The sequence below is a fragment of the Hemiscyllium ocellatum genome, chromosome 29 (genome assembly GCF_020745735.1).
Source record: "Hemiscyllium ocellatum isolate sHemOce1 chromosome 29, sHemOce1.pat.X.cur, whole genome shotgun sequence".
NCBI lineage: Eukaryota > Metazoa > Chordata > Chondrichthyes > Orectolobiformes > Hemiscylliidae > Hemiscyllium > Hemiscyllium ocellatum.
Genome location: NC_083429.1, coordinates 46,085,180 through 46,229,358, shown reverse-complemented (window position 1 = coordinate 46,229,358; position 144,179 = coordinate 46,085,180). Strand labels below are relative to the sequence as shown.

Sequence of the window (144,179 nt, the reverse complement as noted above, 5' to 3'; positions counted from 1 at the left end):
CATTGCTATTCTTATGAATTGTTCAGACGAGTGCAAGACAAAAGCTTTGACAAAATGTGTCTTTATTTAGTGCTGCTAAAACTCTATACTAGCAGACAACCATATCATCAGGTGATTGAAACTTCCTAAATGTTCAATTATGTGGTTCTACTTGTTGTGTCATGGACCAAGCCAGACTCCCTCAAAACATTTCATCAAAGTAGTCCGGATCCGAACTTTTCTAGTTGTGTAAAGCAGGTGTAATGCGGATATTCCAGAAGTGGGCCCAACCGCTTAGTTTTAAACAAAACAATTTATTCACAAGATTACTGAATGAAACACAAAAAAAAACAGAATATAGAAAAACTTAACCAATCTGAAAACCCAACAGATTTTCCCAACTTAATAATGCTGTTCCAAATACCTGGAACAATCCTCACAAACCTCCTTTGGCATAAAAGATAAATCAAAGACAGGGTCTTACAGGAGAGATGTCAGAGAGAGGGAGGATCAGCCGGGACATGCTTCATTGGGTCCAGCATCAACACAACGACTGACTGACTGCTCTCAGTGAACAGCCAAACTAAAACTCCCCTTTCATTGTACAAGTGTTTTTTTTTCACTTGAAACCCTTTTTCCTGAGACATTATCTGTTAGCTATAATCAAATTGGCCCTAAAATCTTTCAAACCGAGACCTCCCGGAGTCTCTGGATTTGTGAACTCTCTTGGAAAAAAAGCCAAGGACAACATAACTTTGTTAAAGGAGCAGAATTGTTACAATTGATTAATTTTACTTTTGATGACGAATGCCATAGTGCCTGGAATGATGTCCAATAATTACAAGATCCCTTTAAATCCTTACTTTTTTAATTGATGAGTGTGGCCTAAAAGATAGTTCCCTGAGGCCCTATTGCTGCAATACAAAAGCTTGTTCAAAGATTCTTGTTTTTATTTAGAGAAACCCTGCCTTTTTCATCAATCACACCCACGCCCAAACTTTCAATGCTGTTCCCATGCTCACTCTTTACAATACATGAAGCTGCCCCCTCCACCCTGTTCAATAACTGGAGTTTCCTACCCTCACTTGAACATAAATGCACCACAGCTCACCAACCCTCCAAATCTTTACCCTGTGGCTGTACCAGTTCGGATGTTTTGATATGGGATCACATCAGCAATGCTTTTGGGTAGCACTGCCTTAGTGACCACAAACAGTCTGCACATACCTCAAAGAAAAGCAAGTAAACCTCCTCAATACATCTTCTACATTCCGCAATTAAAAATGATGATAACAGTCATCATGTGGTCGATGGTTACAGTCTTTACAAGATGCTGCAAGCCAGTTTGTGTAATATTTCAGGCTGAGTAGGTTGAATGGGTGCATCGATGTTTAATTGTTTCCAATATCTTGTCAATTTCAAGGAACTTAATTTAAATCAGCAATACTGCAGAACAGCTTGTTTATCACTGTCTGTGTGTCATTTCAATATCATTTTTCATCTTCTCAATCTGAAGCTTAATCTTTGTAACATTCATCCCATTCCTAACTCACCATCTATTGTTGCCTTACTTTCCTTTTGTTAAAGTATTTCACCTGCACAATATGAATTCCTTTTTCCTAATTAGGTTTTGTATATCTGCTGCCCTGTGGGAGAAGCTGTGATTGAACAGCAGAGCAAACTCTGTGAGCTAAATGGCCCATTGCTCTGAAAGCTTGTGACTTTAAATAAACCTGCTGGACTATAACCTGGTGTTGTGTGACTTCTGACTTTGTCCGCCCCAGTCCAACACCGGCTTCTCCACATAATGTTAGGTGTTAAGGGCAGGAGAGATTCCTGGAAAAAAACACTCCAGCCTCTACTATCACTATCTATAACTCCAGCCTCCAAGAAATATATTGCTGCAGCAATGTGGGCTCACTGAGTGATCAGTGACACATTGCTGTGTAGGGTCAGTTTCAAGTATATTCACAAAAGCAAGCAGATTCAAAGTAAGATTCCCAACCAAGGATAAGAGTGATGCAAAGGTGCAAAGGATTATTTAGCAAAATGACAAACAGATATTAGAACCTCAATTTCCTCTTTGCCAATGCTAACTATTCACTCTGTGTTAATTTATTGCTTGTATTAATTATTTTCAGATTTTATAATTCTTCTCATTCAACACTTGCCGAATGGCACATGCCCTTCATCAGACGGCAAGTCATCATTAGTTTGGCTGGAACCTTGCAGACACTGATGGTCTGCTGAGGTTCTATTTTTAATCCTAGAAATCAGGCAATTGTTACTTCTCTTAACCATCGATTGGGAATACTTCACATTTGAAACCAACATGCCCCTTTTTGAATCGAGCACAAATACCGAGTTCTAAAGTATGACAAAGCCAACACACAATTTTTTTTTATCACACGAGGATTTTGCTCCGTGTATCCACATTTATGTACCTCTGGACCCTTCAGTGCCCACTAGGTAAGGAAAAGCTAATGCTTGTCAGTGGACAATGCGTAGCCTCTTTCCAGGGGAACTTAGGCATGGACAGAGCCATGGAAGGCAAGTAACCCGGCCAAAATCCCCCAACGACTGCCCGCTTCATGGAACAGTAGCTGACCAACTTGACCTTGGACCCTACAAAGATGTCCCTCCAACCTTGAGGTTTATGGGAGATTCAGGTGGAAGCTGTTTTCAGCTCGAGAGTCACATGGATTTGGAACTTGATGCTGAGAGGACAGAAACCTTCCTAGCATTTAGGTGCATTTGTATACACACTTGAAGTTTCGTAACCTACAAAGGCCCTCATCCTGTGAATGAACAAAAACAAAAATCAAGATTCAAGTTTAACCAACTGAATATAGAAGCTTAGCTGATGTGGTGGGATTTGAACTTCCATCTCCAGCCCAGACCTCTGGATTACTGTTCCAGTAATGTAACTGTTTTGATATGATACTTCTAGTGAAATGACACAGTGGGGACTTCCAAAGTAGGACTCATATACTTGTTTCTCACTGGTTTTGCCAGTAAAAAATGACAGGGGCATTAGGGACTTCTCTGGGCAAGTGAACATCTGAACAAGGCACATTGATAGCTCCTGGATCTTCTGCATGTCTGGTAGTGTTATATTTCAGGTTTGAGTAGATTGGATGCATCATTGTTTGGAATATTTCTTTCGATTGCATGGCAATTGATTTAAATCAATTGCGTTTATCAGAAATAATAATTGCTTCCAGACAGCCTTGACTGAATTTCATGAAATCAGGCAAATGAGGGAATTTTAGTTGAAGACAGGAAACAGTCAGAATATATTTTTTGTTTACACACTTGCTTTGTGTCATGAATTATAAGTGCTTTAATACCGGTTGCAATTTCTCAGTGATCAGAATGGACGCTTGCTGCAGGGCAAGTCAGTCTGTGTGTGTCAGCAGCTCCTTTATGATACTGCAGTCTTATTGGGGAATACACACTTGGCTCATCAATGAACAAGTGATCTTTCAATCTGTACAAAAATAAAATCATTCATAACATCTCAAAACTACATCATGATTTGTAATGTAAATGGGTTAAATGAATTATTTTCCAAGGGCAAAAAAAAACTTTTGCAAAGTAGCTAGCCTTGGCTGTGAATTCAGCAATGTGCAACAATATCATCCTATGTTTTGGCTTGTTGTGTTGGGTTAAATTTGCATATTATGTGATTGGGCACTGCAATCAGCTGTAGATTAATTCTCGATAAGGGTTGTTCCTTTACTGTGAATGTCTTTAACAGCAACAGGTGGCACTGACAGCTATGACCCGGCCTCAAACTTGAACATAAACCCAAATACGTGAAATGAAAGCAGTCTCAATATAAGTAGTTACATGCTAGGAACCAATGTTAAGGATGTAATTGTTTCGTGGTTTAGGTGACAGACAGAAGTATTCATTTATTTGAATGGTGGCTTCATCAAAATGCTTTTCTTCTTAGTTTACAAAACAAGAGATGCTTTCAGCAATTCAGAGGAGGTTCACTAGATTGATGCCTGGAATGAGTGGGTTGCCTTACGAGAGAAGATTGGGCAAACTGGACTTGTTTCCTTTGGAGTTTCCAACAGCGATGGGTGACTTGAGTGAAGTGTTTAAGACCCTTAATGGCCTTGAATAGGTGAACTTTGAAAAAACGTGGATCAGTCTTAAAACTAGGCACATAGTTTTAAAGTTATGGGTCACAAGTTTAGGACAGAGAGGAAGAGAATTTTTTTTCACAAAGTTTTGCCATTTTAGAACACTCTGCATGAGAAGGTTGCAGATGCAAATTCATAGATTTTGTTTTCAAGGCAGTGGTAGATAGATTTGTGTCAGGCAAGGGAGTCAAACACTATAGAGGTAGATAAGAATGCAGAATCCAAAATACAAATCAGCCATGATCTTACTGAATGGTAGAATAAACTTGAGGAGCCAAATGGTCTGTTTCTAATAAGTAATTGTTATCGCTTTGCACAAAGTTTCAGCCTCAAATACACCCAAACACTTCTTGTCTTCCTGAGTCTTTCTGCACTCCTCTATTAAATTATTCTTGTATTCATTTCTCGGTGTTTTTCTCTCTATATAGAATTGAATGTCTGTGTGATAGTTCATACATATTGCCAAGAAACAGCACTAACCCGTTCTAAGATCAAAAACCATAAGACCGTAAGACATAGGAGCAGAAATTAGGCCATTCAGCCCATCAGATCTGATCACATTCAATTATGGCTGATAAGTTTCTCAACTCCATTCTCCCGCTTTCTCCCCATAACCTTTGATCCATTTGATACTCAAGAGAAACCTAAAAGTACAACATGTCCCTAACAAGGGGCAGTATCTTACTAACTGCTGATGAGTGAATAGGCATAATTTTCCAGTTTTTAGGTGTTGGGACAAGCGTGTTTGGTAGTGACCAAGACGCCACTCCCACCATCGAGAAAAGGGTGGCAAGGTAGCTCAGTGTTTTGCACTGCTGACTCACTGCGCCAGGGACCTGGGTTCAATTCCTGCTTCAGACAACTGTCTTTGTGGAGTTTGCACATTCTCCCCGTGTGTGCGTGGGTTTCCTCCAAAGATGTGCAGGTCAGGTGAATTGGCCTTGCTAAATTGCCCATGGTATTAGGTGCATTAGTCAGGGGTATATATAGGGCGGTGGAATGGGTCTGTGTGGGTTACTCTTCGGAGGGTTGGTGTAGACTTGTTGGGCCATTCTAATCAAAAAATCATCACTTGCCAGTCACTAAATAAGAGGCATTGACAAAATCACAGAGTATCTGAAAAAATTAATTTAAAATAAATGGCATAAGAGATTAAATTTGGAGTACTGCATACAATTCTGGTTACCCTGCTGTAAGAAGGATGTTATTAAACTAGAAAAGGTGCAAAAAAAAAGATTTACAAGATTGTTACTGAGACTGGAAGATTTGAGTTATAAGGAGAGGATGCATAGGCTGGGACTTTATTCCCTTGAGCACAGGATGTTGATAGTGACCTTTCAGAGATTTATAAAATTATGATGAACATGGATAGGGTGAATAGCCCAGGGTAAGACAGTCCAAAACTAGAGGGCGTAGGTTTAAGGTGTGGGAGGAAAAATCTAAAAGGGACTTGAGGTGTAACATTTTCACACACAGGGTGGTGCGTGTGTGAAATAAGCTACCGGGAAGTGGTAGAAGGGGTTACAATGACACACTTAAAAGACATTTGAACAGGTATATGGATAGGATATTTATAGAGGGCTATGGCCACACACAGACAAATGAAACTAGTTCAGATTAGGAAACCTGGTTGGCATGGACAAGTTGGGCTGAAGGGCTTGTTTTCCATGCTATATGACTCTTTAAAACAAAGTAAAACATCTTTACAACAATTATGGTTAGGATAAAGAATAGAGTACCTGAGAATATGGTGAAGAATATCCGAAGAGAATGATATTTACACTAACTTGCTTTCAATGTTATGATGAAGAGGTAGGGTTGTAGAAATAAAATGGATATGATAGACTGAATGGCTTCCCTCTGTGCTGCAACCAGTCCAGAATTCTATGAAACAGTGAGTAATCAGGGTTTGGAATGTACTGCATGATATGGTGGCTAAAATAAGTTCAATCCTTAGAAAGGAAATTGGGAAAAAATATTGAAGGAATATGGGGAAAGAGAAAGGAAATGGGACGTTTTCTTAATTGATTCACAGATTGTGGACATTGCTGATTAGGCCAGCATTAAATGCCATCTCTAACTGCCTAGCAAAGATGGTGAGTTGTTCTCTTGAACCACTGCAGTCTGTATGATGTAGAGACGTTGTTAGGGAGGGGGTTCCAGGATTTTCACATCCCACCCCCGAGACATTGAAAGAACAGTGGTATATTTCTAAATCAGGATAATGTGAACTTGGAAGGGGAACTTGCAGCTGCTCGTGCTCCCATTCATGTGCTGCACTTGTTTTTCTGGGTGTAGAAATTGTGGGTGTCGAAGGTGCTGACAATGAAGGCTAATTCAATTGGTCCTCAAAAGTACTGGCACAGACTTGTTGGGTGGAAATTCCTGCTTCAGTGTTGTACTTTTTTGAATTTCTATGAAAAAGAATTGAGAGATCATTTTGATGTGAAATATTTTTGGAAAATCATTGATAAATAAGTAGCCAGCTGTACAAAACTTAAACATTGCTGAAAGAAAGCAAGAAATCAAAGATGTTTTGGCTTGCATTCATCAGACACAAGAAACAGGCTACAGATATGGAAATGGGTGCCCTTTTTTAAAAAAAAACCTTTCTCATGTCTTAGTCCTGGTGAGTACAAGATTCACACCTCTGATTTTTGTATTTTTTAACAATGTTTAAAATATTTAGTGCAACAAAATATTGGACATTTACAGAGGGAGTCTGCAGGTTTACATTCTACACATACTTGTGAGGATTCTCTCTGAAAGTACTGAAATGGATACAGAAATGGATAGGTATAAAAGAAATTCTAGTCAATTTGAGACTGAACATCCACCAACGTCATCAGAGCTGAAATAGTGATGCACTGGGATTATTTTGGTAAGAAAGAGGATGTCTGGGGTCGACTGAAGGGAACTGAGATATTGATGGTTAGTATTTTTAATATTTTTCAGGTTTTGGTTGCTATTTAGTCTAAAATAAGAAATTGGTTGTAGTCATAGGTAGGGGCCAGATTTACGGGAAGGAGTGTACTTATCTTTCTTAGAACTTGTTTCTGGTTTTGATATGAACAATGGTTAAAATTGGAAACATGAACATCACAAAAAATGCATTTAGATTATTGCGTGGTGGTGGGAGTTTTCAAAAGAAACTACTGATAAGATTCATATAATATGATAACTGGTTATATGATATTTGATTTACCACATAATTCTGTTAGCAATTATAAAGGATTGTGCAAGAGCAAGTGTCAATCCAGTATAAAGAAGGAACATTGTACTTATGCTCTGTCCTTAGTCAACTTGCACTTTCTGAGATGGAGGGGAACATTACTGTATCTCTCTCTGACCATCTATGTTATAATATTATATCTCTACTCCAAAACTTAAAAAGGGATTCACTTCTGATTGTAAGTAATCTTCATAGTGACTTCTTCTTATTGGACACAGTTCAAAAATGGTCTCACGATTAAAGCTTCTTGTGCCAAAGTATAAATTGTCATTATTCTTTGTGAAGTACACCTATTCGACTATGATACGATGATGAAGTAATGATAAGATAACAAAATAATAAGATAATAATGCCAAACAAAATCCAAAGTTGGGGAAATATGTCGATAGAGTTTCCATTCTTGTTCACTATTCAGTAATGTCCCGACCTGTCAAAATTCTGGAATATTCAAGGACCCAAACCTCATTCCAATCCAAGAGAGTGAGGGATGAAATGTCCAGACAAGTACGCCAAGTTGTGTTTTTTTTTCAAAGTGAGACAGGTGACAATCTGAATTGAGTGATTTCATGCCTGGTGGCTGTGAGCTGTGTGTGAGGAAATCGTTGAATATGACTGGGAAGGCTGTGAAAGTGTTTATTAAATCAATCAGCTTCCTATATTTTAGTAATCAGGATTTAGAGTACAGAAGCACTGAAGTTTTGTTAAACCTGTATAAAACACCAGTTGGACATCAACTGGAGTATTGTTCTGGGTTTAGGAAATGTGAACACTTTAGGGAGGGTGCAGAACAGATTTATGAGAATGGTTCTGGGGTGATGAATTTCAGTTACAGAGAAGGGTTGGAGAAGTTGGGATTGCTTTCCTTGAAGAGAAGAGAGGAGGAAAGAGGTATTCAAAACCTTGGGGGGTCTGGGCAGAGATAGTGAATTCTCTTCCAATTGGTGGAACAATAGGACACAGATTTAAATGAATTGACAAGAGAACCAATGATGACATGAGGAAAAAATGTTTTCACAGTGAGTGGTTCGTGCCTGGCATGTGCTATCTGAGAGTGTTGCAAGGCAGGTGCAATAGAGTCATTCAAGAATGAATTGGATCATTATTTAAAAAGGATGAATGTGCAGGATTGTGGCTAATTGTGGTGGTGGTGTGGGGGGGGGTTATCGCTGAAGAATTGCTCATTCAGTGAGGTAGCACAGATGGAATGGGCCAAACAGCCTCCTTCTGAGCTTAATCATGTTGTGATTCCACATTCAGGCCCACCTTGATTGAGATCCTTCTGTAATATCAAGTACCTACACCAGGGCTTTCCAAAATATGCTATAGTATGTCAGGACTAGTCACCTGGCAGTTTAATTATTAAGAGTAGCAGGTTCACAAATTCTATTGAACCAACATTACTACCATCTTTCCTTCTTGAAATTTGTCCTGAGGATAGAGTGCATCAGGTTTTGCCATGAGCAGAGACACCAGAATAGGTTCAGGTTGTAGGGTTTTTTAGCTTCAGTGTTTTAAGAACTCAGACCGTTAATTGCAACATTTTTACACAGGAACTAATCATCTGGTTTATAAACCACAATTATTCCGATGTTTCTGACTTCTGACAGGTCATTAAACTGTACCAAACCTAAAAGGATATGCATTCCCATCTGTTTGATTAATATTAAACAATGCTTTGGTATTTCTTTTCATGTTTATAAAGGAGAGAGTTGTTATGTTACTTTATAACTAAAGTCCAACTGGGAGAGCAGTATTAAAAATAACTACTTATTCAAAAATAGCAGTAGCTGGTATATCATACTGGACGAGTTAAATATACGATGGTGAAGATGGTCATATAGAAGATAGTGAAGGCTTTTAAAAACAAGATAGGTGAATTGATGTGCTGGTGGATGTAAAAGGGTTTGTTTTAATTGCCGTTATAGAAATGTGGCCACAGGGAATCCACAACTGGGAACTGAATATTAAAGAATATTCAACAATTGAGAGGGTTTGGTAAAAAGGAAAAGCAAGCAGATAGTGCTGGTAGTAAGAATTGGCATCAATATATTGGTGAGAGAGGTCTTCCATCAGAAGAACAGGACACAGAATCCATTTGAGTGGAGCTAAGAAACAACAAGGAATAGATAACATTATTAGGAGTGGTTTATAGGCCATAAACAGTACTAGGAGAAAGTGAGGGCTGCAGATGCTAGATATCAGAGTCAAGAGTGTGGTGCTGGAAAAGCACAGCATCCAAAGAAGGAGGGTATGGTATAAATCAAGGAGCAGGAGAATCGATGTTTCGGACATAAACCCTTCAACATGAATTCCTAATGAAGGGCTCCGGCCCAAAACATCGACTCTCCTGCTTCATGGACGCTGCCTGACCTGCTGTGCTTTTCCAGCACCACACTCTCGACTCTGATACCCAGCATCTGCAGTCCTCACTTTCTTCGATGGTAATAATCAGTACATTAGAGGTGTATGCAACAAAGGAAATCAAGAATCATGGGTGACTTCAAACTACATAGAGACTGGATAAATCTAATGAACACTAATACTATGGAGGAAGTATTCCTGGAATGTGGATTAGATTGTTTCTGGAGCAATATTGTTGAAGAACCAATACAGGCACTGGCTATGTTGTATCCAGCATGATGCAAAGGGATAGGGCTAATTAATAATCTTGTTATAAAATGACCTTTAGGGAATAGTGACCATGGTATGACGGAATTTTCCACATAGTTAAAAAACAAATCTGAAACGAGGATCTTAAATCTAAACAAGGGCAATTATAGAGGTATCAGGTAGAATTTGGCAGAAATTGATTTAAAAAAAGCATGATGGTAGACAGGCAATGGCTAGTATTTCAGGAAGTAATGCCTGATTTTCAAAAATTAACATTCCTTATGATAATACTGCCAACAGAAAAAACAGAGCAGCCATGCCTCACAATATTATTACCGTACCTGCCTCCACCTATGCCAGCAGAGGTGGTAGAGGCAGGCACAGTAGATTCATTTAAGATGCGTCTGGACAGATGCATGAGTAGGTGGGGAGCAGAGGCATACAAATGCTTAGGAATTGACCGACAGGTTTAGACAGTACATTTGGATCGGCTCAGGCTTGAAGGGCCGAAGGGCCTGTTCCTGGGCTGTCAATTTTCTTTGTTCTTTGTTCTTTGAAAGTTATTGATATCAATCAATCAAATCTGGAGGCTTATAACATTTCCAAGGATGTGGACTGGAAACAGTTTGGAATTCAGCATAGGCAATCTAAGAAGTTGATAAAAGAAGAGAGATTAGAGTATGAAATAAATTACAAAGAAGCATAAAAATGGAAAAGATTAGCAAAAGCAAATCCATTACAAGCAGAGACAAGAGAATTTATATCAGGAAACAATGAAATGGTGGAGAAGCTAAATACCTAATTTATGTCTGTTTCACGGAGGCAGACACAAGAAGTCTGTTTAAGGGTCTAGTGAGGGAGGAGAACGGGAGCAAATTAGTATCGGCAAACAATTGGAGTATTGGAGAAAATGAAGCACCAACAATTGACAAATCCCAGGGATCGGATGACCTTCACTTTAGAACGTTGAAAGGGATGAGTACACAGATAGCAGATGCATTGATGATGATCTCTCAAGCTCCTAATAATTCTGCAGTAATGCCTGAAAATTGCAAGATGACAAATAAAACCCATGGTTTAAGAAACAAAGCACGGATAAAACAGGGAATGACAAATTGATTACCTGACGTCAATGGAAGGCTAAAATACTAGAATCAGCCATAAAGGTTGTGATTACTGGATATTAAGAAAATAATTATCTAAACGGCTGGTGTCAGCATGCATTTTTGAAGGACAAATAATGTTTGATAAAACTTGATAAAAGATTTTGAGGGTTTTACTAGCTATGTTAATAAGGGAGAATCAGTGGATGTTGTGGTTTTGGATTTTCAGAAGACTTTTGATAAAGTCCCACACAGGGAGTTTGTAAACAAGATCAAATCACATGAGATTGGGAAAATAGACTATCATGGATTTAAAAGTGGTTAATAGGTAGAAAGCAGAGGGTGGAAATAAATGAGTCACTGTCCAGTTTGCGGGCTGTGATCAACAGGATACCACAACGATCAGTGCTTTGGCCTGAGCTATTCACAAAAATATATCAATGATATGCATGTGGAGACCAGTTGTAACATTTCCAAGTTTGCAAATGAACAAAGGTTTGTGAGTTGTGAGGAAGATTCTAAGGGGCTTCAAGGAGATTTAGACAAGTTGAGTGAGTGAGAAAGAGCTTGACAAATACATATAATATGGATAACAATGGAATTATTGACTTTGATAGAATGAAGATGCAGCTTATCTCTTAAATGGTTAGGGATTGGAAACTGTTGTTGTCCAAAAGGACCTAGGTGTCCTTGTGCATAGGTCACTGAAAACCAATGTGCAGGTTACTGGTATGTAACGTTTTATTGCAAGATGTTTTGATTACAGAAGCAAAGACGTTTTGCTTCAATTGTATCGAAAACTAGTGAGACCCACCTGGAATATTGTGTACAATTCTAGGCCTTTGCCCAAGCAAGGACATACTTGCACCATAGACAAAGTACAACAAAGGTTCCAGACTGGTTCCTGGAAACAGTGGGACTGTTCTGTGAGGGGAGATCGAGGAGCCTGAGAATTTGGAAAAATTAGAAAAAATGTCATAGAAACTTACAAAGTTATTAAAGGAATAAACAGAATGTGTGCAGAAAGAATGTTGCCTTTGATTATGGAAGCTAGAACCAGGAGCCACAGTCTCAGAATAAAGGCTAACCACTTAGGATTGAGATGTGAAGGAACTTCTCCATTTAGAGGATCATGAATGTTGCAAATTCTTTACCCGAGAGGGCTGCGGTTGTGTCACTGAGTATGTTCAAGATAGAGATTGATAGATTTCCAGTTTCTAATGATGTGAGGGATGTGAGGATAGTGTAGGAATGTGGCATTTAAACAGAAGGTCAGACATGATCTCAAATTGTGAAGCAGATTCAAGGGGCTGAAAGGCCTACTTCTGTCCCTCTTTGTACTTTCGTACTGAAGTGCTTTTCTCTTCAAACTTTCTTATAACCATATTTGTACTTATTGATACATAGTGCTGGATTAAATGCAACTGATATTTAAATTTGGTTAATGAGTTTCAGCCAAAATGCAGACCACAAAATGGACAAGTTCTCAATTAAAGATGGTTATCTTCAATCTGAGCTATCCACTTAATTTTCTGTTTAAAGTCTTTAACTTGTCGAAAGGATTTTACTTTAGAGAAGCTGTTTAAATCTAGATTGTTCAATTGCAGATTGATAGTGATCTTGAAGTTTTCACCGAGTTACTGCATAATTGATTGAGAAAACCAGGTTGGTGCTGCCAGCAAAGCTGGGACTGTTATGGTGACCTTTGTAGATCTATATTTGGTCTTCTTTTCAATGTAGGTCATGAATCATGGCCACCACTTTTTTAAAAGTTTTGGTTTTCAGACACAAATGTTTCTCTGTATCTAGACTGGCAACTATATATTGGGGAACTAAAACTAATATTGCTAATATTAAAAGCTGAGACTTTTATTTCACAATCTTCTTTTATGCAGAGGACTGTATAGGGACACTGGGGGGGAAATTAACAGAAAATTGTCTTCTACATGGATCAGATTTGGATATCAGTGAAGAAGGGAAGTGATGACAAACTGATAACTCACCATCGTGGGTTTGAGTATGTTCCCACTCATCGTTAATTTTTATATCCTCTTTCCACATTTTTATTATTCCTTCCTTCCTTTTTTACATTCTTCACCTGGAGAGAGTGGGCAGGCAAACGTTGTTTGCACACGTTGTTGCCAAGGTTCCCCATGTGCTTCAGACCTTGTAGGGAGACACTGGTGGCATACATCTCCCTAAAGTGAAAGCCCAGTTAAGCTGGATAGAATTGCCAGCACAATCTTGTATCCCATTGCACAAAACACTAGGGCTTAAACCCCGGTCTACACTTGCATTGGTTTCCAAATTGCCCTTTTCAAAATCTAACTTTGGAGCCATTTAAGAGCAATCTGGTTTATTCAATGGGTCTGATTTTAACCCAGTCAACATCCATCTACAAATGCAGAGTTAAAATCAGGCTCCTTAACTTCATCAGCTTCATCACTGTGGTAGCTTTAATGGATGGAAGTAATGTTTGAATGCCAAGTTAATGTATAAGGAAATTTCTAAATGTGAGAAAAGTTTTGTGCACATTTAAGGAAAACAGGATACTGCTTCTATAAAGAAATACGCAAAAACTAATTATTTGTCCATTAATTCCTGCAAAAGATTAACCCACTAATTGGCATATACAGCTCATTTGTAATGCTCGTACTGTGAGCTAAACTCCGCAGGCTTGAGGAGAAAATCTAGCTGATCCTCTGGTGCGAGACTAAGGGAGTGCTGCCCTATCAGAGGTGCTGTCCTTTTAACTGAGACATTAAAGCTCCTAAAGTCTCAAGAGGACAAAATCATCCCACAGCACTAGTTTGAAAAATGATAGGAGCAATACTTGTCACTGAAAACTAGACAATCTGGTTACCATTCCATTGCTGTTTTTTGAGATTGATGTGCTCAAAATTGAAGACTATGTTACCTAAATTATCACAATAGCTACACAAATGCAATTCCCTTGGTGTGAAGTGCTTTCGGACATCCTGAGATCTTGAAAGAAGGATATATAAGGACATGAATGTGATATAAGTCAAAATCAGTCAATTTGTTTTGCTGCAAAGCCCTATACTTTTAATTCAGGAACAAATCTTGCTTGATTTGTTTTCCATTTTCCATTGGCCTCACGATTTGGATAGGGTACAAGTGAGAAAAAAAAAATTCATCAACCAAAAGGCCGGCTGTAGTAGAAATGAACTAACAACAAGGACAAGCTAGTTTAAATTGATCCACATCATTCCACATATATGTAGAGAAAAAGAATCTCAAAATTTAAGCCATTCCTCAATTATGCAAAAGATTAAAACCATAAGACATAGGACTGGAAGTAAGGCCATTCGGCCCATCGAGTCCACTCTGCCATTCAATCATGGGCATTTCAACTCCACTTACCCGCATTCTCCCCGTAACCCTTAATTCCTTGTGACATCAAGAATCTATCAATCTCTGCCTTGAAGACATTTAGCGTCCCGGCCTCCACTGCACTCTGCGGCGATGAATTCCACAGGCCCATCACTCTCTGGCTGAAGAAATGTCTCCGCATTTCTGTTCTGAATTGACCCCCTCTAATACTAAGGCTGTGTCCGCGGGTCCGAGTTACCTCGCCTAACGGAAAAGATTTCCTAGCGTCCATCCTTTCCAAGCCATGTATTATCTTGTAAGTTTCTATTAAATCTCCCCTTAATCTTCTAAACTCCAATGAATACAATCTCAGGATCCTCAGCTGTTCCTCGTATGTTAGACCAACCATTCCAGGGATCAGCCGTGTGAATCTCCGCTGGACACATTCCAGTGCCAGTATGTCCTTCCTAAGGTGTGGGGACCAAAACTTAGGGAACTTGACAGGGTAAAAATGAAAAGGTTGTTTTCTCTTGCAGGAGAATCTAGAACCAGAATTTTAGGTTGCCAATTTAAGACAGGAGGAGGACTTTCTTCTCCCCAAGGTAACTGTGAGGTGGAGACTGGGTTAATCAGCATATTCAAGGCTGTGAGGGAATCAAGGGTCATGGGGGGAAAGGCAGGAAAGTGGATTATCAGATCAGCCATGATCGCATTGAACCGTGCAACAGACTCAATGGGCTGAATGGCCAATTTCTGCTTTGATGTCTTATGGTCCGATGTAAACATATTGCTTAAATTTTGTCAAATATAATAACACATTTCAACTCACCTTTTGAATGCAATGTTTCATTACTTTTGAGAATCTTTTATCTTTTTCCTGGTTAGAGGGAAACTCAGTAAACGAGGAGAAAATTATTTTTATAATTTATTACTCCCTCCTCCATCCATGATCTGATAAACTCATCTTTGTTGCACATTTGTATTTTTTAAAATCTGATAACCGTTCTATCTGAAACAGAATTTGTGGCGAAATGGACAGCAAAGAAGATTATTTCAGAGTACAACCAGACCTTAATCAGATGGACCAATGGGCTGAGGAGTGGCAGATAAAGTTTAATTTAGATAAGTGTGAGGTGCTGCATTTTGGAAAGGCAAATCAGAGCAGAGCTTATACACTTAATGGTAAGGTCCTGTGGAGTGTTGCTGAGCAAAGAGACCTTGGAGCGCAGGTTCATAGCTCCTTGAAAGTAGAGTCGCAGGTCCACATGATAATAAAGTAGGCATTTCGTACACTTGCCTTTATTCGTCAGTGCATTGTGTATAGGAGTTGGAAGGTCATGTTGCGGTTATACAGGACATTGGTTAGACCACATTTGGAATACTACATTCAATTCTAGTCTCCTTATTATAGGAAAGATGTTAAACTTGAAGGGGTTCAGGAAAGATTTACAAAGATGGTGGAGAGTTTGAAATTTATATGAAGAGGATGAATAGACTGGAGTTGTTTTCCCTGGAGTGTCAGAGGCTGAGGTGACCTTATAGAGGTTTATCAAATCATGAGGGGCATGGACAGGATAAATAGACAAAGACTTTTCTCCAGGAAAGGGGAGTCAAAAACGAGAGGGCATCAGTTTAAGGTGAGAGGGGAATGACTTAAAAGAGATCCAAGAGGCAATGTTTTCACACAGAGGGTGGTGCATCTATGGAATGACCTGCAAGAGGAAATGGTGGAGGCTGATATAATTAAAGCATTTAAAAGGTATTTGATGTGTACATGAAAAGGAATAGTATAGAGTGAAATGGACCAAAAGAGAAAGTGAGGACTGCAGATGCTGGAGATTAGAGTCGAAAAGAGTGGTGCTGGAAAAGCGCAGCCGGTCAGGCAGCATCTGAGGAGAAGGAGAATCAATGTTTTGGCATGAGTTCTTCATCAGGAATGATCTTTATTCGGAATGAAGAGTTTATATTCGAAACATCGACTCTCCTGCTCCTCGGATGCTGCCTGACCAACTGTGCTTTCCAGCACCACACTTTTCAAAAAATGGGCCAAATACTGGAGAATGGGAGTAGATTAATTGAAGATGTCTTGTTGATATGGAAGAGTTTCTGTTCTGTACATCTCAATGACTCTGCGACTATTTTAATTCCTGTAAGCATGGATTTGAGCATAGGTTTGAGAGGACTTAACTAATTTCATGATTAGAATCCATGAGTTGACTACGGTAGTCACTTTGTGATTCAACACAAAATGTCTTTGTCACATCAATGTGCTGTTCTATGAGATTTCTCTTTAGTGTGGAACCAGATGAGTACTTGAGCAGTTGAATCGCGTAAAAGTAATATTGTTTAAACTTGTTTATGAAGATTTGTAGGAAGCAGGCTGTGAAACATATCAATGTTTCCATCCTATGTTTCACAGGGTGAACATCCTGAATTTGGACAGTACTGGAATAAATAGAATTTACTAAAATGAAAGAATTCATCTTGTTCAAATTTTGTGGTTTTTTTGGTGCCCTGAGAATAGGAAGAAAAAAGTAACTGTGACTTGTCTTTTAATTCATTCATGGGATGTGGGTGTCACTAGCAAGACCAGAATTTATTGCCCAGAGAGCAGTTGAGATTGCTGTTGGCCTAGAATTGTACATCAACCACACAAGGGTGGCAGATCACATTAATGAGTTGTCACGACATTGGGCAGTGGTTGAAGCAATGGCTTTTTATTTCCAGAGTTTAGATTAGAGTGGTGCTGGAAAAGCACGGCAGGTCAGGCAACATCCGAGGAGCTGGAAAATTGACGTTTCGGGAAAAAGCCCTTCATCAAGCGGGCTTTTGCCCCATGAAGGGCTTTTTCCCGAAACGTCGATTTTCCTGCTCCTCGGATGTTGCCTGACCTGCTGTGCTTTTCCAGCACCACTCTAATCTAAACTCTGGTTTCCAGCATCTGCAGTCTGGCTTTTTATTTCCAGTTTACTGGATTCAAATTTCACCATCTGCCTTTGTGTGATTTGAACCTGGGTCATCTGAACACTGAGGTTTTAGATTTATAGGCTAGCGACACTACCGTTACATCAGCACCTCCAAACATCAGCAGTTCTTCAAGTCTGCCTGATCTTTCACTCTGATCACCTTGGAATTGTTAAAGAGAAAACTGCTGAAAATCGAGGGGATTTTTTTTGCCAATGAAAAGTAACCTAGTATGAATAGCATATTCACAAGTGTATATTTTTTAATCTTCTCTACTTTATTCCATTTTTATGAATATCAAGAAGTGAAACATACAGGATACAACCTATTGAAACTAATTAAATGGTGTTTAGAAGAACAGTATTAGGTGAAGAGCAAGTTATATATTTGTCTTCACATGCTCTGAAGGGACAGTGGGACAGCATGGTGGCTCAGTGGTTAGCACCAGTGCCAGGGATCTGGGTTCGATTCCAGCCTCAGGTGACTGTGTGTGTGAAGTTTGCATAATATCCCTGTATCTGTGTGGGCTTCCTCCAGATGCTCCAGTTTCTTCCCACAGCCCTTAGATGTGCAGGCTGTGTGAATTGGCGTTCAGGGATGTGTAGGTTATGTGCGTTAGTCAGGGGTACATGTCGAGTAATAGGGTAGGGGAATGGTTCTGGGTAGGTTACTCTTCAGAGGGTCGGTGTGAACTTGTTGGGTCAAATTGCCTATTTTCTCACAGTAGGGATTTTATGAAAATGCTTGTTGTTTAAAAATCCTCTCACTGGTGATACTTTCCACTATTCAACATCAATGTGGGACAGCCATCATCGAAATTACAAGAGTTAGATATGAATGTCAGAGATATCACCAGCAGGTTCACAGCTGACATGAAAATTGATGGTGGGGTAAATAGGGAAAGGAATGCCTTACACTACAGGATGATATGGACAAGCTGGTCGGATGGACTGAATAGTGACAAACAAAATTTAATCCTGAAAAGCGAGAGATGAAACATTTTGAGAGAAGTAGCGAGGGAAATTGAACAGCAGGATCTCAGGAAGTGCAGAGGATCAGAGAGATATGGGTTTTCATGCTATTAGATCCTTGAAAGTAGCAGGATAAGTAGAGAAGATTGTTAAGAAGTTGCACTTGCCTTTAATCACCAGATCATTAAATATAAGAGTAAGAAAGTTATGATGGACCTGTATAAATAACCTTAGTCAGGTCTGCCTCAGTCAGACCTTGGATGCTGCCTGACCTGCTGTGCTTTTCCAACAACACACTCTCAACTCTGATCTCCAGCATCTGCAGACCTCACTGTCTCCTAGTTAATCTCAACCAGAGTTACTGTGTGCAGTTCTCGTGACCACATTTGCATTATTTTCCTCAGAGCAGAGAAAGACTCAGGGTGGCATCTGATTGGGGTGTCCAAGGTTCTGAAAGACTCAAACAGGGTAGATAGGGAAAGTAATTTCCCCTTAGTAAAGGAATTAACAACCCCCAAGGAAAAATGTTTTAGGATAAAGGGGAAATGAGGTTTAGAGGGGATTTCTGAAAAAAAAATGACTAAAAGGGTTATGTCTAAAAATATAGTGAAGGCAGGAATTCTCAAAACACTTAAGAAGTATTTAGATGAGCACTTGCAACTCCACTGCACTGCAGTCTCTGGGTTATGTGATGGAAAATGCGATTAGAATAGATGGAACTTTCATGAACGTTGGAGACACAATGGGCCAAAGGACGTCTTTCCATGCTGTAAAAACTTTGTGACTCTATAACCCTGATATTACAAGAAGTAGGTGTAGTGACACCTTTTGACTTGAAAGAAATTCGGGGATTTACATATTAGTCAATTGAATCCTTCATCCCCATTCCAAGTGATTAAAGACTTAACAGTCATCTGGCTTTGTTTAATACATCACATCAGTTGTATGACATTTGATCTTTTATTTATAAATTCACAGTGCTATGTATCCTGCCCCACTAGCTACCTGACAAAGGAGCAGCACTGTGAAAGTCTGTACTTTCAAATAAACCTGTTGGGCTATAACCTGGTGTTGTGTGATTTTTAACTTTGTACACCCCAGTCCAACACCGGCTCCTCCACATCATTATTCTGATGGCACCCACCCTCCATTAGGTTGCAACTAATGATTAAAAAGTCTATTAGTTAATGTCCATTACTGATATTTTTTAATCATCCATTAAGATGCAAGTGAGAATAGCTTCAGTTCTCGCTCTTCACATCTCAGATAGTCACATTTCATATCTTCCTGGTGGAATAGTGAAGATTAGGAGCTCATGATTTGTGGATATAAACAGAGCAAGAGTACATCCTTCCATCCTGTAGCACAATACATTTCCAGTTCCTGTGATCAGTCTACCTTAATGTTTAAAGATAAGCATTTGTACACTAGCCACTCAATCTCTGATGTCGTTGTTTCCTGTTTCCTGCAACAGAAGCTATTAAAATGAGCGCAGTAAGATGCTTTTTATCCTGGTAATCTCTAAATCTCTGATCTTTATCTCCCACCCCCCCAATCTGCCCCCTGACTTCCTACTCCCCAATCTAATTTCCAGCTGCCCCCAACTCCTAACTACCCCACAATCTCCTGCCGCTTCAAATTCCACAATTTCCTACTCCTCCACCCTCTGTAACTTTCCACTCCTCCCCCTCCAACACCTTTATGAGCTCAGATTCACCCACTGCCGGAGCCTCTAAATTACCTGACATCACAAATCCTCGCTAGCTGATGTCCCAAGCAACCAGCCTGTCAAAAAGGTTCACAGCCAGCCAACAGAACCTGCTAAAAAACTTTTATACCCATCGGGTTTCCTGTCCTCTGATGTCATCAAGGCCCTGAGTGAATATCAGGGCCATCACTTTGGGTCAGTGACCTTTCATCAGAACTGCATAACTATAGATGGCTTTTCATCGATAACCTTTAAGATTAGGCTGCATGAGGCATTTACTATGTATACACAAATGTCCTTCACTAAAAACTGCAAGGCTTCAGCTGATCAGTGTGGGTGGTAGGTGAAAGCAACCACACATCTCAGAAGAAGGACATAGGTTACCCCAGTGTGTTAATAAAACTGTCATAATCAGAGGTAATAACTTTGATAAAAGAGGCTGCAGGCTCTCTCTAACTAATCTATTAATTCTTAGGAAGTTTGCTCTCTCTCCGTGATATGTAGATTTAGAATATGTAGGTTCAAAAGTTCTGGCTAAGGCAGCCCTCAATGATTTAATCATTTCTGAATTTACTAAATATTGCTGCTTCCCTTTTTTAGTCCATAAGTAATGGTTTATAATATGACTTTAGAAAATAAACTAGCAATTGATTAAAATCAGTGTCTCTAAGGGCTGTTGCTTTAAATGATCAAGCTTTGTGATCTTCTCAAGATAAAGATCATGTAGGGATTGCCTGGGCGATATACCAGTTAACAACAGCAATGAATCATTTGAAGCATGCCTAAGTTTGGTGGTTTCTCACTTAGTCAGATACTTGTGTTGTGGGGTAATTCTACTCATTGCATAGCTAGGGAAGGTTAGAAAGTTGGTTACTGGGAGGTGAAGGTAAATGACTCATACCAACCAGTTAAATGAAATAATATGGTTAGTAGGAATAGATAAAAAAAACAGTAATGGAGTATATTAAATATCATCTTTTAGCCTTTAGCATTCGAATCTGTTTCACACTTTACTCTGAAAGCGCTGGTTCTACTTACATGGAGATTTTGGTCACCAAGCAACACATTGAGTGCAATTTTCCCATTTTCAATGTACTGGGGGCAGGTGTGTTAGCTGGCAAAAAAAAATGCTACCCGTACTGCCAGGATGGCTCACCCAGTAGCGTACTAATTAGCTCATTAAGAGCAGACAGGCAAACATGGGTCATCAGCAACTGCCAGACAGTCATACCCTAGAGCTTTTGGTCTTTGGGGAATCTAACATTGAGAAGGTCAGTGGTTTCTATCTTCTTGTGGCAGGATGGAGATGGACGTTGAAGCCAAGGACAAGTTCCCTTTATCCATGTCTCTAATTGCCCCTATCTTTGAGGCAATTGAAGGTCCTAACCTGGCAGACAGGTTACCCTGATTTCTCAGTCAGGAAACTAGCCACTTTTCTTGCCAACCAGGAAGGTGGGTAACTGGGAACGTAGTGAGTTGAGGCCCTCCAAGTGGCCATTAATTGTCTACTCTTAAAGGTAGGTTAAGCCAGTCCACAATGAACCTTCTCACTCACTACCTTATTGAGTGATGAGAAGGGTGCAAGAACAGAAATTACTGTAGAAGCTCAGCTTGGAACCATTACTAATTGTCAGAAAAGCCCATCTAGTTCACTAGTGTCCTTCAGAGAAGGAAATCTGCCATCCTTATCTGAACTGGCCTACACCTGGCTACAGATCCCCAGCAATTGGATATGTTAGTGCCCTCTGAAATACCCAAACAAGCACTCAGTTGTAACAATCACTTCAAAGTCTCAACAAAGAAATGAAGCTGGATGGTTCACCTGGCATTGACTGGACAGCAGAAACAACATTAGCAAAAAGAGCCCTGGTGATCCTGCAAAGTCCTCTTCACTGATATTGGGGAGGCTAGTGCCAAAATTGGGAAAGCTGTCTCACAGACTAGTCAAGCAACATCCTGACATAGTCGTCTGCATGAAATCATACCTTACAGACAATATCACCATCCCTGGATCTGTCCTGTTCGACTGGCAGGTCTGACCCAGCGGACATGACCCCACAGTGGTATACAGTCAGAAAGAGGTGTCCTGGGAGTCCTCAGCATTTGCTTTGGACCCCGTGACATCCTATGGCTTCAGATTGAACATGAGCAAGGAAACATCCTGCAGGTTGTTATGTACTGACCTCCCTCAGCTGATGAATCGATACTCCTCCACATTGAGCAACACTTGGAGGAAGCACTGAGGATGGCAAGGGCAGAATATTTACTCTGGATGGGAGATCTCAATGTCTGCCACGAAGAATAGGCAGCAGCACTGTAGTTCTAGCTGGTCGGGTATTAAAGGCCTAAACTGGGTCTGCAACAGGTGATGAGGGAACCAGAAAGGTGGAAAAATATATTTGACCTCATCCTTACCACTCTGCCAGTGCAGGTGTGTTTGCCCATAACAGTGAGGGTATGAGTGACCACCACATAGTTCTTGTAGAGATGAAGTCTTGCCTTCACATTTAGAATAACCTCCACCATGTTGGGTGGCACCGTGCTAAAAGGGACAGACTTCAAACAGATCTAGAAACTCAAGACAAGGCTTCCATGAGATGCTGTGGGCCTTCAACAGCAACAAAATTTTATTCCAGCACAATCTATAACCTCATGGCCTGGCACATCCCCCACTCAAGAATCACCATCAAGCCAGGGAATCAACCATAGCTCATATAGAGTTCACAAGGGCATGTCAGGAGCAGCATCAGGTACACCAAAATATGAGCTGTCAATCTGGTGAAGATATAACACGGGATTACTTCCATGTGAAACACTATAAACAGCAAGTGATAGACAAAGCTAAACAACCCCACAACCAAGGGATCAGATCTTAACCTTGCAATCCTGCCATATCCATCATGAAAGATGGTGACAATTAAACCACTCACTGGAGGAGGAAGTTCTGCAAACATCCCCATACTCAGTGATTGAAGACCCCAACATATCAGTACAATGATTAAGGCTAAAGCATTGTAGCAATCTTCAACGGACCGAATGGATGGTCCATCTCAGCCCCTCCAGTGGTCCATGGCATCACAGCAGCCAGTTTTCAATTTGATAATTTGATTCACTTCATGTGATATCAAGAAACAGCTGGAGGCACTGGATACTGCAAAACCTCTGGGCCCTGACAGCATTCCAGCAATAGCACTGGCATCTTGTCCTCCAGAATGTGCCACATCCCTGTTCTAGTATATTTACCCTCCAATGTGGAAAATTGTCCTGTGCACAAAAAGCAGGATAAATCCAATCAGACCAGTTACTGTCCAATCAGTCTCCTCTTGATTATCAGTAAAGTGATGGAAGATTTCCACAATGTTGCTACCAAGTAGCAATAATCTGCTTAGCAATAACCTGTTCAGAAACACTAAGTTTGTGTTCCACTAGGGCCACTCAATCCTGACCTCATTGCAACTTTGGTTCAAACATGGACAAAAGATCTGAATTCCAGAGCTGAGGTAAGAGTGACAGCCCTTTACATCAGGACTGCATTCAATTGAGTGTGGTATCAAGTAGCCCAACAAAAATTGGAATCAGTGGGAATCAGGGGCAAACTCTCCTCTGGTTGGAGTTACAGCAAAGTGATTATGGTTGTTGGAGGTCAGTCATCTCAAGCTCCAGACATCTCTGCAGAATTTCCTCAGGCTAATGTCCTAGGCCTGCCATCTTCAGCTGCTTCATCAAGGATCTTCCCTCCCCATCATAATGTCAGAAGTGGGGATGTTCATCAATAATTGCACAATGCTCAGCACCATTCACAACTCTATAGACACTGAAGTAGTCCATGTTCAAATGCCAAGAGATGTAGACAATATCCAGGTTTGGGCTGACAAGTGATGAGTAGCACTCAAGCCACACAAGTACCAGGCAATAACCATCTCCAATAACAAACAATCTAACCACAACCCCTGAATATTCAATGGCTTTACTATCATTGAATCACCCATTATCAACATCCTGGGAGTTGACCGAAAATTCAACTGCACTCACCATATAAACACAATGGCTACAAGAGCAGGTCAGAGGCAAGGAATACGACAGCAAATACTTCACCTCCTGACTCTCTAAAGCCTGTCCACCATCAACAAGGCACCAGTCAGAATGTGATGGAATATTTCACACTTGCCTGGATGATTGCAGCTCTGACAACTCTCAAGAAGCTCAACACCATCCAGGACAAAGCAACCCACTTTGTGGCACCAGATCCATAAATATCCATTCCTTCCACCACCAACAGTCAGTAGCAGCAGTGTGTACTATGTACAGGATGCACTGCAGAAATTCACCAAAGAACTTTAGACATCATCTTCCAAACTCACGACTACTTCTACCTACTTCTACCTCAAGAACCACAGCAGCGGTTACATGGGGACAGCACCGCCTGCAAGTTCCCCTTCAAGCCGCTCACCATCCTGACTTGGAAATGAATCACCATTCCTTCACTGTTGCTGTGTCAAATTCCTGGAGTTTCCACCCTTTTGGCATTGTGGGTGTACCTGCAGCAAACAGACCCAGCGGTTCAAGAAGGCAGCTCACCATTACCTTTCAAGGGCACATAGGAATGGGCAAGACATGCTGGCTCTGCTAGTGATGTCCAGGTACCATGAGAGAATTAAAGAAAAAGGATTGATAGTATTTGTGGAGAAAAAAAACAGTTAGTTTCAAGTTCAGTGACCTTTCTTCAGAACTAATCGTCATGAGGAAAAGGAGATGTATATGCTGAAGACACAGGGGTCCCCGGGTGTAGGAGAGTTTGGGTGGATTATGGTAATCCAGAGAGAAGGAGAAGTTGTTAATAGGATCATAAGTTGGTGAAAATGGGCTGGCTGCATTGAAAGCAGCCTCTTGTCTAGGACAGAGTAAAGTCCTAAACTGGCGGACAGGTCACCCTGGTTTCTCGGTCAGGAAACTAGCTACTTTTTTTTAGATTAGATTAGATTACTTACAGTGTGGAAACAGGCCCTTCGGCCCAACAAGTCCACAGTTTCTCGTCAGTTAGGAAGGCAGTAATCGGAAAAGTGGTGAGTTGATGTCCCCAACTGGCTATTAAGTGTCAACATAAGGATTATTATTGCCACCTCCAAGGATGGGAAAATTCCATATTTTCATTTCTTCAGTGCCGTTACAATCTGATAGATCAGATACATGGAAAAGTACACTGGGCAGGAAGATGAAGAACAGGTGGAATGGAGTAGCAATGCTAGAAAGGATATTAAGAAGGTTGGTTTTTAAATTGGCATTTCATAGCAGAAGGAACATAGAACATTACAGCGCAGTACAGGCCCTTTGGCCCTTGATGTTGCATCGACCTGTGAAACCAATCTGAAGTCCATCTAACCTACATTATTCCATTCTCGTCCATATGCTTATCCGATGACCATTTAGTGCCCTTAAATTTGTCAAATCTACTGTTGCAGGCAGTGCATTCCATGCCCCTAACACTCTCTGAGTAAAGAAACTACCTCTGACATCTGTCCTATATCTATCACCCCTCAATTTGAAGCTATGCCCCTTTGTGCTAGCCATCATCATCCTAGGAAAAAGGCTCTCACTGTCCACGCTATCAAACCTTCTGATTCTCTTATATGTCAATTAAGTCATCTCTCAACCTTCTTTTCTGTAATGAAAACAACCTCAAGTCCTTCAACCATTCCTTATAACATCTTCCCTCCATACCAAGCAACATCCTACTAAATCTCTTCTGCACCCTTTTCAAAGCTTCCACATCCTTCCTATAATTCCAGAGTTTTGTACAGTTGCAGCAAAGCAGGGAAGGAGGAGTTAAAGTCAAGAGAGCCCCAAGAGCCTGGCAGATTGTTCGGTCAACAGACACCAGTGATGATGCATAAAGGATGGATAGAAGGAACAAATCAGTGGTTCAGGTGCAAAAGAATTACCCTTCGTGGCTTAAAGCCGAACAATACGAATTCCCAATATTGTGTATGATTGGTAAGAATAATGATCTTGATATTGACTTTGAGGGACACAGAGAAGCAGTATAGCTGGTGAGGAATGAGATAGTGAAAGAGTGTGTGTGTGTCTGTGTGTGTATACGTACGCGGAGTTGCTGATTGTTTGTTAAGAGAATGAAATCCCTACAATCTTGTCTGTATGATAACCCCCTGAACTGAACTTTCGCAGTGAGAGAAGTGCAGCCCAAGCATGTCCAATGGAAAAGACAGCCGTAGACTCACAATTACAGCCTCTCTGCCTTCCAGATCTGTGCTATGGCTCTGAAATGTTATCCAACTAATCCCTGCTCTTACTCTATCATTCTGAAAATATTTTCCTTTCACATATTTGTCCAATGTCTTTTAGAAAGTTCATCTTGAGTCTGCTTCCTCTATCCCATCACACTTTCAGCCAATACATTCTAAGGAGTAAAACAATTCTCCCCATCTCGCTTGTAGCTTGTGAGCTAATAAAGTGTACACCTTATTTCTGTACTCTACCAACACTTCTGCTGGTGAAAACCATTTCCCCTCATCTGCTCTACCTCTATCACTATTAAATGTTTAGCTTCTGTATTAAACCTCACCTTAATCTTCTCAATTCTAACTTCTTTCATAGGGTTACCCTCTGCACAGTAATAAATATTCATTCAGCAAATCAGAAAAGAGAGATTATTCACTCCATTCCATCCCATAGTGGCTGCTATGAACGATTATAAATTTGGCAACACCTTGAGATTCCTTTATGTTTCCATCAATGAAGTGCACCACATGAGCTCTGTGGCAGCTTTAATATTATAGTCACTGTAACAGTGTACTTAATTACCCTGAAAACACTGAAGGACATCCTGAGATGACAAAAGGCACCAAAACGGTGTGCATATTTCCTTTTTATACATTTCATGTGCAGGTACAGGCATGTAGGGGTATAATGTATATGCATCTTTATACTAACTTTAAACATGAATACATCCTATTGCCACTTTGTGTTCAATAGAATATTCTGTAAAACTATTTTAGTGAAAGAACATAAGTGACTGGAGTTTATACTCATTCTTCTTCACAAGCATCTGTCATAATCTAGTGCATCCTCAGGGGCATGCTTCAGGATATTTCAGTATGCAAATTTATCCCTGTTTGATCAAGCTTGCTATTGGCATAATACAGCTGTTTAAAGTTAAAGCTGCTTCTCTCATATCAGAAAGATTCACTAGCAAAGGAAATTGTTCAAAGATTAACGGCCAATAGAATAAATCATGGTGACAGTTACAGTTAATATTTATGTGCTCGTAGAATTGAAACTGATAATTGTTTAGTGTCAAGCACGGGAACAGTGCCAAATTCATTCGTTCAATATGAGAAGGTCTACATCATTTGTTTCAGATTGATGGCTTTCTGAATTAATCATATTTGCACCCTTGATGTTTAATCACAACAATGAGAGCTTGATATTTGTGGCAAATAGGATCCTGAGTTCCAAACCTCAAGATAGTAATACTAATTGGATCCTAATTGTAATTGGAATTCAGACCAAAACTACTTCCAGATAACGGCCTAGAATTTCAACGAGTCGATCAGCTCACAGCACACTGTATTAGTCAACAATTTTGCTCAGCATTACAAGTAATTTTATGATGTATATTATTATAAGTATAAGGTAATAGCATGAGGACAATGGACCACTTGGAACTTTAGTGAACAACTGAGTCAATGGCTAATGCGCTTACCATTGAGATTTAAGAATGTAGAAAGGAACAGAAAAACAATGGAGAAAGAAATAGAGCTGTTTAAGAGTGAAATCCAATAAGTAAAGAAATAAAGAGAGAAACGGAAAGTTTGAAATTGAACGGAACAAAATGAGATAGAAAGACAAGTACAAAAGAGTCTTTAAAATTTACATTTTAACTTTAAAGTTTCTTGACAAATTAACTGACTGTGAGAATGAGTGTATACGGTTTCAATGCTCCCTACCTTAGTCAGAAGAATTGTGCGATGTTTCAAGAACAGAAACATTGTCAATAAAAGAGTTCTTTGCACCTTTATGTGACATATCAACACCCAAGCACACAGCTAGAACAAGTGACACTTGATCCTTCTTTTTCAGAGGTAGGGATGCTACCACTGTGTCAATGACTTGCTTTTGAAGTCCATGAGACTTCCTTTCAAGTCAACAAGTCTTAGAGTGGGTTCCTTATTAGCATTGATTAAGTTTAAAATTTTTTAAAAAGACACTATTTTTTGTGAATCAACCATGCTCAGGAGTGAGTGAACACCACACGATATCTACTTCAGCCTTTGAAAAACAATTTGGAATCAGGCCTCTCAATCCCACTGATAAGTTTCATACCTGAGCTGCAGAATTGGAAAATGAGCAAAACCTACCCTTCAACCAGGAGAAAGTGAGGTCTGCAGATGCTGGAGATCAGAGCTGAAAATGTGTTGCTGGAAAAGTGCAGCAGGTCAGGCAGCATCTAAGGAACTGGAAATTCGACCTTTCGGGCATAAGCCCTTCTTCAGGAATTTCCTCATTCCTGAAGAAGGGCTTATGCCCGAAACGTCGAACCTCCTGTTCCTTGGATGCTGCCTGACCTGCTGCACTTATCCAGCAACACATTTTCAGCTACCCTTCAACCAACAAACTTAGGACTTCCTAGGTTAGAAGCAGAGGCACAACTAACTGTGCAGCTCAGTTATAGTATGGACCAGTCTTGACACACTCTGTCAACCTTAATTGTCAGTTAATGTAGCAATTTGCTAAAACTGATGGAGAGGTGGAACGTGAGTACTGTTGGTGAACAGCACAATTTCATCCAGAAGTTCACATCAACTCACAACTCAGAAAATGTCTTATTCCTCATTAAAAATTGCTGGAGTAGAGCCCTTGAATAGCATAACGAGGACTGAGATTGAACTTGCTGATATTTTGCAAATTCTTGCCCATTGATCCTAGCAGTCTCAAGAGATATCTAGTAGAGTGTCCTTGTTACTGAAGTGGGGCACTTGGTGGGCTTAAGTAAGTAACAGCAGCATTAAAGAGGTCAAGACAGTACACAACTTAATGTGCTATTGTGCAAAGGTCTATTAATGCAGAAGATATAACTTCAGTAGCAAACTGTGGTGTGGCTATTTACAAAAAATAAGAAAAGGCATGTTGGTCATATTTACTTTGTGGTTTTTCCCAGAGTCCTAATATAACTCTGGTATGACTCCAGATAAATGACTCAAGTAAAGGCCAGGGGCTTTGAGAAAGATCGAATGGTGTCTGAGTTGGATGAGCCTGTGTAAATCTCTGGGTAACTGTTAACCTCTGGAGTTTCTGCCATTGAGTGGATCCAAACTCGAATTTAACCTTTAGGGCATGGACATCTTTTAGTCCCCAAAATCTCTGCAGTTAGCACCAGAGGACATCAAGAGCAAAATCCTGCCACAGCAGAGATTGCAAATTTTCAATGTCAGAGAGACAGACAAGCATTGATAAAAACAGTCCTGGAATGCACTGCCAGAAGAGGTGGTGGGAACAGGCACGTTGGCAAAGTTTAAGAGGAATCCGGATGATTCCATGAATAGGGAGAGAATAGTGGGATACAGACTGAATCAGGGTAGAAGGTTTGTTTTTAGTTTAATTAGGGCATGATGATCAGCACAGGCTTGGAGGGCTGAAGGGCCTGTTCCTGTGCTGTACTTCTCTTTGTTCTCTTCTTGTCGAAATCAAAGGCAGGACTTTTGAAACAATTTGGATGAGGGGGATGCACAGATTGAAGAATTACCCCCAAGGGATCTTGAAGCCTCTGGAACATGCTCCAATTTTCAAAGTGGGGATGCGGATGTCTGCTGGAAGTTGGGATAACCCTTTTGCCTCCAATGAAACAGCTTTGATTTGCTTTGTTAATTTTCTTGATGAGCTTGTCAACAGGTTAGTCAGGGAGAAAGTGAGGTCTGCAGATGCTGGAGATCAGAGCTGAAAATGTGTTGCTGGAAAAGTGCAGCAGGTCAGGCAGCATCCAAGGAATAGGAAATTCTACGTTTCGGGCATAAGGCCTTCTTCCTGAAGAAAGGCTTATGCCCAAAACGTCGAATTTCCTGTTCCTTGGATGCTGCCTGACCTGCTGCGCTTTTCCAGCAACACATTTTCAACAGGTTAGTCGGAACAAGAATGTAATTTTCAGTCAGTGACTGTGAACATAAATGCACAGCAGCTCAGAACTTCAAGTTTTTATTTGTGAAAGGAAAGATCTAAGGATCTGGGAGATCGTGCACTGGATCATGCACATTACCCACCATTTGTCCATTTGTTCACTGCTGTACACAGTGAAACTGCTGCTCTTCCATCCCAAACAGCACATTAAAATTTAAACATAGTGGTGTCACATGGCTTGGGACCTGGAAATTATCCCAGTGTCAGTTTTCTGATCCTGAATTGATAAGTCAAATCCCAGAAGTCAATAGTGTGTGAGTGTCTTTTTATGTTGGTTTTTGTATACTTGTCTCATTAAAATTGTATTTTCTTCAAGGAGTGAACTATTAAGCTAATAGGTTCAATATTGCATGAAAACGGAGAATGCTGAAGGAACTCAACAGGTCTGGCAGCATTTGTAGACAGAGAAAGAGTTAACATCTCAAGTCTAGAATAACCCTTATTTGGAATTGAAGGGAGCTGGGAAATGATGGTTTTGATCAGAGGAGGAGGAGGAGCGAGTGGAAGAGATTGGGAAGGTGTCCAGAATAAAAGACAATGGCAGTGCTCAGAGTGGTAGAGAAATAGATGAAGATTGGTGTCAAGAGCAGAAAATACATCAGCTCTGCTGACAGCAAACTCACACTGTGAAGTTGTTGAACTCAAAGTTGAGTCATGAAGACTGCAAAATGCTAAGTGGAAATTGAAGAACTGTTCCTCCAACATGTGTTGGGTTTCACTGGAAGTCTGCAGCCAGCCTCAGACTGAAGTTTGATGCAGCACTGAGGTCAAATAATGCTGCACAATAGATCGTATATTAATTACTTCACAGTCATAGAATCACAGAGATGTACAGCACGGAAACAGACCCTTCGGTCCAACCCATCCATGCTGACCAGATATCCCAACCCAATCTAGTCCCACCTGGCCCATATCCCTCCAAACCCTTCCTATTCATGTACCCATCCAAATGCCTCTTAAATGTTGCAATTGTACCAGCCTCCACCGCTTCCTCTGGCAGCTCATTCCATACACGTACCACCCTCTGCGTGAAAAGGTTGCCCCATAGGTATCTTTTATATCTTTCCCCTCTCTCCCTAAACCTATGACCTCTAGTTCTGGATTTCCTGACCCCAGGGAAAAGATGTTGCCTAATTATCCTATCCACGCTCCTTGTGATTTTGTAAACTCTATAAGGTCACCCCTCAGCCTCTGACGCTCCAGGGAAAACAGCCCCAGCCTGTTCAACCTCTCCCTATAGCTCAGATCCTCCAACCCTGGCAACATTCTTGTAAATCTCTTCTGAACCCTTTCAAGTTTCACAACATCTTTCCAATAGGAAGGAGACCAGAATTGCACACAATTCCAACAGTGGCCTAACCAATGTCCTGTACAACCGCAACATGACCTCCCTCCTCTGTACTCAGTACTCTGACCAGTAAAGGAAACCATACCAAACGCCTTCTTCACTATCCTATCTACCTGTGACTCCACTTTCAAGGAACTATGAACCTGCACTCCAAGGTCTATTTGTTCAGCAGCACTCCCTTACACCTTACCATTAAGTGTATAAGTCCTGCTAAGATTTACTTTCCCAAAATGCAGCAAATCACATTTATGTGAATATTGACTGATAGCACAGATGCATTAAGCAGCTGGTTGCGATTTTTTAAATGTTTAACTTATTGCAACTTTCTTAGTTGTTTAAAGTTTTATTCTTTGTTATTTTTCAATCATCCAAAGATGTGTCGCAAATCTTTAGGTATTATATGGGGTTATCAGCATTATATTTGACATCGTTTCACTCCAGGTTTATTTCTCCTGCTTTTCCAGCCTCCTCTGACCAATCACAGCAGCGACCTTATTTAGGTGTTCGTGTGAAAGATCCTGTAAAGGAACTCCTTAAAAGGAAACGCAAAAACATTGAGAACACTAACACAACCACAAATAGCACAGTGAGTATCATTTGTATTTATGAGTTTTGCAAACTGCATTCAAAGTTGATGCTTTAAATACCTATTAATCAACATTGATCAACAGATATTGTTTGCCATCTTTTTCAATGTTGTTCCATTGGCTGCCAAATGACACTCACATAGTGGTTTGCCAATGCAATGAGCAGGATAACTATATATTGTCCTGCAAGTAATTACTTAAAATCCACTCTGTGTTCACCTCAAAGCCATTAATCTGTTTCGGAAATCCACCCAGCTGAATGTTGCAGATGGAGATACAGGGGCACAAATGTTCTCTGCTTTCTCAATACCATGTGGTTTGGAATTGCTGATGAACACAAGGATATGTGTTAATTTCAATTTATTTTAGTCTTACTGAAAAAGGCAGATTTTGTCAAAGCTTTCCACCTTGCATGCATCAGAGTACGAATCCATTGGAGAAACAAATCATGAGGAGAGTGTTGATCAGTTGACATGCGCACCCTGATTAATAGATGTGTTGACATGGAGAATTGACTAATTCATGACTATTAACAGTTAATTGCCAGGTTTTAAACAATTTAAGCCAGGCAGGTTAATCCTGATTGGTCAAACTTGCATGTACTGAAACAATATGCATCAGTACACAGGGCCTTATTCTTTGCAGAGAGAGAGAACATGTACGCACACTACAGCTGTGTCAACTCAGCAGAATACATGATGGTCATTCACTGGTTCATTCTTCAGGGAAATGTCCTAACCAGTCAGAGCCACAGATTAATCTGTTATCCTGAAGGGCTGCAAAACTCACAGAAGGTCATTGGCACAATCACCTCATAAAATAGAAATAAAAAGAGGAACACGGAGACTTTCATAAACCTATTTGCACTTTTCATCCAATTTAAATGTTGCAGTGTTGACATTGTTGTGATGCGCAATACCTTCACAAAATGTATTTATCTTCTGTATGTCATTTTTTAAAACTTGCACAGTTGTCAGATTTGCTGTTGTAAAAACAAAGCTGCTGAAAAATCTCTGAAGGAACTAAAAGTTTAAAAGTTAATTTGACCATTTCAAAATGAGTGTTTTTGTTATTACTGGCAATATCAATTCAGTCAATGACTTGGTTAGGTGCTTTGATGTGTTTTACTCTTTCCTGAAGCATTTTGAAAATTCTGTCATATTTTACCAGTTACATTATTAAGTCATATATAAGCATCTAACAGAAGTACAAAATTTTTACCTTTGGAAGTTTGTTCTGCACATGACCTGTATCTAGAAAAATCACTCAAGGATCCCAACTGGATTGTTGTAATGTACTTGACTTAGGTCTCAAAACATCACTGTGTTGACCCTTGTTGAATCCATCTGTTGGCGAACCATTTCCTTTCAATTTCTCAGATTACAAAAAGGATCACTTCCACTTACAGAGTATCAAAACTGTACAATATCTGGGATGCACAGTTTGGTCACACAAATAGTTAAGGGTTGCAACCTTCCAGAATTACAAATTAATCTCCTAGACATCCCAGGAGGAAACCAAAAGGGCTTTAAGAAAATAGTGTATTTTAATATTTCTTCTTTAGTACAAAAACAATGGAGATGGAGAAAGAGTTTGTTTGACTAACAGTTAAGAATCAGACAATCAGATGAAGTTTGTTCACTTTACAATTACCATGGGAAGGCTGCTGGACACTGTTGGATAGCTTTTGGAGAGACCATGGAAGATGAGGCATTGGAAATCAAGTGATCAAATAAGGACCACCAGGAATATATCTGTCCAGAGGTGACAACCACAAAATTTGTGAAAAATAATAAAGCTCTCCAATGTTCTTAAATATCACAGTCTATATTTTGTACATAGGTTTTGATATGGACATTTCAGTTCCCTTTGAAATGTAACTCTCCTTGCTTGGCACATGGACACGCCTAACAAAACAGAAAAAAAAAGTAATTGGAGCATTTAGTCCATTTGAATTTTTTCCAAGGGCCTAGTTATCCGATGACAGATTGCTATCTGTCTTGCCACAGACAAGGTGCCAAGCTGGTAGCAAGCCAGTGGGTGTGCCAGTTCTCAGGAACTGGAAGAATTATTGATGTTTTTCTTATTAACCTACGCACAAGGACCTGAATTTAGGCCTCCTGGCTCAGAATTAGGAACACTACCACTGTGCTCCAAGGCCCCCACTACTGAGTGAATTGTTTTTCTTTTCTTCTCCTGAGTCATTGATATAGTGAATATAGTCAGACCAACCTTTTTTCCATCCATCTTCCCTGTTCCTGGGGTAAGTACATTCTTGCACATAAACTGAACCAAATGGATATGCAGCTGATGGAGAGTAAATCTCACTCACTGATTGCCCAGATCTGTTTAAAACTTCCACACCCCTGCATGCAAACATAAAAGGAAAGAAAATTGCAATTGTAAAACACTTCTCACAATCTCATAATGCCCCAAAGCACTTTACAGCCAATGAAACACTTTGGAAATGTAAAATCAGCAGAATTCCACACTCTCTTTAGAGAGCAGTGATTCATGATGAGTCTAAACTGACAGTCACCATGCCTCAGGCAAGGGGCAACATGGAGCCTTCCATTGTAATCTCAGCCAGCATGGGAATTGAACATGTGCTATTGGTATCATATGCATTGCAAACCAAATATTCAGCCAACTTAGCTACCAATCCCTTGGAAGTATACTCACTATGAACATTCATGTAGCCAGTCTTTAAGGGATCAAATGCTAGAGCTAAATCCTGATACACTTAACAGGCTTTTACTTCTTGAGGCAGGCATTGCAAACCATGCACCTCCAATGCCTTTTTCAGTTGACTCCTTTACATTTGAGCACAGGAAATCCTCAATTGATGCCCATAACCAGAAATCAATTAGCACCCCTTGATACACAATAATCGCCATTGTTACAATGTCAGAAATAAGAAAAAGGATAAGCACACAGCAATGTCACAGGAACAGAAATATGATAATGGCCAAATCACCTACTTTATTAATAGTGATCAAACAATAAAAATTGACAAGGACACCAAGGAGTCTCCTGCTGTTCTTCCTTGAAATAGTTCTGGTGGACGTTTTGCATCCACCTGAGGAGGTAAATGAGATCTTATTCGAACATCTCAGTTGACAAATGACATCCTTGATAGTGCAGTGCACTCCCAGTACATCAGTGCAGTGTCAGCCTTGATTTTTCTGCTCCAGTCTCCACATTATGATTTGAACTCAAGCCCACAACCTTCAAACTCTGTCTGTGTAAGTTCACAGAACTGGCAGTACTTAGTCTGACCACAATTTTCAGAGGTCACTAATGTCTGGCAAATTGAGTAATCTTGGTACATAATAAAACAAAGAACTGCAGATGCTGAAGATCTGAAAGCATAAAATCGAAAATTGTTGCAGAAACTCAGTGGGTGTGAAGAAAAAATCGAGTTAATGTTTCAAATCCATTGAGCAATCTTCAGTTCTGAAGAAAGGTCACTGGACTCAAAACGTTAACTCGGTAATTTTGGTATTGTTTCAATGCTGTTTCATTTCTCAAGCAGTTTAAGAAAAAATGCTTTATCAGGTATTTTTCAAACACAGCAGTGAATTTTCAGTAAGGCCACTAGATGGAGCATCATGCTCTCCAGAAATATTCCCCACCAAGAAGGAATAAAGGCTTCTCACATTGTGCTCCATTGGTAAATTCCCAATGGGCAAAGAAGAGTGGCCTAGGAAGACTTTTACATACCGGGCTTACTGATTGCAAAGCAGCTTTAGCTAAAGTTTGTGGTCAGCTCCCTTACAATCATAGCTTAATACAGAGCAGGGAGGCCAATCAGCACGATCGTGCAGATGCTAGCTATAAAGTTAACCCACTTTTTTCTAGTTGGAAGAGAGAATGGAAAACACCACTTTCATGCTAGAATTAAAGATTAAATAATAATAAAGATAAAGATCCTTCCTGTTGTTTAAGAATTGATTTCATTTTTGTGGGGCAGTTGAAGGCTGTTGTAATGAAGATTGAATAAGTAAATGATTCTGCTCCAGTGCATTTGCAGTATCTGTAGATAGTGACATTTACTGAACCATCATAACCACATTGGCTGCATGCAGCACCAATTCTAGACTTTCCAGTGTCACTGACGATACGCATAATGTAACCCAAAAAAACAGAAATTAGTTTCAACTTAATTAAGTTACAAAGTGGGTGTTTACAATCACCTTTGATGTCATGTTTAATCTTAATATCTACGCAAATCATCATGTATTTATATTTAATACCGAATCATTAATTTTTCGAACAATACAAACAAATGATCAAGGAAAAATGGAAACAGTTTGAAACAGTAGCACTCAGAAAGGCAGTTTGTAATCAGTAGTTCTTGAGATATAGTCATAGTTGTGGTGTCACATGGCACAAACCAATAGCTTTGCTTATGTGAAAGCAAATAAATTCTGCACCCTAAAATTTTTACAACTGTATAGGAATAAAGCTAGGCCATCTAACCCTTAACACACAGCTTGCCTTTCAGTTAGACCATGACTGATTTGTATTTTGAATCTATCTGTCTCTTTGTCATTATTCCCTAATAATCTTATCTAATGAAAATCTATCAGTCTCACCTTCAAAGTTTCAATTGACCTCTCACCTTAATTGCTACTTTGTAGAAAGGTTTACAGCTTTCCACTGTCCAATGTGGTAAAAAGTGCGTCTCAATATTCCCCTCAAAGTCGGAGCTCCAATTTTAACCTTATGTGTCTTGTTCAGTATTGTACTGAAGAGAATCATTTTCCTACAATCTCTTTTAATTCTCTTAAAGACCACAATCAGTTCACGCCTTAATCTTCTATGCATGAGGGAAGTCAAGCCTAGGCTGTGCAACCTATTACACCATCAGTCTTCATAGATCATTGAATCCCTATAGTGTGGAAGGCTCTATTGGCCATTCAGGCCATCAAGTCCATACTTACCCTCTGAAGAGCATCCTACCTAAAACCATTCCCCTGCCCTATGCCCATAACCCTGCACTTCCCATGCCTAACCCACCTACCTCTGGACACTGTGGGCATATTAGCATGGTCAATCCACCTAACCTGCACAACTTTGGAGGGAAACCAGAGCACCAGAGAAAACCCACTCAGACACAGAGAAAATGTGCAAACTTCACACTGATAGTCACCTGAGGCTAGAATTGAATGCAGGTCCCTGTCACTGAAAGGCAGCAGTGCTAACCACTGAGCGGCCCCAACAGGTCCCTTGGTCCCATTCTGAACCACAAACCTCGGTGCAACAAGTCATATCTGTTTGCAATTGTGTAAGAGCTTCCTTCTGCCTAACTTATGTTATTCTTCAAGGGACCTGTACAAAAAGGACGGATTGCACTTAAATTGGAAGGGGACTAATATACTGGCAGGGAGATTTACTCGAGCTGCTCAGGAGGATTTAAATTAGTAAGGTGGGTGGGTGGGACTCCGGGAAATAGTGAGGAAAGAGATCAATCTGAGACTGGTACAGTTGAGAGCAGAAGCAAGTCAAACAGTCAGGGCAGGCAAGGACAAGTTAGGACTAATTAAACTGCATTTATTTCAATGCAAGGGGCCTAATAGGGAAGGCAGATGAATTCAGGGCATGGTTAGGAACATGGGACTGAGATATCATAGCAATTACAGAAACAGGGATGGACAGGACAGGTAGCTTAATGTTCCAGGATACAAATGCTACAGAAAGGATAGAAAGGGAGGCAAGAGAGGAGGGGGAGTGGCGTTTTTGATAAGGGATAGCATTACAGCTGTGCTGAGGGAGGATATTCCCAGAAATACATCTAAGGAACTTATTTGGGTGGAACTGAGAAATAAGAAAGGGATGATAACCTTAATGGGATTGTATTATAGACCCCCTAATAGTCAGAGGGAAAATGAGAAACAAACTTGTAAGGAGATCTCAGCTATCTGTAAGAATAATAGGGTGGTAATGGTAGGGGATTTTAACTTTCCAAACATAGACTGGGACTGCCATAGTGTTAAGGGTTTAGATGGAGAGGAATTCGTTAAGTGTGTACAAGACAATTTTCTGATTCAGTATGTGGATGTACCTACTAGAGAAGGTGCAAACCTTGACCTAGTCTTGGGAAATAAGGCAGGGCAGGTGACTGAGGTGTCAGTGGGGGAGCACTTTGGGGCTAGCGACCATAATTCTATTTGTTTTAAAATTGTGATGGACAAGGATAGACCAGATCTAAAAGTTGAAATTCTAAATTGGAGAAAGGCCAATTTTGATGGTATTAGGCAAGATCTTTCAAAAGCTGATTGGAGGCAGATGTTCGCAGGTAAAGGGATGGCTGGAAAATGGGAAGCCTTCAGAAATGAGATAACATGAATCCAGAGAAAGTATATTCCTGTTAGGGTGGAAGGAAAGGCTGGTCGGTATCGGGAATGCTGGATGACTAAAGAAATAGAGTGCTTGGTTTAGAAAAAGAAGGAAGCATACTTCAGGTATAGGAGAAAGTGAGGACTGCAGATGCTGGAGATCAGAGCTGAAAATGTGTTGCCAGAAAAGTGCAGCAGGTCAGGCAGCATCCAAGGAGCAGGAGAATCGATGTTTCGAGCATGAGCCCTCATATCCTCCCTCTGCAAAGCTGTAATGCTATCTCTTATCAAAAACACCACTCCCCCTCCTCTCTTGCCTCCCTTTCTATCCTTCCTGTAGAAGGGCTCATACCCGAAACATCGATTCTCCTGCTCCTTGGATGCAGCCTGACCTGCCATACTTCAGGTATAGACAGGATACATTGAGTGAATCCTTAGAAGAGTATAAAGGCAGTAGGAGTATACTTGAAGGAAATCAGGAGGGCAAAAAGGGGGCATGAGATAGCTTTGGCAAATAGAGTTAAGGAGAATCCAAAGGGTTTTTACAAATACATTAAGGGCAAAAGGTTAACTAGGGAGACAATAGGGCCCCTCAAAGATCAGCAAGGCAGCCTTTGTGTGGAGCCGCAGAAAATGGAGGAGATGCTAAACAAGTATTTTGCATCAGTATGTGGAAAAGGACATGGAAGATATAGAATGCAGGGAAGTAGATGGTGACATCTTGAAAAATGTCCAGATTACAGAGGAGGAAGTGCTGGATGTCGTGAAATGGTTAAAGGTAGATAAATCCCCAGGACCTGTTCAGGTGTACCCTCGAACTCTTTGGGAAGCTAAGGGAAGTGATTGCTGGGCCACTTGCTGAGATATTTGTATCATCGATAGTCACAGATGAAGTGCCAAAAGACTGGAGGTTGGCAAACGTGGTGCCACTGTTTAAGAAGGGTGGTAAGGACAAGCCAGGGAACTATAGACCAGTGAGCCTGACCTCGGTGGTGGGCAAGTTGTTGGAGGGAATCCTGAGGGACAGGATGTACATGTATTTGGAAAGGCAAGGACTAAATAGAGATAGTCAACATGGCTTTATGTGCGGGAAATCAAATTTGTCTCACAAATTTGATTGAGTTTTTTGAAGAAGTAACAAAGAGGATTGATGAGGGCAGAGCGGTTGATGTGATCTATATGGACTTCAGTAAGGCGTTCAACAAGGTTCCCCATGGGAGACTGGTTAGCAAGGTTAGGTCTCATGGAACACACTGAGAACTAGCCATTTGGATACAGAACTGATTCAAAGGTAGAAGACAGAGAGTGGTGCTGGAGGGTTGTTTTTCAGACTGGAGGCCTGTGACCAGTGGAGTGCCACAAGGATCGGTGCTGGGTCCTCTACTTTTCGCCGTTTATATAAATGATTTGGATGTGAGCATAAGAAGTCTTAAACACTTTATGGCAAAGTCCTAGGGAGTGTTGCTGAACAAAGAGACCTTGGAGTGTAGGTTCATAGCTCCTTGAAAGTAGAGTCGCAGGTAGATAGGGTAATGAAGAAGGCATTTGGTATGCTTTTCTTTATTGGTCAGAGTACTGAGTATAGAGGTGGGAGGTCATGTTGCAGCTGTACAGGGCATTGGTTAGGCCACTGTTGGAATATTGTATGCAATTCTGGTCTCCTTCTTATTGGAAAGATGTTGTGAAACTTGAAAGGGTTCAGAAAAGATTTACAAGGCTGTTGCCAGGGTTGGAGGGTTTGAGCTACAGGGAGAGGCTGAACATGCAGGGGCTGTTTTCCCTGGAGCATCAGAGGCTGAGAGGGTGACCTTATAGAGGTTTACAAAATGATAAGGGGCATGAATAGGATAAATAGACAAAGTCTTTTCCCTGGGGTGGGGGCGTCCAGAACTAGAGGGCATAGGTTTAGGGTGAGAGGGGAAAGATATAAAAGAGACCTAAGAGGCAACTTTTTCACACAGAGGGTGGTGTGTGTATGGAATGAGCTGCCAGAGGAAGTGGTGGAGGGTGGTACAATTGCAACATTTAAGAGGCATTCGGATGGGTGTCTGAATAGGAAGGGTTTAGAGAGTATGGGCAGGTGCTGGCAGGTAGGACTAGATTGGGTTGGGATATCTGGTCAGCATGGAGGGGTTGGACTGAAGGGTCTGTTTCCATGCTGTACATCTCTCTGACTCTATGACTGTGTGTTGAAAAATACACAGTAAGTGGCAGGACCTTCAGGAGCATTGATATGCTGAGGATTTTTGTAATGCTAGTCCATAGGTCCTTGACAGTGGTAACACAATGGTTAAGATCATACAAATGGCATATGGCATGCTTGTATTCATCAGTCAGGGCATTGAGTATAAAAATTGCCAAGTCAGGTTGGAGCTGTATAAGATTTTAGTCAGTCGACACTATAAGAGTATAGTTTGTCAATGGGTTCCAGCCTGCATACTCAGAATGGTAGATGCTTGAAACATTCTTCCACAAACAGCAGTGGATGCTGGATCAGTTGTTAATTTTAAATCTGAGATGGATAGATTTTTGTTAAGCAAAGATATGAAGAGATATGGACCAAAGAGAGCTATATGGAGTTGAGCCACAGATCATCAGTGGTTAGCACTGTTGCCTCACAGTGCCAGAGACACGGGCTCAGTTCCCGCCTCAGGTGACTGACTGTGTGGAGTTTGCATGTTCTCCCCATGTCTGCGTGGGTTGCCTCCGGGTGCTCCGGTTTCATCCCACAATCCAAAAATGTGCAGGTTAGGTGAATTGGCCATGCTAAATTGCCCGTAGTGTTAATGGTAAATGTAGGGGAATGGGTCTGGGTGGGTTGCGCTTCGGTGGGTCGGTGTGGACTTGTTGGGCAGAAGGGCTTGTTTCCACACTGTAAGTAATCTAATCTAATCTAATCATCCATGATCTCATTCAATGGTCTGGAAGCAGACTATTTAGCCCATCAAGTTCACACTGACCCTCCAAAGAGTACCTAACCCAGACCCACTCTATCCCTGCATTTCCCATGGCTAATCCAGCTAATCTGCACATCTTTGGATTGTGGGAGGAAACCAGAGCACCCGGAGAAAACCCATCCAGACATGAATAGAATGTACAAATTCCATGCAGACAGTCGCCTGAGGTGGAATCGAACCCAGGTCCCTAGTGCTATGAGACAGCAGTACTAACCACTGAGCCATCGTGTTACTCCACTTTAAGCCAACTCATTGCCAATGAGTTTTCTAATGACTGATAAAGTTACAGACCTGAAGCATCAACTCTGTTTTTCTCTCTCCGCAGTCACTGCTGGGATAACTGGAATTATTTGTTTTTATTTCAGGTTTCCAGACGTGCACTATTTTGATTTTATGAAAGAATTGACATTGGAGAGTGTCAATCAGTCATAAGTTTCACTGCCATGAAACTTAATCCCTTGTTTTAATTTATTATTTTTAAAGCTGTTTTAAATTTAAACACTATGCTGAATAGTCTGGAGAGAAGAGAAATTCTCTCCCTAAGGGCATTGTGAGTCTAGCTACAACAACATGGCTTTCACCAGTTCAACAAGGCAGCTCACCATCACCTTCTTATGGGCAACTAGGGATGAGCAATAAATGGCAGTCCGTCAGTGGCACCCATGTCCCAGAAGTGAATAGAAAGGAAGGCTTGAAGGCCATTGATAAGGTGCCGTACAGAAAGATGCTAAATAAGATAAGATTCCATGGTGTTAAGGGCAAGGTACTGATATGGATAGAGGACCGGCTGACTGGAAGAAGACAGACAGTAGGATTATAGTGATCTTTTTCAGTATGACAGCCAGTGGAGTTCCGCAGGGGTCCGTGTTAGGACAACAACTATTCACATTACACATTAACAATCTGCACGAAGGACCTGATGGCATTGTTACGAAGTTTGCAGATGACTCAAAGACAATTGGAGGGGTAGAGAGTGTTGAGGAAACAGGAAGGCTACAGAAGGACTTGGAAAGGCTAGGAGGGTGGGCAAAGAAGTAAAAGATGGAATACAATGTTGCAAAGTGTGAAGTCATAGTAGGAAGAATAGAGGCATAGACTATTTTATAATCAGGAAAAAGCTTTGGAAATCTGAATCACAAAGGGACTCAGGAGTCCAAGTTCAACATTCTCCTAAGGTTAATGTGCAATTAGGAAGGCAAATGTAATGTTAGCATTCATTTCAAGAAGGCTAGATTACAGGAGCAGAGATGTATTGTTGAAGCTGAATAAGGCTCTGGTCAGACTACATTTGGAATATTGTGAGCAGTTATGATCCCCATATCTAAGGAAGGACATGTTGGCCTTGGAGAACTTGGAGAGAGTCCAGGGGAGGTTTACAAGAAAGATCCCAGGGATGAAGGGCTTGTTCTTTTGAGGAGAGCAATTGAGGACTCTGGGTTGGTGGTCAATGGAGTTTTGAAGGATGAGGAGTGACCTCACTGAAATTTACAGAATGCAGAGTGACCTGGGTAGAGTGAACATGGAGATGTTATTTCCACTGGTGGGAGAGACTATATCCAAGGGTACAACCACAGAGTGAAACGATGACCCTTTAGAACTGAAGTGAGAAGGAATTTCTTCTGCCAGAAGACGGTGAATCTGTGGAATTCATTGCCAAAGTGGGCTGTGGGAGCTAGTCATTGAGTGTATTTAAGACAGAGATAGATAGGATCTTAATTAATAAGAGGATCAAAGGTTACAGGAAGAAAGCAGAAGTTTGGGGTTGAGTAATATATTAGCCATGATCAAATGGTGGAATAGACTCGATGGGTTGAACGGCCTAAATCTACTCCCAGATCTTATGGTCTTCAGGTCTATAGCGGAAAGTTAGTGAAGCGGAACAATCACTGTAGTATGAGGAAATCCCACTCTAGATGTGTGATGGTCATGAAGCCTGCAGCTTACTCCATGTATATAGAATTGTGCCCATCACACTGATCTGCCATATGTCCAGATTCAATGTAGAATAGCAAACAAAACTTAACTTTATTTTGCTGTTCTTTTCATTCTTAAGTGTCTCAAAACCTCAAAATTCTTTTGTACTCCTGAAACACAAAAGGAGATGTCCCCAAGTGTAGCCAAATGAGTAAGGAGTGTGCTTGAAACAGACACATAGCAAGTTATATAGCAGCAAGGTGTGGCAGCTTTCATGCAAATCAGAAAACTTCATCTCCATCAGTAGATGGGTACTGAACACCTAAATGCAAATTAATTAGCTCTGCTTGTCTATTTTTCTTTATTATTTTCTATACTAATTGTGAGATGGATAAATAGCCCATGTGTTCATATCTCACTGTGTTTGTATGTGTGCTGTACAGTTGCCCCTGTTTTATCATCACAACAAGCAATTGTGACAAGAAGTGGTTAGCTTAACGTTTTGTGAAGTTGCTTGCCAGAATACACAATAAATTTGACTTCTCTGCAAGCCTTCAAGAGGAAGGTAGATGATTTCTACAACGTGGAAAGCATGTGAAGGCTAGGCAAGAATTTGATGTCATTAGTTATATCAATTACTTCAGGGTCCTAGAGTTAGCTTGATAGCCTTCGGAGGAATTTTTCAGAGTCAATAAGACTTCCAGTGTGAGATGCCCTCCTGTATGATCACTAATAATTTCTTTGGATTGTAAAAGATAATATATGTATAATCTAACTGTTGTTTAATTGGTTTCACTCCTTAATCACACCTCATTCTTTCTGGTATTGGTTTCAAGACATCAAGGAGCTGAGGAGTCAAGAGAAATGCTGGGGAGATGAAGATGGGTGATGAGATGGAAATGGGATGTCACCAGTGTTACCTTTTTCCTAGATCCATTGCATTGTAATACTGGCCCTAACTCTAGATTTACATTTTAAGCTTTTGAAGTGTATAGATTCTTTCAATTTCAGTGTTAATTTAATTTACAGTCAATAAAGAAGGTACCAGTGTAGCTTGAAAGGCTATTCTTTGTTTAAAATTTCCTAGAAATCTATCGACAGGTCGCAACAGTCATTTGTCCTATTAACAGTCCATCTCTCACAAAATTAAAAGAAAAGTATGTAAAAGTTCTGTAGGTTAATTCTTGGGATTTCTGCATTGCTGGCTAGGGCAGCATTTATTAGTCAAACCCAATTGTTCTTGAGAAAATGGCAGTGAGTCACCTTCTAGACCAACTACAGTCTGTGTGGTGTAGGTATACTGAGAGTGATATAAGGGGAGAAAGTTCCAAGATTTTGATGTAGTGACAATGAAGAAATAATCAATGCTTCCAAATCAGGATGATGTGTGAGTTATAGTGCAACTTAATATATGCCCATGATTTCTTCACAGTAATTCTCTGTTGGTGGAGGTTGTGAATTTGAAAAGTACTGTTGAGGGAACCACAGAACATGCTTTTAATGCTGATCATCGTATGTGCTTTATGAAATAGAACTAAACAAACTCTGCTAAATTGAATTATGATATTTCATTTATGGATGCATTAACTTAAATCATTGAGGTGGAAAACATACCAAATTCACCATCTTAAAATATCTTGTATTTACAGCTACAAAGGCAATGCATGTAATTGCTTTTCTAACTTAACACTTCTTTCTTTATCAAGCAGATGGTTTTGCCACACCTTTCGATGACATGCTATTCACAAATAGGTAAGATTCATCATACATAACTATAAAATAAGCAGCATAATCGCGGAAAGGAACTGACACACTTCAGGCTGAACAATGGTGCAAAGAACCTTTTACATATTCAATTACATATAAAGCCATTTATTTGTTAATTGTTACAGAATCCCATTGATTTTCTGTTGATAGTTGACCTTGCTTTTATCAACTAACTATAATCTCTTATGCCAGCTGCCATTCTGTTTATCTTAATACAACTGTGTTTATACATTGAGTGCCAAGTGCTTCCACATAAGCCTATCATTTGTTTTTACAATCAATTGCCTTTCCAAAATGACAGACAAGGGATAGAATATTTATAAGGGTTTATTTTGTTTTGTAAAACATCTAAGTGATGCACGGATCAGATAAAGAGAGACATTCTCAAGAATGTCTCTTTCTGAAAAATGGGCACTTCTGTGCAAAGAACTGGCAACTAACTATCAGTCAAGCCTAGTCATAAAGTCATACAGCACAGAAGCAGACCCTTCAGTCCAACCAGTCCACGAAAACCATGTTCCCAAACTAAACTAGTCCCATCTGTCTCCGCTTAGCCCATATCCCTCCAAACCTTTCTTATTCATGTACTTGTCAAAATATCTTTTAAATGTTGTAGGAGAAAGTGAGGACTGATTAGATTCCCTACAGCCTGGAAACAGGCCATTGGGCCAACCAGTCCACACCAACCCTCCAAAGAGTAAGCCACCCAGACCCATTTCCCTCTGACTTCTGCACCTAACACTATGGCAATTTAGCATGGCCAATTCACCTATCCTGCACATCTTTGGACTGTGGGAAACAGCCAGAGCACCCAGAAGAAACCCATGCAGACACAGGGAGAATGTGCAAACTCCACACAGACGGTTGCCCAAGGCTGGAATTGAACCTGGTCCCTGGTGCTGTGAGGCAATAGTGCTAACCAGCGAGTCACCGTGCTGAAGACTGCAGATGCTGGAGATCAGAGTCAAGAGTGAGGTGCTGGAAAAGCACAGCAGGTCATACAACATCTGAGGAGCAGGACAATCACATTTCAGACAAGAGCCCTTCATCAGGAATGCTTTTCCAGTACCCCACTCTCAACTCTTAAATGTTGTAACTGTACCCATATCCACTACTTCTGATGGAAGTTCATTCCACACACGAAACACTCTGTGTAAAAAGTTGCCCCTTATCTCCATTTTAGATCTTTCTGCTCACACTTTAAAAATATGATCCCTAGTCCCAAAATCCGCCACCACAAGGAAAAAAACACTTGCCATTCACCTTATCTATGCTTCTCCCGATTTTATAAACTTTTAAAAGGTCACCCTTCAACATCCTCACTCCAGTGAAATAGGTCTCAGCCTTTCCAGCCTCTTCCTATAATTCAAACCTTCCATTCCCAGCAACGTACTGGTAAATATTTTCTGAATCCTGTCCAGCTTGTAGTATCCTTCCTGAACAGGGCAACCAGAACTGGACACAGTATTCCAGAAGAAACCTCACCAATGTCCTGTACAACTTCAACATGCCTACCCAACTCCTATACTCAAAGATCTGAGCAATGGAGACAATTGTGCTAAATGTCTTCATAACCACCCTGTCTACATGTGACAGAAACTTCAAAGAATTATGTACTTGAACTCCTACGTCTCTCGGTTCAACAAAAGTACCCGAGGTCTACTTTGAAATGAATAAGTCCTGCTTTTGTTTGTCTTGCCAAAATGCAATTCCTGGCATTTGTCCAAATTAAACTTCATCTGTCACTCCTCAGCCCATTGACCCAATCAATCAAAATCTCTTTGTAAACTGAGGTAACCTTCTTCACTGTCCACGATATTACAAATTTTAGTGTCACCTACTAACCATGTGTTCGACATTTTCATCGAAACCATTTATATAAATGACAAATGAAAGTGTACCCAGCACTGATCCCTGTGAAGCACCACTGGTAACAAACCTCCAATCCAAAAAGCAACCCTCCACCACCACTCTCTGTCTCCTGTCGTTAATCCAATTTTGTGTCCAAGTGGAAAGCTCACCCTGAATTCCATGTGATCTAACTTTACTAATTAGTCTACCATGTGGAACCTTGTCAAAGGCTTTACCAAAGTCCAAGTAAACAGCATCTACCACACTGCCCTCATCGATCTTTTTGGTCACTTCCTCAAGTTGGTGAGACAAGATTTCTCTTGTACAAACCATGCTGACTGTCCTAAATATTCGTTGCCTCTCTGAATACTAAATCCTATCTTGCAAGATCACCTCCAACAATTTACCCATCACTGAAGTCAGACTCTCAAGTCTACTCCTTCCTCCCAGGCTTCTCCTTACATGTCTTTTTAAACAAAGGCACAATATTAGCCATTCTCAATCATCCAGCATCTCACCTTTACTTATAGATAATACAAACATTTCTTCCCTAACTTCCCACAATGTCCTGGGATACACTAGATCAGTCCTGGAGATTTATCCATCTTTAGACTTCCCAACACGTGCAGCACATTGTTTTCTGTAATGTGAGCTGTTATCAAAACATCAATATTTATTTCCCTGAATTCTCTACCCTCCATTTCTTTTCCCACAGTAAAAACTGACAGAAAATATTAAGTTAGTATCTCTCCCCTCTCCTGAGATTCAACACAAAGACAACCTTGTGGAATCCTTGCTGCTGCATTGCAGTATGTCAGTGTAGATCTACGAGATTAGTCCAGACACTTAAATGCCTATGATTGTAATGTGTGCATATGATGGTTAGCTATAATAAATATCTATTGGATTCTTCAATACCATGGTATCCACACTCAATTTCTTAACATATGAGGGATGATGTATGAGATTAGGGGAGAGTGACAGTCCTTGATATCGAGACTGCATTTAACTGAGTGTAGAGTTAAGGAGCCCTAGCAAAACTGGAATCGATGGGAATCAGGAGGCAAACTCTCTACCAGTTAGAAACAGCACAGTAGCTCAGTGGTTAGCACTACTGTCTCACAGTGACAGGGACTTGGGTTCAATTCCTGCCTCGGGTGGCTGTCTATGTAGAGTTTGTCCATTCTCCCTGTGCCTGCGTGGATTTTCTCTGGATGCTCTGGTTTCCTCCCACAGTCCAGTGATGTGCAGGTTAGATGAATTGGACATGCTAAATTGCCCATAGTGTTCATGAATTTGTAGGTTAGGTGCATTAATCAGGAATAAATGTAGGGGAATAGGTCTGGGTGGTTACTCTTTGGAGGATCAGTGTGGACCTATTGAGACAAATGGCTTGTCCCCACACTGTAAGGAATCTAATCTAATCATACCCAGCACATAGAAAGATGGTTGTGTTTATTAGAGGTCAGTTATCTCAGCTCCAGGATATCTCTGAAGAAGTTCCTCACGGTAGTGTCTTCCAGACATGAAGGCACAATGAACAATGGAATACCATGGTGATGGAGGATGTCACCAGGGTTAGCAAAACTGAATAGTAGTGTTAGTTTTCCCTGGACCATGTGATGAGATACTCAGCGGAAACAGCATTTGGGTGGCACAATGTACTTGAGAAGGAAATGACCGATTGTACCATCATAAAAAAGATACATTTAATAAGGACGACAATCACGTCTTTCAAAATCTAGAAATAGCCAAGAATTATTAGGACCAGTGAATCTACTTCAGGAGATCACAATGTTTCTGCTTTCCAGCCATCCGTAGTTCTTTCAGTTTTCATTGAGCATTCCAGGCAGTTTTTGACACAGGGTTGAAAATGGTGCAGGAACTTGGATTAGTAGAAGAGGTTAAACAACTCCTAGTCTTGTCAGAAATCTTAGCCCACTATGACCCAAACTTACCGACGATTGCTGTTACAGATATATCATTTACAGGATTTGGGGCTATACTATTTCACTTGCAGAACGATGACAAACATAGACCAGGTTGCTATTCCTCTAAGTCACTAAAAGAGACAGAACAGTGCAATGCCAAGACAGAGAAAGATGCATCAACAGTAGCATAGGTGTGCAAAACATCTTCAGGTTACATTATGGGATTACAGTTCAACAGACCATAAACCATCTATCACCATTTTGAATATAAAGGAAATTGACAAGATGCTAGTCTGAATTCTATACTTCAGACTCATTGAATTCTATTTCCTTTTCTGAACATAAAGGAATGCACTAAACAGCAGCTGACACACACTCTTTAGGGTACCACCACGTGGAACTGAACAGGAGAAATCAGGCTTTCTTGAGGTTGAAGTATATACTTCCTTAATCACTCCACACTCACTATTCAGTCAGGGACTTGGGTGTCACTGACTAGGCCAGCATTTATTAGAGACAAAGAGTCATAGAGATATTCAGCAAGGAAAAACGTTCGGTCCAAATCATCCATGCCGATCGGATATCCTAAATTAATCTAGTCCAATTTGCCATTATGTAGCCCATATCCCTCTAAACCCTTCCTATTCATATACCCATCCAGATGCTTTTTAAATATTGTAATTGTACTAGCCTCTACCACTTCACCTGGCAGTTCATTCCATACCCTTACTACCCTCTGCATGAAAAAAATATATCATTGGTTGCTAACAAAGAGTTTTGTGTCAAGCCATGGATCCAAACAACAGATACTTGGAAAACTAGCAGCCTCAAATAACCCTCTACAATCTAACCACTTAACAAAGCAAGGGTTTCTGTCCTTCATTATTCATATGTTCTGACTTTCCTGTCTGTGTAAGGGATAGGTAAACCATTTTACTGGATTGTTAGTATAAGTCAATGAGGAAAGCAATCATTAAAGTAAGTAGATTTCAATCTCATCAGGTTGGTCCATGCAGGAAACATTTTATGCCTTGTACTCAAACTGTTATTGCTTTCATTATTCACCCTTGTCATTAGTGCAACATCAACTTGTGCACCGTGTCCTCAGTAAAAACTATTGTTCAGTCTTTTTCATTGTTGCCACAAATGAGAAAATGTTGTTGGACAAATCCTCATCAGTGTTCATTATGTTGTATGAGCCACATCTTCTTTCCTGGTAGGGATCTACAAGTGCTTGACTGGGTTAAAGCATTAGAGAAAAATCACTTGGTGCTCTTACGAGAAGAAGTTTTTGCCTTAAACAAAGTGCAGTTTATCATTAAGTTAACCACGATTTGCAAGTTACATCAATTCGATAGTGTCTGTAACAATAACTGTGAGGGAGACCGAGATGGCAACACTTACTCCTTTGGGATCCAAAACTGTTCTCCCAGCATATCCATGTGACATTATCGTGTTGGACTGTGCTGAAGCCACTCTTTAGCATTAACCCTTCAGACATTTACACCTTTATTACTTGAGAAATAATAAAATTATTATTTTACAAATTCAACATAAAAATGGACCTAAATACAGTCCCTGGAAGAAACAATACAATTCCAAACAAAGAGATGTATCCTGATGTATTGAGTTGATTTTAATTTCACAATTCAGACAGAGTATTAAAATTGAATTGTGAGTTTGCCAGTAATGCAGTAATGATGAAAAGCAATATTGCAACATATCCCATCATGAACTTGTTTAATGTGACTGCATTTAGTGTTGCTACATATTGAATGTAAACATTCTGTCAAATTGATTGATGCTATTTTTAATTGTTCTTAGGACATCCTATGTTCCCAGAGACTGATATTCCTTCACCATCAATGCAAAATGCTGAAGAGGGAAATTTCCACACTACATGGTTGCCTCAATCATCTTCTGCTACCCTGCAGCCGTTACCACAGTGGTCACCATGTCCCGAATACCCCTTACATGAGACAGTAAACACCTCATACATGCAAGACATGTGTATGCAGCCTGTCTGTTCCAGCTATGCAGTAGTGGGACCTCCCTCGGTGGTGTCTTACACTCCACAACCATTGTTGAGCAACTTTGGGGTGAATTGTCAGGTATGATACAACCAGGATTTTCATATGTTGACACAAAATATTAATTATTAAATACATTAGAACACACATGGGGCTGTGGACAGATGGTGCTCACTAATGGCTTATTTGGTGTTCTTTGGTGGAAACAAAAGTTATGGGTTTCTTCTTTTTGCACTCTTGGGACATGGGCATTGCTGGCTGGACCAGCATTTATTGTCCATTCCTAGCTCCCCTTTAGAAAGTGGGAATGAGCTGCAGTTATTGCGATGTAGGTTGATGCCCTTAGCAAGGGAATTCCAGGATTTTGTCTCAACGACAGTGAAGGGACGGAAATATATTTTCAAGTCAGGATGGTGAGTGTCTTGGAGGGGAACTTGCAGGCGGTGGTGCTCCATGTATCTGCTACCCATGTTCTTCTAAATGGAAATGGTCGTGGGTTTGGAAGGTTCTGTCGAAGGATTTTTAGTGAATTTTTGCAGTGCATTTTGTAGATAGTACACACAGCTGCTACTGGACATTAGAGGTGGAGGAAGTGATGCATGTGGACTTAGTACCAGTCAAGAGGGTCGCTTTGTCCTGGGTAGTGTCAAGCTTCTTGAGTGATGTTGAGCTGCATTCATACAGGTAAGTGGGGAGTATTGCATGATTTGTACCTTGTAGATGATAGACAAGCGTTTGGAGTCAGGAGGTGAGTTACTCACTGCAGTGTTCCTAACCTCTGACCTGCTCTTGTAACCATTGCATTTATGTGGTGAGTCCAGTTGAGTTTCTGATCAATGGTAAACCCCATGATGTGTATTGCGGGTGATTCAATGATTGTAATACCATCGAATATCAAGGGGCAGTGGTTAGTCTGTCCCTTATTGGAGGTGGTCATTGCCTAGCATTTGTGTGACATGAATGTTACTTGTCACATGTCAGCTCAAGCCTGGATATCGTCCAGATTTTGTTGGATTTGCACATGGACTGCTTCAGTATCTGAGTGGTGCTGAACATTGTGCACTTGTTCCTTGTGATAGATTTTTTACATCTTCATTCATTTTTCTATGCCAGGCATCAGACCAAGCTGGTTGTTGAGACAGAGTTGTAAGCAAATCATGTTTTTTCCAAGTAACACGTCATTCTTTTTCTAAATCAGAGTTCAATATGTGTCGCTGAGGTGAGTTAGAGGTGATAATTCTAAAATTCACGAGATGATTTCAGAATGAGGAATCTCAGTTGTAAAGATACACCAAAGGAGTTAGGACTGTTTTCTTTGAGGAGGAGAAATCTTAGAAGAAATATGTTTGATGTGTTAAAAATCATGAAAGCTCTGCACAGAGTGAAAAGGGAATCATTGTTCCCACTCGTAAAAGAATTGGGAATGAGGGAGGCAGATTGACAAAATGATCAAAACAAGGATGAGAAAACAAATTCACTCAAAGAGCTGTTAAGGGTGTTCTCTGCACTGCTTGGCTAGAGGTATGTTCTATTGAGGTATTTTCACAAGGGCATTAGAGACCTTTCTCTTGGAGCATCGGAAGCTGAGGGGTGACCTTACAGAGATTTATAAAATCATGAGGGGCATGGATTGGGTGGGCATTTTTCCTAGGTGGTACAATTACTAGGATACCTGGGGTGGAGTCCAGAACTAGAGGGATAGGTTCAAGGTAAGAGGGGAAAGATTTAAAAAGGACCCACGAGGTAACTTTATCACATAAAGAGTGGTGCATGTATGGAATGAGCTGCCAGAGGAATTGGTGGAGGCTGGTACAATTACAACATTTCAAAGGCATCTGGATGGGTATATGAACAGGGAGGATCTGGAGGGATATGGCTAAATCTGGCAAATGGAACTGGTTCAGATTAGGATACCTGGTCAGTGCAGATGAGTTGGACTGAAGTGTCTGTTCCCAAGCTGTGTAATTCTATGACTCTCTGAGTGTTAATTGAAAATGAGCATTTGTGATGGATTATACAGAGAAGCCAGGAGAATAGTACAGAATGAATCAGCATAGACATGACGGGTTGAATGGCCTTGCTCTGTGCTGTGACAATTCAGCGATTCTGTGAACTCTTAGGGAGTGGACTATTGAAGCTTGTAGATGATGTTTTGTGAGGGTTTTTTCTCCGTAAATATAAGAAGATACCTATTCTCTCCTTAATGTCCCATGAGTAGACAGGCAGGAGGCTGGAAGAACATAGCAAGCCAGGCAGCATCAGGAGATGGAGAAGACAATACTTCAGGTGTAACCCTTCTTCAGGACTGGGGGTGGGTGGGGAAGTAGGGATAGGTGAAGACAGGTAGAAGGGATGACCTGGTTGGTCAATGTGAGGTATGAATTTGGTTGGTGGCAGGGAACAGTGAAAGGGATTGGGAAGGTCTGGGAATGGAGTCGGGGATTGGGAAGGAAGGTTATTTGAAATTGAAGAACTCAATGTTGAGTCCTCCAAGCTGTCAGCTGCCCAGGCGGAAGATGAAGTGTCATTCCTCCAATTTGCAGTGTGGTTCATTGTGGCAATGGAGGAGGCCAAGGATGATCATGTCGGAAAGAGAGTGGTTAGGGCACTGAAATGGGCAGTGACTGGGAAGTCCGGTCAGCCCCTACTGGCCGTGCTGCGATGCTCGACGAATCGTTCCCTAAGTTTATGTTCGGTCTCCCTGATGTAGACAAGACCACACCAGGAGCACCTGATGCAATTAACTAGGTTGAAATAGAGCCAGGTGAACCTCTGTCTCACCTGGAAGGACTGTTTGGGGCCCTGGATGGTTTCCTAAGCATGTTTTAGTTAACTATTGGGAAAAGTTGGCACAGGGACACAGAATTGCAATTTTAAAGTCAGAGAGATTTTAATTTACATTGTTCATTCTTTCACGATATTCCAGAATTCTTTACCCAGTAAAATCTTTTGCAATTAAGTCACTGCTGTAGTGTTAAACATGGCACCTGATCTATACACAGGAATATCCCACAAACAATAAGGATATAAATGACTGGATAATCTGTTTATTTGGTACATTTCGATGAAGGATGAATATTGACCAGAACACCCAGAGGAATCCTTCAACTCTGTGAAAGAATGCCATGGGCTTGTTTAGATCGACCTGATTTGCGGCTTCAGTTTAACTTCTCACTCTGTGTAGCTGGCCCTCAGTATTGGAGCTTTTGTACTTGTAGCTCTAGGATTGGAACTTTCTAAGGCAGATGTCTTACCAGTGAGCCCCACCTAAGAGCCCACAGAAAATATTCAGCAGAGCAGTCACTAATTATGGCTGTGTTTGTAAAGAACTTGCAGTTGTTAATATTCGCTTTGATTTCTCCACAGTCGAGAGCCCCCACACCAGGTGGTATTCCACAGTTGGACCTTGCAGATCAGCAGCCAGCGCTCAGCTACTTCTCTTGGAGCCAGACACTTTCATCGCTGCCAGCACCAGTGGCTCCATGTCAGACAAACTCACTGCAGCCTCTGCCACCTCAGTTTGTACCCTTGCCCATTTCCGTTTCCGAGCCTGGGCTGATGGAGCTGGAGGATGCCAGGAGGACCATTGCAAACATGGCCATTGAAAAACTGCTCCAGCAAGATGAAGACAATGACACGTATGTTTCTTTACAATAGAGCCAGACAACAAAAGTAAAAGGTCCAGAATAGTATGAGTGATTATACAGGAAACCCATTGCATTGTCATTTAAAGAAACCTGTGGCCTGTGATAGCTGTTTCAAGGAATTCAATATTTATCGCATTGTCTGTCATATTATTTTGAGGGCTACATTTTTTTCACCAGTTTAAAAGCAATGATTTGAGAGTATTGAGAGATTGTTTCATGTTTGTTACCAAATGTAGGGTCAATATTTCTCACTTCCTAACTTGTAATAGTTTACTTACTGGTTGGATTGATGGTATAGCTCACACTTAATCAACAGTACCTGCTGAAAGGCATTGGTCAACACTGACCTGTCAATTGTATCCTAATTTAAAGGACCCCCAGGTCTTAGCTACTTTTGTCAGAAATGGTTTCGTAAAAAGACAGAATTAGGAAGCACAGTGAACAATCACCAAAGTTGAAACTTATTCATGATTCTGTTGTATTTTATCTTTGCTGATAGAGTGAAGTGAAAAATATTTCAGCAATCATATTTGGTTGTCAGATTCTCACTACCTTTTTAAATATCACTGGAAAAGTCATTTTGTCAATTAGTTTCCTACTGCACTCAGCAGGCTTATTCACAATAAACTGGTATTCTTGTGAATTGTCCTGATGAAAAGCTATATAATCATCGAATCATAGAATCCCTACAGTGTGGTAACAGGCCCTTTGGCCCAACAAGTCCACACCAACCCTCCAAGTTCTGTACTACCGAAAGCCCAGTTTCCATCATAGATTGACCACCCTGAGCTGAACTGTGAAGGAATCTCTCTTTTATACAAGTAGGAGTATTTCAATCCAACAAAACAATTAGAAAATCGTTTGCAGAAAATAAAGTGAACCATATTTAAGATCACTAACTTATTGAAATGATTTTGCATTGACAAAACAAAAACACATTCTAGCTAGAAGCAAATTTCGGCCTCAAGAACCTTTACCTTTTAAGTAAATTGGCATTACACTATGCAAATATTAGTCCACCATTTTTGAGCATATTAAAATTAATTATAATTCACATTGAAATCAGACTGATTGCATGTGAGAAAACTTGGTGATTAATACCTCACAACTTAATTTCAAGATATTGGAGTTATGTAATTGAATTGGTAAGAATCCTGTTAGAACAATAATCCCTACTGTAGCCCAATAGTAACTGCTCTTTCTTGATTAATGGATTCTATGCATCTACTAGAATGTCTCATTTATCGTTGCAAAACAATTTTAATTGTGCATTATTTATTGGCAATTGTATGAAAGAAAAATCATGCAATGAAGCTGTTTAGAATTATTCCAAAAATCAACTCTTTGATTAAAATTAAATGGATATTATATTATACTCTAAATCATTGTTGTTAGATAAAATTCTTACTCCAGGAGGGGAGAAGATGTTCTGATATTTAATTGCTCAGTATCCTCCTGTCACCTCAATCTAATGTCAGTTATTTCCATATGGTAGCAGTCTTACAATGTAGCATTTTTTGACAACAATGTGTTTGATTTCTGTTGTAGATTGAGTAGACAAATTAGCTGAGATACAAAATGGTAGTTTTAATAGATAGTTCAAAAATCCTGATCATAGATGCATTTAAGGTGAAGCTAGGTAAAACACTGTGAGGGAGAAAAAAGAACCAAGTTATATGAATAGGATTACATGACAAATGGTGGGAGAAGACTTGTGTTAGCATAAACACAGACATGGAATAAACATTCTGTTCTGTGGTACATATCCAATGTAATTCTATGAAAGTAGCAATGCTTTACAATGTTTCAAGTTTTGTTTGAATCAGTATAGTTGCCTTTGAATTGAAATTGTGAAATAAATGGTCTTTATCTTTCAATGCTGAATTCACTTGGCTCAATGAAGTGGTAGGTCTAAAGAAGGAGTGAAATGATATTCTCCTTTAGTGTTATTGTATCTCATCCTCATGCAGTTCAAACTGTGCTCGCATTTAACTTCTTGACACAATATAGTGAAATTGAATTGAATCAGAGTCGAATTAGGTGGCACACTGTTTAAGAGTAAAGTAACTCTTGATGCTAGCAAATAGACATTGGACTTAAGAATGCGCCACTATATTGGCTTTTTCATGCCTGTGCCATGTGACTTCAAAGCATCGGAAATGTGTTTGCTTCAATTGCATCTTATTTGTTTATGATTAAAGTCATATTCTCTGTTTTAACAGTTGTTCAACAACACAGTCAGTAATTGCCAATAAATTTACGTGATATGTAACTTCTGACTTTGAGGAGTTAATATTTTACAGTTCATGGAATCAAATGATAGCTTTCAGATAAGGATTCAAATCTAAATAGTCACAAAGGAAAGGCAGTTTTGTCTACTTTGGTCTTAATTAAAACAGCCTTATTCCAATGGATGTGAGCTTTTTCTATTTCTGAGCTGCCATTTTCTTCTCATAGTGACCCATCATGAAGAGAGAGAATTAGAAGCATGTCATCTCTTAATGGTTAACCAACAATAAAGTTTGGCCTGATACTTGCTCCTTCTACAGCAATATCCTACCTTCAGATTGGCTTTGCATTCAAGGGCAGTGGTTAGCTTTGTTACCTCACAGCACAAGACACCTAGGTTTGATTTCAGCCTTGGGTGACTGTCTGTGTGATGGTTGCACATTCTGCCCATGTCTGCATGAAAATGTGCTGGGTGCTCCTGTTTCCTCCCACAGTCCAAAGATGTGCAAGTTGAATGGATTGCCCTAAATTGCCCTGTAGCGTCCAGGGATGTGCAGGCTAGATGGGTTAGCTTTGGAAAATGTGGGGTTACAGGGATATAGTGCAGGGTTGGATGCTATTTGAAGGATTGGTGCAGACTTACTGGGTAGAATGACTTCTAATGTAGGGATTCTATAATTTAGTTCTTTGTTGAGTTGGTGCTCTATCAGAGATCAGCAGTTTACCAGAGAGGGTTGTGAAATATATATGTGGTTTAAAGTCCAAGCGCCTAAGTCTCCATGACAGGATATTAATGCCTCCTCAACATTGCTTAATCTGACAAGGTATTCAGAAGAGATTTCTTTACCCAATGAAAATGGTGAAAATTTTATAGCAAGCATATTTGAGACAAATGGCAAGGGTGCATTTAAGGGGAAGCTATGTAACAGCATGAAGGAGTTGAAGAATATTAATGAAGAGAAGTTGGGGGAAGCTTGCATGAATTATAAACACCAGTGCAGATGAGTTGAGCCAAATCACCTGTTTCTGTCCTGTTCATTCTGTATAAAACATGCTAATACATATATTTGAGTAGACAGCAGAACCTTTTACTTTGGCCCAAATTGTTGAAGTAACATAATCAAAAGAGAATATGGCTTTAATTCAACTGATTAAAATATATTCTTCTTACAATATTTACAATTGTATTTGTGCTCCATGTTAGATTAGTCTTGTTCAAGTAGAGCACCTGTAAAAGCCAATAAGTGGTGGATTATCTCACAGCTTATGTAAAGAGAGACCAAAATAAATACACATTTTCACACAGCTTTCCTTCAGTCTCATGAATTTTTGAGTCAGAGAAGAGTGGAATTAAGATGAATCATTTTGCAAACACCAGTCAGTTCTATATCAATAACTTCAGAAACTTGAATTGCAGAGGTTTTCTCCAGAACCCTTCTGTTCACCTTATTTTTTAAATAAAATAGCTTCTATTTCAAAGTTTGATAGGTTCCTGTTCAGTAAAGGCAGGTGAATACAGTTGAGGCCCAGATCAGCCATGATCTAATTGAACGATAGAACAGGTTTGAGGACATGAATGGCCTCCTCCTGTTCCTGTGTTTTCAGCATACGGCAGTCAGTGAACAATTTTATGGAAGAGTTAAATAAAAACCCTTAAAATACAATTTCTGAGCGACTTTTAAGGAATTGTAGCAGTAATAATTTCATCGAAGTTGATTTAAAATATTATTTGACTTACAAACCAACAGTACACTCGATGACTCTAGTTTAATGCCGCAATACATTACCTGTAGATTACTTCATTGAGAAAAATACAACAGCTGAAATTTGCCAGAATCTTCTCTCCAAACAGCTTCCTTCCCCTTTAATAATCTGATTAAGATTGACATTGTTTTATTTTTATTAGTCACGGCTCTGTGCTGTTATTTCCTGGATAAACCTGTTCCTAGCAACCTATGAAGGTTAGTAAATGAGAAACAGTATGGTATGATAATGCAAAATGTGCAGACATGCTTACAGAGGGAGCAAATTGAAACCTTCAGTATAATCAGTAAAGTGGATTGAGAAATCTCAGTGATCCATTATAAATTTGTTTAATCATTTTCTTATTTCAGAATATAATCATCCCAATATTGATATTCACTTGAATGTCTCAGTGAGATAAGTCAGGATTCATAATAAATTCAGATACAAAATAAAACAGAAACAAAAACCCAACCAATCCCAACCCGCTAAAATTTCCTAGCATCAAGAAACTATGATACACCTGAGGAATGAAGTTGCCAAATTAAAAAACATTGAATTCTTAAGTGAGAGAGGCTAGTTGAGAAGGTAGTTGATATTATTTCAGAGTCATAGCAGTTAGAAAATATCTCCAACTCAAGTGTTACAAAAAACACCACTAATGTATTTTAAGATTGTCCGTTGTTGGCATATACCCAACTGTCAGTAATGTGAATATGACAGACAGTTTACTGCTCGCAAATGGAGTTGTGTCCGTAACAGAAGTATAACACAGGGCTCATAATACAATTCTTCTGTCAACTCAATGGGCCAAATCAAAATCTCCAGAGAGGGAACTTTATCTTTAGGATTGTTTGGTTACATGGATACTGATTCTATTTTATTGAATTTTCCCATTGTCTCATTGATCTGATATTAGCCTTAAGCTTCCTTGAGCACTTTCTGTAGCGTGGCTCTGTCATGAAAACCAAAAGTAGGCTGCCAGGTGACAATAACTACTTTACAGCTGGTGAAAAGCCAAACATCTAACTGGTGTGAATATAAACACATCTATCACTCTAAAACCTAGCTCCCTGACTGATCATTGAGCACTGAGGCACTCAAGTTTAAATTTAGACCTTCCAACTTGGACTCTCACCAGATAGCAGACAGCAACCTGACCTGTAGGCTTTTGGCAAACAATACACATTCAAAGCAGTTTCACACTGGTGCAAAGGTGACAATGTGAGTGTTAAGGCACGGTAACATTTCCCCGGATTTACTGCCAAGAAAAGATTTCAATAATTTTCAAAACATAAAAGAGAAATTTGTATGTCTTAAAAGCAGCATGAGTCTCGTCTGATCTACATTTTCTTAACATCCTTGATTGTTGTTAATAATTTACTGCTTCATTTTGATAAACCCTTTTTTCTGTAAACACATTGGTTTTGGTAGAGGAGAGATTGATTTATGTGTTCAATAATTTTTAATGTGCTAGAAGCAACTGTCAGTGCAGGTGCTAACTGTCAACAAACTCAAGCCTCCTTGATGCACTGTCGATGTCTGTACAAAATAATTATTGTCAAGAAAGTATATTTAGAAATATCCATAGCACAGATCTAGAAGATTTTCAAATGAGTTATGTTAAATTTGCTGATGGATTGTTTGTAAAAGTCAAGGTTGCAAGTTTTGCTGTTCTCCTATGCACATATTTGCATTTTCTTTCATTTTATTCATACTTTATTTTGTAAAGAAAAGGAATGGAATTTGCTGCAAAACACACTAAGAGATTTGGCAGCATATTAAGATGCATGTGGAAGCAATTGGTCTTTATGTAAACTAGTTTTTTGCTTTCCATTCTGAATGCTGTGTCTCCTGGAGTGATTAAAGCAAAACAGGAACAAGATTCCAATTCAATTCATAATTAGTTTCAATTAAAATGCCCATTTACTAATCAATGAAAAAAAATTGTGGATTCCATAAAGAGAGGGCAATCTAATATTATCTGTGGTGGGAGGGGATCTCTTGTGATGCAGTGTTAGTGCCCCTACCTTTGCGCCAGAAGATCTGAGTTCAAGTCCCAATAGCTCCAAGGATGTGATGTAACATGTCTGAACAGGAAAACGAACAACATCCAATATAATCTGGGGGGGTGGGATCTCTTGTGGTGTAGTGGTATTGTCCCTATCTCTGAGCCAGGAGGCCTGGGTTCAAATCCCACCTGCTACAGAGATGTGCCATGATATATCAGAACAGTTTGAATAAAAATACCTACAACCACCCATTTCCAGAATGTAGAGACGGATAATAAAATGCTGGCCCTGATGGTGAGGAGTGCATCTTCAAAATGAACAAGCTAATACTAGCTATGGTGGCAGGCAGGAACTCTTGTGGTGCAGTAGTAGAGTCCTGACCTCTGAGGAGGACTATGTTAAAATCTCACTTGCTCCAGAAGTATATAATAACATCTTTGAACAGTTTGATTAGACAATATCTAATATTGTAAAGGAACTGTTTTCCCTGGAGCGTCGGAGGCTGAGGGGTGATCTTATAGAGGTTAATAGAATCATGAAGGTCATGGATCTAAATAAATAGACAAAGTCTTTTCTCTGGGGTGGGGGAGTCCAGACTAGAGGGCATAGTTTAGGGTGACAGGGGAAAGATATAAAAGAGACCTAAGGAGCAACTTTTTCACACAGAGGGTGGTACGTGTATGGAATGAGCTGCCAGAGGGAGTGGTGGAGGCTGGTACAATTGCAACATTTAAAAGGCATCTGGACGGATATATGAATAGGAAGGGTTTGGAGGGATATGGACTGGGTGCTGGTAGGTGGGACTAGATTGGGTTGGAATATATGGTCATCATGGACAAGTTGGACCAAAGCATCTGTTTCCATGCTGAAAATCTCTATGACTCTATAACTAAAAGTAAAAGTCCAAACTTGGACATTTTAATGAAAATTCATGTCTACATTTGCCTCTGCAAATGAATCAAAAATTCAGGTGTTTCATGTGCAGAGAATGGATTAACATCACAGCAAATATGCATGAAGCTATTGATTATATCCAGCTCATGTCAACTCCAAACTTACTTACTGATTGACTGGGAATCCTCCAACTCAGTTTGTGCCATTGTACAACAGAAATCAACAGGACACGGGCAAGAGGAATTAAGGAAGGTCGATGCAATTTCATGAGCAAGATTTTTTGGCCGCTGCTGAGCTAGTTTTTGTTTGGGTGGGTGGGGAACCATGTAAAAGATGCCCTGTGCTAGGCCTCCCTGTTTCTCTTCCATCCACTACCTGTGCTCTGCAGGCTGCCAATCCTTTGACCTACTGAAGCGTTTACCAGCCCAACTTATTGACAATTAAGGCCCTCAACACACCTGCACTTACAAAGCACAGCAAAGTGAACACAGAAAATCTCTTAAAATACACTTTCTGAGCAACTATTTTAAAAATGGTAGCAATACTCTTGGAGACGTTGATTTTTAAAAACAGCTTCATCTATATTTTTCTAATCAACCTCTTCAGAGATGTCATTGCACACCACTGGATCAGGTGGGATTTGAACCTCAGTCTCCTAGCCAAGAGACAGGAATCCAGGGTTTCATTTATAAGTTAACAGTACAATAAATGATCATTGTTTAATCTCACAATTCATCACCTGTGTTCTAATGGGCAGGGACAGGTGGACAGAACACAAAGGCCATTTTTGAAAGGTTTCTTTGAAAAAATGACAAGTAAGAAAAGGTTTCACAAAAGGTGCTCTATGCAAATCAAGGGACACCTTCTGAGTTGTCATCTCTCCCTTTGTTCCTTCCCACTTGCCCTCAAAAAGCTGCCCTCTCACCCTACACACTGATCCCTCCTGCAGTAACATATTTCCACAGAAAGAGTTCACTGCCACTAGGACTATTCAAGCAACCAGCCAATCAGATTGGCCTTCAACTCTTGCGGGTGTCACTCCCTGTCCAATGAGATGAAGTCAGTCTGCAAGTCAGTATAAGCCACCTTTGTTGTGATATTGCCATGGTGACAGGCTTTGTAATAAATAATTTTATTCAAAGCAGCTTTGCTCTCCAGGATGTAAAATCCAACCCTGTATTTACAATACCTTGGAATCACAATTCTAACTGTGATGGAATTTTCATTGCTCCACCATTGGAACTGAACTTTCAGCTGTCTGGAACCCAAGCTCCAGAATTTCCTCCCTAATCATCTGTATCTCCCTCGTGACCTCTTCTTGCCTAAAGCATTCTTATGTCTTACCTCTTTGGCCAACTATTTTAATATCTGCTTCTGTGGCTTGGGTGACTCAAAACCAAACTTTGTTTGGTAACTCCCTTGTGAAGTGCCTTGGAATGTTTTGCTATGTTAAAGGTGGGATATAAATGTAAGCTGTTGCTATTGGTGGAGGAAGTAAAGGCCAAATTCAAATGTCAGTTTTTGGGAAAGTAATATCAGAAGGAGCTGCTCATGTGAGCCTGACAGCTATATCACCAGAGATGCAGGTGTGTGATTGACCACACAAAAACCACAAAAGCGGCTAAGTTAATGTTTGAAACTGATGAGTGGGATGGTCATCTAATTAAACTAGCTCACTTTGTAACTGTGTCTTAGAGATGATTGTGACCCTTTCTCTTTCCCTGTTTCTCATATTCACCCCTGGTCCTGCCATCCAGAACACAAGTGATAACCTTTCACACAGAATTCTACAGCTCAGTGAAAGAGGAATATACCTACACAGAGAAGATTCACCAGGTTGATTTCTGGAATGAAATGATGGAGGAAAGTTTGAGCTTATAAACCAATGGTGTTTAGCAGAATGATTTTGGTGAAATGCAAAATTCTGAGGGGGCTTGACAAGGAAGAATTTTGACAGGATGTTTCCCAAAATAGGGGTGAGCATGGATCTATCTGTGGAAATAGTTTAAAATTAAGGAGTCTCCCTATTTCAACTGAAAAGGAGGAAGATTTTCTTCTCTTAGAAGAATTTAATTTAAGGAAAAAATAAACGACCGATTTTTAATTAGTAGTGAGTCGAGTCATTATGGGGAACGGGAAGGAAAGTGAAGCTAAGGCTGAGATGAGGTCAGGCATGATTGTATGAGATGGTTGAGCAAGTTTGAGGGGCTTAATTGCCTACTCCTGTTCCAGTCCTTATGAATCCTTACAGTACTTACTACGCCGGAGTATTGTAAGGCTGGGTTACTGAATATTCAAGCCAGACTCAGATTTCCAGAGATTTTGTTTTAGAGATGTGAAGTTTGGCAGGAAAGAAGAGTTAAGATTGCAATTAAATGATCCATGATCTTACTAAATGATGGAGCATGCTTGAGGTGTTAAACAGCCTACACTTGCTCCAATCTCTTGTGTCCTTCAGTTCTATTAAAGGAAGATATATCAGGGCCACCCCAGAAATGATTTGTCTGGCTCTCTATCTTCACCACGATGACAAGCACACACCCTTCACTCAGTTCACTGCACCAGTTTTAGAAGGCTGCACTGATATCTCCTTACTGTGACACTAATATTTTATTACTTTAACACTCTGTCCCACTGGAAGGTCTGTCTAAAGACTGGGTGCCAAGCTGTTAAACTGTAATAAAAGTAATCACGCTATGTAATAATTGTAATTAGCAATTGCCCAATTTTGATTTCAGGATTCTTCACATCTACGCAGCCAAAGGAATGCGGGAACATGCCTATGCAGCGGCTGAACGAATGCGTGAACTCAGAAGACTTGATACTAAAGAACACCGGGGAAAGGTATATAAAATTTAAAGCACATTCTCATGAAATAATTTTGCCTGTACTGTTGTACAAACCAGTCTTATAGTTTTTGATTATCTAAATCCATAAATGCTCTATGCATATGAAGGGCAGGATTCTGCAAACTTTGATCCTCAAATGACTAAAAGGGTGGGGGCAGCAAAGAAAATGGAATTAAAGCCATTAACTGATCAGCCATAATCTTATTGGATGGTGTGGCAGCTTTAAGGGGCTGAATGGCCTACACTTGCTTGGTTTCTGGACTAGTGCCGGAATGATAAAGCAAAAGCAAAGAGAGTGTTAAGTGTATCATATGAATAAATATGATAAATTCACTCCATCCTTATAAAACCACAGCGTTCCTCTCCCCACCTCCTCATCTCATCTCACACTGGCCCCTTCCCAGAAACCTGAAAGGGTTTGGAAGAGTGCTGTCGGATTGATATTTGGCTTAAAGGCATGTTCATCACCACACCATGTATAGAGAGATGTCTTTTCACTTTTGAAAAAAATATGGGTTTTATAACAGCTTGTCAGATTTTGAAATAACTGGGCTGTGTCTGATTATTTGAGTTAGCTGAGAGAGTACCAGAAGCAAGAATAAGCATTGGGTCAGCATGGAACTAGATTATGAAGCTTTTGCTTTTGCAAAGAGTCATCAACCTTCCGAACAGGTTGCTGAATAATATAGTGAATGCACTTGTACAAGGAACGAAGCAACTTAACGTGTAAGTATAGCAAACAATTAGTGAGTCAAGTGGATTGCTGGCCTTTACTGCAGGGGAAATAGGGTCGTGTTGCTACAGTTGTACAGGGCTTTGCTTAGACTGGATTTCTGGAATACTATGTACAATATTGATCTCCATATTTAAGAACAACAATAGAGTTGGAGGCAGCACAGTGGAGATTGAATAAATTAGTTCCTGATGAAGTTTTTGTTTAATCATTCATGGAGTATGAGTGTCACTGGTTAGACCATATTACTCAGAGGGCAGCTAAGAGCCATTGCTGTCAGTCCGGAGTGACATTTGGTCAGACCAGGTAAGGATGGCAGATTTCCTTTCCTAATGGATGAAACAGACTGAATAGCCTACTCCTGCTGCTACCTTTTACGTTTCTAAGTGGGTTTTTACAACAATTGGCAAAGTGTAGTAGAAATCTGGATAGTTTCACCCCCCCCCCCCCCCCCCCCCCCCCACCGCCCCCACTGCCCTCCCAAGAAAGGACATAGTCAGGTTAATTAAAATTTATGAAACCAAAGTGAGTAAGTGGAGCTGAGGTTCCAATCAATCATGATCTATTCGAATAACAGAAAAGACTCCAGAGGCTAAATGGCCTAATTCTGTTCCTATTACATCAGTACTGGCTAGAGTTAATCCTCTTACAATGTTCACAGACACCCCTATTGGTTGCTGTGGTCGCAAATCAGCCTCTGATCGTGCGGGATCTAATTATGTTCGGTGCTGATCTGAATGCTGTGGATGACAGAGGACAAACCTTTCTACATCTGGCTGCTACCTATGGCCACTTGAGTATCATTCAGGTAAACACATCTGTTGCTCCTTCTCTACTGACAATGAAAGCTGTGGCTTGGTATCTTAACTATAACTTGTTAATACTATCCCACACAAATAATGGATTGCACCAGGATACTGTATTTCAATCAGAAGTTGAATGGTTTCTGATTGAAATCATTCCAAAATATTTTTGCAAATTCCCAACTAAACACAGGCACTCACAGTGTTAAAAATTGCAATAACTGGAAATCTGAAATAAAAACAGAAATACTGCGGCTGAATGGTAAGTTCTCCAGTATCTGTAAACATAAACATCAACCGTCAATATTTTTCAGGTATTCCCCACCTGTCAGCACCTAATGAGTAACAGCAGTCTGGGTTCAAGCCTGCACCCAGGTGAATTCTGGGTTGCTGCTGGCCCAGAATTGTCAGTGAATACACAGTAATGTCATCAACTGCGTTCTATGCTTTCTGGATATGCAAAATTGAAGGACAGGGAAAGCCAAGTTGTTTCATCAAGTCCGTATCATAGCATCGGACTCTCTGTCCCACACACTTTCTGCCCTGTTCTAAAGGGCACATCCCAAATCTCTTTATAGCCAAAGTCTGCAGTATTGTAAAGTAAGGTGCCTTCATTTGTCATGCCTGACAGTTGAGCAAACCAAATTATTTCACCCTGTGCCTCCATACCATTATGGAGACCCTAAATCTAACAGTCTAAATCTTTGCCACTTTGCATAAAAAAATGAGCAAAATAAATTTCTCACTGTAAAAACTATGTTCTGTTTTTATGTATTTTAAATGAAATAAACCAATTTATTGATTAAATGTTCAATAAAGTTTCGATTGGTGACACCCTCTAAAGACAGGTGTATTTCCTGCAGTGGAAAATGTGAAGCCACCATTTGAGCAAGGGTTTGCTTTAAACTTCATTACACATCAGGAGGAGGTGCAAATGGAACCCAGGTTTCCCAGCTGAGAGATGAGCCTCATGTCTATTTATCACTTCACTACATCTTGGGGTAAAAAAGGCTGCACTCCAATCAGGCAGAATTTGGATTGATTGATGGGGATGACAGTGATGCTGACCCACAGAACATTTGCGACAAAACTTTGAGAACTATGAGTGATGCGCTTGAATATCTTAAAATTCCATTGACGCTAAACCACCACCACCGAAAAAAACCTAAGGACTCTAGAACAGGGCTTTGCAAAGTAGAGTCATATGTTGAAGTTTGGGGCCATGAACTCTGAGGCACTTAGGCCTATCAGGATCTCTGGATATTATAACAGTTGTTCTCCCGCTCTGACCAGTGATCACTTTCTTGGTTCTCACTGAGGGGTCATGACAAGTTTAAAGACTTCAAACAAGATCACAACAGGAAAAGATTTGGGAGACAATATTCTAGACAATGGCAGAAAGGGAAGTATGCTCAATCAATCTTTTCTCTGGATGGTATTAAACCATAGGATACAGTTAATATTAGTGATCAAAGGATTAAATAATAAAACATAAAGTTGACACACAAAGATTATTCCCTAAATGCCATGGAACCCAGTCAGCTCTATGTCTCTAAATTGAGTGTTAATTTTTCTGCTATGTCCAAACCAATAGTGCAGAAAGGATCAGAATTCTTCCATTCTTCCCAGCAATCAGATTATGAAGGTATTTGCATAGTGGCGATCAGATATGTACTGTCAATACTTGAGGCTACCCTGGAATTACAACACAACAGGCTTTCATAGGCCGCATTTTTTGGAAAAAACTTGTGCCGCCTGCAATTATTTTAATAGCTGGAAGGAATTGGATTTCAATTTACTTGTCTAATACCTCCCAACTCGGCATCACCCTCTTGAACTGTCCTACCTGTCCATCTTCCTTCCCAACTCTCTGCTCCACTCTCCTCTCTGACCTATCACCCTCTCCCCACCTTCATCTACCTATTGCATTCCCAACTAACTTCCCTCCAGCATCCCACACCCCACCCCCCACCCAGTTATCTCTCAGCCCCCTTGGCCCACAAGCCTCATTCCTGATAAAGAGCTTATCCCCAAAACGTTTGCTCTCCTGCTCCTCAGATGCTGCCTGACCAGCTGTGCTTTTCCAGCACCACACTCTTCGACATTTGCCTGCAATGTAAAAGATTCCAGGGTAAAATCATAAATGCTGTTGTGAAAATAACACAGGAAAGGTTTTCATATTAGTAGAAAATGATTTTTTTTTATTCACTGCCCACCTTCCTTCAATCTCAGTAAAGTTGCCACAGTCCCAGAGTCCTGTTCTCTCAGAGAGAAGAAAATCATTGGTGATTTTAACCTGAGGGTCACCATGTCTCAGGTGAGGGCTGAGGCTGAGAAGGTGGGACGTTCATGGTGACCTCAGCTCGTATGGGATTGAGCAATGCTGTTGGTGTCACTCTGCATTGCATACCAAACATCCAGCCAGTTGGGCTAACTGTGCCCTTCCCAATCCCAGTAGCCCACAGTAGAAGATGACCATCTTCTTTTTGTTCAATTAGGGGACACGGACGTTGTTGGCTGACCTGATCTTGAACCTGATCTGGTCTTGGAACATACAAGTTAGGGAATGTTCTGGGAATGTGAGTACTGTGTCCAAACACCTGATGAAATGTGCCCAAGGCTAGAAGTGTTTTCTCCACCAGGGCATTGGACAATAAGAATGGTGAAGCTGCAAGCTCAGTTAGAAAGATGGTTCATTTGTGAAAAAGGGGCAGGAAAGGTTTGTGACAAAGCTAAGCTGAGAGAGGACTCTTAGAGGGACAGAAACAAGCGTAACAGGAAGTTTGGATGGGGTGAGGGGGTAACAGCTGTTGGGAGGCTTTTATTGTGAGCTGGAAAGGGTTTCAATGTTCTGCCACTACCTCCCCCAGCATTTGAGGTTCTCTGTGTGGTTTTAGTCTAACAAAACATTTGTGTAAGGAATGAATTTTTGTTCAGGCTTGTAAATCACATTCCTTAAGATATTTGTACATGGTTGCACGAAACTTTGCCTGTCGCAACTTTCTGACACGCATGATCTGAAATTAAATATTTGTATAAATGGTTATAGCTTTTAACTCTGGTAGAATTGATGTTTTTACAGCAGGTCACTTTTTATTAATCTGACATCAACTTTTCTTGAAAATGCTGAATCTGGGGCACAGGTTCACAAGCACCAGTTACCCCAGGTTTTTCAAACTACTCCAAGTTGTAGCCCTTTTGGTGATTGTTAACAGGTTGTTTAATAATTGAGAAAACGTAATATGTCCAAGTCAGTCCTGCCTTTGTCCTCTGCTTTCCCAATGGGAGGAAACTATCAGGAGTGGGATCTGCTTCTCAATGATTCCTTTGTCTAACTCTGGGATTCCCAAGGTCAGTAGCTACCATTGGCATTCCACTAATATCTGTTTACACAGCATGAAACTAAAGTCTCTGACAGAGTTATCCTGAGCTGTAAGGCTCAGCTATAATCCAGACAGCACTTGCAATAGTGCACATACAAAATCAAAACAAAATGTCAATTCCACACAAAGGCTGGAATCTGACCAACACTATTTATAATAGAGGAGATTTCCTCTTGTGGAGCAATCTAGAAAGACAGGTTATAATTTTCGTTCAAGGGGTCGCAGATTTAAAGCAGAAATGAGGAGAAATCACTTCTCTCAAGGAAGTCACTACCCCAGAGTGTTACAGATGTTGAGTCATGGAGTAAATTCAAGGAGGAAATAGACAGATTTTTGAATAGTAACAGGTTGAAAGGTTACGGGGAGTGAAATAACTCCACAGAGGCCGGTATCCCATCACCAAGTCACCCTTTATTTACACGTGCACAATACTTAGCCTTAATCTGGTATCCTCAGAGTCAGTTCCCAGAGTGAAATGAACTTCTGACACTCCTGTTATATCAGTCAGCCAAGACTCCCTGATTTGACCAGATTAACGACCCTAATCAGGGAACTCTATTATGATCTATTATGTCCACCTGACTGACCTTGTTACAATCACTATAGAGAGCGGGCAAGAAAGTACAGTTGAGGCTGAGATAAGACCAGCCATGATTTCATTAAATGACAGAGCAGAGTTGAGGGGCTGAATTGCTTATTCCTGCTTCAATTTCTTGTGTTTTTAATTTCTTATGATTGGGACCATTTCTGTGTCAGAGGCACATTAACAGGAAAATCTGATTGGAGGCATCCAGTTAAGGTGTAATTCCAAAGTGTACTTGACAAGTTACATCCCAAATAGCATCTCACCTTCAACATCCCAATTATTGTCAGCTACTTGTTGGGTTTGCACATTAATTATACATGAAATCTTGCTGCAAGTTAGGTCTGGAATTTAACAGAAGTACCTATGGAACAAACATCAATCAATTTCTGGATCTCAGAAAGAAGGCAATTTAAGTTGAATTCAACATAGTTTTTTGAAAGTATATTTTTATAAGTTCATTTTTTCTATTTTTCTGTTTTTTCTCAATCCAATCCTTCTTGCCATAATGTTAGATTAAGGAAGTACATGTTACAGAATCACAGAATTATTGCGATGCAGAAGGAGATATTCAGCTCATCGTGCCTGCACTGTCTCTATTATCTAGTGTCAACTCCCATTTTTTTCTCCATATCGTCGCACACCATTTCTATCCAAATCATCATCCAGTGCTCTCTTGAATGTAATGTTCATTATCATATAGGATGAATTTGAGAAACCTGTACAGTGGTATGTGAGGAAGTGAAGGGAGAATGTTGCATATCCTACATTTGTATAAGTTACAATTAGTCTCAGATTCTTTGCTTTGTGTGAAGGGAAGTAAATGGGAATCCTGAGTGTATTTTTTAATCTAATGACCCTTTGCAAGTTTGCAGAAATTAACTCACAGCAATTCTAAACTGGGTAGTGCTGTCACCCACATTTGAGCAACGTGCTCACACTTTCTGCCAAGTTTCACAGCAGTTTAATGTCCACTTGAATTATGCAACTGAAAGGCAACTGTTGCTAATGAAACCCAATCTAGGTGCTGAGTACCAGAGGAGAATGAGGGAGAGAAAATTAGTGCAAAATCAATTCAGAAATTGTCCACATGAGTCACCAAAGTGACATTTGTTGATTTCTCTCCTTACTTCTTAGAGGCCTGTTACATTCTTTATTTCTCTTGTTTTCTTAGTTTCCTATTGTGTCTTGAGGGATGTGAGAGTTTACTCTTTCAACACTGCAAAAGATATTAAATAATATATGGGGACAAAGCCTACCTATAGCAGTAACAGAACATTTCCAGCAAAATTATACAAACATAATATGAGCAAATAACTTTCATTATTGCTTTGAACATAGAACATCGAACGTGACAGCACAGTACAGGCTCTTTGGCCGTCGATGTTGCGCCAACCTGTGAAATTAATCTGATGCCCATCTCACCTACACTGTTTCCATTATTATCCATATGTATGTCTAATGCCCATTTAAATGCCCTTCATGTCAGCGAGTTTACTACTGTTGCAGACATGCCGATCCATGTCTGAGTAAAGAAATTACCCCTGATATCTGTCCTAAATCTGTCACCTCTCAATTTAAACCTTGTCATATCCTTCACTATCTGAGAAAAAAGGCTCTCACTTCCACCCTATCTAAGCATCTGATTATCTTATTCATCTCAATTAAGTCACCTCTCAACCTTCCTCTTTCCAATGAAAACAGCCTCAGGTCCCTCAGCCTTTCCTCAGAAAACCTTCCTTCCATACCAGGCAGCAACCCAGTAAATCCCCTCTGAACCCTTTCCAAGCTTCCACATCCTTCCTGTAATACAGTGACCAGAACTGTACACAATACTCCAGCTGCGACCTTACCAGTGTCTTATACAATTGAAGCATGACCTTGTGGCTCCAAACCAAATCTCCCTACCAATGAACGCCAACACACTATATGCCTTCTTAATAACCCTATCAACTTGGGTGGCAACCTTCAGGGATTTATGCACCTGGATGCCAAGATCTCTCTGTTCATCTACACTGCCAGGACTCTGCATTCCTGTTACTTCTTCCGAAGTGAACTACCTCACACTTTTCCTCATTAAACTTCATTTGCCACTTCTCGGCCCAATTCTGCATCTTATCTATATCCGTCTGTAACCCAAAACATCCTTCGGCACTATCCACAATTCTGTCTACCTTAGTGTCATCTGCAAATTTACTAATCCATCCTTCTTCGCCCACATCCAGATCATTTATAAAACTGACAAACAGCAGTGGCCCCAAAACAGATCCTTGTTGCACACCACTGGTAACTGAGCTCCAAAGAACATTTCCCATTAACCACCACCCACTGTCTTCTCTCATGTAGCCAATTTCTGATCCAAACCACTAAATCACCTTCAATCACGAAACTCCGTATTTTCTGCAATGGCCTACCATGGCACCTTATCAAATGCCTTACTGAAGTTCATATACACCACATCAACTGCTTTACCTTCATCCACCTGTTTTGTCACCTTCTCGAAGAATTCAATAAGGTTAATGAGGCATGACCTACCTTTCACAAAATTGTATTAATTGTCCCTAATCAAATTATTCCTTTCCAGATGATTATAAATCTATAATACTATAACTTGGGCAGTACTGTTGCTCAGTGGTTAGTACTGCTCCCTCACAGCACCAGGAACCCAGGTTCAATTCCACCTTGGGTGAGCGTCTGTGTGGAGTTTGCATGTTCTCCTCGTGCCTGCGTGGGTTTCCTCTGAGTGCTCCAGTTTCCTCCACAGTCCAAAGATGTGCAGATCAGGTGAATTGGCCATGCTAAATTGCCCATAGGGTTAGGTGCATTAGTCAGAGGGAAATGGGTCTGGGTGGGTTACTCTTTGGAGGGTCAGTGTGGACTGGTTGGGCCAAAGGGCCTGTTTCCACACAGTAGGGAATATAATCTAATCTAATCTATCTCTTATAACCTTTTCCAATACCTTACCCGCAATCAAAGTAAGGCTCACTGGCCTATTATTACCAAAGTTGTCCCGACTTCCCTTCTTAAACAAGGGAACAACATTTGCTATACTCATGTCTTCTGGCACTACTCCTGTCAACAATGATGACACCCAGATCAAAACCAAAGGTTCTGCAATCTCCTCCCTATTAGGCCCCCAGTCTGTTAAATGGAAACCAAGCTTAGAGATAAAGCAGACACTTGACACAAAATTTTCACTTGAAGAAAGTTTATGGACTACGACAATCTCTCAGTTCTCTCCATGTTCAATCCCAGCTGTTCCCTCCTTATACACTATTTTGAAATGCAGACAATTAATTAATCAACTGACATTCATTACCTGCTTAATTTTTAATCTTAACTATTTCATGTTAAAGCAGAATGTTACCAGGTCTGTGTAAAATGAAGCAAATGAAATATGTTGTGGTTCTGCTCGCTGAGCTGGAAGTTTTTGCTGCAAACGTTTCGTTCCCTGGCTGGGGAACATCATCAGTGCTGTTGGAGCCTCGTGTGAAGCGCTGCTTTGTTGTTTCTTCCGGTATTTATATTGGTTTGTTCTTGCCGCTTCCGGGTGTCAGTTTCAGCTGCAGTGATTTGTATGTGGGGTCCAGGTCGATGTGTCTGTTGATGGATGTTCTTGCCGTTTCCGGGTGTCAGTTTCAGCTGTAGTGGTTTGTATATGGGGTCCAGGTCAATACCTTGACCTGGACCCCATATACAAACCACTACAGCTGAAACTGACACCCGGAAACGGCAAGAACATCCATCAACAGACACATCAACCTGGACCCCACATACAAACTACTACAGCTGAAACTGACACCCGGAAGCGGCAAGAACAAACCACTATAAATACCGGAAGAAACATCAAAGCAGCGCTTCACAGGAGGCTCCAATAGCACTGATGATGTTCCCTAGCCAGGGAACGAAACGTTTGCAGCAAAAACTTCCAGCTCGGCGAGCAGAACCACAACAACGGATACCCGAGCTACAAATCTTCAATCAGATTTTAAACAAATGAAATATAGCTAATACAGGCCTTGGAAACTGACATGTTGATTGACATTTCTCGGATGAGTGCTTCAGCAACAGCAACTTATTTATCTCGCACCAATAACATCATAAAGTATCCCAAAGTGCTTCACAGGAATCGAAGTATGATAGTGAGCTAGATAAGGAGGTATTAGGGTAGATGACTAAAAATGGTCAAACAGGAAAGTTTCAAGGAGCATCTTGAAGGAGGAAAACAAAGTAGAGGTGAAGAAGTATTGGAAGGGAATTCCAGAAGTTGGTGAAGTGGCAACTGAAGGGTACAGTGACTAATGGGTGATGTTCAAAGGGCTAGAATTGGAGGTGTATGGACATCTGAACTAGTTGTGGGACTGTCCATGGACAAAATTGAAAACAATGATGAAAAAATTCAAATTAAGGACTTGACATGAGTTAAGATACAGACATCAAAATTTTGAATGACCTCAGGCTAGTGGCAGGTAGAATATGAGAGGTTAGCCTGGTGTGGGTTGGACTAGTCAAGTCAAATGAACACGCAAAAAAGTCATATATCGAATTGATACACAAATCTGATCTTGCATAAAATGTGTCTGTTTTTGCAGATGGTCATTGCAGCTGGGACATTGGTAAACTTGGAAACCAGAGACTATGAAGGTATGTGTTTCATGCTCAATTCTGAATTAATTATGTGCATGTGAACTTTGCTATCGATCTGTGTGACTTGATCCATATCAAAGTTTTTGCCTGTCCCTTCGGCGATAGAACAGTCCAGTTTTTACAGAGGGCTGCATATAAATGTTTAAATGGAACCCATGCAACAAATGGTCTGATTATATTGTCATTTCTGCTCGCTAGCTAAATTTCACAATATTGATATAGCCTAGATCCAATGAAATTGGGATTCCAGTCAAGTGTCAACAGAATAGGCCGTAGAAAATTTGCAATCCTTTCGTAGCCTACCTAATATCCTTTCTGTATGAGTGATCCAGCAGGTTTATGGTGCACTATGAACCATTTTTCATTAACAGCCAGACCAATTTCACACCCAAAGATTTTTAGCAGGATTTGGATAGACTAAAATCTAAACAAATTTATCATGCTGCATCCAATTTTCAAAGTCAACTCATTACCATTCCATCAAGTGCACCTTCAGCAATTACAGAGAATCCAAAGGGGTACATTTTGATTTTGCGTGCCATGTGTAACAACAGGTGATAGTGAAAAACAGTCAGTTTCACATAGCTCTCTGATTTTAACTTTCAATGACTTCCCAGCAACCATCACCAGCTTTAAGCTGTGACACCAAGTCAAGACCTACCCTCTAGTGGTGGGGATAGAAAGTTACATGTATGCAAATTTTACAACCTCGACCCAGTTGAAGAAGAACGTCTACACTGGGTGTTAAAAAATATAGAATGTTTGTGTGTTACTGAAGGGGTACAGGACTAAGAGGATACAAACAGAAATGTAAGAATACAAAACCTGAGATAAAAGGGAGTGACAGAATAATGTAGTAGTGGTCCATCATATAATATCTACTAAAGTGTATGTGGGGATTCATGATGTGATTGAAGATATGAAGACTTTCTTGTACCTCTCCGCGTCACTACCCTCATGGTTAAGGACTACAGCTCGGCACCAAGATCCAAGTATCAGACAGCAGTTGACCAGCCTTTTAGGGCAATAGGAGCAGGAATATGCCGTTTACCTTGAACCTGCTCCACCAGTCAATGCAGTCATGCTTGATCTTCACTGCCTAGCCCCCATATCCTTTTGGCTACCTGGTAGGAAGGCTCCAGAAGCTTGCCCTCCTACTCCCTGCTGACCAGGAGCCTGTAAAGAACGTTCATTCCAATTGCTTGTGGATATATTTGTGCCAGTGTCTGCAGAAATGGCATATTTGTAGAATATGGTGACCATTCTTTTCTCTAGAATGCTTTCCTTCATAAAATGTCATTGAGAACCAGACTTCAAATGGAGCAATAGACATAGTGGATGGCAGGCTTAGACTGGCAATATTCAAGCTGTTATTAGAGTGCTTATAGTGAAAGTATTTAAAGAGGAGGAAGATAAAGTTTTGGAATATTGATTGATGTGACATGTAACAGGAATTGAGGTCTGGGGAAGGTCAGCCATGTTCTTGTCTGATGGTGGGTCAGGATTGAAGAGCCTACTCTTGCTCCTAAATCCCATGGAATCATCTGCTATTAGAGGAAGTATCTTTTCTGAAGTCTGAACTCTACAAATCTTCCACCTCTTTCAATTGGGAAGCATGATGCAGGGCAAGAGCAGAGTGTTGAAAATTATCACAAAAACAAACAAATAGAGTTAGAGAGGATGTAATGATCCCTTAGCATCTTCACTGTTAAATTGTGCCAAACCACTGTTGACTCTCTATTGACATCCTCAATGCCACCTTTCAAATAAATTGTCCTGCACACCCAAGTGACTGGGAGTAATGGGAGAATGTGAATGCCCCCAGGTACATAATATTGATGAGAGGCCAGCCTGTTTGAACCAGATGCTTTCAAGGGTGGAAAGATGGACTGAGATCTAGCCAGACAGAACATCTACCTGTACTCTGCTAAAAGCAGTAACATTTATGCCATAACACTGGCTACCAGGCAGTGGAAAAGCCAAGCTGTGACATTTCATAGTTTAGCGACACTTACTGCAAACTTGTTAAAACTTTCAAAGCAACTCTACTTTTATTGGTTGCAACATGTGGGAATTTCATTGAATTGTGCATTTTCTGTTACTCTCATTCTCTTCTGTCCAATTTTGACCTTTGCAACAAAATTGCTTTCTAAATTAGCTTCAGTACTTTTAAAATTATAGAGTCAAAGACTCATACATCCTGGAAACAAACTGTTCGGTCCAACTTGTCCATGCCGGCCAAGTTGTCCAAACTAACCTAGTCCCATTTGGCCCATATTCCCCTTTAACCTTTCCTATTCATATACCTGTCCAAAGTCTTTAAAATTTGGTCACTGAAAATACATTGACCACTTCCTCTGGCAGTCCATTCCACATATAAACCACTCTCAGTGCAAAAACATTGTCCCTCAGGTCCCTTTTTAATCTTTCTCCTCACCACCTTGAAAATATGCTCTCTAAGTTTTTAACTTCTTCACCTGAGGGAAAAGACCTTCCCTATTCACCTTGTCTATGTCCCTCATGTTTTCATAAACTTCTATAAGGTCACTCCTCAACCTCCTACATTCCAGTGAAAAAAAGGTCTAGCCTACTAAGCCTCTTCTTATTACTCAAAGTCTCCAGTCCTGTCAACATCCTGGTAAATCTTTTCTGAACCCTCTTTAATGTAATAATATCCTTCCTAGCAAGGTGATCAGAACTGTTCACAGTACTGCAAAAATGGCCTCGCCAACATGCTGTAAACCTCAATTTCCCAACTCCTATACTCAATGGTCTGAGCAATGAAGGCAAGCATGCTAAATAACATCTTAACCACCATGTCTACCTGCAACACTACTTTCAAAGAACTATGTACCTAAACCCCATGACTCTGTTCAACAACACTCCAAGAGCCCTATCACTAACTGCATAAGTGCTGACCTTGTTCATTTTACCTTGTATTTATCCAAATTAAACTCCATCTGCCATTCCTCAGCCCATTGGGCCAATTGATCAAGATCCCTTTGGAATCTCAGATAACCTTCTTTACTGTCCACTCTACTACCAAATTTGGTGTCATCCATAAACTTACTAACCATGTCTCCTAAATTCTCATCCAAAATGATTTATAAATGGAATGACGTAGAATTTTTTGAACTAGAGGTTTCCTTTTGACCTCGAATCACTGTCACATCAGTAAACGCTTGATACAATAACATACAATATAACGTCTCTCAGTAGCAAATAAGATGAATCTACTTATGATTGTATTGGGGTAGGAGGCTAGGTAGGATAGAGGAAATATTTTTACAAAATGTTGTGGTGGTGCTAGAGATCAGCCATAAATCAACTGAATGTTGGCATACGCTGCGAAAGGAATTAATTTCTGAAATGCTGAAAAAGCAAATATATACATTTGAAATAAACTTTCTCCTCAGTGTCCCCTTACATGTGTTGAAGTGACAGCATATTTGGGACATCTGGTGGTGCAGTGGGAAGCATTTTAGTTCTTAGCCAGAAATTCCGCGTTCAAGTCCTTTCCCAGTCCTGAATGGCTAAAGAAGGTGTTTGTAACATGACCCTGAGTATCAACTTCTAAATCTTTCCAAGACACACCAATGGCAGGAGAGAATTAGCAATGTAATGGAAAGAGCTTTGAAACCTCTACTGTAGCTCCATAGTTCCAGCCAACAACATGCATGCAGGAAGTGCATATCGCAGCAACAACTCCAGCTCCCTGAATAAATATTTTTTTCTGAGTCAGCTTGCTTTGATATATTATTACTCACTACTGGAGCAGGCAGGACTTAAATGTGAGACACTACCACTGCGCCACAAGTGTCCTTAGCTATGACATACTAACAACCTATTGATACCTTCCACTTGCCTAGTTGTTCCCAGTTATTATACAATTACGTATTCCTTAGAGGATAAAAGCAAAATACTGCAAGAAACTACAGGCAAAACTCAGCAGGTCTAGTAGCATCTATGGAGAGTCTAATATGACACTTCTACTTTTACTCAGGCTTGTCCAGTTTCCTTTCCGAAGCATCTGAGATATTTGCCTCAACCAGTTCCTGTGCAACATAGAAGCTGCAGTAGGTCATTCAGCTCTTTGGCTGGCTCTGACATTATAGATGATGACCATTTTATTATGCTATCCACCTATGTCGATGTAATTAGTATCTCATTTTATAAAATAAATGTGTTTGGATATGCCATTTTAGATGGCATGGTGGTTCAATGGTTAGCACTGCTGCCTCACAGTACCAAGGGCCTGGGTTCAATTGCACCCTTGGATAACAGTCAGTGTGTAGATTGCACATTCTCCTCATGTCTGTTTCCTCCGGGTGCACTGGTTTCCCCCGACAGTCCAAAGATGGAGAGAGAACGGAGTTAAAGCTTTGAGTCTTCAGTTTGAAGAAAGGTCTTGAAATGTTAACTTTGTTCCTCTCCCCACAGATTCTGCCAAACTTACTGAGTTTCACCAGCATCTTGCTAAAACTGTATTAGATTTTAATGGGTCTTGTGGCTCAGTGGCAGCAACACCCATCTCTGGGCCAGACATGTTAGGTTCAAGTCCTATTTCAAGGTGTGTTATAACATCTTCAAACTAGTTAACATTATTATTAAAAAACTTTGAATGACCTACTCCTATTCCAGCCAAGCTTACAACATTTACCTCAATTAGCTTAAGAGTTCAACTAAAAGACCACTCTGAATGCAGCATTCCTCCCTTGTTTCTGCATTGCAATATTGCCAGTGCTACTGGAGTTTCCACCTTGCTAACACCCTCCAAATACGTGTACTCTACCACCTCAATGACCGAGGGTAGCAGATGCATGGAAATGCCACCCCCTGTTAGCTATCCTCCATGTCACAAACCATCTGGTGTAGAACTTTATTGCCATTATATCACTCAGAATCCTGCAACTCCCTCCCAAAGGAATCCATTGATGTTTCAAGTCCACATGGACTCCAGTAGTTCAGGAAGGCAGCTCATCACCACCCTCTCATGGGCAGATGTAGATGGGCAAAAAATGCTAGCCCAGCCAGCAAATCCCACAGCTTGTGAAAGGACATTTTTAGACATTATTGAGTCTCTGAACATGAATTTCTCATTCTGAGATGTGACTCAGAGTCTTATCATTAGACCAAGGTAACATTAAAACAACAATTCATTATTCATCATTGGGTAAACATTGCACATGGCTCACTGATTTATTTAAATTGAAATTTTCTAAGTGTTCTTGGTCCTCCCAGTGTGTGGCTTCATCAAAGAGATGAATCACTGCTTAATCTGCTTTTGCTATCTTTGATGAATAAGCAGAATATTAATCTGAAAAAGTTCCCTAATTTTTGCAAATACATTAAATACGAAATCCTTACTCATCTAATATGTGGGGTAAAAACCAGGATATTTTAATGTGTTTTATCAAAGCAATTGCTGGCTTTTATTGCTTAATCCCGCTACATTATTTTAGCATACAATAAATAACTTTAATTACTAAACAACATCAACTAATATGAATAATATGTAAGTATTTCTGTCACCACATGTTGACCAACATAATTGTCTACATCTTCAGCTTCTGCTGCAAGTATTTTAAGGACGTGCTTAATTCTCAGCATTACACTTAAGGAAGGATCAGCATTACACTTAAGGAAGGATATGAGGGTTTTGAAATGGTGCAGAAGAGATTTACTAGAATGGTTCCAGAAATTAGAGTTGTACTGACCAGTATAAATTAGAAGAGTTGGTGGTGTTCTCCTTCGAACACAGAAAGCTAAGCAAAGACATGTTTGAGGTGGTGAAAACCATGAAATATTGCAATAGAGTAAATAAAAGAAAAGGGGCACAAAATGTGAAGTCATTGACTAAAGAACCAGCTCAAGAGTCAGTGATACAACTTGTTAGTGTTTATGTGTGAGATTCAATGATAACATTCAGTTTGAAGTGAAAACTAATTCTAAAAAACTGGGATAAAGTGCAGTAGATTGGGACCAAAAGAATTGCTCTGTGAAAGCACAGCTACAGACTTGATGGGCTGAATAGCCTTCTTCCAAATTATCCAATTCTGTAGGCAGAACTTTACACCCTCTACACCAGGATGGCAGACAGGCGGAGGTGTGAGAGAGAATACAATTAAACAATTCATCATGGACGATATTTCTGACATCTACCTCTCTGTCGGAACACAAACTATGTAGGATTTGTCAGCCAGCAATTGCCCAAACATCACTCCCCAAAAATCCTGTGTCAATTGATACCCTAAAGTGCCTATTTTCTATACCACTTAGTGACCTCTTCCCACCTGCAACAATTTTTGTTGCATTGGTGGAGTCTGGAGCCAAGCTTGAAGTCTACCAGGTCTCATTCCTCAAGCTATTAGTGGGAAAGGGGGATGGGGGTGGGGTAGTTAATCTCCCTTACCAATGCTTCGGACAATTGGAGCTCCACCTAAGTCTTGCTCTCTTGGGCATCCCCTCTCTATTGGCTTTTGTACCATGGCCCTCATTCTCATCAGCCACCCCACCAGGGTGTCTTAGTCAGGCCCTATTTAAACATACTACACCCAGGCAGGTGTAGCAATAATCACCATCAGGGACTAGGTGCTATCCCAGATGTAGTCACCTCTCCATCTTGAGTTACTGACACAAGAGAGTTACCAGCCATTCAGTCAGAGTCATACAACACAGAAACAAACCCTTCAGTCCGACTCTTCCACACTGGCCAGGTTTTTCAAATTAACCTAGCTCCATTTGCCTGTGTTTGGCCCAAATCCCTCTAAACCTCTCCTATTCATGTACCTGTCCAGATGTCTTTTAAATGTTGCAACTATATCTGCCTCTACCACTTCCTCTGGCAGCTCATTCCATAAATGCACCACCCTCTGAATGAAAACGTTACCCCTCAGTTCCCTTTTAATACTTTTTCTCTCATCTTAAACTGATACACTCTTGTTTTGGACTCCTCTGTACTGAGGTAAAGACCTTTGCTATTCACCTTACCCACGCCGCTCATGACTTTGTAAACCTCTATAAGGTCACCCCTTAGCCTCCTACGCTCCAGGGAAAATTGTCCCAGCCTCTCCTTATAACCCTCCCATCTCGATAACATTCCGGTAAATCTTTTCTGCACCCTGTCTAATTTAATAACATCTTTCTATAATGGGGTTTCCTCCACAGATGGGAGGACAGATCAGCCCTGAGTCAGTTAACAACCCGCAATGCATTAAACATCTGAGTAACCCGTCAGTAAGTGGGTCAGATTGTTCCTGAATATCATTCAGATTCTGAATGGAAACCCCAGTGCAGTAGCCAGCCAAATGAATCAACAATATGTCTACTAGAATCTGCCTCCTGTAACCTGAAAGAAAGCTTTCTATTAGCAACCTAATAAATTTTGTTGTGGTTTCCATGAAGTTAAAGTTTGACTTCAAAGCTGCTTGAACGAATGCAGTATACCTTGGTAGTTGTAACAAGAAAGACTGAGAATTCTTTGATAAGGTGTGGCCCAAGATACTTTGCAAACCATTGTTAACTTGAGCTGGAAGCTAAGCTGTTTTTGATAGTAACACAGGTTGTAGTTGAACTTACTGTGACCCAGATCTCACCTAAAGCTACTGCAGTACAGTTTAGTTCAGATCATTCAAAGCCTTGTTTTCCAAAGGAAAATGAACAACTAATTTTAGCAAAAGTATCAGAAGGAATGTTTTCATTCCAATTTCAATTTGAGTTGATTCTTTCTAATTAACAAAATGTATGCACAGAGCAGTAAATTATTATGTATTCCCCTTCTTCTCAGTTCGTTTGTAACAGGTCCAAAATTGCTAGTGTGTTACAAGGAAAGCAATTTGAAAATTCATGGATTATGATAAACATTTCTAAGAGGCCAAACAATGACATGATAGGTTGGTGATACAAACAAAAAAAGACCAGTAAATTCCCAAACAGGAATATTCTTATCATACAGGATACTGTTCCGAGATATACAAAACAAGCCTGACCAGTATGAGTCAATTATATGAGCGCGTGGTGCTGTGGCCAATTGTCTGAAACACAGGATTAAGGTTCTAGCCTCCACGGAGACATGGGTTCAAATTCCACTGTGTCCTTATGCCCCTGTTATTGTGCTGTGTGTTATAATTCAGTGTTAAACACTGCTGTATTTAAATTCCAACACTGGTTTTCCATCAAGCATCTATGTCAACAGGGAGCACAGGTGGGGGATGGGGCTGGAATACTAATGAAGGAAAATGGGCAGCATGGTGGCTCAGTGGCTAGCACTGTTGCCTCACCGCCTCAGGGACCTGGGTTCAATTCCTGCCTCAGGCCACTGTCTATGTGGAGTTTGCACATTCTCCCCCTGTCTGTGTGAGTTTCCTCCCACAGTCCAAAGGTGTGCAGGTCAGGTGAATTGGCCATGCTAAGTTGCCCATAGTGTTCGGTGCATTAGAGAGGGGTTGGGATAGGGGGAATGAACCTGTGGGCAGGTTACTCTTTGGAGGATCGATGTGGAGTTGTTGGGCCAAAGGGTTTATTTCCATACTGTAGGGAATCTAATCCATCTGTTTTGCGCTGTAGGATAGTTACATGGAACAGTGCAAATTAAAATCATGTGAGGGGGGCAGCACTTCTTTCCCCCTGAAAACAAAAAGTGCTAGAAATCACAGAGAGTCAGGCATTGTGTGATCAGTGCTTTGTTTTAACTCTCATTGAATTTTTTCATTCTTATGAGCTCAGTGGGAGTGAGTGCAAATCCCTTCCAATCCACTGTAGATTACTAGCCAAGTGAGTTTAGTAAAAAAAAATGCTCTCCAACGTGCTGCCTTTACTAATCTTTAGAGATTTAGATCCTGATGATCTCAAGCCAGGAGGAAGAGCCACAACATAATGTCAGAGCCACCCTCTTCCCTATTTGTGGTTCATCACCCAAGAGCAGTCAGTGTTGGGAATGGGAGAAATTGCCCATTTCAGGGCACACACTGCTTGTGTTGAGTATTCCCAAATGGGGTACAATGTGGATACAATGCAACATAAACTACACTTTCTCAACCCTAACAATCTGCCACAAGCTTGTCTACAATCAATGCCACTTCAGGAGTGTCTTGGTATAGCATTTTTGGACCATGAAGCTCTACATTCAAATTCCACCACATGGACATGAGTATAATGTCCTGGTAAACTCTCCAGTGCAATGCCATGGTGTCATATTTTTGGGCAAAGCATTATCTCAGGCTTCAGCCACCCTCCCCAGTGGACATAAAAGATCCAATAACACTATTTACAATAAGAATAAGGGGAGTTATTTTAGTGCCCTGGCCAATCTTCGTCTTTCAACCTGTATACTTAAAATAGACCAATGGACAAGGTTCAAAGTAATTGGCAAAACTAGCAGCATGAAGCAAAGCTATTTTCATGCAACAAGTGTCAAGGATCTGGACTGTACTGCCTGAAAATGAGCTGTAGGTAAGTTCAATTAAAGCATTCAAAATGGATTTGCATCATAAAGTTTGCAAAGTTCCAGGGAAATGACAAAGAGTTGCATCAGAGGAATATCTCCTTCCGAGGGGCAGCAATGACAAGACAGGCTGAATGGTCGACTGTGCTCCAAGCATTCTATAATTCTGTGCGATCTTGCTAATACATCCTCAGGAAGATGCTTAGTCTTGAATATGGTTCAAGTGTTTTAATAAAATTCTGCAGGGATTTCTCTGTCACCACTAGAGTATGTTTTGATTGATATCTCCACAGCCAGAAAACGATTTGAATTAGATAAATTATGGTAAGATTTTGCTCCATCACAACTTTCTGACGATGTTGAGAACTCTATAGGTATCTAGCAAAACTTGAAATGGTTAGTGTAAAGAGATTCCACAGCAGTTCTTCCCAAAATATTCACTTTGGGACACTAATTTGAGATTCAAAGGTTGGCACAAGTTACCTTTGAGAGAGCAACGGTATGTTAAAGAAGGATTGCAGTTGTTAGAATTTAGTTTAGTAATAGAGGCCATTACTGCCTCAGAGCTTCAGATCTCAAAATTTCAGTTTGTGTCCACACTTGGAGTCCTAATCCCCGTTTAGGAATGCCCTGCACATTATTAACATGTTAAAGGAACAAGAATGAGAGGGCATAGAGTTAAAATGGTGCACAAAAGAAGCAAGGGTGATGCGAGAAAATGTTTTCATTCAGCAAGTAGTCAGGATATGGAATGCACTGCCTGGAAATGTGACGGAGACATGTTCAATTGATGCAATTCAAGAGAGCATTTGATGTTTATTTGCAAAGAAATGTAGGAGAACCAGGAGACTGGCAATGGGTAATGATGCTCATTTGAAAAGGTTTTACAGGGAAAAGGGTTGAATTGCCTCCTGCATGCCATAACAATTCTGTGATCATTGCTTTAAAAGATGTTAATTCAGATTTTGCAGGCAAGGTGACCGGTTATTTTCTGGGTTTTCTTCGCTTCTGTTAATCTAACTCCTCCTTCTTAAACTTGATTACCAGTGTTTTTGTCCAGTCTATCAACAAGATTTTTTTGTCCACTAAGGGCAGGAATAATAAGATTGCATTCCATAAAGTTATCGGTGCATGCCTCAGTGATGAATTGACTCATTGTCCAATGGAATATGCACATATTGTCACATTTCAGTTCCTTGGGAATGTGGAACTTGCCTTAAGCATGTCTAGTTCCGATCAGAGAACGTTCTAGTAATCCAAGCTTTACACCTATCTTAAAGACAATCAAAATACACCGCTCTCCTCACTATCCTTGTACATTTTAAATAAGTTAAGACAAAGACCATAATTGTTGGATGTATGCTGCAAGCTATTCTACTTCCTCATCTGAACAAAATGTTTAACTGTCCAGATATCTCTAAAACAATCTGATAAAACATAACAAGAATAAATCAATCAAAGTTAACGTTTCGGGGCCGGTGACCCTTCCTCAGAACCATTCTGAGGAAGGGTCACTGGACCCAACATGATAACTTTGGTTTCTCTTCACAGATGCTGCCAGACATGCTGAGCTTTTCCAGCAACTTCAGATTTGTTTCTGATTTAGAGCATCCACAGTTCTTTTGGTTTTTATTAAGAATAAATTAATGGATGCCTCCTTATCTGGAATGACGCAAGGTAAGGCTTGACTAGACAAGGTTTTAAACTTTGACTACCCATTCATTAATGATGCAATACTTGCATAGAAAGCCTTACTTCAAAACAAATCAATCATGTCAAGTCAAAAAATGCAAGAGTACTTTAGCCAGCTAAGTTTGGTGATAAATAATTATCAGGACAGAACAAATAAAAGTAATTTGTTGATGGTCTGTTTGCCAGGTGATTATCTTCTTTTTGATTTCCTTTGTGTTTCAGGGCTTACTCCTTTGCATTGTGCTGTCATTTCTCATAACTCGGTTTTTCGGGAACTGTGCTACGATCTTAACCTGTTACCACAGAGGCAGGATGAGCTACAGTGCAAAGCTGAACAACTGCTGTCCTGCATTAGACTACTAATTGAAATGGGAGCCCTGATAACCAGCCAGGTAACTTATTTTTCCAAGTTATCTTAGTGTACAACAAAGGACAGGTTGGCTAATCTTTTCCACAGATTTTGTTTCTTTCTATCGGTTTACAGTATATAACTTCATTGCTATTTATTTATGTGCAGAAATGTTTGACCTTTCCTCAAATTTCCACCCCAGTCAGAAATTTTAAATGTATTTCTTTCATATACAAGTGAGCAGAGCAGGAGTAAACCAATTGGTCCAGCAAGCCTGCACAACCATTCAATACAATCTTTGCTGATCTTAGACTCCAACTCCACTTTCCTGCTCACTCCCCTCCTTGTAAGACCAAAACTCTGTCTCAGCCTTAAATATATTCAACAATGGAACATTGTTATGGTTCTGTTCGCTGAGCTGGGAATATGTGTTGCAGATGTTTCGTCCCCTCTCTAGGTGACATCCTCAGTACTTGGGAGCCTCCTGTGAAGCACTTCTGTGATCTTTCCTCCGGCATTTGTAGTGGTTTGAATCTGCCGCTTCCGGTTGTCAGTTCTTGCTGTCCGCTGCAGTGGTCGGTATATTGGGTCCAGATCGATGTGCTTATTGATTGAATCTGTGGATGAGTGCCATGCCTCTAGGAATTCCCTGGCTGTTCTCTGTTTGGCTTGCCCTATAATAGTAGTGTTGGCCCAGTCGAACTCATGTTGCTTGTCATCTGCGTGTGTGGCTACTAAGGATAGCTGGTCGTGTTGTTTCGTGGCTAGTTGGTGTTCATGGATGCGGATCATTAGCTGTCTTCCTGTTTGTCCTATGTAGTGTTTTGTGCAGTCCTTGCATGGGATTTTGTACACTACCTTGGTTTTGCTCATGCTGGGTATCGGGTCCTTCGTTCTGGTGAGTTGTTGTCTGAGAGTGGCTGTTGGTTTGTGTGCTATGAGTCCTAGTGGTCGCATTAGTCTGGCTGTCAGTTCGGAAATGCTCTTGATGTGTGGTAGTGTGGCTAGTCCTTTGGGCTGCGGCATGTCCTCGTTCCGTTGTCTTTCCCTTAGGCATCTGTTGATGAAATTGCATGGGTAAACGACACGACCAGCTATCCTTAGTAGCCACACACGCAGATGACAAGCAACATGAATTTGACTGGGACAACACTACTATTATAGGACAAGCCAAACAGAGAACAGCCAGGGAATTCCCGAGAGGCATGGCACTCATCCACAGATTCAATCAATAGGCACATCGCCCTGGACCCAATATACCGACTACTGCAACTGACAGCTGGAGCTGACAACTGGAAGCGGCAGATTCAAACCACTACAAATGCTGGAGGAAAGATCACAGAAGCACTTGACAGGAGGCTCCCAAGCACTGAGGATGTCACCTGGACAGGGGATGAAACGTCTGCAACAGAAATTCCCAGCTCGGCGAACAGAACCACAACAACGAGCTCCCGAGCTACAAATCTTCTCCCCCAAACTTTGAATGGAACATTTACAACACTTTTGAGAAGATAATTCAAATGATTCACAATTCTTTGAGTAAAGAAATTTCTCCTCATCTCAGTCGTAAAGATTATCACCATATCCTGAAACAAAGCCCCTAGGTTTTAGATTCCCCAACCCATAGAAATATCATCTCAGTATTACCTTGACAAGCTCTGTCAGGGTCCTGCATGTTTTAATGGGATGGCCCTTCCTTCTTCTAAACTTCAAAGAGAATAGGCCTAATTTGCACAGTAAAAAATGAGGTCTGCAGATGCTGGAGATCACAGCTGAAAATGTGTTGCTGGTCAAAGCACAGCAGGCCAGGCAGCATCTCAGGAATAGAGAATTCTGTTGCTGGTCAAAGCACAGCAGGCCAGGCAGCATCTCAGCTGGAGCTGACAACTGGAAGCGGCAGATTCAAACCACTACAAATGCTGGAGGAAAGATCACAGAAGCGCTTGACAGGAGGCTCCCAAGCACTGAGGATGTCACCTGGACAGGGGATGAAACGTCTGCAACACAAATTCCCAGCTCGGCGAACAGAACCACAACAACGAGCTCCCGAGCTACAAATCTTCTCCCCCAAACTTTGAATGGAACATTTACAACACTTTGGAGAAGATAATCCCTATTCCTGAGATGCTGCCTGGCCTGCTGTGCTTTGACCAGCAACACATTTTCAGCTAATTTGCACAGCCAGTCATCATATACGATAACCCTTTCATCCCAGGGCCCAATCTAGTCAAGGCCCACCATTCCCCTTCAATTTAAGTACATCTTTCCTTAAATATGGAGACCAAATTAGCACACAGTATTCCAGGTGCAGTCTCGCCAAAGCCCCATGCTATGATAGGAAAACCTGTTTATTCTTGTATTCCAATCTTCTTGTAGTAAAAATCAACGCATCATTTTCCTTCCTGACTGCTTGTTATGTCTGCCCATTTTGTATTCGTTGTTTCAGTGCACCCAGGTTTCTCACAGCATGCATTTCTAAAAAAAAAACTCTACTTTTCTATTCTTATAACCATCCCTCCCACCCCTTTATATTATACTTAACCTGCTGTCTTTTTATCCACTCACTTAACCTATACCAGCTCTTTGTATCCTCCACACAGCTTAAATTGCCATCTAGATTTGTACCGATTTAGAGATGCTGGTGTTGGATTGGGGTTACAAAGTTAAAAATCACACAACATCCGGTTATAGTCCAACAAATTTATTTGAAAGCACCAGCTTTCAGAGCCCTGCTCCTTCATCAGGTAATTTCAGTTACATTCACACTGTAAACTTTTGCTATAAATTGTGCCTTACGGTCTTATACTCCACAACCACCTGACGAAGGAGTGGCGCTCTGAAAGCTAGTGCTTCCAAATAAACCTGTTGGACGATAACGTGGTGTTGTGTGAATTTTAAGTTTTCAGGTTTGTACTGTCAGTAAGTTTAAATAATTTATTCTTGATTCTTTCATCTAACTGATTAATATGGAATCAGTAGCTGAGGTTCCAGCACTGATCATTGTAGCATTCCACTAGTCACAGTCTCCAATTTGAAGTTCACCATTTACTTCTACTCTCTGCTTCCTGTCCATTAACCAGTTCTCCATCCATGCTGATACATTACCCCGACAACATGATCCCTTCTATTGTGTTTTTCCCTTTTGTGTGACATCTCATTAGACATCTTTTGGAAATCCAGATACAGTATATCTCCCCAATACAACCCAGATGGCCTCCTTCTTCAAAGACCGCAATGTCCCCCCAGACGTGATTGGCGATGCTCTCCACCGCATCTCCTCCACTTCCCGCTCCTCTGCCCTGGAGCCCCACCCCTCCAATCGCCACCAGGACAGAATCCCACTGGTCCTCACCTACCACCCCACCAACCTCCATATACATTGTATCATCTGTCGTCATTTCCGCCACCTCCAAACGGACCCCACCACCAGGGATATATTTCCCTCCCCTCCCCTATCATCGTTTCGAAAAGACCACTCCCTCCATGACTCCCTCGTCAGGTCCATACCCCCCACCAACCCAACCTCCACTCCCAGCACCTTCCCCTGCAAGAAATGCAAACTTGCGCCCACACCTCCCGCCTCACTTCCCTCCAAGGTCCCAAGGGATCCTTCCATATCCACCACAAATTCACCTGCACCTCCACTCACATCATTTACTGCATCCGCTGCTCCCGATGTGGCCTCCTCTATCTTGGGGAGACAGGCCACCTACTTGCGGAACGTTTCAGAGAACATCTCTGGGACACCTTGACCAACCAACTCAACCACCCCGTGGCTCAACACTTCAACTCCCCCTCCCACTCCACCAAGGTCCTTGGACTCCTCCATCGCCAGACCATAGAACACGATGACTGGAGAAAGAGCGCCTCATCTTCAGCCTAGGAACCCTCCAACCACAAGGGATGAACTCAGACTTCTTCAGTTTCCTCATTTCCCCTCCCCCCACCTTGTCTCAATCCCTACCCTCGAACTCAGCACCACCTTCCTAACCTGCAATCTTCTTCCTGACCTCTCCGCCCCACTCCCTCTCCGGCCTATTGCCCTCACCTTAACCTCTTTCCACTTATCGCATTTCCAACGCCCCTCCCCCAAGTCCCTCATCTCTACCTTTTATCTTAGCCTGCTTGGCACACTTTCCTCATCCCTGAAGAAGGGCTCAAGCCGGAAAAGTCGATTCTCCTGCTCCTTGGATGCTGCCTGACCTGTTGCACTTTTCCAGCAACAAATTTTCAGCTAGTGTAATTAGGAGCACACATATGATAATATCCTTAATTTATGTGCTAGTCTTCACTCGGTTGCCTCTTACAAGGCTAGAGATTTTAAACAAGCTTGTTAAAGGTCAGCATTTACTGATGTATCTCGGAGTTGTGCCACCAAGAGGAAGGACTACATTGAACAAGTTTCTAATTTCAGTCATGATTTTAAAAAAGAAGAATCCTCCAATTTCTCAGCTACTGGACTGAAGAAATAAGACCAGAAATGTTCTGTATTCAATCTGTGAATTGATGTTCAATGATCTCACCACAGTGTGACAGTATAGGAATACTATGGCTGCCTAGGTTAGGAATGGAGTGGAATGGACAGTTATCTGGGTGGTAGTTATTGCCTCTCTACTTTAATTGTGAACTGATGAAGGAAATAGAGAAGAGGTTCGTGTATCTTTGTCTTTCACCAAGAATGTAACTCATCCAAAATGGGCGGCACGGTGGCACAGTGGTTAGCACTGCTGTCTCACAGCGCCTGAGACCCAGGTTCAATTCCCGACTCAGGCGACTGACTGTGTGGAGTTTGCACGTTCTCCCCGTGTCTGCGTGGGTTTCCTCCGGGTGCTCCGGTTTCCTCCCACAGTCCAAAGATGTGCGGGCCAGGTGAATTGGCCATGCTAAATTGTCCATCGTGTTAGGTAAGGGGTAAATGTAGGGGTATGGGTGGGTTGCGCTTCGGCGGGTCAGTGTGGACTTGTTGGGCCGAAGGGCCTGTTTCCACACTGTAAGTAATCTAATCTAAAATATAATATGGTGACGAATACAGAAAGCTACTGTCTTTGGGAATCACACAAACCTTAATTTCATGTAGAGTTATTTTGATTTTGGTTCAGCTTCCTACACCAGAAAAAAAGTAATTTCAGTCATTTTGAGAGCAGTTAAAGATGAAACTGAAGATTAAATTATCTGGAGCTTTATGGAATTACAAAGATTAGTTACGTTGAAATTTTTTATTTGTATTCAATTTTTTAAAAGTGGTTTTATACCTTTTGACACCTTCCACTTTATTTTGTTATTTCATGGGACAAGGGCATCAAAACTAATGTCATAATTTGTTGCCCACTGCCTGTTGTCTTTGTAAAGAGGGTCATGAGCCACCCACAGCTGAGTGGCTTGCTAGGCCATTTCAGAGAAAACTTAAGGGTCAACCACACTAACGTAGGCCTGGAGTCACATTTAGGCCAGACACAACAAGAACAGATTTGCTTCCATGAGATTAATGAACCAGATGGATTCTTAATAATGAAAAAAAGACTGCCTTGATGAGATTTGAACCCATGTCCTCATTAGTGCAACCAGGCTGGAGATATTTCCATTGCATCACCACCACACCCTGGTTGTGAATGTTTGCAAGAAGCCAGTTAGACATTCTGCTCCCACAACAATGTTATGACTGCTCTAAAACTAACTTTGGCAAGATTATTGACTACAATCTGGGTTCAGCTACTTTATGTTCTAAAGATCCTATGAAGAAATATTCTATTTCTTTTGGACAACTATCAAGGAGCATGACAATGATCAAGAATACACTTCACTTTGAGAAAAGAAAAGTGAGGATAAAGAAAGAAATTGCATTTACATGGGCAGCTTATCATATTGTCAAAGTTCATTATGAAGCTCTTCAAAAATTAAGTAATTTTGATGTGTCACTACTTTTATTACATGGGCAGAACACAGTAGTTAATTTTGTATACCACGACTTCACAAAGCAGAAATAGGTCAAATAATCTGGATGATTGTGGTTATTGAAAAAGAATGTCATGACAGGAATTCTCAGTGTGTTTTGATGCATTCTGCACAGAAACTGAGAGTACATCATGACCTTGGTACTCCATCACACAAGTGCTGAAATGGGACTTCTTTTATTCATTCATTCTCGGGAAGTGAGCGCTGCTAGCTGAGCAGCATTTATTGCTCGTCCATAGTTGCCCTTGAGAAAGTGGTGATGAGCTACCTTCTTGAACCACTGCAGCCCATGTGCTGTAGGTAGAGCCACAATATCATTAGGTTAGGATTTTTACATAGCAACACTGAGGGAACAATGAGGCATTTTCGAGTCAGGCTTGGTGGGGCTGGTGGATTCCCAATGCATCTGCTGCTCTTTCCTTTTAGATAGTAGTGGTTGTGGGTTTGGAAGGAGAACCCATAACACAGTGTTACCACCTAAACCAAGTATATGCTCTGAGATTTCACTACATGCCAAGATGCATGGGGCACTGGATAGAATGCCTCATCACCAGATTCAGACGACAGTACATATGCATATTTTAAAACTTAGTTTTGTTTCTTATAAACAGGACGTGAAAAGCAATAAAACAGTGGCGCACTTCGCAATTCAGGAAGGAAACCTCTTGCTGTTGGATTATTTTCTGAAACTCAGTGGCAGCAGGTCACATGAATTTGTCAATATGAAGGTTTGTGATATTTATTTTAAAACCGTCTGTCAGAGAAAAGATGAATTAATGACGTACATGCACCAAGATTGGTTCGGTCAAACGTAAGGCAATTTAGATCTCAACTTAATTACATTATTGGTGAAATATTTTAGTCATAGGATAGTGAAGAAGGCATCTGGTATGCTTTCCTTTATTGGTCAGAGTATTGAGTACAGGAGTTGGGAGGTCATGTTGCGGCTGTACAGGACATTGGTTAGGCCACTGTTGGAATATTGCATGAATTCTGGTCTCCTTCCTATCGGAAAGATGTTGTGAAACTTGAAAGAGTTCAGAAAAGATTTATTAGGATGTTGCCAGGGTTGGAGGATTTGAGCTATAGGGAGAGGCTGAACAGGCTGGTGCTGTTTTCCCTTGAGTGTCGGAGGCTGAGGGGTGACCTATAGAGGTTTACAAAATTATGAGAGATATGGATAGGGTAAAATTTACCCTAGGTTTATAGGTTGAGGGTGAGAGGAGAAAGATATAAAAGAGGCCAAAGGGGCAACATTTCCACACAAAGGGTGGTACATGTATGGAATGAGCTGCCAGAGGAAATGGTGGAGGCTGGTACAATTGCAACATTAAAGAGGCATTTGGATGGGTATATGAATAGAAAGGGTTTGGAGGGATATGGGCCGGGTGCTGGTAGTTGGGACTAGATTGGGTTGGGATATCTGGTCGGCATGGACGGGTTGGACCGAAGGGTCTATTTCATGCTGTACATCTCTCTGACTCTATGACTCTAATTGTAGGAATAGATCAGCAGTTAGTAAGTCTCAATGTTTCTTGGAAGCCATTAGATTGCAGCATCATCAGTTGTTTGATTTGAAGTGGAAAGAGGATTTGGCAGATATCGGTTTTGTTTCAGAGGAATCAGATTTCACTAATGGTTAGACCATAGTATCAATTTTCATTTGTTCTAGCCCAAATTGTGCACAGAACTGGGGACTGAGTAGATAAAAAATGTTTTGAAACAATAAGACCAAGGTTTGGGCCTCAACATAGCAAGCCACTTATTTTGTCAGAACAGATTTTGCTTCGTTCAAGACTTTAAGCAGAGTCCTATGCCATTTGTAGGATGCTGATCTTCCAAAAATGTTCAACCTGAAACCTCAAAGGTTTGGTGATTTTTTTTAGACATCACACCTGTTAGAAAGCAGATAAATCAATGATGTACATGCATTTACATTGGAACCCATTAGCTAGAATCTATGGCTCTACAAAATTCTTCAACTGAACACTCAGATGTTCTCAGGCACTGCACACTCCTCAGCACAATGCAATCTTCTTTCCACTCAGTACCTTCACTTCCTTCTGATGTTTAGACTTACAGCTCAGCTCCAGAAAGTAGCTGCTGAAACCCCCGCCTCCTTACACTTAATTTAAGATTTATACATTTGATTTTTTTTAAAAAATCTTATTTTTTGCATGCCTAACTCGTTGGGTAAAGAAGGGTAGTTTATTTTGCATATAAGATGCTATTTTAGCTACTTATTTGTAGGTTTTAATGGCAATGATGGCATGCAAGAGACACTGGGTATGATAACTAGTAGATTTAGAGAAGTGATCACACAACAGGATGAATTATCCATAAAAATTAAAGTAAGGTTTGTGAAGGTTTGTAGCTCAGGTTGAGGTTTAGGGTGTAGGTTTGCTCGCTGAGCTGTAGGTTTGATATCCAGACGTTTCATTACCTGGCTAGGTAACATCATCAGTGGCGAGCTCCAAGTGAAGCGAAGCTGTTGTCTCCTGCTTTCTGTTTGTATCTTTCTCCTGGATGGGGTTCCTGGGGTTTGTGGTGATGTCATTTCCTGTTTGTTTTCTGAGGGGTTGATAGATGGTATCTAGATCTATGTGCTTGTTTATGGCGTTGTGGTTGGAGTGCCAGGCCTCTAGGAATTCTCTGGCATGTCTTTGCTTAGCCTGTCCCAGGATAGATGTGTTGTCCCAGTGGAAATGGACAGGCTAAGCAAAGACATGCCAGAGAATTCCTAGAGGCCTGGCACTCCAACCACAATGTCATAAACAAACACATAGATCTAGATACCATCTATCAACCCCTCAGAAAACAAACAGGAAATGACATCACCACAAACCCCAGGAACCCCATCCAGGAGAAAGATATAAATAGAAAGCAGGAGACAACAGCTTCGCTTCACTTGGAGGTCACCACTGATGATGTTACCTAGCCAGGTAATGAAATGTCTGGATATCAAACCTACAGCTCAGCGAGCAAACCTACACCCTAAAAATTAAAGTTTTTAATTGGAGTAAGACAAATTTTAATGGTATGAAGGAACTCTCAAAAATTGATTGGAGCAGACTGTTCATAGGTAAAGGGATGTTGAATACGTGAGAGGCATTCAAAAGTCTGATAACAAGAATTCAGTTACTATATTCCTGTTAGACTGAAAAGTAAGGTTGGTAGAATTAGAGAAAAATGGATGAATAAAGATATTGAGATTCTTGTCAAGAATAAAAATGAATCACACATTAGATATAAACAACCGAATTCAAATGAATCTCTTGAACAGTATAAAAAGTCTAGCGGCATTCTTAAGAAAGAAATCAAGAAGGCAACGAGGCAATATGAGATAGCCTTGGCAAATAAGGTTCATAATAATCCAAAAAGATTCTATTAGTACATTAAGAGCAAGAGAGCAACAGAAGAGAGATTAGGACACCTTAAAGGTCAAAGAGGTGATCTTTGAAGAACCTCAGGTGATGAGAGAGATATTAAATGAATATTTCATGTCAGTTTTTACTGTGGGAAAATAAATGGAGGCTAGAGAATGAAAGGGAATAAATATTGGCACTTTGAAGGCAGTTTACATGGCAGGAGAGGAAGTGCTGGAGGTCTTAAAAATATGAATCTCCAAGACCTGATCAAGTATATCTCAGGACTGGAATGTGGCTAATGTTGTGCCTTTGTTTAAGAAGTGATATAAGGAGGAACTTGGGAACTATAGACCTGTGAGTCTGACTTTGATGGTGGCTAAGTTGTTGAAACTGATTCTAAAAGATATGATATATGTACATTTGGACAGGCAAGGAACGATTAGGGATTGTCAGCATGGTATTGTGGACAGGAAACTGCGTGTCATAAACTTAATTGAGATTTTTAAGGAAGTATCCAAAAAGATTGATGAGGACAGAGCAGTAGACATTGTTTACTTGGGCTTCAGTAAAGTTTTTGACAAGGTTCCACATGGCAGACTAATCAGTAAAGTTAGATCACACAGGCTTCAGGGTGAGCTTGCCACTTGGGATACAAAATTAGCTTAACGTCAGGTGACTTAGAGTGACGATAGAGGGTTATTTCTCAGACTGGAGTCTGGTGATCAGTGATGTTCCACAGGGATCAGTGCTGGGTCTGCTTTTTTTTGTCATTTATATCAAAGATTTAGATGAGAATATAGAAAGTACAGTGGGTAAGTTTACAGATGACAGTGAGATTGGTGGTATTGTGGACAGTGAAGAAGGTTATCCAAGAGATCTTGATTAATTGGATCAATGGGCTGAAGAGTGGAAGATTAAGTTTAATTTGGATAAATGCGAAGTATTGCATTTTCATAAAACAAACAAAGACAAACCCAGTTAAGAGTCGGGCCTTGTATATTGTTGTAGAACAAAAGACCTAAAGGTTCAGGTACATAATTCTTTGAAGGTTGCGCCACAGGTAGAAACGGTGCTTAAGAAGGTGTTCAGTACACTTCATCCCTCAGACCTTCAAGTACAGGAGTTCAGATGTTATGTTGAGGTTGTACTGGATGTTGGTGAGTCCTCTCTGGAGCACTGTGTCCAGTTTTTGTCACCCTGTTATAGGAAGGGTATTATTAAGCCGTAGAGGGTTCAGGAGAGATTTAACAGGATATTGCAGGGAATGAAGGGTTTGAGTTATAAGCAGAGGTTAGACAAGCTGGGACTGTTTTCACTGGAGCATAGGAGGTTGAGGAGTGACCTTATAGAGGTTTATAAAATCATGAGAGGTATACATAAGAGGTGTCTTTTCCCTCAGGTACAGTATTTCAAGAATATGGGGCATATTTTCAAACAATTCTCATAAAATATGACAGAGATCCTATATTTCTGTTATGTGATAAACATTTATGTTCTTTTGTTGAAGTTCTTTGGCAGCCTCTTGTGAATGTGTCTGTGACTAATCACCATGGTAAACTAATAGCAAATATTACAAGTTATGATTGATCAAGCAAGATTTTACTCTGAGATCTGATTTGTCCAATATTCCCATCAGTTGAGGGAAAAGATTTTTAAAAAGGATGAGGAGCACAGAGAGTGGTTCGTATGTGGAATGAACTTCCAGAGGATGTGATGGATGCAGGTACAATTACAGTGTTTAAGAGACATTTAGATAAGTACATGGATACGAATTGTTTGGAGGGACGTGGGCCAAATGCTAGCAGGTAGGACTAATTTAGATTGGGAACATGAATGGCATGGACTGGTTAGACCGAAGTGTCTGTTTTCGTGCTATATGACTCTATTTGCAAGCTGCCTGTCACTGCACATTGAGCATCATCAGCTCACCCAAACTGAAGTCTCAGGACAAGGTTCCAGTCACCTTGGATTAAGATGAAAAGAATTTTTTTGAGTTCAAAGTATTTGAATCTTCAGAATTTTCTGTTTCAGATGATTATGAACTCCCAGTTAATGAACACACTGAAAGCTGAGAAAGAAAGACTTTTTTTGGATAAATGAAGCGATATAGGAAAATGGCAAGAAAGTTGAAGCAGAGGATGAGCTGTGATCTTGTTGAGTCATCTCTCTCTTTTCCGCATCTTATGTTTTTAGGAAAATGAGATCCATCTTGAAAAATGATTCAAGATGTTCTCAAATGCCATTGGGTGATTCACTTCAGCTGCCAGCCAGTTAACACTTTCCCAAACTAAATTCAGTCAAGTTTTCCCGCTGAGAAAGAGGCGATTCAGATTATCGTACCTGTGACAGCCCTTCTCAGAAAGGACGATCAGTTTTTTTTTAAAAAGAGCAACTATATTTGGAAATCACCAAACTGGACCTCCATTTTGAAGTATGATGCCTTTGATCAATATGTCTAATTCAACTATTTTGCTGTGTTTTAAATTTTTTAGCCGTATCCCTTTTGAAAGTTACTATGGGCTTAATTGTTTGCAATACAACATTTCATCTTCTAGCAACTCTCCAAATAAGAAAGCTCGCTAATCCACTTCCTTCATTTTAATCTTAGACCTAATCAGTCCTTGCCTTTCCAAGTACATGAACATCCTTTCCCTCAAAATTCCCTCCAACAACTTGCCCATCACTGAGGTCAGGCTCACTGGTCTATAGTTCTCTGGCTTGTCCTTGCCACCCTACTTAAACAGTGGCACCACGTTTGCCAACCTCCAGTCTTCCAGCACCTCACCTGTGAGTATCGATGATACAAATATCTCAGCATAGGGCCCAGCAATCACTTCTCTAGCTTCCCACAGAGTTCTAGGGTATACCTAAACAGGTCCTGGGGATTTATCCACCTTTACCCGTTTCAAGACATCCAGCACTTCCTCCTCTATAACCTGGACATTTTGCAAGATGTCACCATCTATTTCCTTAGAGTCTATATCTTCCATATCCTTTTCCACAGTAAATACGGATGCAAAATACTCATTTAATATCTCCCCCAGACTCTAGGGCTCTTTGTCTGCCTTCTCATAAAGCAGAAATAGTTTTTCTCAAGTCAGTCCATCAAAACCTTTCAAGATTTTGATCAATATGATCACACCTTTTTCTCATCCTTTCACTTTTGAAGAAAACTATTTTCTGGGATCATTCTCTTAACTCAAGATTCTCATTGTTTATTTGATCTCAGTGAAAAAAGATCTTTTCATCCTTCCTAACATAAGACATTAAAAGCAGACATAATGTGTTATTTTACAGCTTCAGCAATTTATGTCTGCTCTCTGTCCTTCATTTTCAATTGAGCTGTCCATTCCCAGTACTTTACATTTTATTACATTTGGTAAATATTTTTCCTTTTACTATTGTTATAATTCCAGCCTATGGGAATACTGGACAAATCAGATCTCAGAGTAAAATCCTGCTTGATCAATCACAACTTTTATTTTTGCTATGTGTTTATCATGGTGATTAGTTACAGACATATTCGCAAGGTGCTGCCATTGTACTTCAACAAAACAACATAAAAGTCTATCATACAAAAGAAAACAAGATCTGTGTTACTCTTCATAAGAACTATTTAAATTGGTGTTACTATAAATACCGGAAATAAAGATTACCCCTTTTACCCCAACAACAACCTTTCAGATACTCAAACCTCAGTAAATGTTTACCATGTTGTCTCTCTGTTGTTCCTTGTTCAGTTGATGTAGGTGTCATTGGTGTCTAGAGCTTTCTTCTTACTGACTTCTAAGCATCTTCAGAGCAAATACATGGGTCTCTTCAAATATTCCATTTCCAGCAATTTTTTGACCTGTATTTGTATTAGTTTAGCATGCAGCTCCACTATCTAATGTCCACAGATTCACAGATAATGTCCACAACTTTCCAGATGGTTTTCTCTAAAACAAATGTTTTTCAGCCCAGCCACTTTTGGAAACTGTTGTTAACAACACATCTGCTTCTATGGACCTTTCCTCTCTAAATGAACCTGCACACTGCATTTTTTTCAGAATAGTTCTGACCTTCTGTGACACTGGATCCCTATCACAAGGCAACAGTTATTTTTCATTTTACCATATTTTAATGGACTGAACTGTTCACTTCAAGGGTTTAATTGTTTTATTAAAAAGCATGTAAACAAATGTCCAGACACACTATAACTACAAACAGAACTTAAAAATGAAAATTAAAACTATATCTTCTCCCCTCTTAATGCACAAAAAATAGAAATACCAATCAAACACAAAGCTATACATTGTTCTTCCATTTTAGACTTTAGGTTTTCAGACAGTAATGTAGCATGAATCTCAATGCAACATGTATAACAGCAACAATTAAAGAAAGTAAAATGAAAGCAAAATACTGTCGATGCTGAAAATCTGAAATTAAAACAAAGTGTTGGGCACTGGAGAAACTCAGCAGATCTGGTAGCATATCTCAGGAAAGAAACAGAGTTAATATTTTGAATGAAACATGACTCTCCTTTGGAAGAAGTAATAGTTCCAAACTTTTTTGTGCAGGAAATACAGTTGTTATAATAACAAAACGGGGGGCACTATGAAGTAAATGTTACGCGTTTTTGCATGTATTTGACAATTATGGGTAAATTGATATTGTTTTATGGAACATGTACCTGCAAGAAAGCATAAACACAAAATGCCAGCAACAGGGTTCCAGAAAATAAGACGAAGGGTGTGTATGATTGGCCTGTAGAGACAGGCCCAACTAAAAACAGGCACTAATCCAAAATGTTAGAGAAGAAATTAGATCTGTACAAAAAAACCTCTCTATCGATTGCAGCTAATTTAGTGTACTTGAAACCAGTAATATAATCTAGGAAGAAAGGTTCATTATGGAGTGGAACTCATCAGTTTACTATCAAAATATTTGAGACATTAACAGTAATGTGCAATATTACATGTAATTCTTGATCATTACTTCCATAAAAATGGAACAAGACTGATCTGGTTAAGTCCACAAAGCCAATTTAAGATGATCATCATTAGTATATAATCTTACACCAGTGTGTTCCAATAGTTGTCCTCATTTCTCATCTCATAACTGTCATGCTCCAGCATGTTTTTCTTTTCATTACCTGGAACTAGGCTTCCCTCCTATTTGTATAAGTGAGATTGCTTCTTTGTGCCAAATTGAGGGTAGCTTTGTGCAATGTTTTAGTGCCAGTTAGAAACTTGGTTCAAATTGCCTTCAAATGTATTTCGCTCAAGGAGTTTTTCAACTTGTTGCCAGTATGAAAACAGACAGGGATCAAGCACCCCCATAATAAAACATCCATTTCAATGGTAATTAAAACTTTTTCTCAATACCTGATTTGAAGTTGAATAGCACTAGTTTCCTTTAGAACTCTAATGGCAACAGAAGTTTTATTTATGAAAGAGATAAGAAAGGACTTGCATATATGTGGTTGTCTTTCACAACCTCAGGACATTCCAGACCAATTTGGAATGAAAGAACACCTCAGTGCTGCACTGTGCTGTTAGGTTTGAGTGTGTGTTCAAGACTTTTATATTGTATTTGAACCCTCAACTTTCTGACACATTGGTGATAGTAACACTCACTGAGCCTCAGATGACATAGAATTTTTCAATCTACTAGAATAAATCAATGGGCATGTATTTAATTCATTCTAAGTGATATTTTAAAGGAAAGTTTGGAACTTTCAGTATGTTCAACAGTGGGCAGAATCTTCCCAAGCCCAGTTGCAAAACATTTGGTGCTGTGCACATGTCCCAAAGAGCTACCTGATATCAAGAGCATCATGTTCCATCTTCCAGCCAAGTGTTGGACAGTGAGACAAGATTCTTGCTAATGAGCAGTGAAAGGCAGATTTGCATTCAGCGATGTCCTCCAAGTTATATAAATTTACATCATTGTTATCCATTCTCTCATGCCATTTGATATAAACTAGATGGTAACAATTCCCAACTGGAAAGTCAGAGCAGTAACCTGGTAACTCCAGCTCACTGGTTGCTCCTCAAGCTCAGGGTATATTCTGTGTGCAGTGCTGCACCACCCAGCCCTTCGCACCCTTTCCAACAGGTTCTCCAACTCCTCATCAGCAAAGTGGGTTGCCAATTTCCCTTCACCTGACATGTCTAAGGCAATGGTCAGGAACCCCATGCTCAGCAGCTGCAGACTGCCTGCACATGATCAGGTGCATGGCTGGGCTTTAAAGATGGTATTGGTGCCGGCACCTTCGGAGGTCTCCACACTCGCAATACATCTGTTTGTAGTGGGTGGGAGAACACAATGAGTAGGGCGGGGAGATGGGGGAGTGGTTGCGAGGAGGAGTCACAGGGATGTGGTGTATCGGGTGTAAGGCATGGTAGAGAAGAAAACTCAACAAGGTTCACAGAAAGAACCCTCCATGAAACTCACTGGAATGGTTACTTGGCTGATATGTGGTAAATGTCGGGGGAAGGTGTGTGTGTGTATATATATATATATATATATATATATGCATGCGCACGTGAAAGTGTTTGTGTGTGAGAGAGAGAGTGTGTGGTCTCTCAATATTTATCTCTCCCTGGCATGGAGTTTCATGTAGGAGCGTGCTTTCCCTGTGGCAGATGTCCACATTAGCATGCCTAGGATCAGAGCACAATTTAAGCAAAATCATGAGTCATCCCCAAAACCGATGTAGGAAGGGTAATTGATGACTTGAGCTCAAGTCCCCAAGGTTTATTTCTCAATCTCAAGTGTTCTGTTTTAAAAATATTTATCTGAACGTCCATCTCTAGTCTTGAGTAGGGAAAATGATGAATAGTATCATTCAGCATGGAGACAGACTCTTCGACCCCACTCATCTGTGCTGACCAGATATCTCAAACTGACCAAGTACCATTTGCCAGCATTTGGCCCTAATCCACCTAAATTCTTCCTATTCATGTATGTATCCAGATGCCTCTTAAGCATTATGATTGTATCCACCTCCACCACTTCCTCTGGCAGCTCGTTCCATACGTGCACCCCCTCTTCTTACATTAATATTGCACACCACAGTTACAAGGCATTTGTTTTTAAATATCTGGAATGCAAAACTGAGACTCCTGGAATGATGTTATCCTGTAGCAACCTTTAAAAAGGATGGAATGTTTTAATTGCCTGTTAATCCTCTCTCCATAATATTCCTCAATGGAAGGCTCAAATTGGAGAGAGGTATAACCAGCTAATCTGATATCCTTTCCCTTCGTGCCAACAGCCAGAACATTCAATTATGCCCCCTTGTGTATAGAAATTCACACTTAATTTTGAGGTGAATAGTGGGGAACAGAAAAGACTTTAGAAATGTGGCAAAAAAGACTAAAAAGGCAATGAACTGGTAATAAACAAACATGATCTGAACCAATTTTATTCCACTTCTATCAGGCTCATGGAAATACTGCATTGCATATGGCTGCAGGTCTCCAAAATGAGAGAAATCAAGAGAGAATAATCAAACTGCTGTTATATCATGGAGCTGATCCCAGCATTCGGAACCTGGAAAATGATCAACCCATTCATCTGGTGCAACCGGGAGAAGAAGGAGATCGGGTGAGAAAAAGCAGATGAATAATTCCCTTGTTGGTTTTATTTTTTAAGTCACTCCTCCATTCTTGTAATGACTTGGTGTTCAATGGCATTACCATCACTGAAACCCCTATTAACATTGTGCAAGGTTTACCATTGACCAGAAACTGAAGTGGAATAGCCATATAAATATTATGGCTACAAGGTTAGATCAGAGCCTAAGAATTCTGTGGTGAGTAACTAACTTCCTGTATCCCCAAAGCCTGACCACTATCTGTAGCTCTCATATTCAAGGAACCAAGGCAAAAGCACCTCACTTGATGAGCACCACCAATATTCATTCCCTTTATCATTGATGTATAGTGGCAGCAGTGTGTACAAGATGCTTCTTCAACAACACCCTATAAACCTGCAAACTCTAATATCTAGAAGGACAAGGGCAGTACTTGCATTGGAGCACCTTCATCTGCATGTTATCCTCAAAGCCACATCCAGGCTGTCTTAGCAATATATATTCTGTTCTCTCACTGTCAAAGTCCATGAATCCCCTTCCTAAAAGCACTGTGGGTGTCTTGTGACACAAGGACCACAACTGTTAAAAAAGACCGCTCATCACCCCCACCACATATTCAATCAAAAGGCAGAAAGGGTGGGATGTATAAATAAGTGATGAATCTACTACTGCTCCTTTTGCATCCTCACTGATGTCAAATTTCACTAAAATGTATTTAAAGGTGAGCGCACCAATCTGTCATTACACTTAATGACCAGAAGAGTCCATCACAATTTACACCAGGGGTCCCTAACAATAGTAGACTTCATTCACTTACTGTAGCAACTCTGTCCTGACAGATTCGACATTTGCTTTCATAATAGGATACTCCTCCACTGCAAAAAAGGGGAATTGTCCTCTCCTGCATCTCCTGTAACACAACTTCTAAAATCTTCCTGGGTAAGCTGATGAGGATTTCCTATAGGTGCATAGTTTTACCAAATGTACATAATGATTCTGGAAACAGTAATCATTTTCTTAGTTATGTCAACAAAACCAACCTCCCATATTATGTACATATCACCACTTCAAGGGCAAACAGCAAACATTTTTAATGCTGTTGCTTCACTAGACGTAATGCATCCACCCTGCTGCTCATTTCACCCGCTCTTCATGTGCAACAACCTATCAAATTGATAACACAAACTTACCTTGCTAAAATTCATGCATCTAGTCTAACTTGATACCAGCACAAATCAGGATCACTGGATGGTCCAGACCTACTCCTGCTAGCCAGTCTATATTAACGGCAATGGTATTTGGAATATTGTGTATATTGCTAAAATATTGCTCGTTAACTGGTATCAGAATATGATCTTAACCAATATAAGTGAATTTCATCTATATTTTGGAACTTATTGTAAACATCTTTATGGCTCTACAGATCAGGTACCTCTTGAAGAAAGGGAGAATTGGAACAGGATCAAACCCTCGAAATGCTGCATCCTAGAAATGTAGTCCCCAATCTGGACTATTCCCGCTATCTTCACTCCTGCGGAATGAACATGTACCTTATATTAGGAATGTCTTAATGTGCATTCATATGTAAGACTTCAAGGTGTAGCTGCCACTGTACTTTAATACATCGCAGTATCACTTCCAACAAATTACTGGAACAATCTTTACCTTTTTAGCACTGAACAAGCATAAGGGCAAATTTGTTTCCATTAAAAACAACATTTGTTTTTAACACAGAATTCTATGAAACTCATAATTCTGATTCAATTCGGAGAAAGATTTATATAGTCCCTTCATAATGTAAGCATGCCGTAAAACCCCTTACAGCCAAAGAAATAGCCTTCATTGAGCTGATGGATTGGGAATAACACAGCTCAATGATAAATTGTATAAACAAATTATTTTTATCCTTTAAGTAAAAGCAGTTTTTTGAACTCAATGTAAACCTGACTAGTCAGTTTGATCATTGAAAATTCAATGTACTGTTTGTGATTGGCAAAAGGAATCATAGAATCCTTACAGTGTGAACAGGCCATTCAGTCCAACAAAGCCACACTGACCCTCCAAAGAGTAACCCACACAGGCCCCTTCCCCTACCCTATTCTTACATATTTACCCCTGACGAATGCACCTAACCTACACATCCCTGAACTCTACTGGTAATTTAGCATGGCCAATTCACCTAACTTGCACATCTTTGGACCACCCAGAGAAAACCCATGCAGACAGAGGGAGAACGTGCAAACTCCACACAGACAGTTGCCCGAGGTTGGAATTGAACCTGGGTCCCTGCTGCTGTGAGGCAGTAGTGCTGATCACTGAGCCATTGTGCTACCCATAATGATGACTCAAGGAAAACCTTTCCAAGTAGTGCATGGTTAGAGTCTGGAATGCCCTGGTTGCAAGTGTGGTGGGGCTCAACTCAATCATGATTCTCTGAAAGGAATTGGATAATCACCTGAAGGGAAAATAATTTGCATGGCTACAGGTAAAAGTGAGGAAGTGGGACTAGCTAGATTGCTCTTGTTGAGACCTGGTAAAACCATGTACGGCTGAATAGACATCTTCTGTAATTATTCTATAATAGATTCTTGATTACTTCTAATTTTCAAATAACTAAGGTTTCAGGGAACTTTAATGCTTTGGTTAAGGAAATCCACTGAATAGCAAGCTGTCCTTGAAGAATGTTCCATTAATATTGTTGAATAGTTTGAATGTGTGCTTGCCAAGAAATGTATTGCAATTCTTCGTCTGCACACGTTCAGTAGCAATTTATAGCACTTTCATCAATGGCAATAGTGTTCCAGATCCTGTATATCCAAATGTGTTACCCAGACAACTAGATACTTTGCAACAATTACAAGGATTGCAGTCATAAAATACGTTTGGCAGTTGTGAATACATTCCTACTGCAATTTTGTTTTGGGTCTTTTATTGTTCCAATTAAAGGAAATTTAAAGAGATATTGTTAAAATGATTGATAGAGAAAACTCAAATAAACTATTTTTCAGTCAGTAACACCATTATAGCTTCTACCACACATCAACAAGATTTATCAGTGGCAGAGACTGTACTAACATGGTGGGATGTTTTCCAAGATTTGAAATAGCAAAAGAGTACAGCAGAATTCAAGCCACAAAAACACTGAAAGGATTCACATTGCCCTTATTCTACAAAATTATATCCAACATATTTTGTATTTTGAATTAAAACAGCTGGTTCATACAAAAACAAGATTATTTTATTGCCATCTACCTTTTACTCAGGTCTAAATCATGTTACATTATGTCTACATTATTGTTATTATTTATATACCAGCCTATATTGACTTCAGCTTAGGACATCGCTTATAAGAAACTATATGGTACCAAGGCAATGTCTCTAGGAACTTGTTTCTCAAAGGAGCAATCCCTGTCTACACCCAAATCTGTGATTTTCAGTTAGAAGCAGGATGTTTCTTCATAATTTCTATGAAATGAACTGTTGATTGCCATGCAATCTGAATTACTTACATATTTGTATCTTTGTGTAAATCAGATGTAATTACACTGTATCAGTGTGGCTGGGCTTTTTCACTTGACAGCTTTTGGCTTTATGATAGTATGCATTATGACTTGAAAAGCACGCAAGTGTCATGACAAAATATTTGATGTGCTTTCTTATTCTGCAATGATAAGCAATACAACTTTTGAACTGCATGCAGTAATATCACTTGATCATTTACGGGGCAAATTAATCACAATCAAATACCCTAATTCATCGCAATGCATCACAGGGCAGAAACTGGAAGGCATTCCCTTACATTAAACTCATGTTTCTTTCTACACCATCACTTGCTCCACAAATGTATACGTGATGGACTTGTGCTTAATTTCAATTAAGTTGAATCAGCCAGAACCTATTCCATGGTTACCCTCCCAATAGGTTTAAGAAAGAAAATGGAGAGGCCTCTCTTCCATCTTTCCAAAATGGTTAGACAGTTATAAATAAGATACAACTACTTTAAAACAATTATTCTGATTGGGGTTTGCAGTTATTGCTGTAATCTTCAACCAAGTGATATAAGTTCTTGTGTTCAGATAACTTTAGCTAGACTCAGCTGAGTTCCTGATGGTATGAGAGCAAAATTAGCCCCAATTGGGCACTAATTAACTCACCCTAAGGATCAAGATTTACTATATTCACTATTTGGTATTTTTAGCAGTAGTTCACAATTTCACTACAAATATCAAGCAAATAATGTCATTCAGGGTCTCTTGTGGCACAATGGTGATATTCCCCAAGTCTGGGGCAGAGGGTCCAGGTTTAAACCCTAGCTGCCACAGAGATGTGTCATAACATGTCCAAAGATATTAGAATTAAAAACCATCCACCGAAGCAACTTTAGCCAGACAAATATGCCAGTGTGTCCTGTGCATAATAATTGATGTGAATCTAATGGGAGCACACAGTTAAATAGTGTAGACAAGATGAAGCTTCCTTCTATTTTAAATCCTTGCTATCCTTGGGAAGGTTGGACGCTAACATCTGACCCAGAATTATACCTGTGTTTATTATTCAGTAACAACAATCCTCATTATTACAGCCATAAGATTCACCATTAACTCTGAAGCTTTTGCCATTTAAAGAAAAAATGTCTCTTTACTCTGCTCCTCATCTAGGATTGAGCCAACTTTTGCATCCACCCCTTAGTACTTAGGTTTGGAAGAATATTTTTAACATAATATTACAAATTAAATGTGGCACTGTTATTCTGATGTTTTACAATGCTTTCTGTATTTATTTTTGTTTCCAGTTTGGAATTATTTGTTACAAATAGCTTTGTAATTTGTGAGGGCAATGGAAAATAATTAAAAATTGATCGTATTCTTTTTTTTAAGAATATAATTTTATTGTGAATGCACAATGTCACATTTTGCTGGTTTAACTGGCTTTCCTATGTGTATGCATATTAAAAATAGTCATAATAAATCTTAGCATACAAAGAATTTTGCATTTACTGACTCATGCTGTTAAATTTTCACTTGTGCTTTTACTTGATTTTAAATTGTATTAGAACCGAGCCCAAATATAATGCCAGTGAAGTTGAACATATGTCCAATGTCAATGCTATTTCGAAAAGAAATTGTATTCTCCTGTAACTTTGTCCTTCTATAATGTGTAATAACTGCAGCCTAGAAAGTAGCCTATACAGCAAAGTCTACTTTGAACTAGTCTTTGTCAACTATGAAGGAAATGTATGAATATGACCTGATGATGAATCACAATCTGATTCCTCTTTGTCTGAGTAATCTATGGTTTGAGGAATGTGTATAAGGGGAACATTCAAAGGCTAATGTCATTAAAGCCATGGCTCATATCACTAATGCCCAAAGTCTGAGTTGTGGGGAATTTATGATCTCATACATAATATCAAGAACAGCTCTAACACATTACTTCCACAAAGTCTGCTGCAATAAGAGAAAGTTAAAAATCACACAACACCAGATTATAGTCCAACAGGTTTAATTGGAAGCACCTGATGAAGGAGCAATGCTCGGAAAGCTAGTGCTTCCAATTAAACCTGTTGGACTATAACTTGGTGTTGTGTGACTTTAAACTTTGTACAGCCCAGTCCAACACTGGCATCTCCAAATCACAATAAGAGAAGATCACCTTGCCTGAAAGTGGAATGGGGATGTCTTTTAAATAATATTGTGAAGGAGAGGTCCCTTGACGAGTTAAGCAGATATTTAAGTGATGGCATTAATAGAACTTAAGTACAGTGGATGCCTCAATCTAACACTTTATGCACTGGATGGCCCTACTATAACCATAAGAAGCATACTCCCAACTTCCATATTTTCCATACACTGGCATCTCCCCACCATCAGAGCTAAAAATTTTAATTTTGCAGCCTTAATCTTTCACCTTTGTTTTTCTCATACTTTATTGAAAAATCACTTGCATCTTGACACATTTCTCCGCAAACTGCAGAGTTTCAGTTTAATTGTTGAACTGAAATTTTCTCCCTTTTCCAAATTCTGAAAAAAAGTCAGGAAAATTTGGATTTTCCTCAGATTGTTTAAATTGTTTGGAATTGACTAAGAATATTCAATTCCTTAAGCAGATCGAAGATAATTTCAGAGGTGATTGCCTCATGCTTTGAGTACCACTTATTTCACTCTTGCATTATGATTAACCTAATGAATCTGACTGTTACAGTATGGGAGAAAGCAACAGAATACCTACATAGAGTAACAATAACAAAACAGTGGCTGAGAGTTTCTCTGGGTTTATGCAAGAGCTAACCAACAAATAGGGTGAGAAAGGTATGATGTTTTCACACTTGTTTGCATTGTGCATTTGAATGATTAGGACTTCCTTTTAACTGTAAAGTTGAACCCAGTTTTTGTGTTTATGCTATGTGCTGTTGATGCAACCACAAAAAAATGATTCATCACTGTTGCCATAATACACAGCAAGCGCTCAGCCAGCGGCAACAATTCCTGTACAGTTGTATTGATAAATAGCCCACCATTGTCCCCTGTCATGAAACACCCTGATTGCTCTAGGTTTACACAGCTTTCTGACATGTTGCAGCACAAGGCCAGATGAACCATCTAGCAGTGTATAGAATAATATTTCAAAACACAGTAATAACACTAAGGATTAGGTTTAGGGTTATCGCAGGTCAAGATTCCTTCAAGATTTTGACCTGGTTTAAGAACTCTCTACTCTTGTTACTTAAGGTACATGAAGAGTGATCACTTCTAGTATTTCTGGGAGAGCAGATTAAAAACAATTTGAGATTTCAATGGTCACATAATGGACTCCTTATCTTAAAAGTAGGGATGATCATGCCTCATTTCAACAAATTTTTACTCTATTCAGGGGCTCCAACTCAATATTCCTGTGATCAGCTCCCCCCACCTTCTCCAAGCGTGATATAGCTGCTTCCAATGGACTGTAAGAGAACACTCCTGGCTGTTACATGTGCACCCTTTGTTTGCTGTTTCATTGTACATTTTCAGAAGTCACATCCCAAAATAAAGGTGGACCAAGCCTCATTACCTTCAGCAGATAAAGCACTCAAAAGGGCACTTGGTCATCTCTCTCTCTCCTAGTCAGCTATGACTCAGTTAGAGGCCATTTGGCCCATTTGGATCTATTTTGGCTATCTGTAGAACAGTTCGATCAGTTCCATTTCCCCACAATACCCCTGTAATTCTATAAATTTATATCCCTCAATTATTCGATTGTCTTTTTATATTTTGGTGCTTCCACCACCCTCCTGGTCAGCAAATTTCTGGTTATTATCATTGACTGTGTAAAGAGTACTGTTTAGATTAGATTAGATTACTTACAGTGTGGAAACAGGCCCTTCGGCCCAACAAGTCCACACCGACCCGCCAAAGCGCAACCCACCCATACCCCTACATTTACCCCTTACCTAACACTACGGGCAATTTAGCATAGCCAATTCACCTGACCCGCACATCTTTGGACTGTGGGAGGAAACCGGAGCACCCGGAGGAAACCCACGCAGACACGGGGAGAACGTGCTAACTCCACACAGTCTGTCGTCTGAGTCGGGCGTACTATTTCACATACTCTCAAACCATTCCAAGTCTTTTGCCCCAAAACCTTATATCTGCATCTCTGATATTTGTAAATGGAAATGGTCTTTCCATGCCTACACTATCTGAACCTGTCATAATCACTTACACATCCACCAATCTTCCCTCAATGTCCTTTTTACCCAACTTCTCCCAACATTATCTTGAAGCTAATGTTCTTAATCTCTGGTAAATCTCCTCTGCATCTTCAAGGACCCTTACATCATTCCTAAAAGTGCACTGACCAAAACTGGATACAATACTGTGGATGTGGCCTGCCAGAAATTACATGGATAATGCTGATTCCCATTCAATCCCAATGTGCAATAATAGCTCTCATTTCATCCCTCCATGTTTGAACAATTATTGCAATAAAGCAGTCTCTCAAATGTCTAACAGGAAAACTCCTTTCATCCCTACTGTCGCCATCATTACTAAACCATAAGTGTTGCATTTCACAACATGAAATTAACTTTTAAAACTGCATAGCTTAATGCCATGGTTTAATTTAAGGAAATCCAATCTGTCTGTCAAATGGATGTAGGTTTTGGTGTTCCAGCGAGACTATGGGGGGGCTCCTGGTTTGTAAATTTTGGGTAATCCATAGAAGCGTGGTGTGTTGGATCCGTCTGGTTTCATTTTTTGGAAGTCGGTCTTATTTATTTGTCCAGATTTCTAATGTTTTTTGAGTAGGGCTGTGATTTGGTTCTCTAGTTTTGGGATCAGGCCTATCACCATTTGTTGGTGAGTGTTGGTATCTGTAAGTAGTGCGTTTGCTTTTTCAATGTAGTCTCTTCAATTTAGACTGACTGTCAAACATCCTTTGTCTGCAGGTAGGATAACAATGTTTTTATCTTTTTTATTCTTTCCAGTGCTTGCCTTTCTTGTGTATTGAGTGTATTTCCTTCCCTTTTTTCTGCTTAATGTTGGTTTGTTGGGTTTCTTCTGTGAGTTGGATGTCTTTTAGTGTTGTTTCTAATGCTGCTAAGAAATATTTCTTGTCTGCATCCTGGCAGTTGTAATTTAATCCTCTTACTAAGATGACTTTTTCAGTGTATGTTGAGAGTCGGTCAGATAAACTTTTTTATCCATGCTTCTGTGTTGTCATTGTTGCTACTTTGTGTAAGTTTGTCTAGTTTCTTCTGCAGGCCTAGTTTTTTTCATTTTCTGTGTTTGTCACTGTCTAATATCTATGGCTTGTTGTACTATGTCTGTCCATTCATGATCTGTTCCATGACTGAGTAAAGATTTTTGATGCAAAACTTCCCAGTTATATTTACGGAGTCTGTTGTGGGCATCATTAACCATTTCTCTAAGCATTCTGCAGCCGTTTTGCTCTGCTATTCTAATGGCTAGCGGAATGTTTAGGGGAGGTTTGTATGAAGACATTTAGGTAGCACCTGCTTCCTTAGGCATTCGTGCAGGAAGTACAGCTGTTTACGGGTGGCACTCTGTTGGATGGCATTCGTTTCCCATTTTCGGGCCAGTTTTAGCATATTGCACCCATAGATCTTAGCGGGCTTTGTGAAGATTTGTAGCTCAGGTTGAGGTTTTTGAGGTAAACCTACATCCAAAACCTCAATCTGAGCTACAAATCTTCTCAAAACTTGTCTGTCAAATCAACTGTGTCCATCCTGTTCTCTTGTTTCTAATGGGAACTGTCTACAATGTTCCATTGATTGGTTTGATGCTATATCTATGTCCTGAGCCAAAAGGAGGTACTTGCTCAGAGGATGGTATTTTATCATGTGAATAAAAACCTAAAGAACCACAGATGCTGTAAATCAGAAACAAAAACAGAAGTTGCTGGAAAAGTTCAGCAGATATGGCTGCATCTGTGAAGAGAAGTCAGAGTTAATGTTTTGGGTCAGATCTGAGGAAGGGCCCCACTGGACCCGAAATGTTAACACTGAGTTGTCTTCACAGATACAGCCAGATCTGCTGACCTTTTCTAGCAACTTCTGTTTTTTGTTTCTGTTTGCATCATTTGAGTGTGGCTCATAAAAAACCTCAAAGGAGGTCTCAAACACTTTGAGTGTGAACAAGGAATGGACAGATTCCAGCTGTAATCTCCTTTTGCTGCAGGAAAGGCCTGGTCCTGACTGCCTTCAACTTCCATGCTCCCAAGATCATATGTAGAGACATTTCTCACAGCTACTATACCATTTGAACATGCAGATCAAGGGGTTTGAAGGCTCCAAGGCTGGAAAGATTGTGAGAAAGATATGTGTCAGAAATCAGACTTTGAACACATTCCCCTTTAAGTTTTGCTCACAGAGGAGGCTGCAGTGCAATCAAAGGCTTGTTTTGCAGCAGTATTCATAAGAGAGAACCTAAGGATGGCAAAAAACAAATTTCACCTGATTTGATCTTGGGAGCATGGAAGTTGAAGGCAGTCAGGACCAGGCCTTTCCTGCAGCAAAAGGAGATTACAGCTGGAATCTGTCCATTCCTTGTTCACACTCAAAGTGTTTGAGACCTTCTTTGAGATTTTTTATGAGCCACACTCAAATGATGCAAACAGATTTGAGAGGGTCTGAGAGGCAGATGACACTGGAAATATAGCATTCTCCAAGGCTGACAATTACATGTAGTAACAGTCAACACATGCAGTTTGTAGACTTTTCTGTACTTGTAGACTGCATATTGCAAAACAATGGCAAATGTACTACCCAATGATGACATTGGTTGAGACGGCTCAATAAGCAATTGTCTTGGCAAAATAGAACCATAGAGATTGGAAATAAAACAATGCTGAATAAACTCATCAAATTTGGCAGCATCTGCGGATAGGGAAACAGTGAACAGTGAGACCTATGAGTCTATAAAATTGCAGCTTGTTACCTCCTCTCAAATGAAGTGTTGCTTCTGGTTGGCTTCTTTGAAGATTGGGTTTTCATGCACTGGCCTGTTCTTGTGAAGATAGGTAGGGGGAATACTGAGAGAAATTCTGCTTTAATTATATTTGCAAACAGCATTGTGAAAGATGGAATTTTTCATGAAATCTTAGTGATATGAAAATTGATAAGGAGGAATGGGAAAATAAGGGAATTTTTAATTAATCCAGAGGGCTTGTGTGACAAAGCAGTAGTGTCCCTATCTCTGGGTCAGAAAATCCAGGTTCAAGTCCTTACTTACCCCAGATGTGTATCATAACATATCTGAACAGGGTGATGAAAAATAATTGCAATTAACCAAGCCTTCGAATGGATTCATTTGCATCATCAACTCATGTCTCCATATTTATGTTTCAACTCTGAAGTAAATTGAATGACCTTTCTTCAAACCCTTCATCTTCAGGCAAGCTAGCAATTCCCCCTTCTCCAGAAGAAATCTTGTTTAGATTTTGAGCACAGCATTGGCAATGCAAGCCCAATTTGCAGATCAATGCAAACAATCTTGAAGAGAGGTGAATAGAAGTTACAGGCACTGTTAAAATTCAATGCTCAATCCCTTGGTAGTATTTTGCAGGAGTCAGGCAAATTATCAAGGAACTTATCTTAAACAGTGACTCGAGTTAACAGTTAACATGACTCTAGTTTAATGAGGGAAGTATAATAGTTTGGAACAGTGGAAATTAAGTAATTGTCAGGAGGTTCATGAGCACCTTGATATTTTAACATGGCATATTTACTTTATTATTCTCATAAGAGCACTGTCTTTTCTCTCCCCATCCATGATCCACACATCCTCTGTTCATTGCTGCATGTGTTGATAGTTCTGCCATTTCTTGGTATGTCTTGAGCAGTTTTCAGGTTAGGGAAATAAAAACACCTTTGTTTCACCACCTGCTTTAACTGCCAGAAAGCATGTGGCAGGAGAGGGAGACAAAGCAAAATAATCTACTTAACCTCACCTTCACAAACTATTTATCACAGACGCATTCATTCATGACAATATCAGTAGGATTGACCACCAATATCCTTCAGACAACCAATTATCATTGCTACAATAAGGATATTCTTTCAGCATATTACTTTTCTACAGTCAAAGACATTTGGCCTCGGATCTTCGGGTGAACATCTTCCAAGGCGGACTTCAGGATGTGCAACAATAGAGAGTCACCGAGCAGAGGCTGATAGCCAAGTTCGGTACCCATGAGGACAGCCTCAACTGGGATCTTAGGTCCATGTCACATTACAGATGACCCCACCACTTACACGCACACACACACACAGACACAGACCAGCTGTCATACACACAAACACACACACACACAGACACACAGACACACCTGCTGTCATCACACTTGTGCACATGCTCTCTCAAGCACGCACGGACACTCTCATATGCGTGCACACACACACACACACACACACATTCTCTCTCTCCCTCACATACACAAACACACTCTCATCTTCTCTCCCACACAAACGCTTTCCCTTTCCCTCTCTCCCTCACCCACCCACACACACACACACACACACACACAGACATAGATAAGTCTAAGGGGTGAATTTTTATTTACAGATTTGTATTTGCAGATGCACGCTATTTTGTTCAAAAAGCATGCAACCTGTAGGCAGTCAGTCAATGTGATAATTTATAAATTCCTACTTTGAAAATAAAACCAGTCTGACTCCAGTTGGGACACAGACAGGCTCTAACCTCACACCTTTAATGCATTGTCTGAGCTGATGGACCAATGGGCTGAGAAGTGGCAGATGGAGTTTAATTTAGATAAATGTGAGGTGCTGCATTTTGGGAAAGCAAATTTTAGCAAGACTTATACACTTAATGGTAAGGTCCTCAGGAGTGTTGCTGAACAAAAGAACCTTGGAGTGCAGGTTCACAGATCCTTGAAAGTGGAGTCGCAGGTAGACAGGATAGTGAAGAAGGCGTTTGGCATGCTTTCCTTTATCGATCAGAGTATTGAGTACAGGGGTTGGGAGGTCATGTTGCGACTGTACAGGACATTGGTTAGGCCACTGTTGGAATATTGCGTGCAATTCTGGTCTCCTTCCTATCAGAAAGATGTTGTGAAACTTGAAAGAGTTCAGAAAAGATTTACAAAGATGTTGCCAGGGTTGGAGGATTTGAGATATAGGGAGAGGTTGAATAGGCATCGGAGGCTGAGGGGTGACCTCATAGAGGTTTTACAAAATTATGAGGGACATGCATAGGATAAATAGACAAAGTCTTTTCCCTGGGATGGGGAGTCCAGAACTAGAAGTCATAAGTTTAAGGTGAGAGGAGAAAGATATAAAAGAGACCCAAGGGGCAATGTTTTCACGCAGAGGGTGGTACATGTATGGAATGAGCTGCCAGAGGAAATGGTGGAGGCTGGTACAATTGCGACATTTAAAAGGCATCTGGCTGAGTATATGAATAGGAAGGATTTAGAGGGCTATGGGCCACATGCTGGCAGGTGAGACTAGATTGGGTTGGGATATCTGGTCAGCATGGGCGAGTTGGACCGAAGGGTCGGTTTCCGTGCTTTAAATCTCTATGACTCTATAACTCTACAACTCTATGATTCTCTGGCAGTGACTTGAAAGAAATTCTGGAATTTACATATTAATGTTGTGGTTCTGTTCGTCGAGCTGGGAATTTGTGTTGCAAACGCTTCGTCCCCTGTCTAGGTGACATCCTCAATGCTTGGGAGCCTCCTGTGAAGCACTTCTGTGATGTTTCCTCCAACATTTATAGTGGTTTGTCTCTGCCACTTCCGGTTGTCAGTTCCAGCTGTCCGCTGCAGTGGCCAGTATATTGAGTCCAGGTCGATGTGTTTGTTGTTAGAATCTGTGGATGAGTGCATGCCTCTAGGAATTCCCTGTCTGTTCTCTGTTTGGCTTGCCCTATAATAGTAGTTTTGTCCCAGTCGAATTCATGTTGCTTGTCATCTGCATGTGTGGCTACTAAGGATAGTTGGTCGTGTCGTTTCGTGGCTAGTTGGTGTTCATGGATGCGGATGGTTAGCTGTCTTCCTGTTTGTCCTACGTAGTGTTTTGTGCAGTCCTTGCATGGGATTTTGTACACTACATTGGTTTTGCTCATGCTGGGTATCGGGTCCTTCATTCTGGTGAGTTGTTGTCTGAGAGTGGCTGTTGGTTTGTGTGCTGTTATATGAAAGCAACCACCCCAACACACACAAAAGAAGTTGCATCAAGACACTGTTCAAAAGGGCCACAACACACTGCAGCACACCAGAACTGCAAAAAGAGGAAGAAGAACACCTATACAATGTATTCACCAAAAACGGATACCCGCACAATTTCATCAACAGATGCCTAAGGGAGAGACAACGGAACGAGGACATGCCGCAACCCAAAGGACTAGCCACGCTACCATACATCAGGAGAATTTCTGAACTGACAGCCAGACTACTGCAACCGCTAGGACTCATAACAGCACACAAACCAACAGCCACTCTCAGACAACAACTCACCAGAATGAAGGACCCGATACCCAGCATGAGCAAAACAAATGTAGTGTACAAAATCCCATGCAAGGACTGCACAAAACACTACATAGGACAAACAGGGAAGACAGCTAACCATCCGCATCCATGAACACCAACTAGCCACGAAACGACACAACCAGCTATCCTTAGTAGCCACACACGCAGATGACAAGCAACATGAATTCGACTGGGGCAACACTACTATTATAGGGCAAGTCAAACAGAGAACAGCCAGGGAATTCCTGGAGGCATGGCACTCATCCACAGATCCTATCAACAAACACATCGACCTGGACCCAATATATCGGCCACTGCAGCGGACAGCTGGAACTGACAACCGGAAGCGGCAGAGACAAACCACTATAAATGCCGGAGGAAACATCACAGAAGTGCTTCATAAGAGGCTCCCAAACACTGAGGATGTCACCTGGACAGGGGACGAAGCGTTTGCAACACAAATTCCCAGCTCGGCGAACAGAACCACAACAACGAGCACCCGAGCTACGAATCTTCTCCCAAACTTACATATTAATCAATTAAACCCTGCAACCCCATTCTCAGTGATTAAAGATTTAACAGCCACCTAGGTTTGTCTAATACTTCACATCAGGTGTATGACACTTTGATCTTTTACTTATAAATTCTCTGTCCTATGTATCCTGCCTCATAGATGCCTCACAATGGAGCAGTTCTCCAAAAGCTGGTACTTTCAAGTAAACCTGTCGGACTGTAACCTGGTGTCATGTGATTTTTCAACTTTGTCCACGTTAGTCCAACACCAGCACCTCCACATTATATACTTAATGAGGCAGATGCGAACAAGATCTAACAGCTTAATATGTGGTATCCATGAGGCAATTAGTAATATAATTATATTCCACCACAATCTGTTACCTTCATAATATAGGGGGCTCTGTGATGCAGTGGCATTGTGCCTCATTCTGGGCTAGAAGGTTCAGGTCAAGTCCTATCTTTTCCAAAAAATCATTTTCGGTCATTACATCATTACCAACAAGCCAGGTGAGAAATCAATCCCCAGATGAGGATTGTAGAAGATCATGCCAAAACGAAACTGAGCTATCAAACATGGTAAAGCTACAATAAATGTCATGCTAAACATTGAAAGCAGTATGCTATAGATGTGGCTAAGTAAATCGATTACTAAGCAACCAAATCAAACTTCAGGAGTCCTATCACATGCAGTCTTGAATGATGGTTGACAAGTAATGATGGCAGAAGCCAGCAGAACTACAAATAAAAAGGCTGAATCAGCCAGAAATGCAGAGCAGATGAACCATCTCACCTTCTTGAGCTTCCAGAATCGTAAGTGCCAGTATACAACCAAATAGAGAACCTCCACATAATTAGGAAAGAGCTGAGTCTGCTGGACACAACAAAAGACCACCAACACTGACAACCTGGGTATTTTGTAAGTTCAGGGGAAACAGAATAATCAGGTAAACCATTAATGACCAAAGCGGCATTACATGTGTGGAGCTGAAAGACATAGCAGAGATTTTGAATCAATACTTTGCATCGATATTTAAAGTAGATAAGCATTGAGAGGAAGGAGGTAAAAAATGTTTTAGCAGTCTTTAAAGTAGACAAATCCCCACTTTGTAATGTATCCAAGACTGCTGAAAGAGGCAAAGTTAGAGATTGCAGGGGCTCTGACATTAATTTTCAAATTCTCTCTGGCCATAGGAGGGGTGTGGGAGGACTGGAAGACAGCTAACGTGATACCATTATTCAAGTAAGGTGGTAAAGTTAAACAAGGAAACTACAGGTCAGAAAAAGTTCTGAGGGAAACATATTAATCTCTACTTGGACAGGCAAAGATTAATCAATATAGTCAACATGGCTTTGTAAAGGGGAAATCATGTTTAACAAATTTGTTTGACGCAAGTTTTGTGAAGGTTTGTAGCTCAGGTAAAGGTTTAGTGTGTAGGTTTGCTCGCTGAGCTGCAGGTTTGATATCCAGACATTTCATTACCTGGCTAGGTAACATCATCAGTGGCGACCTCCAAGTGAAGTAAAGCTGTTGTCTCCTGCTTTCTATTTATATCTTTCTCCTGGATGGGGTTCCTGGGGTTTGTGATGATGTCATTTCCTGTTCATTTTCTGAGGGGTTGATAGATGGTACCTAGATCTGTGTGTTTGTTTATGGCGTTGTGGTGAGTGCCAGGCCTCTAGGAATTCTCTGGCATGTCTTTGCTTAGCCTGTCCCAGGATAGATGTGTTGTCCCAGTCGAAATGGTGTTTTTTTTCATCCGTGTGTAGGGCTATGAAGGAGAGGGGCTGGTGTCTTTTTGTAGCTCGCTGATATTCGTGTATCCTGGTGGCTAACTTTCTTCCTGTTTGTCCTACGTAGTGTTTGTGGCTGTCCTTGCATGAAATTTTATAGATGATGTTTGTCTATAAAATTTCATGCCAGGATTGCCACAAACACTACATAGGACAAACAGGAAGAAAGTTAGCCACCAGGATACATGAACACCAGCTAGCCACAAAAAGACACCACCCCCTCTCCCTCATAGCCCTACACACGGATGAAAAAAAACACCATTTCGACTGGGACTGGGACAGGCTAAGCAAAGACATGCCAGAGAATTCCCAGAGGCCTGGCACTCCAGCCACAATGACATAGACAAGCACATAGATCTAAATGCCATCTATCAACCCCTCAGAAGACGACCAGGAAATGACATCACCACAAACCCCAGGAACTCCATCCAGGAGAAAGACATAAATAGAAAGCAGGAGACAACAGCTTCGCTTCACTTGGAGGTCGCCACTGATGATGTTACCTAGCCAGGTAATGAAATGCCTGGATATCAAACCTACAGCTCAGCGAGCAAACCTACACCCTAAATTTGTTTGAATTCTTCAAGGAGATGACGAGGTGCATGGGTAAGGGTAATGCTTTTGACAAGGTCCCGCATGACAGACTTTTTAGGAAAGTTCAAAATTGGCTTAGTGGCAGGAAGCAGGGGGTGATGATTGAAAGGTATTTTTCTGACCGAAAGTCTGCGTCCAGTGGCATACCACTGTATTCACTACTAAGTCTCTTGATCGAGACATGAATGTAGGGGGTATCTTCTTTAAGTTCACAGATGACTTGAACATTAAATTAAATAGTGAGAAGGAAAGCCTTCAACTACAAAATAACATAAACATGTTCTCCAGATGGGTGAAAGAGTGGCAAATAAAATTTAACTCTGAAAAGTGAAAGGTGATGCATTCTGGGAAGACTAGCAAGGCAAGGGAGAACACAATGAATGGTAGGATCTTAGGAAGTACAAAGAATCAGAGGGACCTTGGTGAACATGCCCATAAAACCTTGAAGACAGCAGGACAGATACAGAAGGTTGTTAAAAAAGGATATGAGATACTTGCCTTTATTGGACAAGGCATTGAATACAAGAGCAGTGAGGTTGTGCTGAAGGGTTATATCTCCTTAGTTGGAACAAAAACAAGAATATTGTGTACAGTCTGATCTCCACACTACAGAAAGGATGTGATTGCACTAGACAGAGTGCAGAGAAAATTCACCAGGATGTTGCCTAGGCTGGAGAGATTCAACCATGAAGAGAGATTGGATAGGTTGTGGTTGCTTTCCCTTAGAGCAGAGAAAGGTGAGGTAGCATCAGAATGAGATGTACAAATATCCGAGGGGGACAGACAGGTTAAATAAGGGAAATCTTTAACCCATAGCAGAACTGTCAATAACCAGAGGGGGATCACGGTGACTCAGTGGTTAGCACTGCTGCCTCACAGTGGGCGACTGTCTGTGTGGAGTTTGCACATTCTCCCAGTGTCTGCGTGGGATTCCTCTGGGTATTCCAGTTTCCTCCCACAATCCAGAGATGTACAGGTTAGACGAACTGGCCAGGCTAAATTGTTCCACAGTTTTAAGGGATGTGTAGGTTAGGTGCATCACTCAAGGGTAAATGTAGGGGAATGGGTCTGGCTGGATTACGCTTCTGAGGGTAGGTGTGGACTTGTTGGGTCAAAGGACTTGTCTCCACACTGTAGGGATTCTTAAAAAAAACACTTTCAAGGGAAGGAGCTGGAGGTTTAAAAGGAATTTGAGGAAAATGGGGCAATGACGATCTGTAGCTCACTGCCAGAACTTGTGGTAGAGGTGGGGGCCCTCAAGATATTTACCAAGTGTTTTGATGAGCACGTGAAATTCTATCACATAAAAGTCTATGGGCAGTAGACATCTATGCTGGAAAATGGGATTAGAATGTATGAATGTTTGATGACCAGCATGAACTCAATGGGCCAAAGAGCCTCTTTTAGTGCTTTTAAAATCTCTATGACTCTATGAAGATTTCAGCTATATCACTAAAATCTTGTACTCTAAAACTAACCGTGCCTCAAGACAAGCTGATCCAGTTTGGCTGCAATGCTAGTTTCCTAATTATACATTACGGGCTGATTAAGTCAGCAAATTTAAAACATTATAACACATTATAAGTTGTAAAGCACACATGGCAAAAAAATCAACTTAATTCTGTTCTAACAGTTTGCAAACCCACAGTAGACCAACTATGAGATAGAGTTACAATATTGTATACACACAATATTCAGAGTCCTTAAGGTGAACTTCCTCAAATATGTACACATACAATAGCATCTACCGAAACAAGTGGCCAAATACCACTGCATGGTTCAAGTTCAGGAAGCTTATTAGCAAAGGATAAAACTGAAACCAATCTTAACATACGTATATCAATTTACATGTCTAGCATAAGTGTGTTGATACACACAGTACATAAAGTCCTTAAAGGTGAACTCTCTAAAAGGAAAGGTACATATACAAGAGTGTCTAACTGAAAATGTGGTAAGTTGGTATAGAGTTAACAAGCATGAACAATTCAGAAAAAGTGGGAAAAATCTATACCAAATAATGATCATCAGTAAATGATGGAAGTTGTCAATATTCTATCAAGCAACATTTATTTATTAATAACTTGGTTGCAAACCTCATTGCAACCTTTGTTCAAACATGGATGAGATGAGTGTATTTACCTTTAGCATCAAAACAGCATTTGACTGAGTTTGATAGAAGATATTGTAAGAAAACTAAAGTCATTGGAAATCAGGATTGGAACATATCCACTGGCTGGAATCATGCCGAGCACGAAGGAAGATGTTTGTTATCATCCAGGTTCAATCAGCTCAGGATAGGGACAGTTCAACCGCTGTTCCTTAGAACAGTGTCCTAGACTGAACAATCTTCATCCACTTCATTGTAAGGTCAGATGTTTGCAGTATTGTATGTGGTGTTCACTTCCGTTTTCAGCACATCAGATAATACATGAAGCCAATGCAGGCACAGATGACTGTTGCAATTACATTAATATTGTGCAAGTCAGAGTTAGCAGGTGATTCACTCTATGATTCATCAAAGTCTTTACAATATTTACAAGGCACATTCGAAATGCAATGGAATACTCTGAACTTGATGAGTGTAGCATCAGCTATACTGAAAAAGCACAACTCTATCAAGCACAAAGCAATTTACTTGATCAACACCTATTCAGTGGATTGAATAATAATTCCCACTGCCATCAATATACAGTGGCAGCAGTGTGTGCACCATATGCAAAATGCACTAAGCAATTTGCCATGCCTCCTTCAATAGCATCTTCCAAACCCACAAGCTCTACTGTCTAAAGGGAGAAAGACAGCAGGTGCATGGGAACACCACCACTTGCTAGTTCCCTCCAGTCACTGACTTGAAACATAAATTGCCATTCTTCACTATCCCTGCATCAAAAGTCCTGAAACACCCTCCTTGCCATAACTCTGGGTATAGTTACACCAGTGTCTAGATTAGAGTGGTGCTGGAAAAGCACAGCAGGTCAGGCAGCATCTCAGGAGCAGAAAAATTCGACGTTTTGGGCAAAAGCCCTTCATCAGCTTTTGCCTGAAACATCGATTTTCCTGCTCCTCGAATGCTGCCTGACCTGCAGTGCTTTTCCAGCACCAGTCTAATCTAGACTCTGATCTTCAGCATCTGCAGTCCTCACTTTCGCCCTGTATACTTACACCACATGGACTGCAATAGTTCAGGAAGGCATCTTCTTTAAAACAATTCGGGATGGAAAATAATTGTTGACTTTTCCAGCAAGACCCACATCCTATAAATGATTATTTTTTAAAAAAACCCCACATCATCAAAGCAGGGCTCCTTAATCCTGTGCTCATTCCTATGTGAGTCACTGCAATATATATTTTCTTGGGACGCAACCATAAAACTTTGTTCTTGACAGTAAAGTACCCCAGAGTATTTGGTAAACGTTCCACAATATGGCTTCAGCCTTACTGAACCAAATTTCAGCCACAAATTCTTCAAAGCGTCCAAGACTCATCAGTTATTTTGCGCAGTGACAGGTTTTTATGTTTCCTGTGATTGAACCTAATTAGAGCCGTTCGTCTGCTTCCTATAAAAGAACTATTTTGACTAGACTTGGGGATGCCATGCAATGACTCTAGAAATAGTGCACTTTTGACATGCTGCCTACATATTGCAATCCTTTGCAGTGACTAAAAAATATTGTTAATGTCCTTTGCTCTATTTAATTCCAATAAAGCTTAGTAACACTGAGTAATACTCAAGTGCAGGAGTGTTTTTTTATAAATTTGATCCAGTTCTAAAGGAAATGCTAACTCTGTTTCTCTCTCCACAGATGCTGCCAGACCTGTTGAGATCTTCCAGCATTTTCTGTTTTTATTTCAGTTCTCCAACATCCATTGTATGTTGCTTTTAGATTTTATGAATTAGTTTGTTACTCAGTTTGAAACAATGACCACCATAAAATAGCAGATAAAACAAAAGGACAGACTAAACATTTTTGGTAATATACTGCTACAATGATAGGCTAGCACATCTCGAGGAAAGGAATATCTGGAATGTCTACAGTTTTTATTTGTAGCAGCTTGTGGTAAGCCCCACGAGGGAAGAGGTAGTTCTGGATATATTGAAGAGTAATGAGGTAGACCTGATTAGGAAGCTGAAGGTGAATGAATTCCAAGGGACCTTTGACCATAATATTATAGAATTCACCCTGCATTTTGAGAAGGAGAAGATTGAATCAGATATAATAGCATTGCAATTGAGTAAAATTAGTAAATTTTACTCTATAATGATTCAATGTAAAGTTTCGTCCTTTTTGCTCTTGTTTACTTTACAAGAACAACTTTTACATTGGAAGTCTATTAAAAAGCAAATGTCAGGATTGAATACGTGAAACTATATTATAGCTGGATGTCATTATACCTGGACCACGTAAATTTGTAAACTCCTATTTTCTCCTATTTTTAACTTGCAAAATGAAGATGTACATAAAGAGACACTGCAAGGAGTTCAGGACTAGGAATTGTTCAATACTCAACAGTCAGAGCATTGAGTGCAAGAGTTGGTTATGTTATGGCTGTACAAGACATTGGCGAGGCCTTTCAAGTCATTCTGATGTCAACGTGTGTTTTGTCAACGTGAATTCACTGTAATGCGATTGACAAATAGGTGATGCTGTTTCTAAAGCACAAACTTTTAAAACCCACGTTAGCAATAGTGCGATTGCATTGCCAACACTTTAAGTGTGATTTGTATTGCGTGATTCTTGCAGAGTGTAGGGTCGCACAGGAATGCAACTATCGTGTTATAGAAGAAATAACTGTATTTGGAGTCCTGCATACAATTCTGCTAGAGGAATGATGTTGTTAAACTGGAAAGGTTGCAGTTGAAGCATGTTACAGCGAAATGGGTGTGTGATTATCCAACAGGGCCCTGAAGGTCTTGGTGGATGGATCGTGCAGAGGAAGAGTCGAGAGTGCAGTGCTGGAAAAGCACAGCAGGTCAGGCAGCATCCGAGGAGCAGGAGAATCGATGTTCCAGGCAAAAGCCCTTCATCAGGAATGCTCCTCGAATGCTGCCTGACCTGCTATGCTTTTCCAGCACCACACTCTCAACTCTAATCTCCAGCATCTGTAGTCCTCACTTTCGCCATGCAGATGAAGGCCCATCCTTTACCAGCAGAGAAGGTCATGACACCAGACACCATCAGCATGGGTGGAGGTCACCACCAGGGTCTATGTCATCTCTGTGATCCAGAGGGTAGTCTAGCAATGCAGGAAGAAAGTGAGTGAGCATCTATGGACCACCAGTGTGAGTGCTACTCTTCTCTCTGCTACCTCACACTCAATCTATCCCTGCGATTGTACACACATCTCACCAAAGCTCATACTCAACCGCTCTCAGTTGTTATGCATGCAAAATCTTCCCTCACTCGCTCTCACCCACCCTGGAACCTGCACATTACTAACCCTGAAGGCTCTCCACATTGCCAATTCACTCATTCACACTGCCCCATCTGGTGCAGCAGCTTCCAAAATCAAGCATTGGTCTATGAAAGATTACACATGTAGACTGATTACTGACCTCTGTGCCACTGTGACAGTAAGGGCTACACAGAGGCATGACGAAGTAGATTTAGTGGCATTGTGGGCATATTTATACAAAGGTGAGACTTAATTTACAGTGAAATGTCACCCAGTGCCACCAATGTTCCCTCAAGAAGTGTTTCTTTGCCTCTTACTACATCGAAGTCCAGTCCCATGCACCACAGCTGGAGTGGAGAGAGCCTGCCTTACATTGGAAACTATTGTCCTTGGAGTTTAGGTTGGGCAACTCTGGGTGTGTCTGTGGCTAAAGGTCCAAAACATGTTGAGTGTATTCTTGACAGAGGGAGTCCACACCCTCCTAGGCTTGGACTCCAACAGATGTGAAAGCCCCTCTGCCACTTTTGGAGCTGCTGTCTGTGGTTCCTCATCTATTTGGCTGCCTACAAGCACTGCTCTGTCCAGTGCGAAGTCAAAGTGGCCCAATCCCCTGCTGTCTTGCCATGACTGTAGAGAGCAAATGACCAGGCCGATGGAGTGAAGGCTATGCTATCATCCAGCAGACATACCTCTGGCATGTTAATTGGAACATAAACCTGAATCATCTGGCTCAGAGGTGGGGACATTACCACCATGCTAAAAGAATCCTCTGAGGGCTTTTGGTGAAGAGTGAAAACTTATTGAAATGCTAAATATTTCACCATCATGTCTAGTCTGACGTTTATTGGAAATAAATTAAATCATGAATTTCCTCATTGATGTACAGTTGGAAGGTATAATTGAATCAATCTTGATATTGGGCCTTAAAGCCTGCCCTTTTTAATGACTAACTCTCCAATATTTATTTAGACTTGACAGGGTTTCCTCCAGGAGCTCCAGTTTCCTCCCACAGTCCAAAGATGTGCAGGTCAGGTGGATTGGCCATGCTAAATTGCCCATAGTGTTAGGTGCATTAGTCAGAGGGAAATGTGCCTGGGTGGGTTACTCTTTGGAGGATCGGTGTGGACTTGTTGGGCCGAAGGGCCTGTTTCCATACTGTAGCGAATCTAATCTAAAGTTGAAAAAGTGTTAAAAATCACTGTTGTTGATCTCTCAGGAGAACTGAGACTGTTTCTGAATATGCACAGTCCTCAGCATGTAAACAAGATAAGAATGTGACAATATATTCACATACTGATGAGATTGTACATGTAAGGGAAAAGAAGATTCCACAGTTATTTGAATGATGTGAATACTGAAGCAATTGGTGGTGTCCATATATTGCAGACTCTAGACATATTTAAAACAGCCTGCCCAGATGTGTTATGGGGACGCATGGTGGCTCGGTAGTTAGCACTGCTACCTCACAGCACCAGGGACCTGGGTTTGATTCCTGGGTGACCATCTGTGTGGATTTTGCATGTTCTTCCCATGTCTGCGTGGGTGTCCACTGGGTATTCCGGCTTCCTCCCACAGCCTCCCATGTGCAGGTTGGGTGGATTGGCTAGCCCGAAAATGTGCAGGTTGAGTGAATTGGCCATAGTAAATTGCCCGATAGTGTCTAGGCATGTGCAAGTTAGACAGCTTAGCCAAGGTTAATATGGGGTTACTGTGATAGAGTTGAATCTGATTGTGATGCTCGTCGGTGCAGACATGATGGGCTGAATGGCCTCCTTCACACTGTAGACGTTCTATGATTGTATCTCTGGAAAAGGTCAGATTTGAACCCAGGCTTCCTGGCCCAGAGGTAAATACCATACCATAAAAGCTGTTAACCATGTATCTACATAATCCCTAATAATCACACCTTGCCATGGGTATAGAGGAGATTTACTAGAATGGTAATGTTGATGGGTGTCTATAGAAGTTATGATCATCCTTCTGACAGCAAAGAAGGTTATAAAAGAGATATTTCATGGTACTGTTATAAATCAGCAAGGGTTTATGGAATGAGTAAAGAGAAGCTGTTTCCATTGACAAAGAACTAATAATAAAGAGGTGGGGAGGGGGGTGGTCTTGTGTCACTGCGTCTAGGTCAGAAGTGCAGTTTTAATTCCATTGCATCACAAATTTATAATGCTTGGCCTAGGAATCAGAGGAGATAGAAGGAGAAATATTATTTGACAGTGAGTTGTTGTAATTTGAATTACACTGCTTAAATGGACAATAAATGCAGATTCAGTAGTAAGTGCCAAAAGGGAACTGAATGTCTGCTTCGAAAGGGAAAAAAAAATCAAGACTGCAAGTTAAGAGCAGAGGTCTGGTCAAAAGGTCAGCACGGAAGCAATGGTTTGAATATAGAACCTTGTTTGCTTGATGGTCGAAGCTATGGTCAGTGGGTTATAATGGCCCAACAGACAAAACAAATAGAATTTTTCAAATCATTCTTTAGCACACAATTGCAAAATTGTAAAAAAGATTTATTTTCAAAATATAAAAATGATTGTTCAGTGGTTTGTTGGTCCTACATAAACATGAGTAATTTACTCCATAGCAACACTACATTCTAACAAATTTTTTTAAAAATCAGACAATACAGACATACAATCAGAAAAATATGCTCTCCATGCAGACAGAAAAAGAAGGACAGACACATGGTAAAATGTTAAACTAGGAATGATTTGAATATTACCCACTTCTTAACATTCAGAAATGTGAGTTTTAGATTTGTTTACCCATCCATAAGCTAAAGCAATTCATTTCAAAAGCATAAAAGTATTACCTAAAAATGTGACATTTCCATTTTAATAAACCTTAAAATCTTGAAATTTAACAAGTGTTGGACAAATTGCTTGAAACAATTGTTATCTTTTTAACAAAGCAAAGTAGGGTGGCTATTCAAGCAGAAACAAAAATGTACGCGTGTGTGAATGTATATACATGCCTTTCTCTTCTTCTTAACAGCCCTTTCCAAAGCAAAGTGAATTGTAGGATTTTATTTGATGCCTGGGCAGTGAATGTCCTTATTGATTCATTAATTTGCACTTAAATATATTACTGGGAATAAAAGTGCATGTGCAAAAATTGCATACCTTGCTCTTTTAAGAGTAAAAACAAGGAGAATGATAGGGAGGCCATAAAAACTGTTATCAGGTAGAAAACAGGACTAAATAATAAACCTAGTACAATATACATAGACAATGCAAACCAATCTACTGTGAACAATTTTGGGATACTTCTTTAAGGAAAGATATACTGGCATTCAGGCAGTGCAGAGAAAATTGACAGGATATTTCTGGTACAGTAAACCGCCTTATGAGGGGAGGTTGAGTAAGTTGGGCTCATCTGCATTAGACTTTGGAAGAATGAGAGATGATCTTACTGAAACATACAGGATTCTTAAGAGACTTGACAGGATTAGTGCAAAAAGATGACTTCTCCTTCCTAAAGAGTCTAGGACCAGAGGGCATAGTCTCAGAATAAGGGGTTCCCCTCTGGGAAGAAAGGATTAGGAGTTTTTCTTTCTCTCAGAGGATGTAAATTTGTGCAATTTGTCATTGCAGAGGGCTGTAGAGATTGGGTCTTTAAATATATTGAAGGCTGAGTCATACAGATTTTAAATCAGTGAGGGAATCAAGCATTCAAGGGAAAATGCAGATAAGTAGAGTTGAGGATTAGTAGGCAAAAGTGAAGACTGCAGATGCTGGAAATCAGAATTTAGATTAGAGTGGTGCTGGAAAAGCACAGTCAGTCAGGCAGCATCTGAGGAGCAGGAAAATCTTGAGGATTAGTAGATCAGCCATAATCTCATAGACTAGTGAAGTAGACTCAAGGGCTGAATGACCTATGTTATTATTAATCACGAGTGACACATAGTGAATTGAAAATTCATAGGTGTTTGATTGGTAACTAATAAATGAATAATAGATACTTAACAAAAATGTGTTAACATTTTTGTGCAGTTGTTGATAAAGGAGTAAAAAGAAGTGCAGAGTGGTCACAAGTTTTGATTTGGCCACGTTGTGCCCTTTACCCCCTGGCTCTGTATTGTTAGTTAAAATGATGTATCATGAATGAAAAGTTTAGATTGTGGAATAGCAAGAAGAGCTGTCATCATGGTCACCTTGACCAGTCAATAAAACAGCTTTGGGCCTGTAGATCAAAGCAGATCCATCAGTAACCAGCTCCAACAAGATATTTCTTGGCAAAAGGTAAATAGCGCTAGTAACAGTACGGGAATCCATGTTCTTGATGAAAAGCAGGCTCAGGTCTCATCTTGTGAATCAATATCAATCACTGTCACTCTGAGAAAATCAAGGTGTTACTCACAATTGCTGACTAAAAATTCAGGAGCTTTATAAAGGTATGTTATATCTGTTAAATTTGTGTAAGATTTCCAAACTATGTTGAAAGAGGAAGGCTGCAAAATTTCACAATAATGTTTGCTAAGATAATACATATATCAGGTATACTTAGTTACAATGTGTGTAAAAATACTAATACTTGACTATGAGCGTGTGTAGTTAAAACAGTGTTGTCATATTTTAGGCTAGTCAATACTGCTCAAGGTAAGTAATAACAATAAGCCAAGGACATACAGGTTCAAACAGGCAAAGTGCACATTTAGGGCTAACATCTGAAGGCTCTTCACACAACAAATAAGCAGTCTGTGAAGCGTACCTCTGTAGAAGAGGAATACCTTGGGTTCATTCAAGAGATGTTTGAATGCTGCATTGAGGGAAGTGCAGGTTATTTTATGCGAATGAACAAAGGACAGTGAATTTTTTTAAAAATCTGCTCATATTTACAATGTGATCCTATGAAAACAAAATGTAGAAATACAAAGCTTAATCTTGCACCATGTAGGTGTCAAATTCTCGGATTGCTGGGTGTATGTTTTGTTAGGATAACATGGGAAGAACTGTGTGTCACGGCATTCATGTTTGTTTTGGAAGGGTGTAGTGTCATTCTCAACCAAAAATGAGGAAAAATACTACAAAGTTAAGAAAACAAACAATGTTTCCCACAAAAATTAAAGCAAACTTTACAATAGTTCAGTGAATACATCCATTTAACCACAACAGTGAAAGACAAATTGGCATTGATCAAGAATCCTACATCTAATCCTTCTGAAATAAGCTTAGCCTATAGGATTCAATGTGGTTATTCAGAGTGTTGCTGGGGTGTACAGACAAGGAAGATTCCAGGTTTTATCTAAGGCCATTCTAATCTTAACCTGTAATATAGAATCAGTATGACATATTGGCTTGGTACTCCTGAATTAGAGATGGAAACAATCACACAGAATGTTCCTTAATAATTTGAGTGACTTTTCGAGAATGCACATATGGGTATCAACATGAGATACAACTGTGATTGAACAACAATCACTATATGTGTTTGCACCTTATAATATTTACTCAATCATTGTACCTAAGAATGGACAGCACACATGGTGTTATCTCCCAGCTCAATGCAATCAGGAAAAAAAGAGAAAAATTTGACAAAGTAAATTGGCTAAAAGGCAGAGATTTTACTGATTTGCATCTGAAAGTCTTTTGCATTCAGTTTAACAGTATTGTTGAGTGGCACTAATTTTGTTCAAATTCAATCTCAAGTATTTACAGGTAACTTCTACGGAACAGTTTAAGAAGGACAAGATTTCCCAATACCACTATTGATTATAATATCAGTAGTCAAAGCATTCATTAAAGTTTCCTCTCCAGATATCTTCTGTGAGAATTCCAGGTAAATAGTTATTATATTCTGGCATTGTACAGGACGCATTTTCCGATATTGGGCCCATTTCTATGTTGTCTGGCATGTAAGAGAAAATGGAGCAAAACGCTGATGTGCAACTGTAGTGCTGGTGAGGATAGTACTCTTCAGGAGTTGAATAAAAGGACTTAGGATCCAAGTGTGAAGATGAACTGATGTCTTCTGGAGATGATGGGACACATTGGGTAGAATACCCAAAATCCACCGAAGAATAAGCCAGTGATCCTGAGTTCTGGAAATGGAATGGTAAAATGATCTGTACATACTCATTTAGAAATTAATGTCATGAATTATATATAAACATACAAATTAGGATCAAGAGTAGGCAATTACTCAGATCCGCTCCACCATTCAATAAGATCATGGCTGATCTGACTATGGAATCAGCTCCACTCTCCTGCCGATGCTAAATACTGTTTTACTCTCTTCATAGAGGCTGACCAATCGACCTCCATCTTAAAAATATTCAATGTCCCAACCTCCACCAATGCTCCTCTCAGCATTTTATGCATTTGAGTAAGTTCTCCAGACCATCCAAACTTTCCTCATCAGGTAACCACTAGCTAACACCATAATTCCCCCCACCTCCCCCCTCCCCAACAATCTCCCATTCCTACCTTGGCTGAGGCTTCTCTGAACTGCATCCAATCAATTTGTTGTCTTGCGTAAATAATGAGAACAAAATTGTACCTAATTCTAATGCACTCCCACCTCTGATTTGAATAGTTCTGGAATTGAGTCCCACTGAAGACTTAAATACATCTAGGCTGATGTTATTTGTACAGTACTAGAGGCGTGTTCCATTGTTAAAGGTGCCATCTTTCCCAACAAATACTAAGTTGGAGCCAAGTGGATGTAAAAGATCTGATGTCTTTTTTATGCAAAAGGACAGGAGACTTCCCTGTTATGCTAATTAAATTTCATTCTTGAGCATTACCATCAAATTAATGAAGTAGGCATGCGTCAAACTGTTATTTCAGTGACGTTGCTGTGGACTGAGTTCATGCTACATTTTAATAATATATAATCAGAACATCTTAATAATGTATAATCAGAACATCTTTATGACAAGCCAAGCGTATGAAAATTGCAAATATTTGACCTTCCTTTGATATTTGTTTGAACTTGTTTAAATCCTATAATAATTGATTTCCAGCAAATCATTTCAAAATGTTGTGTCTTGCCTAATTTTGTCTAATACTGAAATTAAAAAAATAGCACTAGAGTCACATTGGATTCAAAATATTAACTCTGTTTCCCTCTCCACAGATGCTGCCAGATCTGTTGAATTTCTTCAGCAATTTTTGTTTTTATTTCAGATATCCAGCATCTCAAAAAGCATTTACTTTTATTTGATAGTTCCTGCATTGGAAAGATCTGATTATTGATCTCAGGGCAAGGCTATTCATGACTATAATGTCTGCAGTCTTTGAGTATGTAGTATTATCCAGACAAACAATGACAGTATCTCACTGTCATAAAAGTATTAAGCTGTTTGGAATTGTTACATCTCAAGGATTTTGCTAAGAACTGAATGGTTCTCAAGAGCTATAGTTCCTTAAATTACAAAAAAACAGAACTAGAGTTATTAAATAGTAGAAGCTGGGTGGTGTTAAGGATTTTATCACATACATAAGAAAAGATTGTCTTTTTGTTGTTAAGTTTAAGTGTTCAAAACTATGAACAAAAATTCTTTTTATTTATGAGAAGACCAAACCCAGATCTTCTCATCATTAATAAAGTCACAGAGCAATAGTTTATCAGTATCTTTAAAATGATCAAGATCTCAGGTTTCAGAGGACTACACTCTCGACATTTTAATCAAACTGTTCATTCAGGTTGTTATGTCACACGTCTCGAATAAGTGGGATTCCAACGGAGATTTTCCAAACTAGAGGCAGTGTCACAGAGTCAGAGAGTCGTGCAGCACAGTAGCAGACCCTCCAGTCCAATTTGCTCATGCTTACAAGGTATCTTAAATTAATCTATTTCTATTTGCCAGCATTTGACCCATATACCAGTCCAGATGCCTTCATTCCACATAGACACACCACCTTTTGCGTGTAAAAGTTGCCCCTCAGGTCCATTTTAAATCATTCCCCTCTCACCTTAAACCTATGTCCTCTAGTTTTGTACTCCCCTGCACTAGGAAAAAGACCTTGGCTATTCACTTTCTCCATTCCCCTCATGATTTTATAAACTTCTATAAGGTCAGCCCTCAGCTTCTGATGCTCCAGAGAAAATAGCCCCACCCTATTAAGCCTTTCACTCTTGGTCAAACCTTCCAATCCGAATGACATCCTTGTAAATCATTTCTGCACCCTTTCTAATTGAACAACTTCTTATCTATAGTATCATCACTGTGCTCGTGAAGTCTATAGGCTGCAGGTGGCTCGATTTCTTTAACTGATGATAACATTTGGGCAATGGATGGAAGTTGTTTTTCTCCTCTGTGTACAGGCCCTTGGGTAGTGTCCCTGCCACTGAGTGAGGAGGACTAAGTTCATGTCTTACCTGCTGCAGAGGTGGATAATAACATCTCTGAACAGGTTGATCAGGAAAATGTCTATAATGTCTATAATTGACTGGGTAAGTAAATAAGGGAACCAACAAAAGAGAGTTCCCATTACACAGAACATATTACACTGTGCATGCTGTCAGAGGGTTAGAAGTGTGCTGGGAAATAGCAAGATTGAGGCAAAGATGTATTCACTTACCACAGCTGAATGACTGTAGTAGGTAGGTGCCTGGTGCCTGACTGGGGGGCAGTGTGAGATAGGAGCTTCCGAGGTGAATGAGTTTTCAGTCAAGAGATCAGAAAGGCACCTTTCATACACCTCCGTGTTTTCATAGAAGATCGGGTTGTGGTCATATGGAACATTTTCTGGAAACTGGTCGCACTCATTGAAGTTCGATCCATATTCATTAGGCAGTGGGCAGACATTGTGAGAAGCTGGAAGGGCAGGCAGAGAGAGAATTCAGCAAGGTGAACATTGAGTGCTTTCGGAGGTGACCTGGAAGAATGAAATAGCCTCCACCACTTCCTCTGGCAACTCATTCCATACACACACCACCCTTTGCGAGAAAAAGTTGCCCCTTATGTCCTTTTCCCCTCCCCACTCTGCAGTTTGAGCTGATTGGTCTTAAAGTTCCTGTGTGAAATCCCAGGATTGAAAGGACTCTCCCAAACCATAATTAGGCAGCTTGTCTTTACCAGGGGCAAAGCGAAACTCTGGTTTCCATCATCTGCAATCCTCACTTTTTGCCTAGTTGATTTTAACCTTACTGCGAACCCTCTTTGATGGAGTCTGTCGAGTTGTTCTGAAAACTAGGCGGAAGTGAGGACTGCAGATACTGGAGATCAGAGTCTAGATGAGAGTGGTGCTGGAAAAGCACAGCAGGTCAGGCAGCATCCGAGGAGCAGGAGAGTCGACATTTCGGGCAAAAGTCCTTGCTCCTCGGATGCTGCCTGGCCTGCTGTCCTTCTTCAGAAAGCTGTCTCTGCTTGCACCAGAAATCATTCCAGGTGTGTTAATTTCTGCATGATGTGGTCACGAAACAGCGGTTACTCGCAGGTCACTTGTCAACTGATGGAACAAGATGATGGGAGTATAGTGTGTACATCTGCAACAGTTTAGAGTCTGGATAACGGCACAAAACGTCTAACCTCTCAAAACATAACACTTGCCTGTACCTTATATTCAGTTTGACCCACTACAGCGGCTAAGCTTTAGTAACCGCGGTGAGGACTTTGAAACTTCGCCTGGACTTTGTTCTGCTGTGAGCTACAGAGTTGGCTCATTTGCATTATGAACTCGTGTATCTCAGGGCTGTTAGCGTTGAACTCTTGTTAATGTGAAACAGTGAAAGCTGTGTGGAGATTTCTTTTCGCGTTCTCAAGCAGAAATGTCCTTCAACACTGAAAATCAATCCATATCCCCCCAGTGTTTATGGTACCGGTTGGGTGGACAATTGCTGTGTTAAAGAGAACGCCAATCAGATTTCGATTTATGAAAGTTTCCCTGATATAAGTTACATTAAAATAACACAAATGTTTGGCGTATGATCCATTTGTGCTGTTTTCTTTGTAAAGCGCACTTGTTAACTTGTTTCACTTGGATTCGTTAATGGTTAATGGGTTGGCTGTGCAGATACCAGTTAATATACCCGTTTGCACCGACTGTATCCAAACATTGGGATTTTTCCCACCCCCTGCCTTGCCATTTTAGTCTGTGCTGCCTGCCCGTGGAACAGAGGTTGACAGTGAGGGATCAAAGCGCTGGATGACTAACCCCGCTCAGTCTCGTGTACCTACACCACCAGCTCGGCCGATTTCGGAAAGGGGAGCTTTGAGGTAAAAGAAATGGTTTGTTCAGTGAAAACTCAGCGCCTAGCAACAACAAGTGGGAGGAATCCTGCAGCTGACAACGGAGATGCAGTGTTCACAGGGACAAAACAACGCTTAAAATGTTGCGGCGACTGGATGCCAAAGCTCCTCGTTTGAAAAGATGACAGCCCCCACGCCCCGTTGTACTGACAAAGCGTTTTCTGATGAAGTTGCTGGATGCTAGAGGGACCCTACAGCCTGATTCGTCCCAACCTAGTCATCTGCATTTCTTCCTTCTGTTTTGTGTGTGATTGGTGGATTGCAGATTATGCACTGCCTGGTTTTTAATATTAAGGAGTGGGTGCCTTATCTTGAAAAGCGCGAGGCTGCAAAATGTGGGGCCCTCTTTAGGAGAGGTGACTGCTGTTTAACCTGGGTGTATTATACTGACCTGGGTACGAGGAGGAGACTGGCTCCGCGAACTGAGGACTGTTGCTTGTGGTAAGCTGAAATAGGAACATACGAGAGTCAGTGTTGGTTCGGGGTGGGGGCGAATAAACGGAAAAAGAAATAAGCGGGCAAAACCAAAATCAATCAGCAGATGGCTTAAATTAAATTATTAGTTTACACAAAACTGTACAATGATGTTTATTCTACATAAAAATACGGACTCATATATCTGGCACAATCTAAATCCAGTCTGCCCTTTTATTTCGTTTCCTAGTGAATTGTTTATTTCAATTCTTCTCTCTGTTTTTACATCGACTAACAGAGAGCCTTACTGTCACTTTGACTCGATCGAACATGAACGCTTCTTGTAGGAGACCTTTAAGTTCGTCTGAGGCAGCTTTAGAAAGTAAAGTCTTATGGTTATATTGTTTGAAGGTGAGTTGGGTCCGGATGAATGTGTTCTTTTTTTTAGTGGAGGTTACCTCAGGTGTAGTAGCGAGAGCACCGTGACATGTTACACACAGTGTGTGGACTCTGTGAACATGGGTTTCCTCCGGATCACATGATTTAAAGTATCAGCGATCGGGTTTCCATTACATCACTGGCGTTGCTACACTCAGACTGTTTCTTTGAGATCGATTGTGTTGTCGTACGCAACTGACTTCAGATTTAAAGTTTAGAAACATCCTTGGAATTATAATGACAATATAAAACATGATAAGTGCTTTCAAAATAAAACAATGAATTGTAGGTGCTGAAGAACTGATAGAAAAACAAATTGCTGGAAAAACTCAACAAGTTTTTGAAGAAGGATCACCAGGCTGGAAACATCAACTCGGTTTCTCTCTCCACAGATGCTGGCAGATCTGCTGAGTTTCTCCAGCAATTTGATTTTGTTTCAGATCTTCAGCACCTGCAATTTGAAAACAAAATCCTGACATTGGTTTGGTTTTTAAAAGCTATCACTCAGCTGGAAGTTTTAACTGTTTCTCTTACCACAGATGTTGCCAGAGTTGCTGAGTTTCTCCAGCAATTTCTGTTTTCGTTTTTTTTCTGAATCCTACCAATGTCAGGATTTTTTTTTGTTTTCAAATCTTTTCATAAGCAAGAGTTGAGTTGTGTGCTGCTTTCGGATTCGGGCTTTGAGTACTCGGGATTCAAAACTGGCCTGAAGCCGACATGAACTGTTTGGGAGATGGACAATCGGATGGTGAAGTGCACAGTTCAGCCAACTCGTAATCACCGCAGATACCAAGCGCTAATGTTTCCTGCGTGTTCAATCAGAGCCCCGGTTCCAACAACTGCCCTAACAAAAACGCAGAGAGCTTTGACTCTGTGAGATATGGACAGTTCTGGATGAACTAGAAGCAGAGTTTATTTTGAAAAAACAAACAAAACACTTCATTTAGCAACGATTCACAGGGACTGAAAGGAAATTGACAAGGAGTAACAACAGTTTGCCAGTTTCTGGAGTCCCTTTTGATCGTTTTCAAATGACCAGCACGGGGAACCTTGCCACAGGGAGGACAGAGAGATTTCTGGCAAAACCGCTACTCATTGAAGGCCCCCTCGATCAAAATTAGATCGTTGCTAAAGGCGCTGGTTTTGACTGGAAACAACTCTTCATTTGTTATGAGTTCAGAAATACTCCCGGAGCTGTTAATTCTAACTTGCTTTTTACCAAAGATTCATTTTCATAAACTTTTTTTTCAATAAATGGCGTTTTTTTTAAATAAAACGATGTGTTCATACTGCAGGCATCAGTGTAGCCCTGCTATCGCTAGTGACGCATCTCCTCGTTTAAGTTGTGCTGTCTACACCACTTTAAATTAGTCAGGTATTTATCTGCAAGAGTACTGAACTTCTAAGTGACAGTGGAGACGGAAATATAAACTCCAGACTTGAGTGTTACTGCTGAGCCCATAGTGCTGAATTTAGCAGCATTGGAGATCTCAATATACAGTATGTCTGCCTTTGGATGCTTGTGCCTAGAATTTCATGGCCCCAGGCAACACATTTTCACATTGTGTACTGTGGGCGGAGAGCGTTTTCATCCTGATGACACCACACATGCCGGTGAAGGGACGCATAGTGACAAAACAGCCTAAAGTTACACGACATTCAATTCTAACCCAAAAAGGTAGACTTGGCATTTAGTACGGGAGAGAGTTCCTCGCATCGTTAGAGTTTTGGAAGTAAGGTTTAAAATATAGTTATTAAATTTTTAGATATTAAAACCCAGACATAAAAATGTTGGAAAGATAACAATTCCTTCAGTCCTGAGGAGTCTGTTGTGTTTTGGTACCAGGGGCTGTTTTGATTTAGGAGTGATAGTGCCACTAAACCTATTTTGCATTAAAGTGAAATGAGAGAATTGGACGTCAATACAAGAAGGATGTCTTTCTCATGTGTTCCACTACTGTAGGACATCCAAAGTGTCTTATAACCAATGGAATACTTTTGAAGTGCAGGTGTTATTTTAATGTCCAAAAATGCACAACCAATTTACACACAAGCGCCCAGAAACTGTAATATGATAATGACTGAAAAACTCTTTCAGTGATGTTGAATGAAGGATAAATATTGGTCGGGATACAAGAGACAACTCCATTGTTCCTGGATATAGTGTCATGGGAACTTTAGGTCACCTCAGTGTAGGCAGGACCTCAGCTCAACATTTCATCTTAAAGATCAGCCTTCTGACATCGCTGCATTTCTTCAGTATTGAAGCTTCAGTGGTCAAACCATGGAGTGGGATTGGAAATCAGGAGCCTTCTGAAATGGATGTAAGCATGCTATCTCCTGAGCTACAGCTTCTCCAAATCACTCTGCCTCCAATTACTTATGAAAGATCTAATCAGAACATAGCTAACCAACATAACAGGATTCTTGTTTAATTATAAAATACTTACGTTTTGGATTTAAGCACGAATGAGAAGAATTTGGAAAAACTGCTATTTCACCAGCTACAAGTGTAGTCTGTACTAATATCCTAATTATAGTGAAGGACAGAAATACTGGACAGAATGGGTGTCAGCTGTAACTTGTGGGAGCCTAAAGTGTTTCTTTTTAATTCATTATTGGGATGAGGGTGTCACTGGCTTAGCCAGCATTTATGGCCCATCCCTAACTGCCCAGAGGTCAGTGAATAGTCAACCACATTGCTGCGGGTCTGGAGTCATATGTTGGCCAGACCAGGTAGGGGTGGCAGTTTCCTTCCTTAAAGAACGAAAATGGTGGTCCTCCCAAGCTACTAGTTAAGTGGGAAACCAAAGTGACGTTGTTCAATTTGCATTGGCACAGAAAAAAAACTGCTTATTCCTAAAACTAGATTAGCTTTTATATTGTTAGTTTGTAGAAACAAGAATGATGTTTTGCAAAGCTGCATCTTGTGCTAGTTCTTAATTCACTGCAGTGAGTATTTTATTACTGATTGATTTACAGACCACTCCTGAAGGCATTGAAAGACAGCCATGCAGAGATGAATGTAATTCCTTCCAAACCAAAATAAACCTATTCCATTGCAAGAGGCAAAATCATTCCACTTTTACCACACAATAATTACAAGATAAATTGATAGAAAAAGATTTGTTGGTCTGATGAAAATTCCTCTTTAAAATACTTGGTCAGAGTTCAATATGAGTCCATGAGACATTTGGGAAAAGGGACAATCACAATCATTTGAATACATTCAATTTGCATAGGTACATTCAGCTGCCTATTGCTTGACCACTGGCAACAATTCAATATCAAGCCTATCTTAAAACATATGTAATAGAAATCCCCAACTCATACAATACAAAGAGAAATATTATACCTAGCTAAACAATTCACACAACTGAAAATGCAAGCAGAGGGACCATTAATAGATTTTCCAAATAGCTTTCAAATGTTAAGAGATATGCAAACTTGAATCGATTTCAAGTGTGCTGACATGTCATAAAGTTCTGTAATGCCAGTCTTAACAAGTTTGAAATTTTGTATGCATTTTTGGATCACATCCATCCCTCCACCAGCATTAATATGAAAGCATATGCATTCTTGCTACAATCATTTTGCACTGATAGGCATTCCTTTAACATTTTTTTTTAAATTAGGGGACTAAGTAGTGTGATAGGTTTACCCTATTGCTTAATGTGTCATGTAAACTTGAATAGTTTTCAAGAATGGTCTGAATTCTGTAGCCATTAACTCACATACTGTCTCCCCAAGCCCTGCCCACGAGCCACAAATCACAAACTCAGGAGTGAGATGGACTACTCTCCACTTGCCTGAGTGAGTGCAACTCCAGTAACCCATCATCCAGGACAAAGCAGCCCATTTGACTGGCAGCACCTCCAACATTCACTCCTTTCACCATTGATACACAATAGTAGTGTATCACTTCAAATGAACATAGTCAGTCGTACTCAGTAATGCAACCACTTTGTAGCAATACTTTTCATGCGATAGGACAATGTTGAAGTTCCAATGTTCTAGAATCTTTGACAGCACCCTTCAAATCCCCCAACTCCCCCACCTGGAAGTATAAGGGCTGTAGATGCATAGCAGCATGCCTTGGAAGTTCTCTTCCAAGCCACACACCACTCTTACTTACTATATTGTTGTTCCTTTATTCTCACTGGGTCAAAATCCAGGATCATCATCCGTGGCTCCATTCAGCACTTTGTGTGTCCCTAAACCCCAATGAAGGCAGCTTGCCATCATCTTTCTCAAAGGCAATAAATGATGGCCTGGCCAGCAACACCACTACCCATGACATATTATTAAAATGCTGAAGGGCAGTAAAGTACTCTTAAGATTCAGGGTTGAATACAAAACAGACTGAAGAAATAAGAGCTCTTACTTCCCCCTCTGCCTGGAATCAGAATTGTCTACTATAACCAGAGGTGTTTTGTAACTCTAATTGGTGATTTCTGGTGGAAAAATACTGGATAGCTTTTCTTGAGTATTAACTGGCAAATCACAGATTCTTCACAGTCTGACACAGTCTGGGCCACGTACTAATGGGTACATGGTTTCTAGCATTACCAGATAGAGACAAACAGAACAGCTAATTTGTGAAAGGAAGCAAGACACCAATCAGGGATGAGAAGAATAGCTCGATAATTTGTTAGTGCTGTTGTTGAACTGTCTATTTGGATAGGAACATGGAACAGTTTACATCAACATTATGCAGGCATTTTAATATTTTATGTGAATATTGGCAGCATTCCCCCAATACTATTCCCTCAATACATCAATTATGCACCTAAGTTTGTGCTGTCAGGCTTGAAAGATTGACTGAGAAAGCCAAGGGTTCTAAGACTGTCGCAGGAGTAGCACTCGCATGAAAACGATGGTTGCCTATCAGAAGTATTGCATTAGTTGTGAAATTCTGAAGCATTAAACAAATTCCACAAATGCACATATTTTCTACCTTATGCATCAAATCCAAGGTTTTTTTGAAGCTTGAAAACTGTACAAATATATTTATGAAGTTTTGGAATTGGCTGTATTCAAAATTCCATGTACAGGTAATCTTATTGTGACCCATACAATAATTTTGAAACATGTTAATGATGTTAAAGTTATCCTCCATGTTCCATTGTATCAGAATTATAATGCAATAGAGTCTAGAATCTTAAGCCATACAGCACAAAAACAGACCCTTCAGTCCAACTGGTCCATACTGACCAAGTTTCCCAAACTAAACTTGCCTGTATTCAGCCCATATCCCTCTAAACCTTTCCTATTCATAACCTCTCCAAATGCCTTTTAGACGTTGTAACTGTACCTGCATCTACCACTTCATCTGGCAGTTCACCCACACATGAAAAAGTCTGTGTGAAAAAGTTGCCCTTCAGGTCTCTTTTAAATCTCTCTCCTCTCACCTTAAAAATATGTCCCCTAGTTTTCAATACCATCCTAGAGAAAATACCTTTGCTATTCACCCAATCTATGCCCCTCATGATTTTTAAAATCTCCATATCTCAATCTTCTAATCTCTTCCTATGAAAAAAGTCCCACTTTATTCAGCCTATTCTTATAACTTGAACCCTCCATTCCCATCAACATCCTGGTGAATCTTTTCTGAACTGTCTCCAATTCAATAATATCCTTCCTATAGAAGGGCAACCAGAACTGTGCACATTATTCCAAAAATGGTATCGCCAAAATCCTCTACAACCTCAACACGATGTCCCAACTCTTATATTCAAAGTCCTGAGCAATGAAAGCAAGTGTGCTTAATGTCATGTTAACCAACTTCTACATGTGATGCAACTTTCAAACAACTATGTACTTGAACCCCTGGGTCTCTCTGTTCAACAACACTACCCAGGACCTATCATTCACTGTATAAGTCCTGTCCTTGTTTGTTTTACCAAAATGCAATGCTTCACATTTATCCAAAGTAAACTCCATCGGACACTCCTCAGCCAATTGGCCCATTTGATCAAGATTCAGTTGTCATCTTAAATAGTCTTTTTGACTGTCAACTACTGCACCAGTTTTGGTGTCATCCACAAACTTACTAACTCCTAAATTCTCATCTTTAAATTCTCTCTTTATATAAATGACAAACAAAAGTGGACCCAGCACCAATGTCTGCGAGGTTTGTTGGTTACTGCAGCTATAGAATATTGTAAAATTATTGGTTAAAGATTTACCTGAATTTGGAACCAAAAGTATAGTGCAACTGAAATTAAAATTGATAAGCTCATTCAGGAAGAACGGGAGGGTTTGAAAAACACAATGGTAATGTTACATTGGTAAAATAGGGGCTTCATTGCCTGGGGAATGCAGAGTACTCAACATAAAGTACTCCACAACTGCTTCAGACATATCTAAGTGTCAACTGCAGCAAAATATTCCATGTCCTATCACTGATGTAATTCACAATCTTTCAGTCAAACAAGCACTAAATTAAAAAGCTTGCTCTGATTTTCAAATGAAATGTACAGCTATGTTCTGATTTTTTCACTCATTTCAAGACTATTATTTGTTGCTTTCCTTACAATAATTCCCATGTAAATTATTCACGATCAGGATACTACAGAGGAAAATAGCAATACAATTTAACTCTGCAGTAGCTTCAACAGCATAAATGGAACTGTAGATCTTTTGCTTGTGAAATTTCGCAACCCTGCACATATACAAAAATATTTATCTTTCTATAATTTAGAAGATATAATTACATTTGGCAACTAGAAATAACTATAACCAGAGGTGTTTTATAACTCTAATTGGTGATTTCTGGGAGTGTGGAAAAATACTGGATAGCTTTTCTTGAGTATTAACTGGCAAATCACAGATTCTTCACAGTCTGATACATGATTCAACATGACTGATTAACTCTGAAGATTTGCATATGAGACTGAACAACAGTGATGCTGTTGCCTTAGTGCCTTTTCAGTACATTGCTTTCAACTTTGCAACAGTCATTTAATAGAAGAATCATGGCATAGAGTCACAGAGATGTACAGCACAGGAACAGATCCTTTGGTTCAATTCATCCATGCCTATCACATATATCCTAACTGATGTACCAAATGCTTTCTTCACTATCCTATCTACCTGCGACTCCACTTTCAAGGAACTATGAATCTACACTCCAAGGTCTCTTTGTTCAGCAACACTCCCCAGGATCTTACCATTAAGTGTATAAGTCCTACTCCAAATTGCCTTTCCAAAATGCAACACCTCACTTTTATCTAAATTAAACTCCATCTGCCACTCCTCAGCCCATTGGCTCATCTGATCAAGATCCCATTGTACTCTGAGGTAACCTTTCTTGCTGTCCTCTACACCCCCAATTTTGGTGTCATCTGCAAACTTACCAACTATACCTCCCGTGTGTTATTTCCTCTGTCACAATGGGCAGTGGAGTTCAATTTAAATACATTAAAAGAAGCTTATATAAAAGATTGTCACAAATAGCCACCAGATGCTTATGAATTGACATCTATAGAAATGTCACTTGTGTGCTGACCAACAGTCATCCCTTCAGTGACATTACTATAATATATCAGGCCAAATCTTTTAAATCCCACTGTTACCCATAGCACACACATTCCTGAATAATTTCCAATCTTGTGTCAGTCATTACATCTCAAAACTACTCCATTTACTGTTTATTTCTTTTGAATATCTGGAGGTGAAGAAAGATTTTTTTTATTTTAAAATGCAGATCTCTTTTGTGTTTTTCAATAGGTGGAAATTCAAGGGGCATATTGGCAAAAATATATTCTAAAGGGATAAATGTGAAAGGCAGACTTTCAACTGGCAACAATCAAACTCCTGTCACTGTGAGCTGAAATATTATACCTGTTAAACATCAATCTATCTTTGATGGGCACTACAGGGCAAGTCACAGTGGTCTTGCCCAGAGTTATGGTACATGTTATTAATCAACATTTTCCCAAGAGAAACAAAGTTC

General features: G+C 40.3%; 2 protein-coding genes across 2 annotated transcripts in view; one reads left to right on the top strand and one right to left on the bottom strand.

Moving 5' to 3' along the window:
- The first annotated feature begins 29,865 nt into the window (after nucleotides 1-29,865).
- LOC132829525 (NF-kappa-B inhibitor delta-like) lies at nucleotides 29,866-104,404 on the top strand. The gene is made up of 12 exons (XM_060846745.1): nucleotides 29,866-29,960; nucleotides 32,032-32,176; nucleotides 45,096-45,141; nucleotides 50,763-51,037; nucleotides 54,335-54,606; nucleotides 64,232-64,337; nucleotides 65,737-65,883; nucleotides 74,437-74,488; nucleotides 85,848-86,017; nucleotides 92,538-92,654; nucleotides 102,723-102,887; nucleotides 104,300-104,404. Exons 1-12 carry the CDS (start codon nucleotides 29,866-29,868, stop codon nucleotides 104,363-104,365), a joined length of 1,656 nt encoding a protein of 551 aa, XP_060702728.1. The 3' UTR covers nucleotides 104,366-104,404.
- A 26,422-nt stretch (nucleotides 104,405-130,826) lies between these two features.
- Nucleotides 130,827-144,179, bottom strand: part of linc.pou2af1 (lnc RNA pou2af1) — a 19,138-nt gene continuing 5,785 nt past the window's right edge. The window contains exons 3-5 of the mRNA XM_060846744.1: nucleotides 135,762-135,816; nucleotides 133,701-133,936; nucleotides 130,827-131,215 (exon numbers count right to left, since the gene is read on the bottom strand). Coding sequence (XP_060702727.1) covers nucleotides 130,895-131,215; nucleotides 133,701-133,936; nucleotides 135,762-135,816 — 612 coding nt within the window. The 3' untranslated portion in view covers nucleotides 130,827-130,894. The remainder of the gene's footprint in view (nucleotides 131,216-133,700; nucleotides 133,937-135,761; nucleotides 135,817-144,179) is intronic.

Coding starts and splice junctions, on each gene's coding strand:
- LOC132829525 (XM_060846745.1), top strand. CDS start 29,866: ATGCGGATGTCTGCTGGAAGTTGGGATAACCCTTTTGCCTCCAATGAA. Junction 74,489..85,847: donor GGAAACCAGAGACTATGAAG/GTATGTGTTTCA, acceptor TTTGTGTTTCAG/GGCTTACTCCTTTGCATTGT. Junction 92,655..102,722: donor ATGAATTTGTCAATATGAAG/GTTTGTGATATT, acceptor CACTTCTATCAG/GCTCATGGAAATACTGCATT.